The 144,179-nt window shown below is 42.5% G+C and overlaps 1 protein-coding gene across 3 annotated transcripts; it reads right to left on the reverse strand.

Annotated features, from left to right (window-relative positions):
• Positions 1-262: 262 nt before the first annotated feature.
• On the reverse strand, positions 263-103,660 carry UBE2H (ubiquitin conjugating enzyme E2 H). Of its 3 annotated transcripts, none has more exons than XM_019452730.2 (8): positions 103,142-103,660; positions 52,253-52,294; positions 47,456-47,532; positions 46,249-46,323; positions 25,641-25,680; positions 24,196-24,248; positions 8,966-9,094; positions 263-4,628 (listed from the first exon to the last, which is right to left on the reverse strand). In XM_019452730.2, the coding sequence occupies exons 1-8, from the start codon at positions 103,192-103,194 to the stop codon at positions 4,504-4,506; spliced, it is 594 nt and encodes a 197-aa protein (XP_019308275.1). In that variant the 5' UTR covers positions 103,195-103,660; the 3' UTR covers positions 263-4,503. The 3 variants fall into 3 exon arrangements, with proteins under 3 accessions (XP_019308275.1, XP_019308276.1, XP_019308277.1); XM_019452731.2 differs by lacking the exons at positions 52,253-52,294; positions 103,142-103,660 and adding exons at positions 73,219-73,272; positions 73,354-73,406; XM_019452732.2 differs by lacking the exon at positions 52,253-52,294 and having other exon boundaries at positions 103,142-103,658.
• Between the last annotated feature and the right edge of the window lie 40,519 nt (positions 103,661-144,179).

Raw genomic sequence — 144,179 nt, forward strand, 5'->3', positions numbered from 1 at the left:
TTTTTATTTATTTTTGGGACAGAGAGAGACAGAGCATGAACGGGGGAGGGGCAGAGAGAGAGGGAGACACAGAATCGGAAACAGGCTCCAGGCTCCGAGCCATCAGCCCAGAGCCTGACGCGGGGCTCGAACTCACGGACCGCGAGATCGTGACCTGGCTGAAGTCGGACGCTTAACCGACTGCGCCACCCAGGCGCCCCAAGGGCGAGTGTTTTTAAAAGTAGTCATGGAGGCTATTATCTTATTGATCAAAGTCCAGCCATTTGCCAAGGTATATACACATTTTATTTAAAAAAGTTTACAGTTTTCATTATACACAACTATTAAGAGGTTATAGTCAGAGGCGGCATTTGTCCTGTTGACAGAAGTGCCCGCTAGATCATCACAATGCAAGGAAAAAGGTGGAAGGGAGGAGATAGGGCAAGGAAAAAAATAAGCGAGAAAAAGCTTAGATTTCAATTAAGGGCTGGTAAGTCCCTTTTATCTCTTCAAGTATCACACAATATGTACCAAATACAATCAGTAAATAATGGCCATTTCTTCCCAAGCCCACAGCCAAGACAGTATTTGCTGAATGGAGTCCTGGCCCCTCCTCAGGTTGCGTGGAGAACCTGAACAGCCGAGGGCCGCTAACTCCCCCTCCCCAAGGGGCCTCCACGCCAATCCCTGACGGAACCACCAAGGTGTTCAGTGGCCAGAGAAAATAGGAACATGGATTCAGAAGTCCAGAGAAATGCGGGTCTTTGCGCCCAATCAGAAAGGATTTGATTTTAGTCAAGGCGGCTATGAACCCAGTTAGGAAGTTGATGAAATAAAAAAGAACTCTTGCTAACTTTTGTTAATGGCTTTCACTCTTCTAATTGAGTCCCTAGAACATAGAAGGGCCGTCTGCCATTCAAAATCAAACACCAGTTCCCAGAAAGCTGGGGTCTAGAAACTTCACCCATGAAGGCTAGCAGAGGACCTGTCTTTCATGATTCTCAGCCATCCTAACAGGAGGCCTAATAAAAAGCAAGTGTCAGGCCAAGGCCGACCAGGGCTTGAGAGAGCATTTCCAGGGAAAATAATTCCTTCGAGGGGAGACACTCCTCAGCAGCCTAGATCAGCCAGTTGGCAATGAGAACGGCTTCTCAAGTGGAAGAACAATGTTAGGTACTGGAGACAGATACGGCAACTTCTGGTAACGATCTCACTAGTATAAAATGCTGGTTGAAACCGCACAGGAACCTCAGGGAGGGCGAGAAGGTTGAAAACACACGAGCAAACCGCCAGCATCTAGCCTGGCTACCACTGAATGCAACCCACCAGGCCCCCGCGCTGGGGCTGCAGGACGGCAGCGGTCACGTGCTGCGGGCTGCGGCCACCTCGCTCGTCGCTTTTGGCGCGAGCTTGAGCTCGGCCATTTGAACAGGGGCAAAGGATGGCTTGCGCTGGTCAAACCACAAGGTAAGACTTCAAAATGAACCATGGGTACGCTGAGAAAGGGAGGGAACCTGCCAGAAGCAACTCCGACCTACGACCACCACCTTTAAAAGCAATAATGTTCAGCCTTTCTGAGGGGCTCTGGGTGCTCTTCTGAGCATTAATGATGGGAAACCTGGAAAAGCTTTTGGTGCCGTGACACCCCCTGCCTTACTGCATCTCATCTATTACTGGGGGCCCAGAGTCCTCTGATTCACAGCCAGGCCGCCTTCTAGCTCCCGCTGTATCTAGAAGCATGGTCTCCGCCTCCAGCCTCCCTCTCCCAGGTACAGGAAGGGACAAAAGTTAGCATAGAAAGGGATTCTGTCCGACTTATCAAAAACCGGTTTCTCAGAGGAGAGGGAAAGCCCCACACAGAGCCCAAAACATGCACGGGACCAAGGTGAGCGCCCAGAAAGGACAGATTTGCACAGAATGAGAGGGTACAGCGTGATTTGGGTAGCAATTCCAGGAGCCTCCTTGTGCTAACAGGGAGCCTCATCACATCTTCATCAGACAGACTTGGATGGACAAACACACACGCACACGTGCTACAGCCATGCGACACTCAGATCTGCTTCTTAAGCCCTGCAACCTCCCCAACACGTCTTCGTCTGAGAATTCCACACCACCAGGCTCCCAGTGCCAGAGCGCTCCGTCGGCGGGGAGCTGTGATGTCTTTTTATTCGAGAAAAGCGGATCTAGTTGGGGAGCAGAGCTGTGGCTCACACACATTCCCCTAAACTTGGCTCTACTAGCTTGTTTTTTGTTTTTTTGACAAGATTAAAAGCAATTATTATCTGGACATTATTAATTTTTTTTGAAAGGTAATTAGAACACTATTGTTTATACAATATTGAAAAAATACAATTTTTTATTGTTTGAACTCAAATCACCACCCGGCACTTTAAAGCCTACCCTAAGTCGCACCTACAATTTAAACGGTTATAGCACAAGCAAGCTGCTAATTCAGCAGGTAAGCAGGTTAGTGCCAGCAGAGACCCTCCCTCCCCCAAAGTAATGAGAAGACAACGCGCTAGAAAAGAGTTAAAGCACACCATTCCATGTTAAATAGTTAACACTACCCCTCCAACAAGCCACAAATGCTAGATAGATAACTCAGTACGGTTAACTAACCACAGCCCTACATAACTGCACTTTAAAAAAAATTTCTCTTTTAAGGAAACCTTTTGCTTCATGCCCGTAATTAACATAAGTAAATTCTTTGTCTTTTATTTAGGAAAATAATCATGCTAAGAGCAAGTTGTACTTTATATAGCTTTTTAAAGGAAAGACTGATTGTGCTTTTTGAATAAAAAAAGATCGGGTATCTTCCAACCTCACGGACTCAAACCTTGTGAAATAGTTAGCACTTCTAAACTAAGACACACATCAGAAAGAAAAATCATCCCGGTGGGACACTCAAAAATTGTCTTGAGAAAGTTTTAGGATTGGCTAATTCTGCTATTGTCCTATTGGTTGTGGCAAAAAAGGGATACAGACTTGCTGTCTAAAGTTCTCCAAATTCAGCAGGCAACACTCCTGTTTGAAGAAAACCCTGCCGGCAACCTGGACCTATGGTTAGCTGAGTAAACATTTGATTAGCAGGCATTTTCAACTGTCTGATTTCCTCTTAACGCTTACAGGAGAGAACATTTTCCTCCTTCAAAACCTGTTCTACCACATCGCATTTCCGAATCTTCCCTCCTATCCAGTCACACTCTGAAAACAGCGGTTTGTTTTTTTCCCAGGCAGAGTCACTCTGGGTACAAGGACCTTTATTTGTTCCAATTATTACTCATTTTAAATTTAGAATGTGTGTTGGGTCTAAAATACCCATTTCCCACTCCCACGAGCAGATGATGACCAGGCTGCTGCCAAGAGCGGCAGCAGAAGAGAAAACAAACCCAAAACATGAACGAGAGCACCCAGGAGTCACAGCCACCAGACGGGTCTTCTTGCCGAGTCTAATGGTCCACTGAGTGGCTGCCCAAGGAGGAGGCCATCTCTTGGTGAAGATTAAATTTGCACCTTGTCTAAGCACGATTCACACACACACACACACACACACACACACACCAAAAAAAAAAAAAAAAAAAAAAAAAAAAAAAAAAGCCCCAACCACAACAACAACATAAAAACACCCACAACCACCCTCCAATTTAAAGCTCTCAGTCCAGGGTAGCAGTCCCAAAGTGGCCAACAGGATGGGGATGTGACTCTGCACGTGTTGGATGAGACGAAACAACTTCTCTTCTCCTCCTGTCCTGTCCTCTCAAAAAGGTATGGATTATAAGCTCTACCCCCAAGAAAAAGAATCAGGTTCAGAAAACACTTCCAAAAGGTTCTCCAAAGCAAAACACTTGCGGCTGCGGGGCCTGGTAGCGAGAAGGGCAGGAATCTACATATAAAAATGTACTTAAAATCCAGAGTCAAAAAATTGTTGTTAGGTTTCAATACTCCAATTAGCTCCCTGTTTCAAACTGTTACTCCGCGGAAACGGGGCCACCAAGGCTTCCCGGGAAGGAGCGGTTGGGGATCTGCCGTGGCGGCTCTAGGTGATCCCACAGCAGGTGCAGGCCTTCCTCCCCGCCCAGTTCCTCCCGACCGTTTTGAAAAAGCGCTATATTCTATCTTCACGTCCAAGAGCTGGTTGGTTTGGTTTGTTTCTTTGGGACCATCAATAAAAGAAGCCACTTTTTCCTGTTATTTTTACTCACGTCTATCTATCAGAGCGGCTGTTTCTTTCGACAGTTCAGTAGCACACAGGCTGACTTGGCCAAATGGACTTATGAATGCATGCATTCGGACCGCATATTGCTACCAAAATGGAATGTGGGGATATGCTATGCACCTCAGGTTGAGAAATGACCAGGAAATCAAGATCTAAAGGGTGATATATAATATATATATATCAATGCTATTATTCATAAAAACCTTGTTTAGTAATAAAAAAAATTGCTTTGTTTAAATATGAATATTATAGTCTGCTTCTCATGGTTAGGAAATAATAGTCTTTCTGAAAAGCAGGTGCTTTTTCTACTACAACTCCATATCCTGGGCCTCATCTTCCGAAAAGTCAGACATAGAACTCTCCGACGAGCTGTCACCGGTGCCCTCTTCCTGCTCTTTCAGTGCCTCCTCCGTCGCGTATTTCTGGATGTACTCTGCACGGGGGGGGGGGAGAAAGAAAACACAGGGGTGGTGAGCAGGCAGGCGCGCGCTTCAGTGACCCCCAAGCTGGCAAAGTCCCAGGGAAGTTTGAGCTTTCCTTACCTGCCAGGGGGCGGGGAGAAGAAAAGAGGCCAGTGACTACGGTCACTAAAAACTAAAGGGAAAATCCCTCGGAAGACGTCTTTGGAGTTCGTGCATTCTGCCCCCTTAGTAAGGGAGGCAAAGCAGAAACCTGACTTGCAGAAATCTGAATCTCCATCCTAGAACTCCCTTGGGCCATCACCTCCCAGGTGGATGTGTACAAGGCAGCCGGCCACCCTGGGTCTTGGCCGCAGGGCACGGGAGAGCCGGCAGACGTCCGGGATGGTGTCGGTGTGAACCGGCCTCCGGTTCTGCTGCCGGGGCGCCCTCGTTCTTGCCTTGTTGGGGTGTCCACGTGCTTGCACTCCTCCGAACTTGCCGAACTGGGGAAACGTGAACCTCACGCTTTCTCTTTATCTCCGTGTTAATAAAACTATTCACCTCCCAGGTAGAACAGGACTAGGTATGATTCCATGGTAATTTATAAGGAAATCCCCCATCATTTTTAGACTTGCAGTTATATAATTATAGTCAGCCCAAATCTATTATTTTAAGAATAGATTTTAGTCTAAACAGATCCTGCCTGTCAGGTTTTTGAAGCAGCTGGTAAAACAGTCTCTCAATCTGCTCAGGAATGAGCTGCTATCTGGAGACACGGCTCACCCGAGTGACTTTATCATCTACTATTTACCTGAAGATTTATGCTGCTGTAGTCTCTAGGCTGAATCTGCTGGCTGAAAATTTTAAGAGCTGCTGAACAAGCAAACAAACTTGTTCCTAAAAACTCGAAGTGCACACTGTTTTTAAGTAAATAGCTCACACATGATACGAAGAGACAAGACAGAACCCTGTTCAGAATGCCAGCAGGAGAGAAACACATCCTCACGTCCTTATGCTTTGTTTTTCTTCCTACAGAGTTGCAGGGATGCAGCACGAGAGGAAGAGAAGGAAATCTGAATAATATAATGCAGGGGCCTAGCGAGGAGTATTTTTTTACATTTTTAAAGGGTTGTTTAAAAAGAAAAAAAAGAATGCGCGATGGAGACTCTATGTGGCCAAATCTGGCCCTATTTACAGAAAAAGTCTGCAGACTTCTGACTTAGAGCCCTACGAATTCCTCATAATGAAGCTTGATGCGGAGATGAGATTTCAAAAGCTCCTGACTAGGTAAGAACTTACCTTATCTTTTAGGCAGAGAGAACGGTTTACTAGTCTTAGAAATTTTATTTTTACCCTCTAGTGGGTCAGTTCCTTTGCTTCATTTGTAGAAAGAAGTGGCTGCACTTTGACATTGTCCACACTGTAACGTGATACTTATTAGCTCTCTTCAGTATATTCAAGGGAACAAATATGTTTTAAGTGCTTACTAGGTCAAGGCCTTTCAGGAGATAGAAAAATGGAAGAGCAAGGTCAGTGACGAGCAGGAGACAAAGACGCAGATAAAAGCAGTTTGCTGCCAAGTGCCATCGGAGAGAAGCCTGGAGGAAGGGGCTCCAGCCTCTGAGAGCCAGGAAGGCAGGCACGCGTGCGCTGACCCTTGAGGGAACCGTCAGCTGCGGCGAAGGAGACGCCATTCCAGGGGGGGAAGCACAGGGGAGAAGGAAGTGGCTGGGATGGTAAAACGCAACACTGAGAACTACACTTGTAGCTGAAGCACATAAGGCAAAATGTACAGGTCTTGTAATAGGCCGTATGGTGGGTATATGGTTAAGTTACTCTGTTCCGTTTTTGTTTTTTTTGTAGGGTTGAAACTTCCCTGAAATAGGGTGTACTGTAATATGTATTGTAATAATAGATAGTTGGGTATCTGAAACTCATCCAATTTGATGGTCACATATTGATACATTTAGGAGTGCAGGCACAGATGTAGATCACACAGAGTGAGAGAGAGCCCTGAACAGCAGGCCAAGATGCCACGCAGTCAAGGTTTTAAGCAGAGAGTGCCCCGTCTTTAGACAGCTCCACTGGTGCCCGTCTGTCCTACAGGCAGTTCATATTTACCTGATAAGAAAGCATCAACTGTATACGAATGCTGACTAATATCCACGGTAAGACAGGTTACATACCCTGACCTCTAAGGCTAGGCATGGAAATGTCTGGTAAGGCAGCCTGGGAGAGAGGCCACATCTAGGCACACTTTTGGAAACCGTCTATTTGGAGGGAATTATCTACAGCTCTGAAGGGTGAATTAGCTCCCCAAGTGGTGACTGAGGATGAGAGAGGGCTGAAGAACTGGATCTTAAGAGAACGACCATGTTTAGGAACATGGAATGAGAAAAGCTGTCAGGAAGGGAAGGGACAAAATACCAAAGCTGCAGAGAAGTCAGGATAATGGGTCTTAAGAAGGGTCCAAATGAGTAGGAAGAAATGAGTTCCCAGATTATCAGTAGAGGAGGGAACACAAACCAGACCTCAGGGGTTTAGGGCAAGGGAGAGAGAACTTTGAAAAAGGCTTCTGAAACGGGGGTGCTTCTGATAGGCTAGGGGCGGAGGAAACCCAGGAGGAAGAGGAAGACCAACAGGCTGGGGGCCAGAGGAGTGAGTCTAAGCAATTAGGATAGTTCTTCTAGCTCTGATTTTCAGATTACGAAGGAAGACAAATGATAGCCAACACTGACATTTCAGCAAGCTAAAGTGCCCTAAAAGCTAGAGCTTGTCGTTCTGAAATAAAAATGTAAATCAGGTTTCTTTTGTAACTGCAACTACAGCGGGTCTGTACTAAAACAGGAATGGTGCTAAAGTGCTGAGGCACAATGAATGTACGAACCATAGAAATCCGCTCCACACCGAGGTATCTGCGGGTTGCAGACACGGTTAAGTGATTCCTATGCCATAATTTTAATAGAGTCTCATAATAGAATTTTATCTGCTTGAAACGGACTGCTCTTTTTTCCTTGAAATACAGGTTTATTTGGCTTTACAGATACTCTGCTACATAAATTAGATTTTAATTTGCAAAATACTTGAGACTTAATTAATTGGTGTAGATTTATTTCTGTTTTATCTCAACAAAAGTACCAAACAATACCCGACAGAGATCAGAGCAGGAGGAGAAAACAAAGAAAAGGTAAGCTATTGTTCAAAAAACAACCTCAAACGCACCTGTCTCATACCTACACGGTGTAGAGTGAAGGCCTATCTAGTCCAGGCTCTTATACACTGTTTCTACTGCCACCTCTTGCAGACAGACCTCACAGGGGACACACAATTGGCAGGAGGTGACATTCAGAACTGCTATACAGACAGGCAAGTCACGCTCAAAATTAGGTGATACCAAAGCCTGCCATCTGGTTAAAGAGCAGGCCTACTTTCATGGACTCTGAATTCCTTCCCTTTGGGGGGGGGTGGGCGGGCGGGGGGACTTTATCTAGACTCTTCACTATGAAGGTTCTCAAGCACACGGTGAGGTAAAAACGAACACCAGAAAACCTCTGTGGAGTTTTAGAGGTTCTTTCGAAACTGTAAGTTCGTTTCCGTGAACGTCACGTCTTATTAGCAGGTAAGCTGTCTAACAAAGAGGAAGCGGGGTTTTACCTCCTGAAGGATGAGCAAGCTAGAGTACTGCCACTGGTACCTTTCTAACTCAAACAGCACATTTCAAGTTTTACTAGAAAACTGGGCCCTGGGGCCAGGTATCTGCAGCAGGTAAGAAATGGGCCCAGATGTAAAGTCTCCAAAGTCAAAGAAAACTAGTACGGGGCCAAGAAAAGAAGCCAGTTGGGTCTTCTTAATTCAATATGTAACATGATACCAAAAAAAAAAAACAAAAAAAGTATAAGGATAAAGTTGGCGTTTCTCAACTTCCAGTTAACTGCTTTCCTAAGGGGCCAGGACGACACTGTCTGGAAACAAATGTGAGATTATGCCTTTCAGTTAATACTTAACTATCCAGTCCAACTTTCTAATTTTACAAGACAAGAGGAAGCAAATGAAGGCTGAAGTTCTTTTGCACGGGTATCCACAGGGATTTCTGGCAGCGCCCAACATGTGCCTCCTGCTTTCTCATCCTCCCTTCTGCTCTCTCTCTCCTCTTCCTCCTTGCTGGGACCTTCAGCCTCCCGAGGTGACCATGACCCTTGGAACTGTAGGGGCTAGTGAGCTCTGCTCCAGCCCCCAGACGGCAGTCTCTTTTTAGGCTTGTTTCAGTAACTAAGGGCTTTTCTTTTAATGATCAAAGCCCCAAAGACAGAACTTCTGTCTCCAGTCTTGGAGACCTTCTTACCTTTAATTTTCTGCCTTCCCTTCTTACCTTTAATTTTCTGCTTGTATTCTTCTGGTCGATGGAGGTACATGGCTGCAGCATCACCATTGAGAGGATCTATGGGGTTGGGATAGGCCAACAACTGGGGCAGGAAGGACTCAAATATATTGGTAAGATCTGAAAAAACAAACAGAAATATGTCACGCATAGAAAAAACAAGTTCTCCTAAATTTACTTGAATTCAGTAGTCAAAACTGCTTATCTTCCTAAATAACCGTATCGAAGTTTTCCATAAAAGTGTGCTCTGTTATACATATGACCTATATCACATATTCCTTTCAATACCCATTGAAAAATTTTTAATTTTAATTGGAAAAATCAGAAAAAAGGTATACCTGATATTCGCTTTCAAAGGCAATTGTCCCAATTCTAATTCACTCCACATTTTAAACCAAGAATTCAGAAATAGTACATTTGTTTAATTAAAATGTGTGTCCCCATACTCAACATTCTTACAAAATGAGTATCTCTTAATATCGCCTTTTTCTACAGCTTTGAAAACCCCCGCTCTGAAAAGTATTCCAGCACCAGATCTTACAAAGAATTTTATATGCCTTGACGTTTAATTCAATTCTCATCAGCTTTAATGGACATAAATACAACCAGGTTTGTTTTTTTTTTATAACCAGTTTTTCAATTATTCTGGCTGATGAAGGCAGGAACCTACATAGACCACTTAAAATCATAGATAATTGTAAGACAGAGAAATATCAATTTATTGAATTTATTAACAACCATTTTAGTAAACATTTATTGACTCCCGTCTTGCCACATGCAGCACAAGGTGGCGGGTATACACATGACGTTTACACACACAGCAAAGTCAACAAGAGCCCTGCAGTCACACAGTGTTTTATAAAGGGAACAGGCCTTGTAAACCTGTGAAATAAACTACACGTTCCCGCCACTTCGGTGATGCTATGACTCCAGTCCATTTGCTCCTCAGTTCACAGACCGTGAAGTGTGGATCTTAGCGCTTCCAGCTCTCTGCCCTGTGCAGTTACTGTACCACGTTTGGTAGAGAAATTTCTCTTTCTGGAGGGAATGCTAAAGTATAGCATAAAAACTACTCTTTCATTTATTCTGCTCTTTTCATGTATTTTCTTTCCCTTCAGAGTGAGCACTCTTATGCAGTATTTTAAATGAGCGTTTGGTCAAAGCCAAATCACTTTAGATTAGTGGTTCTCAGCCAGCGATGATTTGGCGTCTGGAGAAAAATCTGGTTGTCACATCTGGATGGGGGAGGAGGACAGGTGGTGCCACCAGCACTCATGGACAGAGGCAGGGCTGCTGCTAAACATACTACAATGTACAGGACATCCCTTTACAACAAATAATTATCTGAGCCAAAATGTCAACAGTGCCGGGTTGCCTGGGTGGCTCAGTCAGTTAAGCGTCCAACTTCAGCTCAGGTCATGATCTGACGATTCCAGAGTTCAAGCCCCCTTTCGGGCTCTGTGCTGACAGCTTAGAGCCTGAAGCCTCCTTCAGATCTGTGTCTCCCTCTCTCTCTGCCCCTCCCCCACTTGCTCTCTTTCTCTCTCAAAAATAAACATAAAAAAAAATATATATTTTTTAACGTCAACGGTGCTGAGGTTGAGAAATCCTGGTCTAGATAAAAGGGGCTGACAAACTTTTTCATAAAGGGCCAAAGTAAATACTTCAGACTTTGGGGGCCACATTAAGTCTCTGTTGTAACTATTCAACACTTAGCTCTACCACTGTGGCTCAAGAGCAGCCACAGACAATAGGTAAACAAATGGGTGTGGCTGTGTTCCAATAAAACTTCATATACAAAAACCAGGCTGCCAATGTTTGTCATCCTCTGCTTTAGAAAACCCTATGAATAAGTGACAACTCTTCCTTGTCAGCGTAAGGCTTCCTAACAGAGTGAGCAGCTGGGAGAATAAGCTAGAGCCACACTATTTAACAGAACTTTCTACAATAATGAAAACGTTCTGTATCTGCGCTGTCCAATACGGTAGCTGCTAGCCACATGTGGCTGTTGAGGCACTGTGGCTGGTGGGACTGAAGAACTGAATTTTTATTTCATTCTAGTGAAATTTATAGAACTACACATGACTAGTAGACCCCACACTGGACAGTTCAGGTATCGATAGTGATGTCAAGGACAGTCCCAGGACAGTTAGCACAGTGTTGCTCCCGGGGAGCAGGTATTGACAGAGCACGTTCATCTTGAACCCCAAGTTATGGGGACTTGGTATTACTATATGGACTGGAGCTATGTCACCTTCAGTAGACTAACTTCCCAAAGAACAGCGTTATTATAAGATTCTCTGATACCAGGAAATGAGTGCAGAGATTCCTAGTCAAGAGAGCAAAACAGAAATAATCTTTCAAGGTAACCCCAATCACCTGCAATAAGGTTTTCCCTGTTGTCTTACTTACAATTTTTTTTTTAAAAAGGAAGCAACAACAACAACAAAAAAAAAAAAAAAAAAAGGAAGCAACATCAACATAGTCAATAAACCAACTGAAAACTACTCAAAGCTCAAAGGCTGATAGAGAAATAGAGAATAAAAAATAGAGGAAAATATTTACGCTGTAATGATGGAAGGAAAAAGTCCCTAAAATGGCATTTGTCTAGAGCTGGAAGTATGTACAGTACATATAATAAAAGTATTTTTAAAAAGTCATCTTAAGGCAATAGGCTTACGGCTTCTACTTTCACACTTCAAGTGACACTTTGCTTTTTTACCTTTAAAAACGGCATTTTCCTATAAACGTGTCCTTTCTACTTTTGCGTGTTTGAAACGTTTAAATAAAACACAAGTCTAAAAATTAAGGTAAATAAATTCTGAAGAAAAAACAAGGTGTGGAAGTTTTACAAACTGAACACGATCCCAGAGAAGAGCTGACAAGAGTTCCATCAACACTAATAATAATAGTAACAGGAACGGTAGCAGCCAGTGTGCTTACAAGCCAGGCCCTGGTAAGCACTTCACATGTACACTCTTAGTTTCACTGCAGCCAAAGAGCTAATTACCATCTCCATTCTGCATATGGGGAAACTGCGGCACAAAGAGGTTATGCAACTTGTCCAAAGAGCGGATTTCAAACCTGGGCTTATCTACATGCTGCCTTTGTCGGCAGATGAAATGAACGCTGTCTAAATTTTCATGACGGCACGAGCTACCACATCTGGGCATTCAAACTGCATATCCTCAGAGATGGCCACCCCCTACCTCAGTGTTCCCTTCTCACAAGTTCAAGGCCAGTAGGATGATCTAAGCAGAGAATGTTAAGGCATTTCTGTGGCTGAACTGTCTGATACTTCACAGAAGCAACGTGCTTGTTTTCAAGTAGCTCAGTCACAGAAAAGCAGCCCACGGCTCTTCACAGATATCCGCGTGTGGTGACCTGGGAGGTCTCCTGTCGCATCGTCATTGTAGGTGCTACTCAAAAAGGTTAGCAGCTGGAGTGCCTGGGTGGCTCAGCAGGTTGAGTGTCCGCCTCTTGGTTTAGGCTCAGGTCACGGTCCCAGGGTCGTGGAATCGAGCCCCATGTTAGGCTCCACGCTGATCACGGAGCCTGCTGAAGATTCTCTCTCCCTGCCTCTCCCTTTGCCCCTCTCCCCTGCTCCCCCCATGCTCTTGCTTTAAAATTAAAAAAAAGATCATATATATATATATATATATATATATATATATATATATATATATATGTATATAGATTAGCAGCTGAATATTCCTATAAACAACAAAAACCTTAAAAAAAAGTGTATTTTTATTCTCTTTAAGTAACTTCCAGAAGTGCTTTAGGACTTGAGAAATACGGCAGACATGTTTCATAACTAGGTGTTTCATGTGTTCCAGGAAGGGATTTTTATACCCCTTTCCCACTACTTTTAAGTTTCTCAAGCTACCAATAAGTGGCTCTGCCTAGGTATTTGTTCCCAACAAGTAAAAGAACCCTCAATTATTTGTTCTACCTTCCTGCGTTCTCCTGTCCTCCTCCTGCATTAACACAGTTCTGATCCATTTTACAGATGTGCTGAGTCACGCCTGTAAAACAGAAGAGCAGAAAAGGAAAAGTACACAGCCCATTCCAGGCAAAGAGGGCAGACTGTAAAGACCAGGATGCTGTGGCTATGGGCATTTTAAAGTAGTAACACGACCCTGAAAGTGGCTGACAGAGTGATTACTATTGAGAGGGTCCTCCTCCACAAAACATCTCTACCAAATTGCAGATAAAAATTGTCTTTCAAGATAAATACTGGCAGAAAAGACCTAAACTACAAACCAAGAGTGAAACAAAGATACTCATCTTTGGAAAAATCCATCATAAAATGAATTATTTTCCCCTAGAATTTAATAATAATAATAATAATAATAATAATAATAAATCAATAACAGTTCAAAGTCTTTTCAAAAAAAATTAATCTTGGGGCACCTGGGTGGCTCAGTCGGTTAAGCGGCCGACTTCGCCTCAGGTCATGATCTCTCGGTCCATGAGTTCGAGCCCCGCGTCGGGCCCTGTGCTGACAGCTCAGAGCCTGGAGCCTGTTTCAGGTTCTGTGTCTCCCTCTCTCTGACCCTCCCCTGTTCATGCTCTGTCTCTCCCTGTCTCAAAAATAAATAAAACGTTAAAAAAAAAAATGAAAAAAAAAATTAATCTTCCACTTTTTGAAAGGGAGAGAGCCAGACACAGGTTACGCAGTATAGAGATTATAGTCAGCTGGCTCCATTATTGGCTGCCTTAACTTTTCAAGGAAATCCAAAGATCCCAGAGAAGTATTTTTTTTTTTAAGTTTATTTAGAGAGCACATCAGTGAGCAGGGGAGGGGCAGAGGGAGAGGGAGAGAGAGAATCCTAAGCAGGCTCCACACTGTTAGCACAGAGCCCAATGTGGGGCTCGATCTCATGGACCAGGAGATCATGACCTGAGCCAGTATCAAGAGTCAGATGCTTAACCCACTGAGCCACCTTGAAAAGTATGGTTTTTGATGAGCTTTGGACTAAATCAGCATTTATAAAAATGCAGTCCATTAAGACAGATTCTTCAGCCTGATCTTATATTAACAATATTAGAACACTCGGTCCTCAGTTTAGGCACTTAAACTAGTAATTTATATTCATATTCAATTTTTAAATTTTTTTTTTTTTTAACGTTTTATTTATTTTTGAGACAGAGAGAGACACAGCATGAACGGGGGAGGGGCAGAGAGAGAGGGAGACACAGAATCGGAAGCAGGCTCCAGGCTCTGAGCCATCAGCCCAGAGCCCGACGCGGGGCTCGAACTCACGGACCGTGAGATCGTGACCTGAGCCGAAGTCGGAAGCCCAACCGACTGAGCCACCCAGGCGCCCCCATATTCAATTTTTAAAAACACTCAAATCATACTGATCTCTCATCAAAAGAAGCACCATTTACCCCCTTCGGTCCAGAGCAATGGTTCCTAGGTAAGTCTAGGTCCTGGCTGTTTGTCCATCAGAATTACCTGTGGAGTTTTTTCAAAACATGCATGCTGAGACCTCATACCTACCCCACGGACCCTGACTTAGGATAGGCTGGCATCCGTGTGTATGGAAATGCATAGCCAGGAAACACTACCTACACTATATACCCATATCCATAGAGAACAAATGGGAAGAGGGCCCTCTGCGTGTGGTTTCTCTGAAAATATTCAGGGCTCTCAGCTAAGTTGCTCAGGAGGCTCTAGTGGAACCACTCCCTGACCCCTTCAAGCATTCCTTCCTGCACACCGCTGTCACGGTCACTTCCTCCAGGTGGAGGTATTCTGAACTAACGGTCGGAGAAAGTGGATCCATTTTAGAGGGGCAAGAAAGGGCTGCTTTAGAGCAGAAGAGGCAGCGATGTGTATCACCTAACACACTGTGGACATCGGGTAGACTAGTAAATTCCATTAGACCAGACGCTCTCCAGCAAAATGGCAAACCACAGATGGAAAACCTACAAGACCACAAGCCTAATCTCAGGCCTTCCACTGACTTGTTCTTTGACCTCGGGCAGGTCTCTTCCTCTCTGCATCTCAGTTTCTTCATCTGCAAAAAGGGAAGTATAATACTGCAGTTCCTCACAAGGAAGAATTACACATCACTAAAAAGGACTGTAGAATAGGCTTCGTAGGGCATCAAAGGACTAGACTAAAATATTTATAAAAATATGCCACCTTCTTAGAGTAGAAATTTCAGCTACCTGTATCCCTCAAGGAATACATGTTAATTAAAATGAGTCACACGGGGGGGAAAAAAAGGCACCAATGGTCAAAGTAAAGCCACCCTACTCCAGGTGACTCACAAAAAGACAGTACATGACTTAGAAAACACAGGAGGGGATGAATCACATATCATGTTTTATTCTTGGCTGTTTACAAACCAGTGACCAAAAGTTATTTCTTCTTCCTCTATTTCCTCTGAACATTGAAATGAAAACTTTGGTCAAGCATGCTGCTATCTCCAGGTTAAAACCCTGTGGATGCCCAAAGCTTGATGTGGTCTGGCCCACCAGGAACTAGAATTGCCAGGCAGGCAGTTCCCCCAGAGACATTAACTTGCCTAATACTCATTTGTTTTTGAGCTTTAACACCCAAAATGCTGTAACTTAGAAAGCACCATGCATATACACGCACAGTCAAGACTAGGTGTCGAGAATCATCGAAGCCACTCCCCCTCTCCTCAAAGGCCACCTATCCCTCTCCCCCCTTTTGTAATCTACTCCTTGTCCCCCACATGCCCAAAGCCCTTTTAAAGACCTTTTAAGGCCAAAAACATACAGAAATAAAAATCTGCTCGGAAAGACATCATTCACTTGCACAGCAGTGTGAACTCTGAGGTGTTTGTAATTTTGGAAGTAGCTCCATATACGCTTACTCGGGGAAGCTCATCATCTTGCAATTTTAAAGAAACAAGTCTGTGCTGGTAACTACGAAATCTTTCTAATCAGCCCTTTATATTTCTGGTCTTATCAAACTTGATATGCCTGAAATTACTTCCCAGAAAACTTAATCTTTTTTTCCTGATACCTAAGTAGACTCTAACACCCTTGTCCCTAAGGCTGCAAACCCCCAGAAGGACTTTGGTTACGCCTTTTCCTCCTTTATTCCATGTACTACTCATGTATTCGGGCAGTTTTCCAGACTCGCTACCTGTCTAAAAACGGCTCTGGTTCTTCTGTTTTCCCTGGTGTGCAACTACACCAAGTCCATTGTTGCATTCCACCCCAGATCAGGGCAACCACCCTCCTCGGTGGCTTTCCAGGCTCCAAACTCTTGCCTCTGTAACCAAAGAAGCTTCCTTAAAACAATCACTCAGGTCATTTCCTATCAAGATCAAGTCCCTCTTGTTTTCCTTCCAAACTCTTCATATTCCAGAAGCATGCTATCCAAACAAACTTAGAGTTCATTGGTCCCCTCCCCTCTGATGGAGGACCTCTGGCTTCTCAAGTTGAAATTCACTGTGTTAACCACAACTCCTTACAGTATTTATCTGTCCCATAATTCAACAGGGAGCAGGGCTGAGAAGAAGAAAATAGAAGTTCCACTCACAATTAGAGGTAAAAATGTGGAGAAAAATCACAAATCGTTGATTCTAGTGGGCTAGAACTAATGATTCTCTAGGACTTACACTGATCTCTGTCCATGGACTTTCAGCCATTATGGTTGAAGCTAATGGCTAAATAGTTGAGATCAATGGAAAATTTCAACCATGTTATTCATATCCTTGATTTATTAGAGAAAATTAGCAGCCGACCTTTCAAAACCCCACTAATTGACTTTTGCTCATCTTACATGCAACTGTAGTTAATCCATCATAAACTGCTAAGCCAGTCATAAATTTATACGCATTCAGAGGAAAACCAACCATAAAATCCATTTCATTCAATTATTTTTTTGTAGGGGTGAGAAGGTACCTACTATATGTATAAAAAATACATATAATGTACATGTAGTCATATTTTTATCAGACTGAAACAGGGCAGATAAGATCTCCAGATTTCTTTATTTAATAATTTGGGTTAACTGATAGATGTTAGCTAGCTAGCTCCTAAGAAGTTGGAATATTAATGATGGATTTTTAAATTTCTCCTGCTTACAGTCTGTGAACACTAAAAAACGTAAAATTCTACCCTCACAAACGAAGAGGAGTCAGAAACCTATAAACTTCTTCAACCTGAGGAACGGCATTTCTTATGCTCAAGCAGTTGTTCTATGTGCAGGACTTGGTAAGCAGGGACCGTAAAAGGTGACAGACATCTTGAGGAAAACTTCAAAAACGCTGCTCAGGAGGAGTGCCCTCAGACAGGTAGGTGGACTTAAAGAAGAAATGGCTTTGAGATTAAAAATAATATTCTCTAGGGGCGCCTGGGTGGCGCAGTCGGTTGAGCGTCCGACTTCGGCTCAGCTCACGATCTCACGGTCCGTGAGTTCGAGCCCCGCGTCGGGCTCTGTGCTGACAGCTCAGAGCCTGGAGCCTGTTTCAGATTCTGTGTCTCCCTCTCTCTCTGCCCCTCCCCCGTTCATGCTCTGTCTCTCTCTGTCTCAAAAATAAATAAACGTGGGGCGCCTGGGTGGCTCAGTCGGTTAAGCGTCCGACTTCAGCTCAGGTCACGATCTCGCGGTCCGCGAGTTCGAGCCCCGCGTCGGGCTCTGGGCTGACGGCTCAGAGCCTGGAGCCTGCTTCCGATTCTGTGTCTCCCTCTCTCTCTGCCCCTCCCCCGTTCATGCTCTGTCTCTCTCTGTCCCAAAAATAAATAAATGTTAAAAAAAAAATTAAAAAAAAAAAAAATTAAAAAAAAAAATAAATAAATAAACGTTAAAAAAAATTTTTTTTTAAATAAGAAATAATAATATTCTCTAAAGAACTAATTCAAATCCCACTTCAGTGAGGAAAACCTATTCCTGCAGCTGTTCTGAGGGCACACACACGGCGAGCAGAAGCAGACCACCCCCCAAAGACTTCCTGTGGTGCCGTGGCACAGAACCAGCTGGCCACAAGGCTTGCCACACCACACTCGGTTTACTGAATGCTGACACGCTGCTAACAGAATCATATATCAAGCCACCAATCTGCTGGAGGATGAATTCAAGAATGTATCCAATTACTTCACCGAGAGGGTCTCCTGTGTTTATGTGGATAAAATATATAAAAGGTCTGAATTCATCAGATTTACAAATGTTCTCGAGTCAGTCCATGGGGACCTTTTAAAGACAGAATGAGGTCTTATGAAGAGGGTCATGCAAGCAAAAAGCCAAACGCTTCCCTCCTCACACCTTTCAAAAAAAAAAAAAAGTGCAATTAGTAGGAATAACAATTAATGAACAAAAAATTTTTGCAATACGATTGATACACTGAATCTCACCAGTGGTAGCATTATAATTTTTAAGTATTCCAAAGTAAAAACAGGTACTTTGGTTATATGTTGGAAAGGGCGATGTCAAAGACATAGGGAACTAAACCCTGGACGAACCCCAGATACATTCCACTAAGTGCCAGATCACCAGGCCACCAACCAGAGGTGTGTAGTTACAGAACACGGAACGTTTTGTGGCACGCTGCCAGACTTAGAAAAATCATCTCCCATCCACTGCAGTGCCCTCGCCCAGCGTACTTAAACTGTAGACATCTACAGAAGAACATGAACGCTGCTAGAGATGGGAAGGAAGAAAACAGGTTCCTGTTCACCAAAGACACGTCCTTTGTTGCCATGTCGGTCTCAAACACTTTCCACCTTACTCGGGTGCTCTTTAGAGGGTTCATCCTAACTCAAACCTGGTAGGACCCTGCTTACCTTAAAAGACTGCCAGCTGAAACAGTAATAGGATTTGTTATTAACTTTTCAGAAATGAGGGCAATTAATGTATAATTAGCTAGCTGGTATTCTTACAGTCACAGCAAAACTCATTATTAAAGTTTTTAATTACGAGATAATAATTTAGTTTGTCTTTGAGGTCAGGAGGAAAGATATCTTCATGCAATTACAAGATAAGTGGCCACACATGGCAAAGACTGCCTCTATGCAGTGATCACAACAAGCAAATGAAGAGAAAACAAATCTGTATCATCACGACTGGGCCCTACAACTGAAGCCTCAAAAAAGCTAGAACATAGCTGTGTCTCTCTGTAAGGGCCACAGCCTGGCTCATGTCCTACCCTCTGCAAAGCCTGACCACTCCACGCTCCTGATACTGACCACCAGTGAACACGAATGTGGGTTTTTTTAAGGAGTTTCTGCAAGTTTTTAAATTCAATTCTTAAATTCTGTGCATAGTTAATTAATCTCTTGGGCCACATACCGACACCACATCTGAATATCTCCAAGCAGACAGACAGAGGAGGTGGACCATGGAGCTAGCTAAGTACTGTTGAAGCCATCAAATACCAAACTCGGCATGTTTCTTTATCTCCTACAGTTGACATTTCCCCCACAGCATTGGAAAGAAACTGCTCTACCTGGCCTCTAAGAGACTTATAATGACATCCAGCTGTTCCAAAGGCAGGATGATGTTTATGATTCCACCATGGACAGATCAATACTGAGTTCTCAAGCCTGTTCTCAAATGTTAGTTGTTGGCCAATCATCCATGCAGACAAATGCATGTATCTCTTGTCTGCGTAGCTACATCAAAGTGGCTAGAAAACGCAGTTAGCAAGCACTAGTGAACACAAAGCATTATTTTGAGACACAGTTACCTTTAGCCAGAATTTTAATTGTTTGGAAAGATTCACAGGCTACCTGACTGAAAAGAGGGATGGAATAACTATTTCCAGCAGGAGAAAGCTTAAATTCATTAGGCCCACAGTATAGTACTATTAAATAAACTTATAGTTTAAAATTGTTCTAAATGCTTAGTAAAAGAAACTTCGTTTCTCTTGTCTATTTTTAATCTCAAAGTCCCTGAAGTACTCCTTTTGTTGTAGGCAACTTCATTTGTCTGTGATTGACTCCCCAGACGACTCTAGGGGAAGTAATTTCCCAAATGTTGATTTTTCTCACCAGCAAAATAAGAGGAGTATCCAGTCCATGGGCTAGCAACCCTAAAGGTGAGAAAGAATAAAATTGTAAACTGCCCAATTTTATAAGAAAATTGTCTTTGACCTTACTTGTCCACAACTTAATCCACAAAATAAGTCATTTACCAAGTCAGTTGAGAAATGAGTAAAATTAAACCGGAGAGAAACACAACTGACAGAGGTCAAGAATGCATGGCCCAGAACGGTGGGAAAGAAATTAAAGCTGAATTGCGGTGGCAGTACCGGGGCCTCCAAGAGTGTGGGTAGAAAAGCCAACTGTGGATAAAATATATTTGGGAAAAAGGGAAACTGGAAAATAGTAGGAATGCTTAAAAAGCTGCCTGTGGCTTAATGAACTTTCCTTCCATCAATTTTTAAAATCACAGTTGTTTCTGAAACTAATTCAGATCCCCTTGGCTGCATTTTAAATTTTCCAGAGCTTTTATCATTGTGTCTGGAAGAGCAGGAAGGGATACAAAAAAAGAAAGCAAGAAAAAGATGTTATCACACAGGAAATCAAAACGAATCAATTTTGTGATGGCATCTGCTACTCTCCTTTTAATGGCACAAGAGTAACAATAGTAACTTCATACTCAGTGACTTCATATGATGACAAGCATCTTTAGGAAATTAACCATATTACCCACTATAATTAGCTCTCTTGCAAGGTTAAATAATAAAAAATTGAAAATTACTGGGTGATTACACTATAATCACACCAATTCGAAGTTTCTGAATGAACAAACTGCATGGCAACTTGGCAAAGGGAAACAAATGACAATAGAGGCCATGAGTCAAAATGGGCTACCAGAAATCAATGGTCTTTTTTTGGAGGCGGGGGGGGGGGGGGGACGAGAGGATTAAATCTGCCGGAAACAAGAACACTGACTGGTAGCAGGTTACGAGAAGTGTAAATCTGAAGTTTCAACTGGGAAGTGCTGTTATACTACAAATATGTACATCCATTGCACAGTGCATGCCTTGGGGCAAAGTTAATTGCAGGAAATTTCACAAGTCACTCCCTGCTCCGTACTATATTATATGGTAGAGGTGTTGAGACAAGTTTTGGTTGCCAGGCTAAGCCTTTTGGTTTTCAGCTGAATATCTGTATTAACACGCCAACTTTCTCCTATTAGTTGTTTTATATTAAATTGGGTTTTTTGTCCTTTGAACTAAGATTCTCTCAAGAATCACAGCAGGAAACGGAATGACTCCAAATTTACCAATTATAGACTAACCTCCAATGCCAGAGTCTTTAGCGGTTGTGTAATGAAAATTTAGTTCACATTTCAGGGATCAGGAAGGTCTAAAAGAAACTTCAAGGTCATCGGTGCCAACCGTTACTATGTACTTCTACAATAAATTGCAATTACCTGCTCCTAAAACTGCCCATGAAAGAAATGTTGAATCTTCTTGAGGAGCAGTTTGGGTCTGAGCAAAATGTCAGAACAATTCTCCCATGCTGAGTACATTTTTGACTACACTCACTCCTTCATGGGTCCCTGCACTTATCTACAGTGTTAGTGTTCTCCATGTTCATATGTTACAGAACACTTAATGATAACTTATACACATGTAAGAGGCAAATAAAAGTTCACTTTGACCAATGTAATTTAATCCTTGTTACTTACTAAGTGCTTCACAAAGTAACGCTTTACACCAACATTCCATACATGTGATGAAATCAATCTTAAGTCACGCTGGGCTTCTGCTTCCAAATCTGTTCTGAACTTCAAACACCCTCTGGTAGGAAAGTGAAATGGTACGACCACTTGGGAAAATAGTCTGTCACTCCCTCAAAGGTTTGCCCAGCGTTACCATGTCATTCAGCAGTTGTACTCCTAGGTACACACCCAAGAAAAATGGAAACAGATGTCCGCATAGGAATTTTTGTGCACATTTACATAGGCATTATTCAAAACAGCTGAATGGTAGAAACAACCCAAATGTCCATCATCTGACAAATGGATAAAGACGTAATAGCTGTAAAATGGAGTATTATCTGGCCATGAAAGGTATGAAGTACTGATTCATGCTACAAGCTACAACATGGATGAATCTTAAATACAGTATGTGAACTCAAAAAAGCCAGTCACAAAAGACAACATATCATAGATTCCGTTATAAAAATTCCAGAATAGGCAAATCTATAGAGACAAAAAGTAGATCGGTCATTACCTAGGGTTCGGGGAGGAAGGTTAAGGGGATGAGGGGGTGACAGCTGAAGGGTATGGGTTTTTTGGTTTTTTTTTTTAAGGTGAAGAAAATCTTCGACGAGAATGTGGTGATGGCTGTACGTAACTGTGACTTTGTTTAAAAACTATCAAATTAACATGCTCTAAATGGGTGAATATCATGTATGTGAGTTATAATTCAATAAGCTGTTGTTTTTAAAAAAATCTGTTCTGAGATGTGAAGTACTTGAGAATCAGCAAATCTCTTCCACAAAGCTTTTCTGGTCAACAGTAAAAGAATTAGTTGAAGTCCAATTTACTTTACTGTAATTGGAACCAGCTCGTAGTATTTTGTTATGTACATTTCTAAAATGTGAATGCAGTTGAAGAAAATACATCATTACATCAGCTATTCCAGGCAGTCTGCCATGAGACATTTTTACCAAAAACACATCTTGAAAGGAATCCATTTAACCAACCTCAGAGTATATGTTCTTTCTTGTTGCCTCATCTCCCCATAAGCCGTTGTATCCCTAAAATTCTCATGTTTCACAGTACTAGGCGTGATTAGTTCAGTCAATAATTCCACAAATATCTGAACCCTTATTGTACACCAGGCACTGTTTCAGGTGCTTGTATACATGTGTGCACACACACAGCCCCTACTCTTGTGGAGCTTACAGTCTAATAAGATAAACGATAAACAAATACTGGCTTTAAACACAGATTTTTAAAACAGCCTGCTATGCTATGGAGGAATGTTGTTTTAGATGGAGTAGCTAGGAAAGGAGGCTTCTCTGAGAGATGACTGAGGTGAGAAAAGAAGGTGTCAGCCATACAAAGACCAGGGAGGGTAACTCCAGGCAGAGGAAATGATTCTTAAATGGCAGAATCAGGAGGAGAAAACACAAAAGAAGGATTAACTGTGTGCTGCTGGTGACCAGCCTTCCACTGTGAGTCTCATGCACCGTCCTAGTACAGGCAAGTCTGGCAAAGTAGTCTGCAGACTGTGGCTGGAATAAAAAGGTCTCCTAATTCTTCAGTAAGAAAGGCTCCCTCCGGTCAAGCCCTGCCTAAGGTGACTTTGTTGAACCTCTTGGGGACTGTGTGTTGCCTGCACCACTGACTCTTTCACCGCATATGGGTACGAGGCTCTGCTAGGGAGTGCTGGGACACGGACACCAGACGTGCACCCCAGAGACCCCTATGACCGGAAACAATCTAGTGGCACAAAAAAGTAGGCATGAACAACACACACAGGTAAGAAGTAAAAATGGGCCACAAAAAAGCTATCAAATGTAGGGGTGTGCAGAGATCAATTGTAGCTGGAGCATCAGGGGAAGCCTCACGGGGGGGGGGGGGGGGTGGGAGCGGGACACGAGAGCAAAGAGGCCCATGACGCCTGACAACCTGGACATGTGGGGGAATACAGACTGATCTGTTGTATCCCTAATTAACTTACATAGATTTCCACATATTTGTAGCTGCCCAACCAAGTTACAAGCTCAGGCAGAAAGGGCCTGATATTCCTTACGTATCTCTGTGACGCTGAGCATTGTACTGCATAGAGCTGTGCAATTCACAGGTTGGTTCACTATAAGAGAGGAGATGTTGATTTCAGCACTGAGGCAAGGCTTCATAATGAGGTTTTGGCCTTCAAAACAGAGGACTCCCCAAACCTGTTAATGCACCACCTCACTTCACAGGGACATTGCTAGGAGTTTTTCCAAAAGTCAAAGGGATTACAGGTAAACACGTACACAATGTGCTTCTGAACACACACGTATGTTTACATGTTTATTTGTATGTCTGCATATGTACATCACTATACCTTAAGCTCAAAATCTCACAAGATTATTTTAAACTTCCGTTGCTAAGTCAAAGTTTGTACTTAAGAGAAAATATTTTTTTCACTGATCAAACATTCCCATCCAGGCCCTCTTAATCCCTTCCCATTCCCAACAAAACATCTTAAACCAAAGAAAAGGCAAACAACATTTTTTAGGCAGTGTCTCAACATCTCTAAAAAATATTCCATGGCCAAACTCACCATAGAGAGCTGTCCAAGTTTGATTAATTACATCTAGACACACAGTTCCTGACCTGAAACAGATGGAAAGAATGGCATTTTTTTAAAAATTAGAAAGCTAGTTGCATGTACCTGGCACCTAATTTTATTTATCAAGAATAGTATGAAAGAAAGAAAGAAAGAAAGAAAGAAAGAAAGAAAGAAAGAAAGAAAAGAAAAGAAGGAAGGAAGGAAAGAAAAAACATCCCAATTAGGGAAGTATGATGAAGAGCAGAATATATACAAAGTCTTACTGTTTCCTCAGAGATTAAAAGGAAAAATCAGCAACTATACAATGGTGAAATCAGACAACACCTTCACCAGGTGATTGGAATTAACACTGGCAACCAGGGGCAGACAAACCTGTGTACCTCCCCAGTAGCCCGAGGACACAATTACACTTTGTGGTTTTCTGGTCTTAAGTACATATTCTGAATCTAATGATGAGGAAACATCAGACAACCCCAAATTGAGGGATGGTCTAAAATAACCCATCTATATTCTTTTTTTTAAATGTCAACTTTATAAAAGCTGAGGAACTATTCCGGATTAAAGTATTTTAAATAAACGTGTAATTAAAGTAGTTTAAAGAAACAAGTAAATGCAATACATGATCACGGACTGGATATTTTACTTACGGGGGAAAACTAAGTGCCAAAAAGGTACACTGCTGGAATGTGGCAGTAGGTTAAAACTGACACTCAATTCCTGAACCCAGCGAGTATACTGTGCTTATGTAACAAAACATCTTTGTTGTTAGGATGACTGATACAAGTATAAAAAGGCAGTAGGGCATGATGTGTGTATACAACCTACTCACACGGAGTTCAGAATACCGTGTGTGTGTGTGTGTGTGTGTGTGTGTGTAAGAGCAAAATTTAGCCATGACGAGACTGCAGAACAAAAAAAGCATGTATTGTAAACAGCATCAGAAATACACAATAGGAGGCACATTTTAAAATATCACTAATAAAATATTAGAAGGAAAGAAAGCGTACGTAAGACTCATTAACTGAAATGAAACCACAGTCATTCATGTTTGCTTTACTCTCAAGAACTAAGAAACACTTTAAGGGCTGAAAATAGTGAATCTGTATACAGAAAACTTAGATCTCTGAATTGTGTCTATGCAAAGAGAAAAGAGATGTGGAATATTACACATGCTAGCTGGGTATCAGGGGGAATAAAGGACCTACTCATGGCAATGGGAAAACTAAGCAGCCCAACAGCAGAATGTGCACTAATGTGGTTTAAAATATCATATCCCTGGGACTCTATAGTTTAAGTGACCATACGGTCCTCTCTGTTGATAAAATCTAGAAAGATAATTGAGGTGCCTTTTTTTTTTTTTAAATAATGGAGAGAGAGATGAATGCTAGTAAGGGCAGTTGCTGCTAAGATTTAAACATTTTTAAATAGTTACTTACGCTTCATCAATGTTGGGATGGAAAATTTTATTCATGAATCCTGTAAAAAGAGATGTTAATTAGCAGCAAAAAGTATCCAGAGAACAATTCGTTTTAAAGTATTTTAGTACTGGAAACAATTTCATTATTAGAAAAAGGTGATGATACCCATAACTCATTACTTTTAATCTCAGATGTTTGGTTACTGTTAATACTATATGATCTGACAGTGTCACTTACTTAAAACACAGGGTTCTATCAGAGTTCTATTAAAAAACAATGAGCAAACTTTGAAAGCAATGCGCTTCCTATACAAAATAATCATTAAGAGAAATTGTCTTCTGAGCTATGAAGGTACTTGCGAAGAAAATTTGTAGTTCTAAGTGGGTTATACCTAGTACTGATTACTTTTATCAGCAAGTTAAGAAAGCTACCCTGACTTCCCGCCCAAGTTTTATTGTTCAGTCTCTAAATTTGGAGGTTCTGCATTTAAACTTCTCCTTCTGAAGCTCAGTTACCGGTATCGTACCACCACACTGGGTGCGGAACATGAATGAAGCTGTTGAAACACTAAAGGAATACCGCTACCAAACCACAAAGGATTTCATCACAGTGACCAAAATATTTAACTTTAGTCTACTCATTCCAGGAAACCCAGTTTTGACTAAAATTGGGGCAACCAAGAAATGAGGCAAGGAATTAAAAAAGAAAAATCTGTAAGATGGCTGTATCTGTCAGGGATTCAAGTTTTTTGATCTATCCCTAGAAGAACAAGTAGAGACTAACAAAAGTAAGTAGGGACTTATAAAGAGTTTATTTTTAAGCAATCTCCACACCCAACGTGGTGCTCAAACTCACAACCCTGAGATCAAGAATCGCATGTGTTACTGACTGAGTCGGCCAGGCGCCCCTAGACTTTAACATACATATTGACGTTTAAATTCCAAGGAGAAATTAGTTTTTAGTCTAATTAAAACCAGTGACTGAATCAGTTTGTATATATGCAAATGACAATACGCGAAAGCAGAGGTCCACTGTCAGAGCTGTCATTTTATCATCCATATCATCTCATCTCAAGACTTTATTCCATTCCATACTCTTGATAAACTGAAGTTCCCTACTAAAGTGACTATCATTGTGTCCCTCTCAATCCCACCCTCCCTCACCCCCACCTCGTATGTTTCTCTTTCCCTCATTCACAATGTATTTGGTCAACACCTATGTGTCAGGCACTGTGCTTGTTCAGGGTATGAGATAAGTAAGGCAGTACACGGTTCTCCTGGACGTCAGCGCAGCACCGAGACAAGACACAAGGACGTAAGTGCAATATGCACAAAGAACGGACACAGCTGGAGGGAAAGAGGAAGGTACCAGGAGAGATGCAGAGCAGTGGCATCAGAGGAGGATCCTCAGGGACGAGTTCCAACAAAGGTCATTACCTGGGAAAATCTAACAACCTTCTCTAGACTTAGAAAACGGGGTTAATAATACAAAATTCCAGGTATCCCACAGTCTTCACTTGCTCTAGTCACTCTAATACTATGTTTCTACTTTTTTAAATTGTTTTTAAATTTTTTTGTGTTGGAATGGCTTCATGTTCTTACTGCTGTTAAGAGAGCTCAAGCAATGTTTAAATTACTCTAATGCAAAAAGAAATGCCTTGTGTCCAATTACGATTTCATATTAATTTTTCATTAAGGAAATAAGATGCTTCCAAGTCTAGATTTAAGAAGTCTGTGTTTATTGAAGAGATTAAACTAAGCCAATACAAACGTTCATGTCTTAATGTTAAGAGGATAAAAATTCTGTATGACCCTAGAAAAACACTAATAAATGTGTTCGAGAAGACCCATGAGGATATTCATTGCAGCTTTATTTATAAAAGCCAAAAACCTAATGCAATCCTATCAAAAGGGACTAGGGGAACTGTAGTAATATCCACATGTTGGGAGTCTGATAAAGCCAAGGTAATGAACTAGATCAGTAAGTATCAACTTGGATAGACCCATCGCTAAGGGGAGAAAGAAAAAGCTGTATGAATTTACAGCATGATAACATTTAGATGAACTAAAACAAAGCAACACTACATATCTCTATGGTAACAAGTATAGAAAACTGTACTGAACCAACATATATACTAAACTTAAAAAGTAATTATTTCAGTGAGGGTGCAGGGTCAAGGTCACGGTGGGAACAGGGAACAGAATGGGAATGGTGATTAAAGATGAATCTATCTGTAACACTATATTCCTTTTAAAAAGAGATAAAGAGAGAAAGTACTTGTATTTTTTTTTTTTTTCAAAGTCTGCACATAGGAAACTGGAAGCAAACATCTACAACTGTTAACAGCACTTAATTCTTCGTGGTGGGAATATTTTCTCCATTACACTTTTCAGATTACATCACTACCCCCACCCCATCCTGTACCAAAAATGGGATCACAGCAATGTAAAAAATAGAAGGAAACAAACAAGTGTCAACAGTAGTCAACTTTGAGGGACTCCCACATTCTATTATTCTCCTGAATTTCCAAAATTTCTATACTGTGTAATTTTTTAAAAAAATTTTTTTTTTTTTAACGTTTATTTATTTTTGAGACAGAGAGAGAGCATGAATGGGGGAGGGTCAGAGAGAGGGAGACACAGAATCCGAAACAGGCTCCGGGCTCTGAGCTGTCAGCACAGGGGCCCGATGCGGGGCTCGAACTCACGGACCGCGAGATTGTGACCTGAGCCGAAGTCGGCGCTCAACCGACTGAGCCACCCAGGCGCCCCTATACTGTGTAATTTTAATAATTGAAAAAAAAACCTTACTAATTGAGAAAAAAAATGTTAAAAAAAATTAAAAATGTAGGAAACACTCTTTTTTTTTAACATTTATTTTTTTTTAATTTTTTTTTTTAACGTTTATTTATTTTTGAGACAGAGAGAGACAGAGCATGAACGGGGGAGGGGCAGAGAGAGGGAGACACAGAATCGGAAACAGGCTCCAGGCTCTGAGCCACCAGCCCAGAGCCTGACGCAGGGCTCGAACTCACGGACCGCAAGATCGTGACCTGAGCCGAAGTCGGACGCTTAACCGACTGAGCCACCCAGGAGCCCCTATTTATTTTTTGAGAGACATAGAGAGACAGAGCACAAGTTGGGGAGGGGCAGAGAGAGAAGGAGACACAGAATCCGAAGCAGGCTCTGGGCTCCGGACTGTCGGCACAGAGCCTGATGCAGGGTTCGAACTCACAGACTGTGAGATCACGACCTGAGCCGAAGTCGGACGCTTAACCGACTGAGCCAATCAGGCACCCCAATGCAGGAAACATTCTAAAGCGGACCTAATTATACACAGGTTATCCAGTGCTGAACCATTTTTAAGGAAGAAGGTCACTAAAATCAACTATTTTATTTTCTCTCAAACACTTTTTTGTTTAAATATTACAAGTTCAATACAAAAAAAAAATCAAAAGATCTTCAGATGATAAGACATATGGTCCTCAAGATCAGTTACATACAGGAATATACTGCTATTACAACTGCCAAGAACCTTTCTGATGAGTGGGAAACAATGTTTAGCCACTAGATGGTTTAATTCAAGAGACTTGTTCTATTATGTGAAAAGTATTTTGGCTTGAAGCTACAACAAAGAACTCACAATTCATTCTTGATGCTGAAAATCCTGCTTCTGCTAGATGTCTCCTAAGTAACACCTCGGAAAGCAACATGTATGGCAGAGGTCCCCGGTGCTACAGGTAAGAATCACCTGGAGAACTCTTTAAAAACAAGTGCTACGCTAGAATGTGGCAAGTGTTATGGAGGAAGAACAGCAGAGAAGGGGACTCAGGACAGGAATGCTTGGGTGGGAGCTGCAATTTTAAATGGGATTGGCAGGGAGGGCCTTATGGAGAAGCGGACAATCGGAAGGAGTGAAGGAGGTAAGGGAGGAATCATTCAGTATCTAGGGGAAGAGTGTCTACATAACGCGAACAGCCAAGTGCAAAATGCATCAGGAGCTCAGCAAACGGAGTATTAGGAGACCAGTAAAGGGAGTGGTGAGGCTGAAGCGTGATGAATAAGGAGAAGCCTAGAAGTGAGGTCAGAGAGGTGAGGAGCATTTGTGGGCCCTTTTAAGGATGCTGATTTCCATTCTGAGTGAGGTGGGAAGCCAGAGACTATGCTAGAATGGTGTTACATACAATCCCTCAAGATTTTTTGTTGGTTTTTAACACAAGCCTTATCTCCGGGCAGGGGGGAGGGGGTGGAGGGCTAATAAGGGAACAGCTCAGTAAGGTCACAGCACCAGCACATTGGTGCTGGGGACAGAACAAAGGTCCTGAGCAAAATGAGTGAGCTGCGTTCTGCTTTAGAATGTTTCATACATTTATAATTTTTTTTTAAATTGAAAGGTTTTTTTTTTTCCAATTATTAAAATTCACAATGCAGAAATTTTGGAAAGTCAGAAGAGTAAGAACGGAACTTCAACAATTTCATGTCAAAAGAGTCAAAAGAGATTTAAATGTTTACCAAAAACGGTCTCTGAAAGATTAAAGTGCCTCCCTTCTGGTACAAGGCCCAGAGATTCCATTTGGAATCAATACAGCTTCCACACTGTTTTCAATTAAGTTGAAATTCTGGCTTGGTTGAATCCAAGAGTACATAACAGGGAGGGCCAAAAAGGACTCAGTAAACATACTCTTAGTAACAAATGGGTTGGGGGTGCCTCAGTGGCTCTGTTGGTTAAGCATCCAATTTTGGCTCAGGTCATGATCTCACAGTTGGTGAGTTCGAGGCCCATGTCGGGCTCTCTGCTATCAGCACAGAGCTTTGGATCCTCTGTCTACCTCCCGCCCCACTCATGCACACGTACTCTCTCTCTCTCAAAAACAAACAAGGAAGGAAGGAAGGAAAGAAGGAAGGAAAGAAGGAAGAAAAAGAAATGGGTTGGAGCCCAGACCCCAGTGCCCCTGCTAAGTATAAAACATCATCTGTGCTCTGAGACAGAGGGCAAAATCAGACTGGAAAAAGAAAAGTATTAACAGGGGCTTGAGGTCTAGTCCCAACCCTGCTATTAACTGCAGACCTTGGGAAAGTCCCTTTACTTCTCAGCCTGTTTCTTTACCTGAAATAGCTAGACTGTATGATCTCCAAAACCCCCATTCTTATTCTGTTTATAAAGTAACTATCAGCACTAAAAATCTAGGATTTAATAACAATGGCCAGAGCTCTGACAACAGAGGACTTTAGAGGAAATGTCTAAAGTTAAGTCCATAAAGGAAATTAATTCTGCAGGGCACATTTTTAGGTACAGAAATATTCTAGAGAATACAAAGCTAACAACATGCTAAAATACCACAAAGAGACACAGAATCCACTGACTGGTCCAAAGTAGGCAGAAATAGTTTATACCTTTGCCTTTGAGGAACAAGTTTAACCAGACCAATTCTGCCCAAAAAACAATCTCCAGACTACAATGATCTCTTCCAATACCAGGCATTTTCAATGGTTAGAAAAATACCCAAAGTAAGTAAACAGAACGGAGTATATATCCTTTAACATTTGCTCTTGGACAAGCTGTGGGCAGTATTTCTGGCAAAGCCCTTTACACGCTGAATGATGATGGCAACAATGGCACTTCTGGACAAGGAGGGGAGGAGACACAGAAAGAACAGGCCAGGAATTCAGAGAAGGAACATTCTCAGGACTCAGCGTGTTTGCCCTGGCATGTCCTCCTTCCTTTTGGCAATGCGATCACCACACTAACGAATACGTCTGCGACAAGAGAATTTTCCCAACACTTGTTTCCATTCAACCAGGAACTAGCTTGAAGATATTTTAAGAAAACAGATTTTGAAAACTGCTTTTGCGAAAACATGATAGGCGGAAGCAAGTCATTTTTAATCTACATGATTTAAGATTTTATTCACAACCAGACATTTTCTAATGATATATATATTTCAGTGATTTGACCAGATAAAATCCAGAACTCCTTCAAATCTCTGAGACAATTATCCTCTGGCACGACCCAAGCACTTATAAAAGGGAAGGCAACAGGAACAAATGCTTAGCTAGAAAGCTCACCACCTCTGTCCTCTATCTTTTAGCAGAGGGGAATGAAGTGATTTATAATTCTGGAGGAGGAATCCAAATCATGCTTAGTTGATGTGAAAAACTGCATTATCTCATAAAATGAAAGATTATTAAAAAGGAAAAATATGCCACGCTTTAGCTTGTGACACTCCCAATACTCAACTGTTCTAGACTAACACATCTTTTGACCCATAGGCTAACAGGCAGAGGAAGTAAATAACATCATGCCGAGTCATGCTGAAAACTGGTGTTTATTTCAGCCCGTTTCTGTGTCTCATCCCAGCAGGGGATCTGTACAAAGTTGTACATGCTTTCCAGTAACTTCAGATACTGGGGGTCAATATGTAAATAAAGGTGGCAAAAATTAATCACCTTTGTTTTACTTGTGAGGATATTTTTAATGATCAAACGTGTGGACAGAATGAAATAACCTAGGGCCAGTCATCTCTACAGAAATTTCCTTCAGAATAATCTTGAGAAATGAGAGGTCCGACAAGTGACTCATGAAACAAGGTAAATCCACCCTGAGGTGAGTAGGTGAAAAACGCCGAAGGCAAAAATAGAGGAGCTCCATCCCAGGGATAAAATGAGCTGGGACTGCAGACGGCTAAGGCGGCTGTGGCTGATGCCATTTAATTATGAGTTTATGAATCCCTGTGAGAAAAGGGTAAGTGAAAACATTAAGTCATTCTGATATTCCATCTTCATGATAGATGCCCGCACAAGGTAGACCACTCAGAATCAAACTGATGGACTCGTTTCTTAGGCGGATGTAATTGTTTCGGATCTATCTATTAAAGACTGGATCTTATCGCTCCTAGCAGCATCTCGGACTGCACATTTTTTAAGGGTAGTAACTTGGATCTCCATTCCTAGCCTGCAGGAGGCGACCAGGGTTGGGATGTTCCAGCTAAAAAAAGGGGGGGGGGGGGCTGCTGGCTTCACCAGTGACGGCCATGCCGCCAGCTCTGTGCATTAGCGCACACTCAGAGATTTTCATCTTACCTCAGACGGCCAGGCCCAGCCCGTGGCAGCCCGCACCCAGGCAGAGGCCTCTTCCGAGAGCCGAGCCTTTCCTACTCAGGAGAGATGGACCTGGGCCGGTCTCTTCTTGGGTGAGGAACCCAGCAAGGAGCTCACTCTCAATGCCCTGTGTCATGGGAACTTCTGAACCGATCCTGTGTGTGTTCAGGAGATCTAAACTCAACAAGGGGTCGTCTTTTCTGTTTCTTCCTTTCTCTCGGATAATATGGAATCTGAGGGATGGGCTGGATGGATAAGAAAAGTTTACTTATAACTAAGAAAAGGCGAAGTGTTATCCTTCAACAGCCTAACCCTGCTACCAACCTAGCAGCCTACCAAAACCTGCGAGCCTTAAATCTACTCTCCTGTAGTTTCATTTGTGGAAGACTGTAATGCTCTCTTTCCTGTCTCCACAGGGTCTCTTTCACTCTCCTGATCATTCATATAACCACACTGTCTGAATCTGGAGGACTTTGTTCTCATGGTCATTACTCCCTGCCTCAGTAGAGGCAGCATAGGACACAGTTGGCCACTCTTCTTAAATAAAGTCGTGGTTAAAAGATCAGGCTCCAGTCACACGGCCCAAGTTTCACTCTACAAGCCTCAAGCAAGTTAAGAGTCACTGAATCTCTTTGCCTTTGTTATGAATAAAGCTAAGTTAAATTTTGGTATCTGCACATCATAGGACTGTTACGAAGATTAAATGAATATATGTATGGCATTTGACCAGCAACTGGCACACAGTAAGTACTCAACGTTATTATAAGGCTCATGAGCTCAGGCAAGTAATTTCACCTCACTCTCCTCATCCTAAAGATGAAAGTATCTGCCCCTACCTACTCCTCTCTCAATCCTTTAGAAGTGTCCGGAGCATTAGAGTATATTTTGATTAGTGGGTATTAGGCTTCCTATAACCCCATCACACTGGAAATAGAAAATACAGGTACTCTAACATTTATTATGAAGAAGACCATTCTAATTGCATTTGGTTTGGGGGGAAAAGACCAGACTGGAAACCAGAAGGCAGACTCTGCAATTAGTTAGTAGTCAGTCATTTATCTCCACCTTCCCGAGTCTCAGTTTTACTATCCTTAAACTGAGACAACTGGATGATATCATCTTTGACGTTCCTTCTAGCATTATGTTTTCACCAACACCAGAAATATGAACAAACCTTAAGTTGTGGTGAACAAGCTTTTCAAAGGGAACTAAGACACTACTCTTACTTGTTTTTAAAAGGATCGCAGTTTAACTAAAGAGGAAGCCAAAAATACATGTTTTCATTACGATAACAATCCAAAAAGGAGGAAAGGAGTTAATGCCAAAAAGATGTCAGAATAACCAGCTCAAAAGCTACACGTCAGCTACTATAATTAAAGTAGGAACTAACCTAAAGAGTAAGCTAGATGGAATTATTATATAGCAAATGGAAAGATTCTATAATAACGAATTGCCAAAGGCAGAATTGAGACTGACATAAACCAGCTTCTAGAAGGAAATGGACAAATCTTCTGACAGAAGCAAGCATGTACAAAGGCAAGGTTCCCCTTAGAGGTGGCCTGGGGGAGGGAAAGCCAACTACTATTTTTACTCTGGCTAATAGCAAGATGAAGGTCAATGAATTTAAATATTATAGACTGCCAACAGGAGGTTTTTCATTTAACAGGGCTGATATGACCACTGGCTTCTTCCATTACAGAGAACTTTAGCACCTGGCATCCAAGTCTCTTTCTTGTCATTTTTAGTGACATTATCACCCACACAGATCACACTCCTGACACCCTGTCTTCTCAATCCCTGAAGCTTCTTCTCAGTGACTTTTCCTCTATCACATCTCATTCACACTCCCATCACACTCCCAGGACATACCTGGGATTTGTCATCTTATAAACAGCTTCACCTCCAAAATCACAGACCACCCCCACCCACCACAGTCCCTAAGAACTCTAATCCACTGACCCTCCCTTTTCTTCCCACCTACCAGCCCTCCTATCTTCACTCCTCTCCTTGCTTAATTTAAGATTTGAGGCGCCTGGGTGGCTCAGTCGGTTAAGCATCCGACTTCATTTCAGGTCATGATCTCACAGTTCATGGGTTCGAGCCCTGCGTCGGGTTCCGTGCTGACAGTTCAGAGCCTGGAACCTGCTTTGGATTCTGGGTCTCCTTTTCTCTCTGCCCCTCCCCCACTCACACTCTCTCTCTCAAAAATAAATAAACGTTAAAAAAAAAAAAAAAAAAAAGAGGGGCGCCTGGGTGGCTCAGTCAGTTAAGTATCTGACTTCAGCTCAGGTCATGATCTCATGGCTTGTGAGTTCAAGCCCCACATCGGGCTTTGTGCTGATGGCTCAGAGCTTAGAGCCTGCTTTGAATTCTGTGTTTCTGTCTGTCTCTGCTCCTTCCCTGCTCATGTTCTGTCTCTGTCTCCCTCTCTTTCTCAGAAGTAAATAAATGTTTAAAAAATTTAAAAATAATAAAATAAATTAAAAAAAAAAAAAGATTTAAGACCCATTGCCATCATTGCTTTGCAGCAACCTTCTGCAAACCCCATGCACCCTCTCCTCAGAAACACCCATATGCAACTGGAGGAAACCAATCATTCATATTCGCTGTACTTGGACTTGAAGGTGTCACTAAATACTGATTCATTCATTTACTCCCTCACCTCAGTACAGAGCAGGCAATGTACCAGGCCCTGAGGTGGGGAGAAGGAATGTTTAGCAGAACAGACCCAGGGTCTGCCTTCATGGAGTTTATATCTACTGGGCTGGCAGGGAGGAAAGACATTATGCAAATGCACCAACTTTAAAAAGTATGCTCAATAACCTTTTGTGGATTCAACATCACAGATAATTTTCCTTTCTCCTTTCACTAGTAGCCTGTCCCCGATTCTCCAATGGCTTGTGCATTTTCCTCATTATTCTGTAAATCTCCAGTCCCCTTTGCTCCTCTATTTCTCACTTTGACTTAAAAGCTCTGCCTATTTTGAGAGGATGGGGGCTGGTGGGCAGGATCTCTCACTCTCCCCATCAAAATCCTCCCTGCACACACGCTAATTTTTCCTGCCTCAAGAGCTCATTCAAATGTTTAAGGTCTTCCTAACTGTCTCAAAGGCACTGTGCCTTCAATCCTCATCCTGATGCCCAGCATCACCAAGCTTTCCCTCTTTTCTAGACAACTGCCCCTACAATGAGCACATCAACATCCTTCAGAATCTCCCATTTCAGAAGTAAAAACTGAAACCTTCCTTTTATCTCCGCCCGCCATTTGCGTGCTCTCCTTCACACAGCCATATTTCTTCAAGGCAATGGATTATAGACACCAGAGTTTCTCGATGTTGGCACCTGTTCCAAACCACCAGTATTTCTACTCTTCCCCTATAACAATACAGTGATCATGAAAACCTGCTTAAAACCTTTCAATGATTTTTCCATTGCATTAAAAAGAAAACTCATGCTGGGGCATGTGGGTGTTTCAGTCGGTTGGTTATACATGCGACTCTTGGTTTCGGCTCAGGTCATGATCTTGCGGTTTCATGGGTTCGAGCCCCACGTCGGGCGCTGTGCTGGCAGCTTGGAGCTTGCTTGGGATTCTCTCTCTCTCTCCTCCTCCTCCTCCTCAATCTGTCCCTCCCCCACTCACATTGTCTTGGTCTCTCTCTCAAAATAATTACAAATAAATTTTTAAAAATTCTCTAAAAAGTAAAATAAAACCAAGACTCAAGCCTTTAATCTCACCTACAAAGCCCTATGGGACCTGACCCTGCATGCCACTTGGGGCCTCTCTCTTATTTCACTGCTCACCCAGTCTCCCAGCCTTATTTCTCTTCCTTGAGCATGCTAAGCTCCTATCTGCCTCAGGGCCTTTCTGCTCACAATTTCTTCTGCTTAGAATGCCCTCATCCCTGATCTTGGAGGATCAGGGCTGGGGTTTTTTGTTTTTGTTTTTTCCTTTTCATTTAAACCTTAAGCTTGGGGCACCCAGGTGGCTCAGTCGGTTGGGTGGACCACTTCAGCCCAGGTCATGATCCCCGCACTTCGTGGGTTCCAGCCCTATGTCGGGCTCTGTGGTGACAGCTCAGAGCCTGGAGCCTGCTTCAGATTCTGTGTCTCCCTCTCTCTCTGCCCCTCCCCTGCTTCCACGCTCTCAAATATAAACATTTAAAAAAAACCCCAAGGGGCGCCTGGGTGGCTCAGTCGGTTAAGCGGCCGACTTCATCTCAGGTCATGATCTCATGGTTCATGGGTTCCAGCCCCGCGTCGGGCTCTGTGCTGACAGAGCCCGGAGCCTGCTTTGGATTCTGTGTCTCCTTCTCTCTCTACCCCTCCCCCGCTCGTGCTCTGTCTCTGTCTCTGTCTCAAAAATAAATAAACCTTAAAAAATATTAAAAAAAAAAAAATAAAAAATAAATAAATAAATAAAATAAAATAAAATAAAAAAACCCCCAAAACCTCAAGCTTAAGTTTACTTTGTCTGAGAAACCCTTCCTGAACACCTAATCTAAGATATCCATATGTCAATTTCACCACATCAATCTCTGCATAAAGCTATCAGACATTTTAATTTTTTGCTTCATCTTTTTTCCTCAAAGAATTTGTTCAACCTCTGTTCCTCTGGCACCTGGAATAATGAATGCCCTGCACATATTTGGTATCTAGTAAATTTGTGAAGCTGATTAGAAAAAAATGGTACAAAAATGTATCAGTTTTCCGAGAAAGTAAATTCTGCTTCAGCTGCCAGACATATTCTTTAAAAAAAAAAAAAAAAAAAAAAAAAAAATCCACCCTGGAAAATTTCATTTTCAGAACAGCAGTAAAAAGAGAGCTTTTAACAATGGCTTACATTCTGATAGCATTATCTAAAAAAAACTTTTATGAAACTTTCCTACTAGAACCTTGTTTCTCTCTACTGGAATTCAAAAGATATAGATCGCTACATAGTAGCAATTATGTATCTTCTTGAGACAGAAACCAAATTCAAAACCACCGTCATGAAAGCCAAGAAGAAAGGAGGTGACGGAATTTTGCTTCCTTGGTCTCAGAATTCATTCTGTTTGTGAAAATGCAGTGGTCCCAACAGGCCTCTGTTAAATAACTAACCCCCAAACCTTTCAGAAATGACATACTCTACTCCAAATCCTCATCCACCCCTGACAACACTGCTCCCTTAGCTTCCTCGCTAGTTCCCAGGAGGTAATTATACAATGTTTCCATCTAGGAAGGTACACAGTGAAATGGTAAATATTCTAAACTCTGTATTTTAGTCATACCCTATTATAAAATTCCATTCCAAAAATATTGTGATGTAATTTCTGGCCATAGTGAAATAAAATTTTACAATGCCAGAGGTGTCTGGTATTCTGACAATGAAAAAGGTTAAATCACTTTCCTTAATCGCTGGCAAAGTAAAAAGAATAAGGTGCACTGATCATCAGAGTATCTTCTAAGTAAGGACCTATGGTAGACTGGGAGATTCAGAAAGTACTCTGACAGGTTATCTAATCTAGTTTCCCTTGAAATAGGAAGATCTAAACCGCTCTATTGAGAGGATACCCGACCTAGCAGTAAAGGCCACTGGTAGAGCTCAATACAGTATTCCAGCTACTGTTAATTGCCCGTGACCTTTCCTTTTTGTCTCCATTTACTGATATGGGTTTGGCTAGCTCTTGCTATATGCCCAATGACATCAAATTCCATTGCACAACGAGTGTGGTTTTTTTCCCTGACCATTCTATCAACATTAAGCAAATTATTAAACCACTCCCTCCAGAATCTTGTTCTCAATCAACCATTTCCCTTACTCTGCTTTGGCATAATCAAATTTGCAATCCAGACACACAGTACATGCAGCCTGCTCCTGTGAGACAGTCTTCCTCACTGTTAAGATGGATATGTATATAGGTAGTGTTTCAAAAGTTAGTTTCTAGACTTGTTAGGTGGATGTTAAAACAGTGTTCTATTTGTAAAAAGTATAAATGAAAAAAAAATTTTTTTAATACAAATGATGGGGTGCCTGGGTGGCTCAGTTGGTTAAGCGTCTGACTCTTGATTGAAGGTTATTTACAAAAGACTCTAAAATACTCTACAGTTCTATCTGAAATTAGTAGAATGAAGTTTTATTAATATACTACCCAGTAATCATTTAAAAATATAAAAGCCAAATTCTTCATTTTCTCTTGAATGCTAGTGTTTAAGTAGCTATGGTGTGATGGAGACTACTGTAGATCCTGAAGGAGACTTCATGATATTTTCAAGACCTTTAGAGGTGGAAAGACTTAAATCTAACATTTTATGCCTGTATTTTATTAGAAGACATAATCCTCCCCCCGCCGGCTCAAGTTTATCAAAAATGTTATTATTTATGAGTTATGAAACAGGAATCTTTTTTGATTCATAGGAGAAAAATGGAGCAAGGGGAAACACATGTGAAAGAGTCAGATCGGAAAGACAAGTAGGTAAGAATTGTTAGAGGTAGCAGCCCAAGAAAAGGGAGAAAAGGGAAAGAAAGAAAAGGAGGGAAAGAGAGTTTTGTGTAAAGGTGTAAAGATAATACCCAAGATGGAATAAACTAAATTATAAGCAGAAAAACAGAGAGAACGGTATGTAACCCTTATACGCACACATAATTAAAATTGAAAGGAAATAAGAAAGGAAACTGGTGGAAACTTGGGGGCCAGTAGGGCCTTAGCAAGCTACCAGGTGAGAAATCTGGCTAAGGATATAATGGCTTTCTAGAACAAAAGACAGGAAAAAGTATTGACACAGACAGGACATCTGAAAGACATGCATTTGCCATATGTTTAAAAATATAAACTTTTAGGGGCGCCTGGGTGGCTCAGTTGGTTATGCATCCAACTCTTGATTTCAGCTCAGGTCATGATGGCACGGTTCATGGGCTTGAGCTCCATGCTGGGCTCCACAGTGACAGAGCAGAGCCTGCTTGGGATTCTCTCCCTGGCCTTCCCTGACTCGCACATGCGTGTTCTCTCTCAAAATAAATAAAGAAAAACTTATATAAAAAATATATATATGTTATATATAAGTAATTTATATATAATATATATAATTTATATATATTATATGTAAATAATTTATATATAATATATATAATTTATATATATAGTATAAAGGAACTTACTATTATTTAGAAGTTATAGAAAAATGTTTTTAATCCCTTTAAGTTTCTTTTTTTTGAGAGAGTGAGAGAGAGTGAGGATGAGAGGGGGAAGGGCAGAGAGAGAAGGAAAGAGAATAAATCCCAAACAGGTTCCATGCTGTCAGTGCAGAGCCCAATGTGGGGCTCAAACTCACAAACCATGAGATCATGACGTGAGTCTAAATCAAGAGTTGGCCTCTTAACCGAGTCACTCAGGCACCCCCAAAAACGTTTTTAGTCCCTTTTACAGCCATGGATAACCGTAACAATATTTTGGCATTCATACTTGGAATTTCATGGAAAAAATTAGAGTTAATGCTATACAAGATTACCATTTTCCTGTGTGTTCCTTTAAAGATAGAGTTAAAACATTAGTCATGACTAAAGCATTTTGTCCATTAAGATGTACCATAATTTAACTACTTTATTTATTTTTTTTTTCCAACGTTTTTTTTTTTTTTTTAATTTTTTTTATTTTTGGGACAGAGAGAGACAGAGCATGAACGGGGGAGGGGCAGAGAGAGAGGGAGACACAGAATCTGAAACAGGCTCCAGGCTCCGAGCCATCAGCCCAGAGCCTGACGCGGGGCTCGAACTCACAGACCGCAAGATCGTGACCTGGCTGAAGTCGGACGCTTAACCGACTGCGCCACCCAGGCGCCCCCATAATTTAACTACTTTATGATCTACTGGGTCATTTAGATTGCTTCCAACTTTTTAAAATAAAAGTTTTTAAAGTAACACTGCAATTTGCATACTTACACATTAATTTTAGTGCACAATTCTGAATCTTAGGATAATTTAAGTAAAATCACTCAAAGAATATAAAATCTTCAATTAGTATATACTAAGTTGGCTATATCATAATACCTTTGCCAACAATGCTTAACCTGCCAATGTGTTAAGTCCTGTATCTCTCATTTTAAGTTTATTTTGAGAGAGAGAGAGAGAGAGAGAGAGAGAGAGAGAAACAAAAACAAGAGAACGAGTTGGGGAGGGGGTAGAGAGAAAGGGAGAGAATCCCAGGCGGGCTTGGCTCTGTGCTATCAGCACATGGGGCTCTCTCTCACAACTGACCGTGAGATCGTGACCTGAGCTAAAATCAAGACTTGGACGATTGACTACTTAACCAACTGGGCTACCCAGGCACCCCTCTCACTTTTTTTTTTTTTTTAATTTTTTTAATGTTTATTTATTTTTGAGACAGAGAGAGACACAGCATGAACGGGGGAGGGGCAGAGAGAGAGGGAGACACAGAACCGGAAGCAGGCTCCAGGCTCTGAGCCATCAGCCCAGAGCCCGACACGGGGCTCGAACTCACGGACCGCGAGATCGTGACCCGAGCTGAAGTCAGACGCTTAACCGACTGAGCCACCCAGGTGCCCCCCTCTCACTTTTTTAATAAGCATTCTCTGGAGTAGACATAAAACCATTTTGTACCCTACGCTTATTGGTTACTTTTGAATTTTTATTCAAAGCTGCTCTATTTTACCCTCTTTAAATGGCATCACTCATTTTTATTTCACTCCCTCATCAACTACAAGTCTGTTTCCTTTGGTAAAAACATTCTCTTAATAGATGAGCACATGCTGGAAACTGATTCTAGAGAAATATGGCATACTCTCTGTAGCAACTTCTCTGCAAAAAAAACCAAAATCTTCATGGACTGGGGATTGCTTGGGGTTTTGAAACAGTGTTCTAAACTCCTTATGCACACCTTCACGTCTCTGAAGCTCTGTAAAAACTGTATTCTCAAAAAAGAAACTCACCTTTCTTGTAAAAGCCTATCTCTTCCATACACTCTCTCTCAGCCACTAACCCACACCTCTCCTAAAAAGCAATCAAGTGTTGTCACTAAAGTCTATGCAATATTTTATTTATATTGACCTTCTAAATAGTGAGAGCCTTACATGATCTTCCTAATTGCCTAGTAGAATGGCATCTATCCTGAGTATTTAGCATATTGGTCAATATCAAACATGCAGAGTTCATTTAATTCCATGATCTCATTTTTTAGAAGAACAACAGTTGAGTATCAGTCTCGTGGTCAAGGAGAACGAGGGCCAGAAGTGCTCTTTCCTGATACCCACACCACTGATCAAGCACACTCTCCTAACTCTACATAGTTGGCAACTAAGCATTCTAGGAATGTTTCTGAATGAAAAATACAAAAAGCCTGAACTTTCAAATAAATCTGAACTTCAAGATTCTGAGCCTGGGTGGCTCAGTCGGTTATGCGTCCAACTACGATCAGGCCATGATCTCGCGTTCCGTGAGTTCGAGCCCGGGGTGAGGCTCTGTGCTGACAGCTCAGAGCCTTGAGCCTGCTTTGGATTCTGTGTCTCCCTCTCTCTCTACCCCTCCCCTGCTGACACTCTGTCTCCCTCTCTCTCAAAAATAAATAAAACATTAAACATTTTTTTTTTAATTCAAATATGATTTATTTCAAAGCAGTCTCTCTGGAAAGCTATGCAAATACTTACTTCAATGATGTTACAACTGATTAGGAGTTTTATAAATTCTCTTTGAAAGTGCTGTTAGGGCCAGTTCACAAGAAAATCATAATTCTTAAGCCAATTTCATAATCATATATCATTTTACACTCCGATTGATGTTACTCAGTTTTTCCATCATCTTATTCTGTGAAATTAAATGATCTTTAGCCATCTCAAAAATTTATATCCAGCCTCAAAGCATCAAGATGATTTCATAAATATCATTGCTTATGATACTCAAAGAGAATATAAAATTCCAAAAGACCAGCTTAAGATGATGGCATTTAAAAAGTCAGTTCATAACCTGCTTATATTCCTTCTATATATATTGTGTTTATATTCCTTCTCTTTCCAAAGATAATTTGAGATAGCTTTATTGCTATTTTCAAAAAAAACCAACACTTATATAATGATATAAATTGTTTTCAAAGAACATTTTTACTTATAACTCAGGCAATCATGTAACTTCTGAAAAACTCTCTAAAACTTATTTTTTTTTAATGTTTTATTTATTTTTGAGAGAGATACAGAGTATGAGTGGGGAGAGAGCAGAAAGAGAGACACACAGAATCCGAAGCAGGCTCCAGGCTCTGAGCTGTCAGCACAGAGCCCCATGCGGGGCTCGAACTCACAAACTGTGAGATCATGACCTGAGCCAAAGTTGGACGCTCAACCGACTGAGCCACCCAGGTACCCCTCTCTAAAATTTATTTAAAGGATACTCTGAGAGATAAGCATGTCAAATTATATTGAATATATACTTAAATGTGCATAGAAAATTGTCTTAAAATACATATACCAGGATGTAATGATGATATCCATTGAGGGACAGGATTATGAGACATTTTTAATTTTTCTTTATTTTTGGTCACCTGGACCTTCTTACATTCATACTAAGAATATGGAGCATTTATACAATCAATCAATCAGTCAATAAATCAACCAATTGGGGCACCTGGGTGGCTCAGCTAGTTGAGCGTCAGATTCTTGATTTCGGCTCAGGTCATGATCTCACAGTTTGTGAGATTGAACTCCAGTCGGGCTCTGCACTGACAGCATGGAACCTGCTTGGGATTCTCTCTCAATCTCAATCTCTCTCTCTCTCTCTCTCTCTCTCTCTGTCTGCCCCTCACCCACACGCATGCATGCTTTCTCTCAAAATAAACATTTACAAAAAATCAATGAATACCAAACATATATATAATTTTTTTTTTTAACATTCCAGGATCTAAGCATTAAGGATGCTTAATCCTGCATATCTTAATATTTAAGAGCTCAAAATTTGGCTCAGGAATAAGGGTATGCCTGCCTAGATACTACAGAGGCAGGGTTTAAAAAGAACCTTAAGTCTGGGTTTATCTCATCTCCTTGCCCTTCTGCATACTTCTACAACTATCTATACAACTCAAAAAGGAAACCTTGGCTATTCTAAATGAGCTACTACCTCTCAAAATGTTTAAGGCAAATTCAGCAATTACATTGTTGATGACCTGAAAATGGGTGACCACACACAACTGATTATAACTCTCTTATGCAATCCTTCCTTTGGAGGAAACAAACACAGCTTGTACAAATATTTCAACTAGACCTACTTCCCTAAGAGAAGATGGTACACATCTGTAAGCATTACCAAGTTCTAAAAGCGCACAGCAAGGCAAAGGAAAAATTATGAAGAAGTTAAATCAGCCTAGTCATTTGTCCCAAGCAATTTCATATTACATCATTAATTTAAGAAAGTACATAGGCTTCTATTGCGTCATTAGTTAATAAACAAACCAGGCCAAGTTAAGATATTTTTACTTTGAAAGTTATGATGAAACAGTTACATTATCTGGAAAAATAAGATAAGGTTTGAGAAATAACTACATTTCTACAGGATATGTAATTGTTTTCTATAGTTGCCTGTTAAACAGCTATACTATTTTCTTTCTAACTAGGAATTTAGGGCTCAAAACTGTATCCAGCATGCTTTTAGTCTTTAAGCAAACAGACACTTATGAAATATATCTGAATGAATTTATATGGTGTGGACATTCCACATGTAAAGATTTGAAGATCATACCGCTCAACTACACACAAGTTCAGACGCCTGTATCAAAAGAAGAGATGAATGGGGGACAGGCAACCACAACGTGAAAGAAAAGCCCTCCCAAACTGAGTAACACCACATTCCATCTCCCTGGGATGGAACTAGGAAGGGGTGCTGCCCCAACTATACAGGCATTAAGTCAGATATACTTGGGGATTATCTCAAAAATGCAACACCTCACAGCTCCCTTCCTATTTCACCATCTGAGAACCCTACACCTCAGAGGCCCTTGTAGCAAGAGGGAAATTTCCAATTCAATCATTCATAAAGTATCTTCTCCCTCCCTGAGTTTAGAAAAATCAGCCCAGAGACCTTAAAAGGAAATCACCAATTTATTCTTAAAATGAACACCGAGAGTTCCCAGCCTAAGAAGGAGTTATAGGTGCTCTGTAGTGTTTTTAAGGCACAAAGCTTGAGAGCAGTAAGTAGCTAGATGGTGCGGGAGAAGCCGCTGCATTTGAATGAAAATTAGTCTGTAACAATCCTATCTTTTTCACATGACTTATCCTAGACAGAAAGGTGGGGGCCTAGAATCAAAACATAAAGCTTAGGATGTCTCTGGTCCACCTCTTTGGGGGAGGGGGGCGGAGAAAGAAAACTTTTGTTGAAGGGTGGGTACGGTGTGTGGTATCTAAACTCCAAGAGACCTAGCATTACTTCCAGAAACGAGCCCATAGCGGTAGCAAGATGTATGAACTCTGGCAATCTGAACATGAGGATCAGTGTGACTGTCAAAAAATGTATAATCGATTCCAATTTTATTTTTTTCTTCTTTCCTAAAATTGGTCAGTATTTTATAATATTTCAAAATCATCTTTAGAATGAAAATTTTAAAACCTAGGTTAAATTAGCTGAGTTACTACCATTACACAGTCTCAAAATTTTTACAAGCGTCAACCTTCAGGGCACCCAGGTGGCTCAGTCAGTTAAGCGTCCGACTCTTGATTTCGGCTCAGGTCAGGATATCACGGTTCATGAGTTCAAGCCCTACACTGGGCTCTGTGCTAACAGTGTGGAGCCTGCTTGGGATTCTCTCTCTCCCTCTCTCTCTGACCCTCCCCCACTTATACTGTCTCTCTCTCTCTCTCTCTCTCAAAATAAATAACTTAAAAAAAAAGTGTCAACCTTCAATCCGATATACATCTTTAGCGTCTGATGCTAAAACGCCTAAATTGTCACTAAGTGCCTTAATGGGGGTGCCGGGTTAATAATATCACCAGTTAGGGCAGAAAGAAGATGAAGGTGAAGAAAAAGTACCTCTTTATACAATCCCACTGAGGCTCCTACTCTACTTTCTTCAGCTGCTCAGGGGGCTAAAACGATGAGGAGTGGAGAGAACGGAAAAGGGTGATTTCACTGCTAGGTACCCAGAGTTGGAGTGAACAAAAAGCAAAGGAGGATCTAAAGAGGATTTTTAAATGACAGAATTAGAATAGACACTACATAACATTAACTCCAATAATCTAGCAATTAAAATGAGACTTAAAACACGTTTATTATTTTACTACTTAGCCTGAATGGACAGTGGGCCTTTAAGATTATTTAATCTTACCCTGACAGAAAAATCTAGAGTTAGGATCATTACAATCATGCAAAGGGTTCATTTCACCATCTTCTGTCACACTAGGAAGTCCCACAGAAAGTCACTAATTAATTAACCAAAGCCCAAAAAGGAAAAATTCAGTTAAGTAACCATTTCTGGAATTATCTCCCATAAAATGTAGGCTTTTTTTCCCCTCTTTTTCTCTTTGATTTCAAAACTCACTAATGAGACAAATTGAGTAGTTACATACCTATAGATGGAGATTTGAAAGGGTATTTATCAGGAAGATCCACTCTAACTTTCCATACTCCACCTTCATATGGTGCTGAAATACAAGTAAAAATGTTAAACATTGTAACTGTGTGTTTCCACATTAAAAAACAAATCTGAGTAAAGGTGAAACATTAAATCCTAATCTCTTTCGAAAACCTTGTAAATTAATTCCTTCAAGAGTCAGGGACCCCATAGTTAGTAGCTATTATATGTTCAGATTAAAATACTTTTCTTTAAAAAAAAATTTTTTTTTTAACGTTTATTTGTTTTTGAGACAGAGAGAGACAGAGCATGAACGGGGGAGGGTCAGAGAGAGGGAGACACAGAATCCGAAACAGGCTCCAGGCTCTGAGCTGTCAGCACAGAGCCCGACGCGGGGCTCGAACTCACGGGCTGTGAGATCATGACCTGAGCCGAAGTCAGCTGCTTAACCGACTGAGCCACCCAGGTGCCCCTAAAATACTTTTCTTTAACAGATCTAGAGTTGGGGGCACTGGGATGGCTCAGTTGGCTAAACGTCTGACTTTGGCTCAGGTCACAATCTCGTGGCTCGTGGGTTCGAGCCCTGCATCAGGCTCTGTGTTGACAGCTCAGAGTCTGGAGCCTGCTTCACATTCTGTGTCTGTCTGTCTGTCTGTCTCTCTCTCTCTCTCTCTCTCTGCCCCTCCCTGGCTCTTGATTGGTCCCTCTCTCTACCAAAAATAAATAAATATTAAAAAATATGTATTTTTTAAAGATCTAGACTTGGAAGATAAGCAAAGACTCATTTCTCCCCTACATTTACCTGATTTTGTAAAGTATTAAGCACTATTCAATTAATTGGTAAATAACAGCCTCCTACTTCAATCTACCCTGTTGACCACCCCTAACCAAACCCAAAAACAGAAATAGAAAAAATACATGAAACTTTCCCCCAAACCATCCACTGAGTAGCCACTCATTAAAAAATAAATAAAAATAAACAAGAGTATTCACAATTCATGTTTAATACTGTCGCATGGAGATAAAAGAGAAAAGCATATAAAGAGTTATGATAAAAGCAAGACTTCCTCACTGGTTCTACAGTTGCATTAAATTTACTGTTCAAATACTACCCCACCACCACCTGTCACTGATATTCTCATTACTTATTAAGGAGTAGAGAAAAAAGAAAAAGAAGAGTGCACATCAACATGTGTACTTACTTCCTTGTGGTCCGTAAAACTTCACTACAAATTCATTGAGTCCTCCCAGGATCGTAACCTCATGCTTACTCTCAATGCTAAGGCAGAAGGTAAAGGAAAGTACACAGGCTTTATATTACCTAGAACTAAAGATGATATCCCCAAGATATGCTATGTAAACTGTTACCAACATTTGATATGAAACTGACAATATAAAATATACATAGTCATTCTGGTCACTTAGAAGGCAATATATACTCTTGTGAAAAGAAAGGGAATGAGCTTTAGATTCAGAAGCTGGAGTTCAAATCCCAGGACCGCCATTTGCTGGTTTTGCGGGCCCATGCAGAATAACATGAACTCACTCTTTGACAACCGGGAAACACCACTTCATAGAATTTCTGTAAGGACTGAATGGGTCAAATATGTACAATGTGTAAGACTGCATTTTGTATATACATAATGTATATGTATATACAATACATAATGTATATTGGATATAATGCATGTACATAATGTATATACATAAATGAAAAACAGGCACTTAGTTTTATTTTTCTCTCCTCTGTGAGCTCTCTTCCCCAACCTACTCCCAGTGACCCTTTAACATAAACTCCATTATTCCCTTTAGTCAAATTCAAATACTCAGCATAGCACTGATTCTCCTAAACTATAAATGCTGTGCTCCTAAAATTATGGATTTACTAATAAGCCAAGTCCCCACCCGTTCTTCCCCCCCCACCGGCTTGGAGAATAATCAAATAATTAGTGATGCCACCTTGCTAACAAGTACTGTTAAATGCAAAAGACCAGCAAAAAAATTTAAAAAAACAAAAACCAAAATGTTGTCTGTAGTATTTCCTTCCACCTATGCTTTCTCTCCCTTCCAAATCTCTCTGCCCCTTAGACTGGCCTCTGGGTTCCGATGCATGCCAGGGCTCTCCTCACAGAAGCAACACTTCTGTGGTCTCTTCCTCAAAAACTTGCCTGTCCCTGAGACTCTCACCTCTTTAAGGTACTAATATTCACCTATAGGAACCAAACCAACCCGAATCAGAAAAGAGAGCTACTGGTTCAATATGTACCTGTTTTATGTTTCTGTTTTGTAGTCCAAACAAATAATGACTCAGGAATTTTAGGTGCTGGGCTTTGGAGGGCCCTCAAATCTCACAATGAAATTAAACAACAACTAAACCGGGGCGCCTGGGTGGCTCAGTCGGTTAAGCGTCCAACTTCAGCTCAGGTCACGATCTCGCGGTCTGCGAGTTCGAGCCCCGCGTCGGGCTCTGGGCTGATGGCTCAGAGCCTGGAGCCTGCTTCCGATTCTGTGTCTCCCTCTCTCTCTGCCCCTCCCCCGTTCATGCTGTGTCTCTCTCTGTCTCAAAAATAAATAAACGTTAAAAAAAAAAAAAATTAAAAAAAAAAAAACAACAACTAAACTTACCCTAACCACCAGTTATGATAAACTGGTCTTATCTTTCTCCGTCAGCAATGCCAATTACATTTTAATTACATGTACTATTATACAAAGGGAAAGAACTGAAAGAAATGTAAAAACATTCTCTTATATAAAGAAATACGGTCTTTTTAAAAGATTTGAAATTACATATTTGGCTTTCTTATTTTGTGGTCCTACGGGCCACGAAACAGAGGGGCTGGGTGTATTTTTGGGAAAGTGCCTTGCTGAAGAGCCTTGAACAATCTCCGCTAAAGACATGTAACAAGACAATTTAGTTTATGCTACTTTGATCTCATTCTTTTCTAAATGAAAACTATTTTAATAACATGCACACCGAAAGGACTCAAATAGCATCCACATTGTAAAATGGGCTTCATTTCTCGCTTGGTCAAATGAGACATTCATGGACGCTTTGGGGTAAATTCTACCTGACTAGTCACCTTCTGACACCTGGCAAAATATTCCAAAGCTAATGCTTATGTAATAAATAAACGTACAACAGGCTTAAATTGTCTTAAAACAAACAAACGAGCCAAAAGAGCACCTTGTGTTGTAAGTGAAACCTAGTTACAATAAACAAAATTGAACACAATAAAGCCCTTGAAGAAAACAGACTTTTTAAAAAATAATCTTGGCGGCTCCTGGGTGGCTCAGTAGGTTAAGCATCTGACTTCAGCTGTGCTGACAGCTCAGAGCCTGGAGTCTGCTTCAGATTCTGTGTCTCCCTCTCTCTCCACCTCTCCCCCACTTGTGCTCTCTCTCAAAAATAAACACTTAAAAATAAAAAAATAATCTTGGGGCAAAAAGGCTTTCCTAAGAATGACACCAAAGCCAGAAACCAGAAAGGAAAAGATTAGCAGATACAAGCACAAACACACATGTAAAACGTTTGTATTGTAAAAGACAAAAAATAGGTATGTATACATTTTTTTTAAGCAGGCATCAAGCCCGGCATGGAGCCGAACGCAGGGCTTGAACTCATGACCCAGAGATCAAGACCTGAGGGAAAATGAGACTCAACTGACTGAGCCACCCAGGCGCCCCATAAAAGGCAAAATTAAAACAAAGGACAACCTAGGAAGGAAAAAAACCTATAGCATATGACCAAAACATGTGAATTAAAATATATAAGGTTATTACAAAGCAGTAAGAAACATGAGAAACACCTTGACAAAGAAAAGACAAGAACAGCCAAGAAAACTGAATGAGCATAATTAAGCTAAAAAAATTTCAACTCATTAGTTTAAAAATCACACGTTTTCCACTCTTTTCCACTATACACTGATAAAGATAAAAGAGCTGATGAAAACCTCGTATTCAGTGGAATACAAATTAGTATTCCTGAGGGTAAATTTAACACTATATTCCAAAACTCAAAATGCATTTATCTTTTATTCAAATTTCCCTTTTATGAAGTTATTTTATAAAAAAATAACCAGAAACTGCTGGTGGGAGTGTGACACAGTTTCAACCATCCTGGAAAACCGCTGGCGTGGTAAAGCTCCACAACTGCACCCTCCCAATAGTCAGGTATAGCCGTGATCACCAAAACACAGGTTCAAGGATGCTCACGGTGCTGCTTACAAATCCAAAAATTAGGTTACGACCCAGAGACTCCCCAATAATAAAAAGGACTTATGGTTGTCACCCAACAGAATACTGCACAGCAACAAAAAATGAATTGCAACATGTTAAGTGCATGAGTCTCCCAGATATGACAGTGACAGAAACCAGATACCAAAGAGTAGACACAATATGATTCCAGCCATACACATTTCAAAGAGACTAAATAAATCAACGGTGTCAGACATCAGGATAGTAGCTACCCTAGTGGAGACTGTGAGCACCAGGAAGTGGTTTGAGGGGGATTTCTGGGGTGCTGATTAAACCATTACTGTTTCATTTATCACTGAGTTACGAAAACGATTTTTCATATATATATATGCTATTGTCTAACCAAAAGTTTACTGAAAGTAAGACAAAGTATACCTGAAACGTGCACATATGTTTACTGGAATATGTGAAATTTAAAAACGGAAATTAGGGGCGCCTGGGTGGCTCAGATGCTTAGGCGTCCAACTCTCTTATTTCACTAGTGTTTACTGATGCCCTCTCCCCACCCAGAGCTCTTCCAATGTATGTTTCTGCTCAGCTTGGGGTATCCACTAGTAGTCAACTGAATAAAGTAGTACAGAGAAAGATATCCCAGTCATTAAACAAAACCAAATAAATTCACAAGGATAATGAAAGAATAGAGTAAGGCAGAAATTTAAATGAGTTTAACGAAAGAAGTCATAAACTAATTTTTTAAATATAAAAATCTGTAGAAGCAGCATTCCTCATTAGCCAGAACTAACTTGCTATGAGTAGCACTGATTAAAATATTTATTTTTGAGAGAGAGAGGGAGAATGTGGGGGGGGGGGGGGGGGCGAAGAGAGAGGGAGACTCAGAATCAGAAGCAGGCTCCAGGCTCTAACCTGTCAGCACAGAGCCCGACGAGGGGCTGGAACCTACAAATCGTGTGATCATGACCTGAGCCAAAGTTGGACGCTCAACCGACTGAGCCACTCAGGTGCCCTGACAGCAATTACTCTTAATCAGTTAAAATTCTGTTATCCACATGGATGGCTCTTCTAGAAAACTGAGATCATTTCTATCCTTTACATGGCTGCAATAAATCTGGGTTTCTTCCATTTTGTGACCTGTTTGAGAGTTAGCCCATGCTTTTATCTACTCTCCAAAGAGTCATGTTAAAATGAGATTAGAAATCAATGCTCCGGGGACGCCTGAGTGGCTCACTTGGTTGAGCACCCAACTTCAGCTCAGGTCATGATGTCACGATTGGGGAGTTCAAGCCCTGTGTTGGGCTCCTCTGTTGTCAGCATATAGCCCGCTTCGGATCCTCTGCACCCTTCTCTCTCTGCCCCTTCCCTGCCTGTGCGCTCGCTCTCTCTCTCTCAAAAATTAAAAATAAACATTAAAAAAAATTTTTTTTTAGGAAATCAATGCTCCAAACCTCCCCTTTCCCACAATCCCTGGTATGATCTTCCACGTCAGATATACTGGCTCTGTCTGTCTTTAGTTACACATTATTAGTGAATTAGAGTTCTTAGAGTCCATTTCATATGAAAAGCTCAAGTAAGCTGAATGAAACATTTAAAACTCCTACCAAGTTGGTAAAACGAAGAAGCTGTGCTAAATTTATGCTGCCTTGGAATGGTACAGACAACTAAATCAGATGGAAAAAAAGAATTTAAGTTTAGTTGAAAGAAAAACACTGCATTAAAAATAAGCCATTTCATCACCATGAATGACTGACTTGCCCACAAAAAATATAAAATTACTTGACTGCTGTTACCATGTGTGTTTATGGTAGAGGCCGCGAGTTTCTTTCTCCTCTCTGCTGCAAAGTCAAGGGCAAGGAAGGCAAATGAGAAGGCAGGTTACAATGACAAAAATAATGATCTATTTCTGATCAGGCTAGCAGACTGGCAGGAGCTCACTAGAAGGTTTCTTCATTACTTTCTCAGTTTCAAAGCTTAAAAGCAGAAAATAACCTTCAGATACTGTTCTGGTAAAAATATGTTAAACAAACGCATAAAGCCACATTTTACTCACCTCTGATCTAAGCTGTTCGCAAAATACTGCGTTTTACTTACTTAGCATTTCACTATTAAGTACTATCAGCATTTTTGGTAGAATAATGATTAACATTCCCAGGAACCCAAGTTCATTTCACTTTTAAAATGCCAGCCACCCACCCCCTTATTTCCCCTGAATGGCATTATGATTACACAATCTAATATTTAAAGGTTAATGCCAAACTGTCAAGAGATAACTGACATTCTTGGCAAAACGTGTCTATCGGGATTTTAGAAATGATTTTTATATAGTTCTGGAATTTTCCAGAAAGAGAGCCAAGGGCTAAAAGCCTGTGCCACAGGATTGACCTTAACAGGTCAAAGACCTAGGAATCAGACAGCATTGTTTCCTAAGTTTACTGATAATGAGCTTATAAAATAAATGAGGGTGGCCTCCCTGAGCTGTGTCCATGGAAGTAAGGCACTGGGGTGAAGAATGTGCTTCTGTACAGAAAGTAGAAGCAATCTGTGTGGCTTTCTCTATGTATGTTCAGACCAGTCTATTTCCAGAACCCTCCTTGAGATTAATCACATTCTGAAAGTTGAAGAAACTTGCCAACCTTTATTTACTACCTGGTATTCTTAATAAAAACACAGCATGTCTTGTGAACCCATTAATGTGCAAAATATCACAAAAATAATATTGGGTTATGTTTATAGAGAATCCTCCTTTAGGGATGTACACTGAAATATTTACGAACTAAGCTATATGATGTCTAGAATTTGCCTTAAAATAACCCAGTATGGGCAAAGTTAGGAAAGGGGTACAGAAGAAATGGCGGAAGCCTTGAGGTAGGAATTACTGAATCTGAATGATGGGTGCCTGGAGGGGGGAGCAGTCACCACATTGTTCTTTTATGTTTGAAATTTTCCATAAGAAAAGTTCTAACAGTGTAGAAGAACTTAGCTGCTGTAGCTGTTTCTCAAAAGCTTATGAAGGGGGGGCGGGGCACCTGGGTGGCTCAATCGGTTATGCATCTGATTTTTCTTTCAGCTCAGCACACGATCTCACAGTTCATGGGCTTGAGCCCCACGTCAGGCTCTGTGCCGGCAGTGCAGAGCCTGCTTGAGATTCTCTGTCTCCCCAGCTCTCTGCCTCTCCCCTTCTCGTGTGCACTCTCTCCCCCCGTCAAAATAAACAAACATTTAAAGGGGGAAAAAAAAAACAACAACAAGGTTATGAAACAATCCAACATTTTTTCCTGAGGCCCAGTACTTAGTCTGAGGAAGAAAAAGGCAGCAAATGATCCAGTACATAAAAGAACAAAGACTTCTTATTGAAAGAGAAGAATACTCTGCCAAGGTAGCAACTCAACAAGTGACATTCTAGATGAATGAAATTCAAAAGGATGTCTAAGAAAAATTCAACCACTCAGAAGGAATATGAGCATAGCTTTTGCATACCTATGACAAATAGCCTCTGGGCAATAATTACTTATACCTTAAACAAAGGTACATCTGTAAAGAAAAATGGTCATGTACAACAGCAGAGGCTCCTGGGTGAGATGAAAGTTTGAATTAAAAAAAAAAAAAAAAAAGGCTTTTAAAGGTTTGTATTCTTTTTATGAGGAGAGGGGAGGACTTTTACAGAAAAGAGAAATAATGAAAACAGCAGAAATAAAAGCTATCAAGAAAATAAGCGTGGGGAAAAGGATGAAAGGCAGTAATAGGGAAGGAAAAAGCCTTCTGCCAGTGATGAAATAAAATATAAAGAATAAGGGCATATTTTTATCATTTATCTCAATCTGGGAGACAATAATACAATGTCAAGAGCAATCAACAAAACAATATGCAGGTGTCATATTTCCTAAACTCAGACGATTTTATTCCCTGTATCACCCTCCAAAATATTTTAAGCTTTCCACATGAAGTGACAGGAATCTATTGTGCTGAGCTATGGAGAATATACTGTTAGCATCTATTAAATCCACAAAAGATCACAGGCTTTATTTCTGTTAAAAAGTTGGTTTACTAAATATTCTACACCCAAGAGCCATAAGGCAAACACAAACCACTCTTGGACGAACCTGCTTAAAATTTAGCAAGGGAACAGGAGATCTGTACGTTAAAGAGTAAAGGTAAAAAAGGGTTGCACCAAGTGCTACTAGGGTCTACAGAAATGGATTTCTTCTAGTTTGCAGGTATAGACAGTGATGGATTTACACAGGGCTTAAGAACAGTATGGGATTTAGATGTGCAGAGGTGGGAGAGGCATTTAAAACAAAACCAGAAAAGCACAGGATATGTCCACAGAATGGGGACCACTACATTTTTATTGTGATGAGTAGACCATGGGGAGTGTAAGAAAGTAAGCCAAGACCAGATTATCAAATGGCCCCAAAGTATGGATTTTATACGGTGAACAGAGACAGTTTGTATTCCTAGGCACAGTGAACGCAACTGTGCTTTACACAAAGCTACCTGAGCTGTGGTGTGGACTGGCTGAAGGGGTGATAGACAGTTAAAGCAAAAGAGCAGAAAAGAAACATTCAAGGCCTCAACTAAGGTAACAGCCATGGGAATGATGGGAGGGATTAGAGAGACTTCTCAGGCTTTGCAACTGACTAGACACTAGACACAGCATAGCTGATAGAAAGCAGCTCCAGTGCTGCTAGAGTATCTCATTTTCGTGGGAAACCAAAAAAACCAGATTTCTAAGTCAATCTCATTTCTAAATGTAAACAGAGCACATGTGCTCCAATGTCTCTCAGTGAAGCTTTCTGGGATCATTCTACTTACAACCACAGGCTGCTACATTCCCAGCAACTAATTAATATACTATGTATTTTATTTATCTCTTGTCTCCTACTACACAATGCAAACTTCGTAAGGACAAGGATTCTCTGGTTTGTTCACCGCTGCATTCTTAGGGCCTAGAAGAGTGCCTGGCACATAGTAGGGACTCAATCAATACTATATAAAATGAACATATGAAGTTGCAAGACAGGCATGACCCGAAACTGCCAATCTGAGGTCTGACTATAGTTTTAGCCTTGTCGGACAGCAGAGGTGATACTATTAACGGCAAGGTGGAACACAGGACAGAAGGGACAAATTTTTTATGGAAGATGCTAAGTTCGGTTTTGCACACACAAAATTTGAAGTATAAATGGATAAACCAAGCAACGATATACTATAAGCAGATGAACACTCGTGATTTAAAAAGTCACCTTGGGGTCCCTGGGTGGCTCAGTCGGTTAAGCTTCCGACTTCCGACTTCGGCTCAGGTCATGATCTCACAGTTTGAGTTCGAGCCTCACATCGAGCCTCACATTGGGCTCTGTGCTGATAGCTTGGGGCTCATGCTCATGCTCTGTCTCTCAAAAATAAGTAAACAGTGAAAAAAAAATTTTTTAAGGAGTTATCTTGTGAATCACTTAACTCTCAGCTTATTTCCCAATCTTTAAAAAAAGGGGGGGGGCAGTGGGTGACTGAGGAGGGATTTCTACCTCATTCACAGGATTGTTGAAGATGAAATGAAATAAAATACCTACAAAGAAAGGTACCTGGCCCAGTATCTGACACAACAGGAATTCAAATTTTGGGGTGTGGGTGGGGGAGGAGGGGCAGAGAGAGAGAGAGAACCTCAATACAGGGCTCGATCCCAGGACCCTGGGATCATGACCAGAGCTGATATCAAGAGTCGTACACTCAACTGACTGAGCCACTCAGGCACCTCAGGAATTCAATTTTTTTTAATGTAAAAAATATACAAAACTGACTAGAGATTAGTTTCCACAGAACTAAAGTTTACTTAAGCAAAATCTTTTTTAATATCTAAAAAATTAAGTTTCTTCTACATTCTTGAGAATACTAAAACAAAACAAACATCCTTTCTTGATGTTTTCATTATGAATAATGGTTGCTATACGGCACCACAAAATACAATGACGTCATCTGGAACTAACAAGGCATATGCTTATTTTGTGAAATAGAAACTTCCCATACTGTTATGGAGGCATTGGCAGGTTCTTTTCCTAAGTTTTTTTGTTTAAGTAATCTCTACCCCCAACATGGGGCTCAAACTCACAACCCCAAGATCAAGAGCCACATACTCTTCTCATGGAGCCAGCTAGGCATCCCCCTTGGTTTGTTTTTAGCTATGTTTGAGAGCTGTTAGTGGGCTACCGTCCTTTAAAATGTTATCTATGGTGGTTATCAAAATCAGATAACCAAAGTTTATGAACTTTTAATTTTTTTAATTTTTATTTATTTTTTTTAAGTAGGCGTGGAAGCCAATGCGGGGCTTGAACTCATGACCCTGAGGATCAAGACCTGAGCTGAGATCAACAGTCAGATGCTTAACCCACTGATCCACCCAGGTGCCCCCATAAAATTTAATTAAGAAAAAAAATTCTAAAAAAGACATTCTCCAATAAATAAAATACACTTAAAAAAATTTTTTTATGTTTATTCATTTTTGAAAGACAGAGAGACAGAGCACAAGCAGGGGTGGGTCGGAGAGAAAAGGGGACACGGAATCTGAAGCAGGATCCAGGCTCCAAGCCATCAGCACCAGAGCCCAACGCGGGGCTCGAACTCATGAACTGCGAGATCACGACCTGAGCCGAAGTCAGATGCTCAGCCGACTGAGCCACCCAGGTGCCCCAATATACTTTTCCAGTTGTTTGTTTGCAGGTTTACAACTAAATTAGTTGACTGTAACTGCCAGAAACCTAAGTGATTGAGTGATCACTTATTTAAAAACAGTCTTTTCAAAATAAGTATGTATTCTCCAGAAGCTTGTAAAGCAAAAAACTTTGACAACTTACTAGGATATACTGAATAAAGATACTTTATCTAAGGGGTAAAAGGTAGCATGTACTATTTTTTTTAGGTAGCATGTGTTTCAAAAATTTTACATAGTCAAAAATTTCAATGGGTAATAACAAGGTTAAACAGCAAGCATGTTCATTACCACCCAGCAGACTATAAATCACACTAGCCTTAGAAGAGATTTTTTTCCCTCAAGTGTTATGCTTTCATTTAAAGCTTCCATGTCAGAAACCAAAGTAAACACTGGCAAGATCTAAGTAAATGTTATTTTTTTTAATGGGAAAATCATCATAACTTAGCTTTTCCTGGATGCATTATTCGGCTTCCAGAGTTCCAAATAATAAAGTAAAAGATTCCAAAGAAAAATTAAGAGTCATAAGTCACAGAAAATAATTCTTTCAAATAGATTTTAGAAAAGGGAAATATATCAGAAAGACATACAGGAAATCTAAGCCCCACTCCACCCCCCACAAAAAGGTTTTATAAAGCAGACCTATGGGGCACCTGGGTGGCTCAGTCGGTTAAGCGACTGACTTCACCTCAGGTCATGATCTAGCAGTTCGTGAGTTCAAGCCCCGCATTGGGCTCTGGGCTGACAGCTCAGAGCCTGGAGCCCGTTTTGGATTCTGTATGTGTGGGTGTCTCTCTCTGACACCCCCTCGCCCCCTGTTCACACTCTCTCTTTCCTTCAAAAATACACATTAAAAAATAAAGCAGACCTATAAAGCCCAATAGAAAAGCAAAGGAAAATATGGAAAAATGATGCCATCCTGAGACCAAAAAAACCCCAGTCAAAACAAGTAAAATGGGGGCACCTCGGTGGCTCAGCCGGTTAAAGTGTCCAACTTTGGCTCAGGTCAGACCTGAGCTCATGGTTAGTGAGTTTGGGCCCCACATTGGGCTCTGCGCTGACAGCATGAGAGTCTGCTTGGGATTCTCTCCACACACACACCCCCACTGCGCCCCTACCCAACTTGTGCTCTCTCTCTCTCTGAAAATACATAAACCTAAAAGAAAACAAAAAACAGAAATAAAATATATACTTTCTAAGAAGCTCAAATTCCAGTTAAGCACTTCAAAATATTTAGAAGATTATTAATAAAATATAAATAGCTCTTTAAAAAACTCTACTGCTTTGCTATTTTATGGCAACTGTTCATTTTGTTTACTTTCAAAATAAAAGGTTATCAATAAAATATAAATAGCTCTTTAATAAACTTCACTGTTTTGCTATTCTGGCAACTGTGTATTTTGTTTACTTTTAATTAAAAATGTAGAAATCATATACATAAATTAACAATATATTAACTAAATAGTATATTAATCTTAAATAAATCATAAGATTAATCAAAAGCTTAATTTTCATGATTTGTTATAGCTTGATTCAAAGATAAAATACACAGTATGTTAAAAATAAATCATTTTCCCAGAGAATTGCTTATTATCTTAAGCATGATAAGGATATTATGGCTCTTTAAGAAAATGTCTCTATTTTTAAGAGGGACCAACTGATTTATGTGGTTGTTAATGACAACAATGTCTGGGATTTGCCCTAAAATATTTCAGACAGAAGAAAATGAGAAGTGTGAGAAAGTCCTGATAACTGCAAAGTTTTAAGTGACAGAGACTCAGTGAACTCATCTTTCATTTTGTGCACACTTGAAAAATTTCATAATAAAACAAAATTATTTACTTTTATTTAATTTCCAATACCTACCATTTCTTCTTCTTCCTTTTTAAATCAGAAGATTGTATACATTTAGCTACACTCTACCTCTCTGGAAGGCTGACATGCACTGTGAGGGAACTAGTCAAACATCCATATATTTAGAACAGAGCTTTGAACTGTGGAGAAAAAATGAGGACTTAAAAGAGTCTCGAGACAGAAGACACCCCAGAGACATCAAGGTCACAATGAAAATCCTTAAAAAAAACTTTTCCAGAAAAATGGTTTAAAAAACGATTTTCGGAAAAATTTTAGGAGTAGGACACATTAAAAGATACTGGTACCTGATCACAACTTCCACCTTTCCTGTTTTCAGTTTGGAGGCAGATGAAACCACTATCCACATGTCAGAGAAGCTACCAGAAAGAACCCTGTCATTCCAAAGGCAGACTACCTAATCACAGGAGGCTGGAGGAGAAAAACAAATGAATCACAACCTTAAGGATGACAATGGCACCTGAACTTGAAAACTTTGTGAAGTCAAAGACAACATGTAATTTCCCCATAAATGATACAGAAACATGCAAAGAGTCCAGTGGCCCTCTGCAAAATCCTCATGCAACTATCTATTTAAAAAAACATGCTATCTCCCCTTCTGGGCTGTATGCTTCTTCAACGTGCCATCAACAGTGCCTAGGACATAGTGGGAGGGGCTTCTCAGTAAGTATTATTAAGCTAAATTTAATATGGCTTTATGCAGTATCTTTGGCATTTCATGCTTCCAATGTTCTTCTCTTCTCTGAACATCTTTGAAAACTTTACTTCCTTTGTTTTCAATACAGTAGAGCAGTTTTTACCCTAATACTTGACACGTAGACTACAATATCACTCAATGAAAACAGAATTGTTTAATAATCCCTACCCACAGACATACTTAATCAAAGCATATGTGAATCATTTACAGTAAGCAGTGACTTTTTTTTTTTTTTGAAGTAAGCTCTATGGCCAACATGGGGCTTAAACTCATTACCCTGAGATCAGGAGTCGCATGCTCTACTGAGCCAGCCAGGTGCCTCAGCAGGGACTTTTTTTTTCTTTAATGTTTATTTTTGACAGACAAAGAGAGCACAAGGGGCGGGGGGAGGGCAGAGAGAGAGGATTCTTCAAACTCACCAACTGTGAGATCATGACCTAAGCCAAAGTCGGACACTTAACAGACTGAACCACATAGGCGCCCCTCCAGCAGTGACATTTTTAAAGGAAATATATTCTTTGCCACTCTCCAAGTGACATATAGTATATCACAACTGCAAAGTGTTGTATAAAAATTAACAAATACAAGCAGTGGTACCCATTCTACAGATGAAGATTATAGAAAAGTGAAAAACAATGGATCACAGAAAACGAGCAGGAAGAGATTTTAGGCATGCGGTCATTCCTTTTTTTTTTTTTTTTTTTTTAATGTTTGTTTATTTATTTTGAGAGAGAAAATGCGCGTGTGTGCATGTGGGTGGGGTGCAGAGATGGGGGAGAGAGAATCCCAGGCAGGCTCCATGCTGTCGGTGCAGAGCCCAACTCAGGGCTCTATCTCACGAACCAAACTGTGGTATCAAGACCTGAGCCAAAACCAAGAATTGGACAGTCCCGGGTGCCCCCAACCTTTCCTTTTTATGAAGCAGTCAACACATCTCAACGTCACGGAGCTACTTATGGAAAGATCCACGTCCATAACCCAGGCCACGACTCTTCCTCCTTTCCTTCTCCATACTGTCTAATTATGCATTTGTGTCTCTAGAGACCAAGAATCCCCCACAGTAATTTTACAACATCAATAATCTCAAGAATTTCTTAAAGCAAGTTCTTTGAAATTCAAATATAAATGCCTATAAACCCAAAGGAAAGGGGGAAAAGAACACACATGCACGTACAAACCATTAGTTTGCCATTATAAATCATTGCTCTAAAGCTCTGGTCAGAAGGACCTCTTGATTCCCTAGTTTTTTTCCAGAACATGAAGGACCAACACCTGCTGTCCACTTTGCAACTCCACATTCATTAGGCATAGCAGGTGTCAAATATTAGTAACACCTTAACCTCGATTTCATAAAAATTAAATGAGGGAAGACAGTGGTACAGACTCAGGCTTTTTAAAGCAATACACATATAAAGAGATAAGTAACAGGTTTGGGGCGCCTGGGTGGCTCAGTCAGTTGAGCGCCCAACTTCGGCTCAGGTCATAATCTCACAGTTCACAGGTTCGAGCCTCGTGTCGGGCTCTGTGCTGACAGCTCAGAGCCTGGTGCCTGCTTCAGATTCTATGTGTGTATTTCTCTCTCTGCCCCTCCCCTCTCCCCTGCTCACACTCTGTCTCTCTATCGAAAATAAACACAGGGGTGCCTGGGTAGCTCAGTCAGTTGAGCATCTGACTTTAGCTCGGGCCATGATCTCACAGCTCGCAAGTTCAAGCCCCACCTCGGGCTCTGTGCTGACAGCTCAGAGCCTGGATCCTGCTTTGGATTCCGTGCCTCCCTCTCTCTCTCTGCCCCTCCCCCACTCACGCTCTGTCTCTCAAAAACCAAACATTAAAAAAAAATTTTTAAAAAGAAAAAGAAATAAACATTAAAAAAAACTTTTTTAATTGATTGTCAGGTACAATTAAGAGGTATGGAAGTGATAAGGATAGGGAAGCTAGTCTAATAATTTAAAGTAAAAAAGTTTTGAGTATTAAATCTGCATAAACAGTAAGAGAATAAAAGCTGTATTGTTATGAGGTCCAGGAAGGAAATTAAAAATCAAATTTCTCACAAGGCGTGCTTCCTGAATAATTAAACAATGTGAAAAAAAATCAAATATAGCAAAACAAGAGAAAACAAACTCAGACACACACAACAGTGGGTGTATATATAGAAGAAAATCTGGCATCGAAAAGGTGACAAAACTATTAAGTTTCCCTCTCTCATGTTTGTACCACGGGGTCAAACAGGACTGATGGGTTCGGGTGCCACACCACAGGGCAGAGTGCTGTTCTGAGTGCACCTCTCAATACAACTGAATAACCTCCTCTGGTGAAGCACAGACTTGTAGGCCTTTTCCCTAAACTGTCTTTTAAAATGTGAGTGGGGCCCAACGTGGCCTTCCCATCCCCTAACCCGCTAGTCTCACTGCCCAGATATACCAGTTTATTTTATATATACACATTCATATCGTCACAGACACACAAGTGTTAACTGTTGTGTAAACACCTCTCTCCACGGAATACGTGGAGGACATCTTGATCAGTACACAGAGGTCTAAGCCATCCCCCCTTTTAATGCTCGCACGGTATCAAAGTACCATAATTTAATCATCCATTAGTGAACTGGTAGTTTATGGTCAGCTTTTTGCTACTACAACGTCACAAAGAACACTCCAGTACATGCCTGTTGCTATAGTTTTTCAAGTTTCTGTTTGCAGTTTCTACAAGTGGGACTTCTGGGTCAAAGGGATATATACCTCATTCTGATAAATGTCCTTCAAAAAGACTGCCTCCAGCTACTTTCTAACCATCATCATAAGAGCCAACCTGGTTTCCTCCCACCCTCACCAACACTGGCATTAACGCTTTTACAGTGAAACAAAATTCATTATCTTTAAACACTACCCCAATCGCCATCTGTAGCTCAAATTGCCCAGGGCTCTTGTTCTCTCATGCTGTTCACCAACTCAACTGCAACCCCGGCTGGGTCACCCGAGGGAAAAAGATCCACTCTACTGACCTTACTTCTTGCCTAACACGGCACCTTCATGTGAGGATGGCCCTTCAGGAGTTATGAACAAGAACGCACTAAGACACGAAACACCCTTGGTTAGCTATCTCAAAGACCAGACTAGCCAATTAAATCTCACTTAACCCATAAGACAGATTAACTCCAGAACCTGGGCACGAAAAGGTGAAAGGAAGGGAAGAGTTTACAGGAAGAGTATCTTACCTACTTCTCTAAATATACAAAGCATTTGCACTTCTATATCTATGCCCCAAATAGAATGTGAGGTTAATTTCTTATTTCTAGGGTAGACCTGATATTTTAAATATCTCCTTTTACCAAACTACTTTTGCTCTCACAGCATACAAAATAACAAATACTTAGGGCGCCTGGGTGGCTCAGTGGGTTGGGTGTCCGACTTCACTCAGGTCATGCATGATCTTGCGGCTCGGGGGTTCGAGCTCCACATTAGGCTCTCTGCTGTCAGCACAGAGCCCGCTTTGGATCCTGTCTCCCTCTCTCTCTGCCCTTCCCCCGGCTCATGCTCTCTCCCTCTCTTAAAAATAAACGAAGATTAAAAAAAATAATGAATACTCACAAAAGATTTATACAGATTTACACAAAATCTCAGTAAAAGATACTTAACATTATATGAAATAAAGTTAAATCTCTAATTTATTAGAGGCCATAGTTTACTCTTGACTCCTTAAAACAAGAGATCTAATAGGAAATAATTCAAACATATAAAATGGTATTTATTTTCCATATATCTACATATTATTTGATTTTCTGGTTACAAATATTATCAAAAGACTTTCTCACTATAGAATATCAGGATTTTCACCTTACCCCCACATTCCCTCTCCCTATCCATGGAACAAATGTATAACACCACTGTTGATCAAACTAACATTCAGAGATTACATTATTAAGGACCATGTAAATATTACTCACTGCAGAGACATATAGTGTTGTATGACCAGGTTTTTTCTTTTCAGTATTTTTTTCCCAAGGAAATAATGACTGCCTTAAAAAATTAAGCAAACAAGAAACCAATATATCTATCATTAATCTGTCCCTCAACTCTGACAGAACTGTCTCAACAGGTTTAAACACATCAAGACGAATATTCGTATTTGAATGTATTCCCCTCACGAATTTACTTTTCTCACTCTTTGGCTCGATTGGGTAACATGTACTCCAATCCCTAAGCATTTGCTGGCTAGGTGGCAAAGGAAGGTGACTCATGAATATACTGGTTGACAGAAGGAAGCCAGAAAGGGATCAATTCCTGACTGCAATGTGCCCAGCAGTAATTAAGAATTTCTCTGTGAGAAAGGAACCACTAACATCACTTTAAAATAAATAGAAAATATTCAACATTTGCACTATCTAGACGTAAAATCCAGGACTGCAGAATCACGTGTTAGAGACAGAACACCAAGGAAGTCCTAAGGCCCAGTCACCTCTCTACTACTTAGTGTCACAAAAATCAGCCGGTTTCAGAGCTACCCTACCCCAGAGGAAGAGGGCTTTTTTTTTCCCCCAAGAACAGAGACTTCACAAGAAAATAAGTTCAGAATTCTAGTGGTTAGAGGAGTGGACTCATTAATGGGCATCTCAGCTTGATCATTTACTTGCCAGACGGTCTCAGGCAGGTCACTTAAACCTCTGTGTGCCTTGGTTTTCCTGATGTAAAAAAGGAGTATAGTAAATACAAGATTAAGGCAAGGCTCAGTATTTGCTATTATTAATATTCCAAAAACCATATCTGCAGCTTTCACAGGACACACCTACAATCTAGTCCGCCCTGGTTACTAAGACACAAAACTGAAATTACATCTCTTGCATCTCAAGTGTTAAATACACAAGTGACGTTTTACATGTAAATGCTTAGGCCCTTATTATATTGATGTCAGCAATTACTAATGACGGGCTTATTAACCTATAACTTGTTCCCCAAATGGCATTCTGCCCAACTTCTATGCCGGTGCAGCCCCTTCCCAATTTTTTAAATTGCTACTTCCCCTTTTTAGACACATGTATTCACAGCTATCTCGTTTAGCACTCAAATAGGCTGAGTACTGTTCTAAGCCCTTTGTACTAACTCAGAACCCTCACAACAGCCAGGAGACAAGTTATTATTACAAAGACCTATTCGTACCACATTCTTCCTCTCTGCCTTTCCAGCCACACTGGTCTTCTTTCATTTCCTGAAACACAACAAGCTCTCCCCCTCCTCAGCGTCTTTGCAATGGCTACTTCTCCCGGCTGGCCCTGACTCCTCTGTGTCTACAGACAGCTTGCTTCCTCTGAGTATCCTTTATGGTGCGTCTCGAACGCCACTTCCTCAGATACCTTTCTGATCACCTGGATTACACACTCCAACAGACCCCCAGTTATTCTCTACTTATGTCCATTTCCTTGTAGGTCTTATCAAAAGTACTACTTTGTCTGTTTAAAACCTCCCTCACCTCCAACAGAATTCAAGTTCCAAGAGGGCAGGAACCTTATCTGACTTGTTCTCTGCCTGGCAAAAATGAGTGCTCAACAAATTCTAGCTAAAGGAATAACGTGAAAAAATAAAAATAAATGAATAATATGAATGGGTGCCAGGCACTACGCTAGACAGTGGGATCTGAACATTAGAGGGTATCTGCCCTCAGATATCGCAGGCTTTAGTAGGAAACTGACAAGCAAGAAATTACCAGTGAGTATTACCATAAGAGTTACCCAGAGGATGCAAAGGAGGCTTAAAGAAGGTGCTCCTAACCCAGGAGGGTGGGAAGGGAAAGGCTGTTTTCAGGAGGTAGTGACGCTAGCTGAACCCAAGGGGAGATTAGTCCTTTGTTCTTATGTGGCGGCTGTAGGAAGTTTTGTCCAAACACATGAAATTAAGATGGCCCCCAAAGCTCAACTCAGTATCAGCACATAATAACCAGGAAGAAAGGTGTGCAAGCCATCTGAAGGAGCAAAACTGAATGTATTTATATATATAAAGAAAAAGGTATCAACAGAAAGGGTCAGCCCTCTCTCAAAATAAATAAATAAACATCAAAAAATTTTGAAAAAAAAAAGGGGGGGTGCCTGGGTGGCTCAGTTGATTAACCATCTGACTCTTGATTTCGGCCTAGATCATGATCTCACTTGTTTTTTGGGGTTTTTTTTTTTTAGTTTTTTTTTAATGTTTATTTTATTTTTGAGAGACAGATCCAAGTTGGGGAGAGGCAGAGAGAAAGGGAGACACAGAATCCAAAGCCAGCTCCAAGCTGTCAACACAGAGCCTGACATGGGACTGGAACTTACCAACTGTAAGATCATGACCTGAGCCCAAGTCGGACGCTTAAATGACTGAGCCACCCAGGTGCCCTTGATCTCACTTCTTTGGATCGAGCCCCATGTTGGGTTCTGCACTGGCAGCCTGGAGCCTGCTTGGGGTGTGCTCGCTCTCACTCGCTCTCAATCTCTCTCTCTCCCCCTCTCCCCCTCTCCACCCCTCCGCCCCCCAAAATAAACACTTTTTTTTAATTTTTAAAAATTAAAAAAGAAAAGAAAAGAAAGGGTCAGCCCTACAAACACTGTGGGAAAAATTAGAGAAAAAGGCTGGCAGGGGCCACTGAGCAGGGGAGCAGGAGCCTTTGCTCATAAAAATGAGTTTTCTGGTCATAAGGGATCTATTATGAGATGACGGCACCATTAAATTATGAGAAGCCATTAAACATTTGACTCATCTCATTGTTTTTGTTCTGATTCCTTCTCAGATCATCTTTTACTTATGGTATGGGCTCCTAGCGATATCTACCTATAGGGAGAGAACACACTGGTGCACACTGTAAATTACATATACACAGGCTTTCCAATTTTACCTTTAAGATTCATGAGCTTGGTAATCTGATGCCAGGGAAATGGATCTGCTCTTAGTTCACCAGTTATGTACTGGGAGGTAGGAAGCCCCTCTCCCAACAAAGGATGAGGCAAGCCTGACTTCAAACAAAAGAAAAACGTTTAGGCGTTAAGAAAAACATTTGACATGAATCTGACCTTTCAGAAGGTGAAGGAAGAGGGCCAAACCCAAAGAGGATTCTAATGTTTTAGACCTGAGTTATCTGTGCGTGGGGATACGACTCATTAAGAGAGCAAGAGCAATCTGAGAGACACAAAGACTCACAGGGGGTGTTCCATTCAAGACATGTTAAATCTGCAATCTCCCAAGGGTGGTTGGGTGGAGATATCCCGTTGGCATTTGGCCGTTCAAGACCACAACTCAAGAGACCAGGAATTTTAAAATTTTGGAGACACTTGTATTAGGACAACAGGTGAAATCACCCAAGAAAAGTGTGTCTCCTAACAAGAGATAATGACCAACTGTGGAACCTAAGTACACCCAGTATTTAAAGGACAGAAGAGGAATCTGCGTAGAGACAGGCATCTAGAATTGTTCTACACACTTGTTGGATGGTGATTCGACGTCGTATTTTAACAACTACATATGCAATTTTTTACAGATAAAGTACAAAATAAAAACAAACAAACAAACAAACAACAATTTGCTTATAGCAAAGTTACTGAAAAAGACACAGAAGTTCTTTCAGAATACCATAATATGGCTTCCTGGGACAGGAAGGAAATCAAGGAGATACACCCTCTTGACTTCTTACCAATACTTCAAAAAGTGAAATAAAACTTGTTGAAGGGAACAAAGAACGTTCTTTTGGGACCTACTTTAAAATGTTTAAATCTTGCCAAGAGTTCAAAGTCCATGATGCTAACCACCTTTGAATGAATTTTCAAGGCAAAGATAAAAGCTCCAATGTGTACTTTAATCACTAAGGTTGGTTTTGAGAAACATTACTACACATACACACGCTCTGTAACAAGCCAAACCTTCATCCTGTAAGAGGTCTAGGATACAGCACAGTATCATTCTCCCCAACGGTGTCACTGAGTGTGTTTGTGACTCACTGAGTTGAAAAGTTTGTCACAAGAACCACTTACTGTTTTTCTGAGCAATGCCAAATGCTAAAAATTGAGCTGTAGTAAACTTCCTACCCTATCATACTTGACAACTTTGTTGGAGAAGAACAAACTACTCCATAAAAAACCTGGGATTTCAATACAAGTTGCAAAGTTAAGAGCCAAATAATGGTTATGATAGGTCAAATGAGGCAGTCATCGTTAAAGCCTGGACTGCATAAGAAGAAAATGGGGTGGAAACCAGACTTTTAAAGAAAGGCAAGACAGTCAAGATAAGAAGCAACGGGAGGTAACAGGAGTATTGCAAGCAGATAGAGATATGAGCAAAGGCACAGATGATACAGGAACTGTGCTAGGAACCAGCCGGTCAGTCTTTCTGGAGTAGTAAGAGATTAATTTAGCCAGGCAATAGTCAATAAGGCCAGAGAAGTAGACAAGAAGACGGTAGAGAGCCAGACCACAGAATGCTGTACTTTATCCTATGGACGGTACAAGGCCGCGATGGTTTTATGCACAGGTGGGTGGTGCGTGCAAAGCAAGGTTCTGGAAAAATTAATCTGGCAACTGTGTACAGAAGAGGTAATAAGGTATCGTGGTTGTGGTGAAAGTATACATATGTCAAAACTCAAACTGCACACCTGAAATTGCTGAATTTTACTGTACGTAAATCATACATCAATAAGGCCAATAAAAAAAAAAAAACAACAAAGGACAAAGGTAAAGACAGGAATGAAATTAAGTATTAAAAAAATCCAGGCTGGTTTAAAAAAAAAAAAAATCCAGGCTATAAAATTCTGGACATTCAATCGATGAGGTTAATTCAGCAGTGTGCAGAAGCCAGCTGACTGTATGCATCTCTTCCCAACTGTAAGTTCAGTGACATCACATCTGTGGTCTGGAACCAGCCATGGTGGAGTACTTGCACTTCAGAAATCGGCAAATGCTACGCATCAAGGCTTTATCCCCCCAGGGCGGTTGTTCAACATTCGCCAGCACACCACTGTGTCATTTCTATACAAGGTCTAGTATGACTATGGCACTAAATGAAGAGTCGGTCCCTCAACATTTTCTTCTAATTCAAAATAATGACATAGTTTTGAAGCGCCATCTCTCAGTCTTATGCTCAGCAGATGGTTACCAAAAAAGTGTTAGATTTAAGAGCGTAACATTTTATTAGTCTGAAGAACTAAAGCATGCCTACGAATTAAGATAGAAACCTTTGTCTGCATCTCTCAATCAAGGTTTTCTAGCTATTATGTGGTTCCCCTGGGACAAACACCAATTGATGATGATAATGCACAAAAAATTCCAGCATTCACTCCATTATAGGAAAGGCTAATTGCATGGGCCTATTATTGGAATATGCTTTCCTAGTTTAAACTAGCTGCATTTCAATAGAGTAAAGAGCATTTTCTAGAGAAACCCTACCGTGAAAAGATGAACTTTTGTCTTAACAACTTCAGTTTCAAAAACTATTCACTTATAGATGCCGATTTCACATCTCTGAAGCAAAATGGCTCATTTGTTATGTAGATTACCAAGCAATCACTTAAGAATAAAGAGGTTTCCTCTTTAGAAGCTCCAGCTAACTATCTGCACAGGCTGAATCTCAAAACCAGCCAAGTATACTTCTAAATATGACAGCAAATAACCGTTTGAATCTTTGTGATTTCACTGCACAGACATACAAGTGTGCACCTCCTTCCCATTATCCAACCCACCTTCCAGGGCCAACCTGATGTTCCTCCCCGCAAAAGCCTGCCTTTATAGAGCGCCTGGGTATCTATCTGCAATGGTAAGAAGTCAGGGTAGCAGAGGCAGGTACAGCAAGAGGGACAGCATAATGATCTGTAATGGTCTGATTCCATGAGTCCTTACTTCGGTAACAGACTTATATTTTGTTCCAAAAGTTAAGTCCATTACTTAATTCAGAATGTATTTCTTTATGAATAAAAGCCAACTTAATTCACTTGTAGCTGAAGTACACGATTTTACTTTGGAACATTAATCCCCATCTATACCAATGTTTCTACTAGGAAGTACAAATGCATTCAGGGTTCTAAACTGAGATGCTAACATCTTCATTGTGCGGTCCTTATTGCACCCAAAGCCCCCATCTAAGAAGGAGGGAAATAAGACATAAGAATTATCAATGAAGAACTATGAAACATAAGGAGCAGGGAGAAAATGACAGGGGAAGAAATGACTGGAAACATGAGGAAAATCTGTAAGAATCACCAGGGTATTAACATGCCCTGCCCCACAGAGAAGTGGGGGTGGAGGGAGGGTGGTAGGTATTCAGCAGACACGTATACTTTGATGAAGAGCCCCCTGAGTTCTGATCTCCACTCCAAATGAAGAACCATAGCTCTCAGGAGTGAGCTGCCGGGCCATGAAGAGCATACAAGGATCAGTTCCAAGCCCCAGGCCTGTATACCCAGCATTTTTTGCACTAGATACCCGAGCCCAAGGGTTTTTCCTCTCGCTACTTTCCTTAGGCTTTTAATTCCCCTGGAAGAGTAAAAATAAGGACACCCCAAAAAGAAAGAAAAATGTACCTGTGGCCCTACCTCTTTACTGATATTGCCCATTCTTCAAAATGTCCAAGCCCAGGTATACAGTGTACAGTTCTAACAGCTGGGGACAAAGGTACATAAAAGACACAGGATCTACCCTCCAGGGAGCAGCCTGTGTGTGGGGGCGGGGGTAGTTAGTGTGGGGGGTTGAAGCTACAAGCACAGAGCTGATTATAAAGTGTAACTGCTCATGGGGAAAGCAAAGAATGCTACTGGAGCACACACAAGACAGGAAAAGCACCTAAGGTAGATACGGAGATGGGCATGGGAGCTCCAGGAAGGCTCAGAGGAAAATGCAATGCATGAGGTGAATACTAAAGGATAAAGGCAAGCGAGCCAGAAGAAGGGACCATGCACAACAGTCAGCCACTCCCCTCTGGAAGGCTGGTCACCTGCAGGGTGGGTGCAGTCCTACATCTTGGACCCTCACTGTAGGCAGGCACTACCCCTCCCTATCAAAAGGACCTTCTATACCCAGGTTGGGCTTTAAACCACAGGCACTGAAGAGCAACTAAGGGGTTTCAAGCAGGAAGTGGCAAGATCGGATATTCTGAAAACAGGATCACTCCAGCAGCAAAATGAAAGGCAGACTGGCAGGAGGGAGACTAGACACAGGGAGCTCTGAAGCTGTGGGGTGATCTGCAACAGCCCAGGTGGATCATGAGGGCCTGAATAAAGCAGTGGTGGTAGGGATGGGGGGGGGGGGGTAGGCAGAGAGAGTAAAGATGTCAAGAAGGCAGAATAAGGAGTAAAGGGATGACATTCAGGTTTCCCACTTGGGTAATAGCTGAGTGAAAACACACACACACACACACACACACACACACAATCATGGTATGACTTTAGAGGATATAATACAGAAATCAATAGCAGGCATGTTAAAGTTTCAGGGGCCAGTTGGGATATTCTTGGAGAGAAGTTTGAAAGGCAGGAAGCTGTACCAATCTAGAGTCTGGGAAACAGCTCAACTGAAGATGTAAACACCAGGGTCATTTTATGGTAAAGGATTTGTAATCTGCAAAGACTGAGCATGAAGCCTGTGGAATAATCAACCTTTAATCAATCTACATCAACCTACAGAGAGAGATGCAGGTCCAAGGCAGGGATTTACAGTGAAACAGAACTAAGTATGTTTCTTTAGTCCATGGGTCCACCACCTATGGCATCGTCGGTTTTCGTAAATAAAGATTTATTGTACTGTGCCTAGGTGATCTATTTATGTTTTTTGGGTTTGTTTGTTTGTTTTTGAGAAAGAGTGTGCGTGCACCTGCATGAGCAGGGAAGGAGCAGTGGGAGAGAGAGAATCTTAAGCAGGCTCCACACGCAGTCCAGAGCCTGATGCGGGGCTCGATCTCACGACCAACAGATCATCACCTGAGCCGAAATCAAGAGCCCTGTGCTTTAATCAACTGAACCACCCAGGCGTTCCCATTTACATATTATTGATGGCTGCTTCTGTGCTGGGACAGCTGAGTTAAGTAGTTGGGGGGAAAAAAAACCTTAATAGTCCACAAAGTCTTAATTGCTATTTGGCCTTTTATAGGATATCTATGATTTGCCCACCCTTCCTTTAGTCAATAACTCTTGGGCAAAGTCCATTCCACTTCCTACCTCAGTTTCTCCATTTGAGAAACAAAAAGTACATTACGTTTAACTGCAAAAAGAACTTAAACGGCTCATGAATATTGTTAATTTCAAAGCCATTCATCAAAATGTATGCTCAACCCTTAAAATACTTTGTGCAACACAACCAACCGTGTTTTCAATTAAAGTCAAGGTTTTAGGGGTGCCTGGGTGGCTCAGTCAGTTAACTGTTTGACTTCGGCTCAGGTCATGATCTCACGATTCGTGAGTTTGGGCCCCGCATCGGTCTCTGTGCTGACAGCTCAGAGCCTGGAGCCTGCTTCGGATTCTGTGTCTCCCTCTCTCTCTCTCTCTGCCTCTCCCCTGCTCATGCTCTCTCTCTCAAAAATAAATAAACATGGAAAAAAGTTTTTTTAATAAAAAATAAAGTCTAGGTTTTAAAGTATATAAAAATTTACAAAAGATCATTTGAGGATACAGTATTTAAATTACAAGGCAGTTTACTGATTTACATGTGACTACAAAATAAAGGGAATCCCAATCTTAACCTAAAACCCAATTCAGAATGTTACACCACAGTCTACTCCAGAAAGCATTCACCTCTACAAGAATCTTTGATAACGGAAGAGATGCACCATAAAGCAGATTAAACCACTGCCATCATTTTTTGGTCACCTACCATGTCCAGATAACTATGCTGAGCACCTAATGCCTGTTTGTCTCATTCAAGCCCCACAATGAGGGCACCCAGACATTTTACAGATGAGGAAACTAAGCCTTAGAAAAGAGCTTCATCTCACATCACCTAGGAGAGAGTGAATGGGAGAACCAGTAACTGGTCCAGCCATAATCAGAACCAAGTCTGCCCTCAGAGGCTCCGTGCTCACCCTCAAATCCATACTTTATAAATTTGTTACTTGTACCAAGGGAGACAACATCTGCAAAGAGACAAATGAAATCTGGAAACAAGTAGGAACACATATCTGCTTCTCTTCCTCCTCAGAACTCAGAGTAGGTCTCAGAACGGCCTTTGGTATCACAGGCGTAAGAAGGTGAAACATATCAACTGTCCCAAAGGGCTCTGGCCTCGGAACCACAACCAGGCTCAGCACTCACTGCCAGCAGAGAATGTATTCTGGTTTCCACGCCATCACCTCACAAATGAACTTTTTAAACAAACCCCTCTATAAACTGAGAGCAGCTAGCACCAGAAATAAAAAGATCTTAGTAAATCAGATATTACAGTAATGTACTCTAAGACGTAATACAATACACTCAGTGGAAAGAACACAGGCTTTCGCTTCAAACTGACCCGGGTTTGAATTCTGGGTTCAACACTAGCCTTCTTTACGACCGTAACTTACCTTCTGCGAGTCGTCTCCCTTGGGAAAAGAAGACCACCTTCCTTTCCACATGGTCTGCCGAAATAGCAGCACTGTTATGTCGACTTTAGTGGGTTTAGAGTCAGCCCGAGTTTATCACCCAGCCCTGCAACTTACTTGGCATGAGACTGAGGCCTAAGCCTCAGGTTTCTCATCTGTAAAACAGGAAAAATGACAACAGGATCTACCTCTTGGGGTATTTTGAGGATTAAGATATCTAAAGTGCTAACAGCACAGTGCCTGGCACACAGTAGCACTCTAAGAGGCTTTTTATCAGTTTAAGTTACAGACCAAGTGACAACTCAACCTCACACCTTCCTAGAACTGATCTTTTAGGGGAAACAGCATCCCTCCCTCAGGCTATGAAATTAACTTTTATAGCTTTAAAGGAGTGGTAGAAACATATTTCCAAAAAAAAAAAAAAAAAAAAACCACACACACACACACACACACACACACACACACACACACACAGTGGCTTGGCTCCATTTTGTTAAATGGCGGGAAGTTTTCTCATTTCTTGCCTCAAACTTCAAAAAAAGAAAAAAAATTAAATAATCCTACTGGTGCTTTCAGGCAGACAACGCCCTTACCCTCTAAACTGAACAAGATCATTTTCCCCCACATATGGTTTTCAGAGCACCAGGAAGAAACACTGGAAAGGCATCTGCTGAGAAGCAGAACTTTAACGCTTTGTAAAACAGTCTGCCTGCACCTGGGGCCAAAGCACAAGCAAACAGACTAAGCAACCCAGACTCCAGTCTGCCTGTCTTGCAAAAAATCCCCCGTCCCCAACATGTAGTCATGTTTGAGCCTCACCCCCCCACCTCAAAAGTCACAAAAATACTGAATTCCAGAGCTTTCTTCCAATCATTAGTTCTGGATTTAGAAACATATCAAAGGCAATGCAAAAACAACCTATAATAAAAAAATTTCTTGTCCTTGGCCAGCCTCCTAAGTCCATCCAGCTAAAATGTGCCTTTCACCCCAGGTTCAATCATTAATGACATGACAGAAGAAATTCATAAATCTCTCTCTCACAAGGCTTTCTCAGATGCACGTTTTTGGTTTATAGGTCTTCAGCTTTTTTGTATAGGTAGATAATCACATTTATTTAGTCCAAAGCCCTAATATCCTAAACACAAACTTTTAGCGGGTACTATAACTGGCTTATAGAAGTCTTCTGCCATTAAACATATCCAGTTCAGGGTGCCTGGGTGGCTCAGTCGGTTAAGCATTCAACTTCTGCTCAGGTCATGGTCTCATGGTTCCTGGGCTTGAGCCCCATGTCGGGCTCAGTGCTGACAGCTCCGAGCCTAGAGCCTGCTTCACATTCTGTGTCTCCCTCTCTCTCTGCTCCCCCCCTGCTTGCTTTGCTCACTCACACTCTCTCTCTCACTCTCTCTCTCTCTCTCAAAAATAAACATTAAAAAAATATATATCCAGTTCAAGGAATTTAAGAAAAATAGGAAAAGTCTTTTGATACAGCACTGGCTTCATCTACCACAGAAATCAACATGCTTAGCTTATATAGACCTTAACAGATTTGCGTTTTTAAAAAAATTTTTCTTTAATGTTTATTTTTGAGGAAGAGAGACAGAGCATGAGCAGGGGAGGGGCACAGAGAGAGAGGGAGACACAGAATCTCAAACAGGCTCAGGTTCTGAGCTATCAGCACAGAGCCCAACGCAGGGCTCGAACCCACAAACCGTGAGATCATGACCTGGGCCAAAGTCAGACGCTTAACCGACTTGAGCCACCCAGGCGCCCCAAACAGATTTGCTTTAAATCTCTCAATCATTTGCTATAGAATCATAACAAGTGATTAATGTTTTGTGCTTGCTTCTCGTTTTTTAAAAACCATTCATCAGAGCGCCCGGGTGGCTCAGTTGGTTGAACACCTGACTTTGGCTCAGGTCATGATTTCACAATTTGTGAGTTCCAGCTCACTGCTGTCAGCACGGAGCCCACTTCAGATCCTCTGTCCCCCGCCCTTTCCCCACTGGCATGTTCTCTCTTAAAAATAAACATTACAAAAGAATTTATCTATGCTCAAGTTCTAGAAGAATTGAAAGAAAGAAAGAAAGAAAGAAAGAAAGAAAGAAAGAAAGAAAGAAAGAAAAGAAAGAAAGAAAAGAAAGAAAGAAAAGAAAGAAAGAAAAGAAAGAAAGAAAAGAAAGAAAGAAAGAAAGAAAGAAAGAAAGAAAGAAAGAGAAAAGAAAGAAAATAAATCCCTATCGAAAATCGAATTCAGGACAAGAAGCATCCTCTCCAACACTATGCAACAGTCCAGACTTGCAAGCCTTACTTTTGTTTTGAAAGCTAAAGGGAAGGAAAGTAGCTTTTCTGTTTTAGCTTTCATTCCTGGGGAAATGGAAATAGATGCAGGGCTTCAAGGTTATACAGTACACACAGAGAACATCCTGTCCACTTGCCTAACACACTGGTAGCATGCTCACAGCTAATGGTCAAACCACCTGCAAAAGTCTCATTTGCTCAGTCCCACATGTTGCCCACAAATTCAAGATTATGCTGTTTCATTTTGTTTATTTTAGAACAGTCACCTTGTATCCAACTGATCCAGCCCACGTCTGCTGCCAACCTGTTAACAAGTATTACATCTGCTAAAGGCAGGAAGTAAATAGAACACTTCCAGCCCCTACCCTAATAGCAGACCCTCTACCCCTACTCCTTCTGCACCTGCTAAACTGTGTGTGTGTTGTCTGTATGTGTGTTGGAGGCTGTGGGTGGAGGACAGGAGATGACAAGGCTGACAGAACGCACACTGTGGGGGTTTCTGAGAGGAAAGGTCACAGGCAGGAATATTAGGCAATACAAACTTGTCCAGTTCTTTTAATCCCAGGTATGCTCCTCCCTGAAATAAATCCTTAGCTAATAAAAAGACTTTTACAGATATCACGGAGGGATGTGGGTGATTTTAAAGCATCAAGTAGCTAGGAAAGAAAACTACAACTTTGAACCGTAAGGTTTAGAAGAGTTCTTTTTAAAAATCTACCTGCATATGATTTTCCTAAATTAAAGATAATATCTATGCAGTATTCCATGTTGCCCCCTGCATCTCAACGAACATACCTTTGAGTACTCTCCTTAAAACAAACCCAAGTGTGGGATTCATTACCAAGAGCTAAAACCAAACACACACACCAACGACCATTACTATTGTGTGCTATACATTTAACATTTCTTCTCTGAAGGCACTGAGAGTTTCTGAATCCTGCAACTACCTCCAACCTGGTCTCTAAAACTGCTTCTATTTAAATTGGGTGCTGATCAGCCTCAATTTTCAGGCCTTAAAGCAAGACAAATGCTCCCATTAAAAAGGACTGGCAGAGGGACACATGATGGCTGGCTCAGTGAGTAGAGTATGCAACTCTTGATCTTGGGGGGCCTGAGTTCAAGCCTCACACTGGCATGGAGCTTTAAAAAAAAAAAAAAAAAAGACTGGCAGCTCAGGAATGCCAAAAGTGGCAAGACCCCAAAGAGAGGGCGCATATCATCACCTTTACACACACACACAGTTGATTAACGAGAGCCACTCAAGCTCTCTACATGAAGTTCTTACAACTGTATTCATACTTGCTGTGATGTATAGCAAGAGACGCAAAGATCAAAAATATCCTCATGAAAGACGTCCAAAAACACAAATTCTTAAAATTACCAACCCTGTATAAACCTACACCTATTCTGCTGTGCCTCTTAAAAGCAAGAAGGCATGGATGAGAGCAAATGTATTCAGTGCTAGGCTACAATTATTTCTATTTTGGAAAGTAAATGACCAACCCCAGTTCAAAGGAAAAATATCAATTTCTGTTATCTGCGTGTTTCAAAAGGGCAGTAATAAATAAGAGCCAAACTAATGAGTCTGAAACTGAAATTAAAACAAAAGCTCGACTGACCATAATTTTAAAATACTAAAACCCATTTCTAGACTTAACAAAAAAAAAAAAAAAAAAAAAAATTCTCCCGTTGGGGTCCTGGGTGACTTGGTTGAGCGTCAGACTTCGGCTCAGGTCATGATCTCACAGTTCGTGAGTTCAAGCCCCATATCGGACTCTCTGTTGTCAGCACAGGGCCCACTTCGGATCCTGTCCCTCTCTCTCTATGCCTCTCCCCTGCTTGTGTGCGTGCATGCCTGCGCTATCTCAAAAATAAAACATAAAAAAAAAAAAATCTGTTAATACCCCCACTTAAAACCTTCACCAATGCCTCTCGGTGCCTGCAGAACACAATTCCCTCAGCCCCCCACACGTCTGCAGAGTCTTCGCTTGTGCCTTGGCCTCCCCAATCCAGGAACTCTGTGCACATTCATGATGGGCTTTTATAGCTCTATGCCTTTGCCTACTTCCCTCCGGAATGTCCTTCAAGTCTGTATGCTGTCCGAAAATGCCTACTCATCTTTCAAGACCAAGGTCAAGCTTCACCTCTCGTAAGAGCCATGTTTCCAAGTGGGCTGCGCATTACTCCTTCCTCTATGTCACTCTGCCATTCAAGGGCTGACAAAGTTCACCTCTCTCTCCTAGAACAGAGGAGCTATGTCTCTTGCTTTTCATGGTAGCACCCTTACTGCTTTGCAAGGGCCTCACAGAGAAAAGGCACTCAAAATATTTGGTTAGAAAACAGCCTGAGACAACAATGGGATACCCTTTCACATCCATCACATTAGCAAATACTAAAAAAGCTAGACAAGTGTTGGTATGGATACGAACAAACAGGAGGCCTCAAATGCTGTTGACGGAAATGTAGTTTTTTGGTACAACCACTTTAAAGAGTAACTTTTTTGGGGTACCCGCGTGGCTCAGTTGGTTAAGCGTCCGACTTTGGCTCACATCATGATCTCACAGTTTGTGGGTTTGAGCCCTGCGTCTGGCTCTGTGCTGATTGCTCAGAGCCTGGAGCCTGCTTTGGATTGTGTCTCCCTCTCTCTCCGCCCCTCCCCTGCTCGCTCTGTCTCAAAAATAAACAAACATTAAAAAAAATTTTTTTTAATTAAAGAGTAACTTTTTCATCTCTAGCAAAGCTGAAGACGCGCACCATTAAGACCAGCAATTATATGGGGCACCTGGGTGGCTCACTTGGTTAAGTGTCTGACCTCGGTTCAGGTCATGATCTCACCATTCATGGGTTTGACCCCCACGTTGGGCTCTGTGTTGACAGGTCGGAGCCTGGAGCCTGCTTCAGATTCTGTGTCTCCCGCTCTCTCTGCCCCTCCCCTGCTCATGCTCTCTCTCTCTCTCAAAAATAAATAAATATTAAAAACAAAAAAAAAAGCAATTTTGCTTCAGGTTATATACATTAGGTCATTATTTGTCAAATGTGGGTCCTGATCAGCACTTTTTACAATGAGGGGATAGATACATTATTTCAAGGATGCGTCTCTTGTATGGCTAAGGATTTTTTCAGGGTAAATATTTTTTTAATTATTTTTATAGAACTACAGCTTCCATTATATCTGTGCATGTAATGTGTGCACGCTGGGTCTCAATGTAAAATACATTTCTTATTATGTCTAATGAACAAAAGAGCCTGGAAAATCTTGCCCTACTGCCCTACAGAAACACATATGTGCTCAAAATGACATTCATAAATGTTGTTTACAGCACTATATATAATGGCAAAAAATTGAAAGTAACCTAAATGTACATCAACAAATAAGGAAAATATGGTATATGCATGTAACTTTTATAAATGAGGTACAGCTACTTCTATCAGTATCAACAAATCTTAAAAATACGGAACTAAAATGTATGCTACTATTTATTTAAACACGCAAAGCAATGACAAATATTACTTATGGATATGCACATATACATAAGAAAGTAAAAAAAAAATGAGGGGAAAGAGAATTGAAGAAAGTTGCAACTTCTAGTTCATGAAGAGGGGGAGGGGAGAGGAATCGTGGAGGACTACACAGAGGCTTCAATTTAACTACAGGTCTTCTCCCTTTTTAAAAAATAAAATTTCTGGGGCACCTGGGTGGCTCAGTCGGTTAAGGGTCTGACTCGATTCTGGCTCAGGTCGTGATCTCATGGTTGTGAGATTGAGCCTGGCATCAGGCTCCACTCTAGGCATGGAGCCTGTTGAAGATTTCTCCCTTCCTCCTCTTCTGCCGCTCTCCCACTTGTGTGTGCTCTCTCAAAAAATAAATAATAAATAAAATATAAAAAAATTTTTTAAATGTCTGCAACAAATACGGCAAAATGTTAAGATCTGACAAAACAGTAAATGGGTGCTGTTCTATTATCAGCAAGATTTCTTCCTATTTCTTGTGGTGCTCAAAATATCTCATCATCCAAAAAATATTTTTAGGGGTGGCTGGATGGCTCCGTCAGTTAAGCGTCCAACTTCGGCTCAGGTCATAATCCCGCAGTCCACGTGTTCGAGCCCCGCATCAGGCTCTGCGCTGACAGTTCGAAGCCTAGAGCCTGCTTCAGATTCTGTGTCTGTCTGTCTGTCCGTCTGTCTCCCTCCCTCCCTCTCCAAAAAAAAAGAAGAAAAAGAAAAAAAAGAAAAACTCTAAAAGCTTAATTTATAAGTTATTACAATGTGTGAAAAACATTTTCCCCACTAGGATAACATGAGTTTTAAAGCAATTTTTGCAGAACTTTGTCTTTCTAATACTGTTTAGAGTAAGAGCATATGCTTTCATACTCTGAAAATGGATAAACAATCTCATCACTTCAATATTTCCTCTACGGAAAAATTACATGATACCAGTGGAATTGGTGTTAACATTCTCTGGTGTGATAATGGTACTGTACTTACACAGGAAAAGTCCTTACTCTTTGAAGATGTATGTTCAAGTATTTTAGGTAAAAGTGTCATGGCTTTTGCAACTTACTTAGAAAAGGCTCAACTAAAAACATATATGATAAAGGAAATATGACAAAATGTTTATTGAGTCTACATGGAAGATCTACAGGTATTCACTTATTTTATTCTTTCCACTTTCATGTATCTGAGATTTTTCATAGTAAACTATAAAGAAAAATTTCCAGTGAATATCTGTTGAACAAAAACCATAATGCCGATGTGATGCAATTCTATCTACATTACCCTTACCAACTAACTTCCAGAATAAAATGAAGTTTCATCTGCTTCTGTAGTTTTACTCATAAAAATGTGGCAGCTGAAAGAAAAAGATCTACAATATGGCAAGTTAAAGGCCTACCATATTTTAACCAGTAAATATTATTGCCGACCTGCAACACTGGTTCTGCAATATTATTGAATCATAACCTAAAGTAGCTTGAACAAGCTTAGACACTTTTTATGTGATTAAAAGTTATGCAGTAATTTGAAAAAAATCATAAAACTGATAACCAATTTCCTTAATCACCTTTCCAATAAGCCAAACTTCGGTAAAAGGATATATAACTTAATACCTTGTTCTTGTCTATAATGAGCTAAAAAACCCCAATTACAAACATCCGAGGTGACTGATATTAGATAGAACTGGTTTTAAAACATGGAAACAATCTGAAATCTATTGTTCAAAACACCAGGGATCGGGGAACAAAGAAGGGAGAGAAATGTACTGGCTTGAAATTAAACTGTTTCAGAGAATTCTAACAAGGGCCTTGTCCCATTTACTAAACCATACTGCCTTTCAAGATGCACTCTACATACAAAATGAAACTGAAACACGACACGGGTAAACCACAAGTCCCCTTCTCCTAAAGCAGACAGGGAACAGATACAACTCACCCCACTGGACAAAACCAGAAGGCATTCTTAATTTGGCAGCTCCCCATGACCAGACAAGGATTATAAGATCTTGCTTTAATTCTCCCATCTGTAATAATGGTAACAACTCATTTATTCATAGTTAGTCGAAGTGTGACTTAAACATGGTAAACCAAGCATTTGAATTTTTAGGTGAGCAGGTGAGCAGTTAACACTGAATAATATTTTAATAACTGTTCTTTTGATAATACGTCAACTAATTCCAAGGATCCATTTCTAGAAATGAAAGGACAACAACTGTTACTGGCCTAAGACAGGAGCTTCTCCTACTCAAACTTAACATTGATGCAGGTTTCTAAACACGAAGCAAAATTTTATCTCAGCAAGTCAGAAATGAAGATGTCAAGGTTTTCTACTTTACACTTCTAAAAAGCCCTAGGAAAAATTCAAACCAAGAAAGTAGTAAGCTGCAGAACTTATTTTTATAATACATATCTATAAAGATAAGATTCAAACTAAGATTTAAAATTTGTCATAAAGCTTTTTTTTTTTTAATGTTCATTCATTTCTGAGAGACAGAACATGAACAGGCGAGGGGCAGAGAGAGAAGGAGACACAGAATCTGAAGCAGGCTCCAGGCTCTGAGCTGTCAGCACAGAGCCCAACTCACAGACCGTGAGATCATGACCTGAGCTGAAGTCGGACGCTTAACCGACTGAGCCACCCAAGGTCCCTCATAAAGCTATTTTCAACTCTCTATTCCCTAGAAGGCAATGCCAGGTATACACATGGCTGTGACGATCTTTCATATGTTACATATATACACACAATAAGTTACATGCAAGATGGCTATACAGATAAAAATCACAATATTCAAGTTGTAAAAACTTAGGATCCTCTAAGCCAACTCCTTACTGGATATGTAAGGAAACAGATACCCAAGAAGGAAGTGAAAGACACAAGGTCTTGCAGCACTGAGCAGCAGAGAGAGCGAAGGGCGAGAACACTGGATGGTCTGCCAGGCAGTTTTCTTTCATCCTAACATGCTGCCCCTCCTCTACACCAACCTCCCAAATTAGGTCTTGAGTTCAAGTTTGAAGATAAACTATAAGTGAGAAGAGACAAGTGAATGGTTTGTCTTCTCCCTTAATGCCCCAGCATAAATAATTTTATCATGTAACCCAGTCTTCCAGCAAAGCAAAATCTGTAAGACATGTGATAAAGGTAAGAAATAACATTTATAAACCAAAATTTAAGGCATGGGAAGCCAAGCCTGAATGATAATGCTCCCAAATATGTAAATGAAAGAAAAAAAAAAAACAAACCCTTATCGTTCATTGTGGCAACACTGCTGGTTATCCAACCCAGTATCTATTCTTTCTTCTTTCTTTTTTCTTTTTTTTAACTTATTTCTACACCCAATGTGGGGCTTGATCTCCCAACTCATGGGTTCGAGCCCTGAGTTGGGCTCTGTGCTGACAGCTCCGAGCCTGGAGCCTACTTCAGATTCTGTGTCTCCTTCTCTCTCTGCTCTTCCCCCGCTCAAACTCTGTCTCTCCTTCAAAAATAAGTAAACATTAAAAAAAAATTTTTAACTAAAATCTTGGGGTGCCTGGGTGGCTCAGTCAGTTGGGCATCTTGGTTTTGACTCAGGTTATCAGCTCATGGTTCTTGGCTTCGAGCCCTCTGTTGGGCTCTGCGCGGACAGTGCAGAACCTGCTTGGGATTCTCTTTCTCTCTCTCTCCCTCTCTCTGTTCCTCCTCCTGCTTGTGCTCTCTCTCAAAATAAATTAAATAAATAAAATATTTAAAAACTAAAAATAAAAAAATCTTTAAAAAATGGGTGCCTATGTTATTTATTTGTATATCTTTATATCTCCATGTTATGGTCCTTTTTGTTTTTATACAGAATTAAATAGAAGCACAAAGTTAGTAACAGAATCTAATAATTCAGCTCTTAATAGACCTCTTCAAGACAACAGAAATTGCTCTAAAGATACAGAAATGAGCATCTGTACTTCCCAGGTCCTCATAAGACCACACAGAATATTAACAGTGCTCAGGTTCAGAATAATAGAAGCCAAAGGTAAACTTACAACTTCTTCAAGCCTCAGTGTGGTATTGGTAAATTTTAAATTTTTTCAATTAAAAGAAATGTTTGAAATCTTTTAATTCTGGGGTGGCTCAGTTGGTTAAGCATCCACCCCTTGTTGTCGGCTCAGGTCATGATCTCACAGTTTACGAGTTCAAGCCCCATGTCGACAATCACCTGCTTGGGATTCTCTTCCCATTCCTCTCTCGCTGCCCCTCCCCCACCAAAAAAAACTTTAAAAAAATAATTTTTTAATCCTGTTACTCTTCATTTTCTAAGAGCTACACAGTACAACCTCCTTTACCTGCTTTACAACAGAAATGGGAACAACTCAATACTCACCACTATGTTTCTATCAACAGTATGATTAAATAGAATAAAAAGCTTTGCATATAAAAAAAACTTATATCACATTTTACACTTTATTTTAAAAGACTGAATTCTGGCAATAGAGTCTAGTCTTCTCACTTGAAATAAAGATAACTGCTTTATGAATGGGATATTCTAACAATGGACCTATTGTCAACGGCCCAGAGTCAGCTCAGGGCCTGATAAAATAAAATTTAATGTAACCTATCCTGTAGCCCAAGAAGTAAACTGCTGTCTAATGTTTCCTCAGCTCCAAACAAAAAATGCAGCGACAAAAAAAAGTGCTGCCTTATTTCATCACGTCGACAATACACCATTATTTCATGACACCAAGAAAGAAAAAAGCTGACAAACACTACCAACTGAAAGCCATCTCCATTTCAAAGATGTGGAGATGTAGGAAAAAAGTCTTAGAATCTATATAACATGGTGTAAACTCTGGCATTCTTTACTCACATGAAAACACTTGCCATCTTCATGTTATACCAATTCCCCTTCAAGGCTAAATGTGTATTTATTTACCTGCTTTACTATATACTTCAATTCAATCTGATTTGAATATTTGATTAAAGACTAGTATTATGCCAACACTACACTAGGTACAAATAAAGCACATCCTATGACAACAACATGACAACTTCTCTTCATACATTTGTGAAGGCAGTTCTCAAACTGTCTGGTCTTTGCACCCTTCACACTTTAAAAAAAAAAAAAAAGAAAAAAAAAAAAAATCAATGACCCCAGGGGCACCTGGGTGGCTCATTCGGCTGAGCGTCTAACTTCAGGTTATGATCTCACAGTCGGGAGTTCAAGCCCCACATCGGGCTCTCTGTTATCAGCACAGAGCCTGCTTCGGCTCCTGTCTCTCCCTTGCTCTGCACTTCCCCTGCTCATGCTCCCTCTCTCAAAAATAAATAAAACCATTAAAAAAAAAAAAAAAAAAAAATCGACGACCCCAAAGAGCTTTTGTATGGATATTTACCATTTTGAAATTAAAAACATCAATTCATTTAAAATAATAAATTTTACACATTTTAACATATATCATTTTTATGAAAAATAATTTCCAAAACAAAAAAACAATTTAGCAAATTTCTTTAATATCTGGCTTAACAGAAGTGGGCTGGATTGTCCTATGTGCTTCTGCATTAAATCTGGTACATTTTGAATGTAGTTAGAAAAAAGACGAGTAGTTTAATAGACTTTTCAGGTCATACCGACATTTTCCACTGATACTACACCAAAACTTGACAAGTGGGTAGTTTCCTAAAGGCCAACTGCAATGTGGAATCTGGAACGGCACCAATGAACTTTTCATACTGTTAAAGTCCACTGGTCTACCTTGAATTTTTAATGAATCTTTTTTACCCAAGCATGATTTTCTATCATGCACTGGCCATGTGGAAAATACTGGTTCACAAACTTATACGGACCTTCCTAATGTTGACACATTTCATTACACAATATCAAAAAATCACATTTAATATCACCACTATCTCATCAGAAATGTAAGTATTAAACAACTGTCAAGCATGTGGCTGATAACAAGTTACCCAAAATTCTAATTTTTGGTTTAAGGCTTATATTTTATCATTTTATCATATATCATTTTATATACTAGCAGTTTTCCTTGGAGTGATGGGCTCGCTTTTTTTGGAGAAAATGTCTGGATCAAGTATCTACTTTCAAGTACAAACGGCATTCCATAAAAAAACAGCTAGTTCGGGTGCCAACTCAAAATCACCTAAGTTGTTTTTTCTAGAAACCACCACCATACTTTCAATATGCAGGAAAGAGGTTTCTCATTTCATCACACAGAATATTAAAAGACACATAATTGAGGGTCAAAATTTACTAATGATCTTTACTCCTGATCAAGGACATGCTCAAGTGAACCTGCCTTTTTTTAACCACAGGCTTGTGGTGAAAGGCATGTTGATGATGACCACAGTTTAAGATCTGCTTCTCTCCAGCATGATTTCTGTACATAGGTTTCTGATTTTCCATACAGGTGCCAAAGTTTAGCCTAAATCAACCCAAGGACTTGGCAAAAACCTGTAGTGGATGTGCGTGTGTATTTTTTTTTTTTAAGTTTATTTTGAGAGAGAGATAGAGCAAGGGAGGGGCAAAGAGAGAGAGGGAAAGAGAGAATTCCAAGCAGGCTCCACACTGTCAGTGCAGAGCTTGACGTGGGGCTTGATCTCACTAACCTGAGATTATGACTTGAGCCCAAATCAAGAGTCTGACACTTAACCAACCGACTGAGCCACCCAGGCATCCCACCTGTAGTATATTATGTATCAAAATTCACTTAACAGGTGTTTTCTGAGCACCTACTTCATACGCAAAGTTAAATGTATGCCAAAGGGACAAAAGCATGAGAAACTCTCATTGGCTCAGGACCCATCATTCCTCTAGGACCTCAGCATTTCCAGTCAATCTGTGTAGCCCAAGATTTTTCATCCATAAAAAGTGAGTCACAAGGATGCGTGAGTGGCTCAGTCGGTGAAGCAGCCTACTTTGGCTCAGGTCACGATCTCGCAGTTCATGAGTTTGAGCCCCACGTTAGGCTCTGGAGCCTGCTGCAGATCCTGTGTCTCCCTCCTTCTCTGCCCCTCCCTGGCTCATGCTGTCTCTCAAAAATAAACAAACACACACACACATACACAAATTAAAACCAAAAGAAGTGAGCCATAACATCTCAAAGCAAGGATGCCACAAAAATTGACTGAAATATACCAGAAAGAGGGGCGCCTCATGTGGCTCCGTTAAGCATCCAACTTCGGCTCAGGTCATGATCTCACAGTTCGGGAGTTCAAGCCCCACATGAGGCTCTACTTTGGACTCTGTGTCTCCCTCTCTCTCTACCCATCCCTGGCTCATGCTCAGTCTGTCTCTCTCTCAAATAAATGAACATTAAAATATGTATACATATATATATATATATACATACATATATATATATATATATATATATATATATGCATATACACATGAGAAATAGCACATTATAGAACAAGTATCAAGGGTCAAGAAAGATACAGCTGAGGACAGAATGGGCCAGAAGTATAAAATTTAACTAGTCACTACTAAGGGACTTAAAAAAAAAATACAAAGGTGAATTTGGAAAATAAGGAACCACTAGAATAGTATTATCTCTTCACTAAAAATGGTTCACCAAGGTGAATGGACAAACTGTCATACACCCAGACAATGGAGCATTATTTGGCACTAAAAAGAAATGAGCTATTAGGCCATAAAATGACACAATGGAAACTTAAATCCGTATTACTAAGTGAAAGAAGCCAATCTGAAAAGCCTACCTCCTGTGTGATTCTAACTATATGACATTTTAGAAAAGGCAAAATTATGAAAACAATAAAAAGATAACTGGCTGCCAGGTGTTAGGGGAGAGAGGAATGAACAGGTGGAACACAGAATTTTCAGGGCAGTGAAAATACTGTGTAGGATACCATAATGATGGATATAAATCATCACACATATGTCCAAGCACATAGCTATACAACGCTAAGATGAATTCTGACGTAAACTACAGACTTTGGGTGATAATGATGTGCCAATGCGAATTAATGAATTGAAACAAATGTACCACTCTGGCAGAGGATGTTGACAATGGGGGAGGCCGTTCATGAGTGGGGCCAGAGGGACACGGGAAATCTCTACCTTCTCAATTTTGCTATGAGCCTAAAACTACTCTAAAAAAGTAAGTCTTGATTGCTTCTTGTTTTCTTGTAAAGGCCCACCGGGTACACAAACTTAAGAAAGTGAGCAAAGGAAACAAATATAAAAGAACCAGTTCAACATCTGGCACAGAGTCATCAAAGCAGTAAGATGGCCCTAAAGCTCCACACTACTGATTCTTAGCACCTACATGACATCCAAGTGCTAGCATTATTTAAGGCCAAAGGTCTAAAAGCACACCACCGGGGTTACTAAACCAATAAACGGCTGATTATAAACACTTCTGACTTATTTACCACACAAAAGCCCAGGTGTCCCCATAAGTTGATACATAAATTCTGAACTGTCCTCTACAATCTCAAAGAATGTGTAACTATTTATTACTACTATGTTTATAACTAGCAAGATATTTTCCATTAATATTCAATTTCTACTTTCTTCCTCGCTATTTTCAAGGAAGCCCCTGAGAGAGATACTTTGGCTTAACTTTTTAGCCCAGAAACCAAATGGGTTTGGCCAAATTTTAGTATCTCACTATTACTTTTCCAGAGGTCACTCACCCAAGAGCCTCAACTATAAATATACTCTGTTCAAGAAAAGAAATGCATTTTATATACTTTTATGACTTTCATCATCTGTCAGTGTTATTGCTAGAGAGAAAGGAGAAAGTGGCAAATACATCAACCAAAATAAAACTATACCAGGGGCACCTGGGTGGCTCAGTCGGTTAAGCATCCAACTCTTGATTTCGGCTCAGGTCATGATCTCATGATGTATGAGTTCAAGCCCCGTGTCGGACTCGGTGCTGACAGTGCTTGGGATTCTCTCCCTCTCTCTCTGCATATTCTCTCTCTCAAAGTAAATAAACTTGAAAACTTTTTTAACTACACCAAATACTGTCTAAGTAAAATGAGTTTTCTCATTTAAAGGAGGAAGTTTTGGGGTGCATGGGTGGCTCAGTCGGTTAAGCATGCAACTTTGGCTCAGGCCATGATCTCATGGTTCGTGGGTTCGAGCCCCGCATTGGGCTCTGTGCTGACAGCTGAGAGGCTGCAGCCTGCTTCAGATTCTGTGTCTCCCTCTCTCTGTTCCTCCCCTGCTCGCGTGCTCTCTCTTTCTCAAAAATGAAAGAATGAAAGAAAGAAAGAAAGAAAGAAAGAAAGAAAGAAAGAAAGAAAGAAAAGAAAAGAAAGAGAGGGAGGAAGGGAGGAAGGGAGGAAGGGAGGAAGGGAGGAAGGGAGGAAGGGAGGAAGGGAGGAAGAGAAGGAGGGAGGGAGGGAGGGAAAGAAGCTTCAGGGCACCTGGGTGACTCAGTTGAGCATCTGACTTCAGCTCAGGTCATGATCTCACAGTTCGTGGGTTTGAGCCCCGCATCAGGCTCTGTGCTGACAGTGTAGAGCCTGCTTGGGGTTCTCTGTCTCTGTCTCTCTCTGCCCCTCTCCCACTTATACTCTCTCGCAATATACATAAACTTAAAAAAAAAAAAAACAATAAAAAAATGAAATAAAGGGGTAAGCTTCAATTGTTCAGGAAATTCTGCAATAAAGAAAAAGTGAAATTCTAAACAGTTAATCTTCCCATAACTGAATTTCTGCTTAAAACTGACAACTACAATTATGTCAAGATTTTCCCTGAAACTACAAATAGAACTGCTAAAAAGAAAAAAAAAAAAAGACATCAAAATGGTGAAAAATTCATTCCTTTTAGAATAAAATGTTTCTACAAGCCAAAATAATGATCTGCTGCTAGAATTAGTGGTTGATAAGAATATATTCTTCTCTCTTAAAAGTTAATTATATAACTGATTAATAACAAGAAGCTATGCAGAATGTCATGGCATTTTATCAGTACTCCACCCTAAATCCTCTTTCTGGTCTAAAACTCTATTATAGAATTCCTTGACATAGGAAGCTTTTAACTAATACCTTTTCAGTTCACTCTAAGTTTCTCTTTATTTTCACATATAAAAGTTATTATAGATCTAAAAAGAGCCAAATGTACAGACTTAAACTTGCCATGCAAATTGTTAAATAAACAAATCTACCAAATCTGTGTGCTCCCAGACCACATCCTCATATATTTACATCCCATTTCGTTTCCAAAAGCCTGTACCAATTTACGCTTCATTCAAAATCAAATATAACTTCTGAACAAAACCTAACAACTTAGATTAATGCACTAATACATTATAATCAGAAACAAGGAGCAGGAGGATGGCGGTGGTAGAGGAGGACCTCGTCCCACGAACACAACGAGGTAACTATCAAATCATGCTTAACACCCCAGAAACTGACCCGAAGACTGACGAACAAACTCCACAACTAAAGGGAGAGAAGACACCACACCGAAGAAGGAATTTGAATAAAAAATTAAGTTTTAAAAAGTCAAAAACAGTAACTCCTTCCAGGAGTAGAACCCCCCCTCCCCCTGGCGCTCCTTAAATGTCAGCTACACTTAGTGACTCTCTTCCAAGGAATAGAATACTGAAGGAAAAATAGTAACTTTACAGTGGAAGAACCTGGCAAGCACCACTAAGGCCCAGTGGACCAAGCTCAACATCACCTGCGAGGTCATGAGGCATGAGGACAGATGTATGCCCTTCACACGCCCCCATGTGTGATGAGAAGGGCACTTCACCTCCGTGGTATTCCTTCCAAAACCCCAGAATGAGTTTGGCCAATTTTAAGTACCTTTACTATCACGAGGTCTAATGATGAGAGGAAAACAAATCAGATAAACTGAAATTAAGGAATACTCCAAAAACCACCTGACCAGTACTCCCAAACTGTCAATGTTACGTAAAACAAGAAATAAGTGAGCAACTGTCACAGACTAGAGAATACGAAGGAGACATGACCACCGTATGTGATGTATCCTGGATTGAACCCTGGAACGGAAAAGAACATCGGTGGAAAAACTGGTGAAATCTGAATAAAGCCTGAAGTTCAGTTTATAGTAATACACCAACCAATAATGGTTCCTAGTTTTGACACGTGCCATTGGAACACAAAGCAGCACAGGGGTAACTGGAACGGAGTGAACGGAAACTCTCTGTAGTATGTTTGCAACTTTTCTGTAAATCAAAAATCAAAAGTTTATCTAAAAAAATGTAAAAGCTATCAAACATCAAGGCAAAAACAGCAGAAAGTGAGAAAGGCCCATTACTTCCCAAGCTTTCTTTCATCTCAAGTTTTAAAAAATTAAGCATCCAAAGTTTTTACACAGGCTTAGCTGTCTGGGGACTCATAATTGGAATTACTGTAATATGGGGCAAAACTGATCCATTCCAGACACCCAGAGTTTAAATATCGATAAAACTGTTGGCAACTGGGGTGCTTGGCTGGCTCAGTCAGAAAAGCACGGGACTCTTGATCTTGGGGTCATGAGTTCAAGCCCCATGTTGGATACAGAGTTTTTTGTTTTTTTTTTTAATGTTTGTTTATTTTTAGGACAGACAGAGCAAGAGCGGGGGAGGGGCAGAGAGTAGGGGAGACACAATCCGAAGCAGGGTCCAGGCTCCCAGCTGTCAGCACAGAGCCCAACGCAGAGCTCGGACCCAGCAACCATGAGATCATGACCTGAGCCAAAGTTGGACATTTAACCGACTGAGCCACCCAGGAGCCCCTAGAGATTACTTTAAAAAAAATGTGAGCAACTAAATTTTCTGTGAAAGGTATCTTCAAAATATCTAGAAAGCAATTAAAGAAATAACAATACAATATTTAAATGCTTAAGTACTGAACTGTGTCAAACTCTGATGGGATCCCATCCTGGCTCTGGGCATATCCTTTTACTCAAGCATATTCCCATTCCCCCAATTTACCTTTTAAAAACCAAAATATAGGGGTGCCTGGGAGGCTCAGTTGGTTAAGCGTCACGACCTCACGGTTGGGGAGTTCAAGCCCTGCATGGGGCTCTGCACTGACAGTATGGAGCCTGCTTGGTTCGCTCTCTCCTCTCTCTGACCCTCCCTCATTCTCATTCTCTCTCTCTCAAAATAAACTTTCAAAAAAAACTTTTAAAAAAATGTAAAAGCCAAAATATAATTTAGGTAATTAAATACATAAATTTTGAAAGGAACGGCATGCGGTCATTCTATGCTGATCAAAGCTTCTGTAAATCAGGCACTATTACATGGCTTATATTATTTTTTTAAATTATTGACAGGTAACATACAATTCAGATACCTCAAAAATATAAAATGTAATGCCATCTAATCTACTATTGTAAAAACACAGCAGAACATTCATATTAAAACTTAGTGTCATTTTTCATTCTTTAGGACTCTTGCATTCCTAAATGGGATTAGCGAGGGCATTAGGCTATACTGTTTTAATTCTATTTTTCACATAACAAATGTGACTACTAAGTAGCAAAACTGAATTAAAAGTCAGGAGTGGAAAGTAGACTCCTAATTTCAACTCTGGCTTCTACTTCTGACATCAATAATAAAAACAAAGTTACCAGAGTTTACTCTCTAAATTCGAAGCAATACAGCCAAGAATTAGTATTTCTCAAACTACTACTTAAAGCCACAAAGGATACTGCCTAGAAATAATACAATTATTCATTTCAACTCAAAGAGCCCTTATAGTCAGAAAGCAACCATTGCTTTGTAGTACTATTATTTGAATTCCAGGTTTTCTCCAAGTAGAAGAACATGCTAAAATCTATGTAAGTGTCATATCTACTGAAATTTAACTTTAATAAAATGTCATCAGAACGTCATAAGAGCTGACAAAACACTGTAGGAATGACTTTTGAGAAATAAAACAGCCAGAACTGACAGACTAAAATCCTTATGTTTTATCCAATGCATTCAAATAATAAGCCCAAATTTAAAAACATCCCAATCATACCCTAATTTGTAATTCTAGAAACAACTGAATTACTAACTCTGCTTTCCCATTAAGCAAATAGAAAGAGAGGCATCTGTGTCAATTACAATGATCCAGTTCAAAGGCTTGTGCAAATAGACCCAGTCACCCCCCAAAAATGGACAATAAGCACAAGCAGACAAGGTATGTATTTCATTAGCCATTCTTTGAATCACAAGATGCAAAGGAGCTAGAACTAAATCCTGAGAATAAGCTCCCACAGGGGTAGGGGACTATCCCCATTTACCTTGCCTGGAGAGCACAGGAGGATGTGGGTGATAAAGACCTCCAGACTTCCTACCTTGAGGACTTACTAAAAGAAAATAGAGTCAGCACTTTCTGAATCTCCGAAACACTGACCAGTTTGCATAAAGCCAGCTTAGAAACACCAAATTCTTCAGAGGCAAGGAGAGACCAGGCCCTTTGAAGTATAAGAGCACAAAATTCAGGTGTTAAGTTCCATTGTGTCTGACTTCACTGAGCAGGGTTAAGGCAAATCTAAGGCATAGCCTATTTTATGTTCAGAGGATACATAGCAAAGTTGTAAACTACTATGTATTTTTAGCATAAGTTCTAGTTTGATAAATAACTGCCAAACCGCACAAAGTGAACTAGGCCAAGTATACTCTAATTTCCAAACTCCTAGAAAAAAAAGGACCTGGCTTCACTACTACTCTCACTTAAGCTTGAATGTAAGATACTGTAAAGGGTCTGGAAATACCTTCTCTTCAAAGGTTTCTTTGTGTGATTTCCTGCCGGTGTATTTCACTTTATTTGATTTCTAGAAATCAGTTCAAACTATAAGCTAGGAACACCACCAGAAAAAGAAAACACATACAAATTAAAATATATGAAATGAAATTAGTCTTGATGAGCCACTAATAGTCTTCCTGACATAACATAGTTTACAGGTTATAAAACTCTTAGCTAAATCTCAAAGGAAAAGCCACATTTAATCACTAAAAGAAAGAACATGGTACCCAACTATTCTAACTAAAGAGCCTACGGAAAGACAGAAGCAAATAAGTGTTCTCAACTACATAAATGATGCGATACAGGTATACTCAAATATATGTCATTTGATAATCTAAGACCACATTCAAGACCTGCCTTTCTTAACTGCCAGGAGAAACGGGCAGCAATCCAGAGAATCAGACTAAAGAACACACTCAAAGGTCTATTTCCTCTCTTTCTTCCACCCATAAAACAAATCTGACTTAAAAGTATTTTGTTTTTGCTTCTAATCTCTAAGGATACAAACAGGGAGGCAAAAAATAGTTGTTTTCCCTTTATTCATTACGAAGATGGTGGCTATAGTTGGTAAAATTAACAGATTTAATCACGTCAAATTGTCTTGCCAAAATCAGTGATTTATTATCAAACATGTGTTATGTTCTATACATTTTAATATACTTTGAATATGCGAATGTGAATATAATGTGTAATAAAGCCCCCAAATCTCCAAGATCTGCATCATGGGATGATTTCATTGTAGAAGCCTTGTTTAAATTAGTGATCTGACCAAGTACCAATTCACAGCTGTGGGACCATATATAAAGGCCATATAAAACTGACCATTTGTTGGGGCGCCTGGGTGGCGCAGTCGGTTAAGCGTCCGACTTCAGCCAGGTCACGATCTCGCGGTTCGTGAGTTCGAGCCCCGCGTCAGGCTCTGGGCTGATGGCTCGGAGCCTGGAGCCTGTTTCCGCTTCTGTGTCTCCCTCTCTCTCCGCCCCTCCCCCGTTCATGCTCTGTCTCTCTCTGTCCCAAAAATAAATAAAAAATGTTGAAAAAAAAAAAATTAAAAAAAATAAAAAATAAAAAAATAAAAATAAAACTGACCATTTGTTAATGAAAAAAAGTAAACCGTTTCTTTCCTTTGGAGTGAAACAAAAAGGGTTATGTAGTTTCAGGCTTTGTTGCCAGGGAGACTTACTAACTTATATACAGGTTTAGATAAATAGCAAAAGGGTACTAAACATTCAGTAGTCTGTAAGACCATAAAACAATATAACCAACTATATTACACCCAGTGATCTCTTAACGAACACAATTCTACCTGAATCATCTTTCTACCGGTAACCACAATGGAAAATGTTCCCCCAAATACGTGTTTTTAAAATTAATCAACCTTCCTGAAACTACGTAATATAACATCAACTGACTTAAAAGCAATATCCGGATAACCAGTTACACTGGCACCATTTGGACAAAACAACTAAATTTATTTTCACTAAGCAGAGTAGTAACCCAATTGCTTCTGAGGTAACACGAACCAGGCACACTCTGTATCTTATTTTCTATTTATATTACCTCAACTAAGATTTTACAATCCAAGAAACCTTGAAAAGTGTACGTGATAAAAACACGATACGTGGGAAAAGAAACGTTTTGCCTAAAGCTAAAGAGAAAATGCATAACTTACAACATTAATAACAATTTCCCATGTAGAGAATATCTCTTACTTTTTATCCATAATGCCTCGCTAAAAGTGGTTTACAAGTTAGAAACCAAGTAGTTGAACGAAAGACGTAAGATTCCATTCCCGGTCAATTAAACAATATTCTAAATCCCTAACTATGGTTCCTCCAAGTGCTACAGCCCAGGTACCTGCTGTGGGCCCAGGGACAGACTCACCAGCCATGTCTGTCTCTCCAGGGGATGACAAAGTCCAGCCAAGCCTCTCCCCTTCATATGGGGTTTCCTACTCCTCCCCGACTTCTCCGCAGGACCAGGTCAAAAGATCAGCAGCAGCACCTGTTTAAACCTCCTACCTCAAGCCCTGGATGCCTAAAAAGCGGAGGAAAGCAAAAGGGATCCTTCATCCGCATAGAGCTGCCCTGTGGGGCTTTCCACCACCTGGCTCTAGAGGTGCCAGCCACGGCAGCCAACGCGAGCACCAGCCTGCAAACAACCAGACACCCTGCGCAAGCATCTGGTGAGGTGCGGAGAAGAAGCTACAAGAGTACTTGCCCAGAAAGCGTAACATTCTCCTAAAACGGGATACCCCACCCCACCGGAGAATCACTAACGTAACAACAGTCTCTCAAAAGCACACGCTGACTTTTCTGTGTTTTCAAAAGGTTTCCACAGTGCGCTTCAATTACATTTTGGCAATCCGAAAATAATTCTCTAACATACATACGTGCTCAGAGCGCCATCCTGGCGTCTGACAACTGAACTAAAGGTCTACGCGCTGAATAAATCGTCATTGACTCCCACCTGAAAAAAGTATAAACCAGGAGATGGTCTTTTTTCTTGTTAGGCAAGTTAAAGTTCCAAGTGCCAGGAATATGTTAATCGTGTAAGCAACACGCATAAACACCTATAAATTCAAATGCTCGTAATTTATCAGAAAGAGTGTGATGACAACCATTACAAACCAACACCAACTTTTCTCATAGCAATGTCCATCAACCTATCAAATAATTATACGGAACATCAAAAACTTAAAAAACAAAAACCTATTTTGTTAAAAAACTAACTTAAAAAAAAAAATTCCAGGAAAACATATTAAGGGATACCCTAACTCTTAGAATCTGTTTTCAGTTCTGCCACGGAGTTGCCAATGGTTTCTGAATTTAGTCCATATGAAAACTGAAGATACTATTCAGACCTCAACAGAGTCCTACATAAATATTTGTAAGCTGCTATAAATGTAATTGGAAGTGCTAAGCAAAACTAATGTCTAAAAAAAAAATCTTATCAATACTTTACAAAAAGAAAAGGGTACCATCAACAAAAAGTGTGCTTATCTTTTCAGAAAAGCAAAGAGTCTTACTAGCAGATGCAAAAATAAGTTATTTGTGACCATAATCCCTGAAGTACCACGTCAAAGGGCCACAAAATTTTCACAATGAAAACTTAATTCACTAATTTTGAATGGAGGAGAGGGAAAAACAGTTACTAAACTAGCCTTGACAGAGTAAGAAATCAGTGCTTTCAAATCATGCTATTTAATGGGATTCCTTTAAAATACATGTCTCAAAAAAATAAATAATAAAAAATACATAAATAAAAATAAAAATAAATACATGTTTCATGTCACAATCTTAATGTATGTGAAATACAGACAATCAGTCAAAATTAAATGCAGGCTATCTATTAAAAAGTTAAGCACCTATACCTACCCCATGATTCAGCTATTCCATTCCTATATGTTTACCCAAAAGAAAAGAAAACATCCATAGCAGCTTTGTTTGTAATAGCTCCAAACTGGAAATAACCCAAACGCCCATAAAGAGGAAAATGTGTAAGTAAACAAATTGTGCTATAGCTTTACAATGACATACTACTCAGCAATGAAAAGAACATGGTAAATCTCAAAATATGATGAAAGAATTCATATAGAAGTACATACTCTAGGGGCGCTTCAGTGGCTCAGTTGGTTAAGAATCCAACTCCTGATTTCAGCTCAGGTCATGACCTCACTATTCAGGAGATCAAGCCCTGCATCAGGCTCTGTGCTAAGAGCACTGAACTTGGTTGGGATTCTCTCTCTCCCTCTTCATCTGCCCCTCCCCTACTTTTTCTCTCACACAAAATAAATAAACAAACTTAAAAAAAAAAAAATAAAGAGGGTTTCTTATGGGAACACATAATTGGGTCACTTAAAAAAAAAAAAGGACATACTCTATAATTACCTTTATATAACATTCTAGAAAATGCAAAATAATCTATAGTGACAGAAACCAAATCAATGGTTGATTGTGATGATAGGCTTCATGGGTGATATTTCTGTCAAAACTTATCTCATTTATCATTTTTAAATATATACAGTTATTTTATATTATACCTCAATGAAAAGCAGAAGGAAACAAATTCAAGATATCCCAACTAATTCTGTAGCTCTTGCCAGTCAGATCTAATCATGAATGTATATATTTAATATACCAACTCACAGTAGGCACTTTGGCAAGTACAAAAGTGTCCCTAATTTAAGGATCGCCATTATCACTCACACTCACACAGACACACCCACACACACACCATATAAAACAAAGAGATCAGAATTCATTTGTCATCACTAGGACAGGTTGATTGCTTCACTGCTGAAATCACACCAACTAAAACACAACAGAACAAAATGAGAGCAGAGTGAGTGTGGGGCCCCAAGATTTTTAATTAAATATTTTAATTCAAATGATTACCTTCTTTGATCTAGAAGAAAACAGAAAAAAGAAATTATTTTAATTCAAATGGTTATCTTCTTTGCTCTAGTAGGAAACAGAAATAATCCACAAGTACAAGAAAAGCCCATGTACAAGATGTTAATTTCAATCTTATCACAGACAAAATGCCAAAGAATTAAATCAGTGGCATGGGCACGGAATGGCATATTACATGATCTATTCATTATGTTTGATATTTTTAATTGGGGGGAAGGGGGAAGCTGCAAAAACTATTAAGCAAAAACAGAGCACATACATACAAGATGATCAACAGGTTGAAAATAATATATGGGGGAGAGGGGGAGACTGATAAGAAAAAACACCATCATGTTAATATTTGAGGACAATGGTTCTTAAGCTGTGGTCCCTATTGTGGACCAACAGCATCAAGATCATCTGGGAACCTGTTAGAAATGCAAGTTCTTGAGCCCCATTCTAGAACCACTGAGTCAGACAACTCCAGGGCTAGTACCCCAGCACCTATTTCAACAAACCCTCCAGGTGATTAAGATCACACTAAAGTTTGAGAACCACTGTATAAAGGATAGGATTATGAGTGACAGTTTTCTTCCCCCTTTTGTAACCTATACTTTCCTCAATTGTCTTACTACTTGCAAGATCCAGTTTTTTCATTAAAGTAGTTTACTAAAACGTACACTGTGGGTCTATAGTTAAGAAGCTATTATATCATAAGCACTTTTGCAGGTCTGAATTGCAAGCCTAAAAAATCCAATGATTCTTGGGGCACCTGGCTGGCTCAGTCAGTGGAGCATACGACTCCTGATCTCGGGGGTTGTGAGTTTGAGTCCCATGCTGGGTGTTGAGATTACTTTAAAATAAAATCTTTAAACAAAATCCAATGATTCTTAGAACCATCAAATCTGTTAAGAGTGAACAAGATACTAAATATTACATATATTTGTATATATACGTATACACGTGTACACACACACACACACACACACAACACAGGTCAAGGTACTAGGCAAATTGCACAACACTAGGAAAACAACAAATCCAGGTGTTTCTAACACATGCATACAAACAGGGTTAAGGGACTTTTATGGGTCACATCTGCAAAAGATTTTTCTCCCCTAAAAGCTGAATTTTCAGGCTTGTGTGTAATTTACTAGAACTGCACTGCAGGACTCTGATGTTCTGAAGCTGTGAATGCTTACTCATGTAGGTTCCTGCTTAACAAAAATAAGTACCAGTATGTTATATTTGTCACCAAAATCTAGGCAGAGAAGACAAATTCAGAACGCTGGGAGTTGCCAAACCTTTAATTTCTAGCTTGAAGACCATAAAGCTGTTCCACCTTCCACCTCAACATCTCACAAAAACAGAGTCCACAGGAAATAAAAGCAAAACACAGGTTCTCTCAACTGACACTGGAGCTAGTTAAAAGATTACAGAATTGTCTATACTCTGAGCACAAATTAAAGAGTAACAAAGACTACTAATTTAGGGATAGAATAATTACTGATTAACAACAAAATACCAAAGCTGATGTCAAAGGGTTAAGCATTTTAATGTTTTTGTTTCCATTTTCTTTTAACATCTACCTTTTAAATAATAGGAATATAGCACCCCATACATCCCATTGCATAAAATTCACTTTTTAATCTTTCTTCTCCTTGAAAAGTCAATTCTGAAAGTAAATACAAGTTATTCAAAAAGCTGATACATACAATGCTGACCTACTATAAACAGCTCTACTTTGGGTTTTTGTTTTTTTTTTTTTAATTGTTTAACTGGTTACATAAGCATCATGACCACCCACACTGAATTTTTCACTACTAACCCCCTAGCACCAAACCCGGCATGAAGTGGGTGCTCAAACATTTTAGGGGGATGAACTTGTTCCTGAAAGCTTCTGAAACCCTAAAGCAGACACCCTGGATTCTGTAAGGTTTCACTAAATGCTGCTAATGAATTTAGTAAAAGTCACTGCCCCTTTCTATCACTCTTCAAGCTTTTGTAGGGAAAACTTACATTTGTACCATACTTTTGAATCCCTGCATGAGTCATTTAAGTACATCTAAAGTGGCGGCATATCCTATTTTAAGTTGCCACAACTCCCTCTGAAAAAGGAGATCTTCGAAAACTTAGTATTATAAAGTAAATTCCAAAATCTCACACCAATAACAAATACAGGGCATGCCAAGTCCCCATTATTATCAGATTCACTTTTCTGACTTAACCCTGAACACTTATTTCTTGTACTCTGAGAGGTCAGGTTTTCCTCTTTTCCACCCCTTGAAAATACACTTAATCCTGTAACACCACTCACAAGGCGTCCCCGGCCCCTACTTCTTTTGTATATAAACACTCTGGTCACACACTCCATCAGCTGTTTGGTAGCTCCACCCCTCCTCCTTTTCCGGGTAGTAACAGAGCAGCCAATGAGCTGTGAGGAGCTGTGCCTGAGGCCTTTTCCCTGCATACGCTTTTCCAAAACAAGCAGCTCCAGCCTTCAGCAGGGGCCACTGGTTCACAGATAAAAGGATCACCAGGCTGTGCAACAGGGTGAGACGAGTAACCCCCACCAACAAGGAAACCCGTGTAATCTGAGCTGTTTGTTCCTCCACCAGGGAGAACTTAAACCGATATTCCTTTAGGGCAAATCACGCTTTAAGGTCACCAGAGTCCCAGTTCTCAGACAATCTAAATAATCAGCCTGGGTTTGGGTTTGAGATGGAAACCTTAACGCTTGCCAGGCTGGGAACAGCACGGTATCACCAATCTACCTGACTTTGCAAACAAATGGCCACGCTATCCACGACCATACCACAGGATCTGGGCTGACTGTAAGTTTTTTGATTGGGACAAATTCCTACAGGACCCAGAAGTCAGTACATCAGTTTCTAGGCTCCTGGAGAGGTTTGCACAACCCTCAGCAAAGGATCAGAACAGAAACAATGAATGAGTCAGAGTTTCAGAACATAATCGCCCAGCAGATTATTAAGTGCATCGGTGCAAAACACTCACTCCCTGCATAACTTGAGAGTCAGCTCTCCTCCTACCAACCCGTCACAAAAGAAATTGCACCGACTCCAAACAACAACCAGAGACAGTGTCTCGGAAAGAACCTAGCTAGGTGGTGGAAAGCAGTGGCCAATTAGTTACACATCCCCTTCTCTCCCTACCCCCACACCACTACTTTCCTACTATTATAGGTTCCCTGCCAAGCTGTAAATCGTGGTGGCATAATTACACTCAGGAGACATCCAAAAATGGGCTGAAACAGGAGATTGCAATGAAACCAGCTATTGGCCTCCATACCAAAGAAATCATCAAGGGGCACTGAGGGGCAAAAAGCAAGTACATTCCTTCAGACCTTCTCTACTTCCTCTCCACCATCTTTCATTTTCAACCCCGGCCCTTTCACACAACTGTACTAATTTTAATAGTGGGTTGGGAAATTTTTCCTTAAATTTTTGCTAAATATACCTTGCTCAAAAATTATGGGCTCCATTTGGGCCTACTAATGTGAATTCAACAGAGAAAGAGGCCACAAAATCTCTCACCCCCACCACACACATGCACACACAAAAGGAAATACCAAAATTTTAACTTCCAAACTACGTTAGACCAGAAAATAACAAACATGAAACAAAGATAACCTCTGGCTTTTAAGTCCCGAGACTGTTGTCCTCCTATCTCAGAGATCTATGATTTTAAAGCGCCTCTGCTTTCTTTTGTCAGAAAGGAGGAAGGTGGGGAAAGAACAGAAGGCCAATGCATCTTTGCCTTTCTTCATCTTCTACTAAAAATAAGCTATGAAATAAGCCACTTAGGGGAAGAAAAAAGAGAAAGACACCCTGCTGTTCTTTGTCTGTTTTCCTCTCCCTCTCCACCCCCCACACCCCGACTCCTAAATGCGGTAATCATTCTAGATGCCACAACTACTAAATGAACAAAAGGCACTGTATGGAAAAGGCATCAGGTCAAGTTAGGCCTCACCCTTTATCCTCAATCTTCTAAAAATATATGTATATAATTTGAGACACTGACATTGATCAAAAACAGCTGGAATTCTCTCTCCACCTCCATCCCAATTAAACATTAGGTAGAAATTTGCATTAGGTGTGACAGTAACTCTCAATTCAGGATAAAAATAACTCAGATGCTGCCACCATGTCATTTCCTAGTTTCTAAACAAAAATAAAACCCGAAACTGCTTTGTGTAAAATGAACACACAGCCATAGTTACAAGTTTTCCTGCAACATTATGAAAAGCCAACATTACTGGTATCATTCACACGTTTACAAAACTTAATCACAGCCACAAACAGCTCAGGAAGAGTCAATTTCACTTGTGCCTAGACATGTATTTGGAACATATATTTTATTATTTGCTCCTCTCTGTAATCCCCCTTCCCACCACCCCAAAATTCTGAACTTCAAATACTAAAACTTAGTAGTTTTATCTACTGTTCCTAATTTCTGGCTAAGTTTTCCCGAGTGAGGAGAAAAACACCCTATTCTTGAAAAGATTATGAAAAAAAAAAAAAAAATCTCTTGCCCAGGCAACTTCTCTCCCATCCCCCACTTCTAAACCAAATACAAAAACTACTTCTTAAAAAACTTCTGAGAATTCCATAACTCAGTATTTGACAATCATCAATCTCTAAAAAGAGGGAAAATGTTCAATCAAAAACAGTAACAAATAAAAGGAAGAAAGAAGGAATTCACCTGAAGAATCTAGCCAAACAACTTGAGTTATATAAACAAAACCCTGCAACAGGGGGAAATGGTGGGGGGATGGGGGTGAGGGAGAAAGAGAAGCAGGAGACAGGACTTTTTAACTGCGTTTCACACACCACCACTCCCCATCCCCGGTTCCCCTTCTCCCCAGGGATTAGGTGCTCAGAACACTGGGCTCGTTTCCTCTCTCTCCCCCAACCCTCTAAATTACCCCTCAAAAATTTTCTCCATTTGTCACAGGAACCTTCGCGAATTTCTCTAGCTGGTCACGAAATAATCAGTCTGGACTCCAACCAAAACCTCTGCCTGAAGGGCCCTTATCAGTTATAGCTTTCCCACTGCCACCTCCAGAGTACATAAAGTTGGGGGGTGGGGTGGAATAAAAGGTGTCACTTGGTAAAATCAGGGCAGTTATTCCCCCGAGAACCTTACCCTCATAGACAGAGTTTGCTTAAGTGGCCACTACAGGGGCTATTTTGTCAAGGAGATCCTCTTTCTCTCCCTCCTCCAGCTGTCATGTCCACAATATGGAGGGTGGCTTATGGAGGGCCTGGGGGTCCTCACTGCATACAACTATGGGTGGGACAGGCTTTGTCAGTGAAAAGAAAAACCGTGGGGTTCTTCTAGGGACCAGAGAGCTTAACAGGGGTCTCTGATTTAAAACACTCAGAGCTCTTTATTACAAGAGGGGGCACTGAGCAGACTACTCTTCCTAATATAGAAAGGAATTAGGGATAAAGGAGGTCACTTGAGTTACCCCAGTTCAAGAAGCACAGTGAGTGGAGGGAATGGAGGCATCTCAAGAAAGGAAGAAAGGCTTCACTCTCGGGAATTTCTATCACGAGTCCCTAAATCCAGAGCGAGCAAACAGGAGAGACCCTGAGGTGGACATGGTGATAAAGAGAGAGGTAGCTGGTCCTGCAAAAAAAAAACCAAAAAAAAAAAAAAAAAAAAAAAAAAAAAACCAAAAAAAAAAAACCACGTCGTCTTGGGAATCCAAACGTCGTGGAGGAGAGTCACGGGCAAAGGGGGTGCAGAACAGCGAGAAACAACGCACGTTTCGGGGTGCTGCAGATAAAGGGGGAGCTGGAAAGGCTCTCGGCTCCTGGGAGGTGCCAAGGAGCCGCCGTAGGCACTGGGGGGAGGGAGGAGAGGAAGGGAGCCTCGAACAGTGGCCTGGAGTGCCCCAGGGCCCCTGCTTGGGTTTCAGGGGTGCCCTGGGCTTCCTCACACAGCCCCCCCCCCCTCGACAGCCCGAATCCCCCCTCCACGAAGGATACAGCTTGACCACGTCCGTGTCCATCCGCCTCTTGCCCGGACTGGGGGATGACATGGTGTCGCCGCTGCCTCCCCGTCGCCTGCGCCGCCGCCGCCTCTCTCCTTTCCTCGGCCCGTCTATCACGGGCCCCGGGCCCCGGCTCTGAGGAGCCCGCGGCCGCGCCGGCTCCTCGGTGGAGGTGGCAACACCCCCGCGATCCTGTCCGGTCCCGTCAGCCGCCGCCGCCGCCGCCCCCCGCACGGGGGAACACCGGGCACTGTCCGGCCGAGTGGGGGTGGGGACCCCGCGGCGCCCGGCTCGGGCTGCCCCTCTCCGGCTGTGGGTTCCGCCGCGGCCCGGCCCCGGCGCTACTCTGCGCCGCGCGTCGCTCCCTCCTGCCTGCTCTAGCTCGCTCGCCTGCTCGCCCGCTCACCCTCTCGCCGGCTCCCTAGCAGCCTCCACGACAAGCGGACGACTCCTGCTCAGTCGGCCTCTCTACCCCAGCCTCGCTCTGGGCGCCGTGACGTCACCTCTGTGACGTCATCTGCGGGGCGGACCCGGCTGGCGAAAGGGGTGGGGCGCCGCCGCCGCGGCGTGGACTTTCCCGGGGGGTTCTGGGAGATGTAGTTCCTCTTTCTCCTGCCCTCACAGCCCTGTGCCCCCTCCCCCAAGTCCCCCGCACGCTTAATCGCTCAACTGCCAGTGACGTTATCATCATCACAAACGATAATAGTAAATAATGGCAATATTATTACATGTGTGTGTTTTAGTGTAATAAACTTCCTTCTCACATACACTGTTAAAAGGCTGTTTATTTGATTTGAGGTGGCAATTCCTTGGATAGGCACCAAAATCGGAAATTCCCACACCAGCAGGTTCTCTGCCCTCTGCTCCCTTCTTGGATGGAGAGAATCTGTCTGCAGCGATCGTAGACTACAGCAAGGTTTCCTCGGAGCTTGCAAACCAGGGTTCGTTACCTTCCACATGGAAAGGGCCACTACTTCAAGGATTAGAATGGAGGCAGCGAGCTGGCAAGACCAGAAATAATTTGGTACGAGCATCCTTACCCCACGGAGTATGAGGTAATTTCACTGAGGGAAAGACTGATAGAAGCTGATACACCCCCAATGTGCTGTAGTTCAAAGGACAGCGATTGTTCTGCCCTCCGAACTGCTATACTAACCCTGTATACTCTGTGATTCGTCCAATAAATATTTACGGAGCACCTACTATGGTGTGAATCACCCTGCCGGACATGAGGGTATCACGGTGAACTAAGAAAGACGTTAAATTTACGCAGTCCTCCCGATATGGTCGGCGGGTGTAGTATGTCAGCATCACCTGGGAACTTGTTAGAAATTCAGGCTAAAGCTTCACCTCAGACCTACTGCATTAGAATTTGCAGCTTAACAAGGTCCCCAGGTGATTCCTGTGTGCGGGGAAGTTTGAGAGTCACTGCTCTACAAAGCACCCTACAAAGAAGCCTTATGGAACCCAGGAGTCGACCAGGCAAAGGGAGCAGGAGTGATCTAGGCATCTATGTTTATATCACATTTTTGCTGCCATCTACTGTATTTTCAAAAATTTGTATCTATTCCCTTGTTCCTATGAATACACTTGTCCTGTGTCAGACCCCGTGCTGTGAGTTGGGTCTCCTTACATTAACCTCTCTCTCTCTCTCTCTCTCTCTCTCTCACACACACACACACACACCTGGGGCAGCAGCAATCAGCTAAAATTGAACATTCTTTACTCCGATCATTCCATTCCTCCAAAGGACTAGTTGTTTGTGTGCATGTGCTAAATGTACATAACATAAAACTTGCCATTTGAACTACTTTAAAGCGCACAATTCAGTGTATTACATTCACAATGTTGTGCAACCATCACTACTCTCCCTTTCCAGAACTTTTTCATCATCTTAAGCAGAAACTCCATACCCATTTAACAACAAATCCTCATTCATTCTCCACTCCCCCCAGCCCCTGCTAACCTCCACTCCACTTTCTGAAAAAGTCAGGCTATTTTAACTGCTTCCAAAAGGGATACGTTTTGTCTTTCTGACTGCACATAGCAATTCTGTCAGAGGGAGGACCTGTCTGAAGGAGATTTCTAACTCCCTTCAGGTGACCACTTTGGTTTCGTTGTCGTTGTTCTTTTTTAAATGTTTATTTTGTATTTATTTTTGAGAGAGGGAGAGACTGTGTGCACACCGCCGTGGGGAGGAGGGGCAAGGGCGGGGGGGGGGGGGGGGGGATGGAGGATCCTAAGCGAGCTCTGTGCTGCCTGAGCCACCCAGGAGCCCCATGTGACCACTTTGTTAAAGGGAGGGAAGGATGGGGCAGAAATTATTCCTGACTGTCTCCTCCAGGCTCTCCAGGCTCCTGCGGCTACCTCTTCCTCTCCCAGCACTGCTCTTCACTCTCCTTCACCTGAGTAACCCCCTACTCACATGCTAACGCAGCTGTTCTCAACCTTTGGTGCACTTCAGAATCACCTGGGGAGCTCGTTAAGCTCACAAATGTCCAGGCCCCCCCACCAGGGACTCTGATTCAGAAGGTCTAGGGTGAGGCTTGGATGTCCATATCTTTAACAAGCTCCCCAGATGATTCTGATGCAGGCCAAAGTTTAAGAACCGCTGCTTGAAATTTCCAACAGGCACCAACACTTTCAAAACACCTGCCCAGATCCCTCTAGGTGGGTCCTGTGCTTTCATAACATCCTATGCAAATAAGGATGTTTCCTCCCCATGGGAGAGCAAGGCTCCGAGGCAGGCTCAGAGGACCCAAAGTGTTTCCAGAACAGAAAGAACAGGTCAAGGATGGGACTCTTGAGAAAGAAGGGCACGGGGTGGATCTAGAAATTATCCCTGGTGGGCTTTAATTTTTACAGAGGCCATACACTGCTGCGATCTAAGCAGGAAACAAAAATCATCAGAGACGTGTTTAGAGAAATTTGTTCTGGACAACACTGGAGAAGGTGGGGCTGCTCTACCTAGAAATGCCATGGAAATTTAGCCCTCTGAGCACTCCCTGAAAAGCAATCACTTGGAGGAGAATTATTGTCTAGCAAGTGTCTTAGCTCTGGGTTACTCGGGACAGACCTGCCCATCCCTAGCCCTTAATTATGACTCAGTTAATTGCAGATATCCTCCCAGATCCTTAGTGTTCTCATCTGTAAAGTGTGGCTCATAATACCCTACCCACTTGAGTAGGTTGATGGAGTAAATGGAGAAGATGAATGTGAAAGCCCCTTGTAAACTATAAATTGCTTTTCATAGAGGTAATGTGAAGTGTTGATTATAAGATGTAATGTATTATTTGTGGTGCTATTATTATATTATTAATTTCAACCCCCCTCCATTTGCCCCACTCCTTATGCACTGTGTATCATTTAAGGAGAAAGGCATTCACTTTTTTTTTTTCTTTTGGGGTTTGTTCGTTTGCTTTTTCTTGAAGATGTCATAGCTTCCTTCACCTTTGTGGTGAAGGTATGGTCACAATTTTAGAACACACCTTTTCTCTCTGGGCGTTTTGCCATTTGCTCCTTCATAAATCCATTTCCTCCATTCTGACTTCCTCCCCTCTCCCCCGCTGCAACCCTCCCGTCATCTTTCCAGAGCTTCAAAAGACTCTGGAATCTGCCCTTGACCAGGTGGGTTCGAAAGGTAGCTCCTAAGTCGTGCCAAATGACAGCCTTTGTTTGACTTATTTTTGGCTTACAAAACCTGGAGCTCCTCTCGAGCAAAGTGTTTGTGCTCGCCTTTTTACCCAATGTTTTAGCCATTCAGAATGTCAATAATTTACTCTAAGACAACGCTGGGGCCCGGGAGTATCTGTTTATGTATGTGCACACACATGGCAGTGTGCTGGAATGAACCGTGTTTTTCCTTATCAGGTATAACCAGGGTGCCACGAGGGAACAGCTGTCCAGCCTGCCTGACTCACCAGTGTTGCAATCTGGGAAATGTATTTGGGGCCTGTTTATCTCTCCCCAGGGCAGGACCAAGCTTGACCAATGGAGCCTTCGATCTCAGGAGCAGCTTCTCGAAGGCAAGCAAACAAGTTTGGAGAGAATATGCTGCTTTGAGCCAGACACTAAGAGGGAGCAAGAGGAAAGCTATCATTTGATACACTGAGTAGACCACAGCCCCAGAGCTGCTCTATCTCCAAAGGTACCTGTTAACACGAGAGCTCTAAAACCAAAGTAAGTTCGTCACTGTCCCCACGAAATGTGAAAATCCCTCCAATAAGGCCTCCTGATTCCAGTCGACCATTTCTGTTGGGAAATAGGTTTGTTTGGAGCCGGCACTCTTGGCATCTGAGATCACAGGTCCGGAACCCTCTAGAAGGCAATAATATCAACAGTTTCCTTGCTGCTGTGGAAATGAAAGCTTAGAAATCATTTCAAGGGGCGCCTGGCTGGCTCGGTCGCTTGATCTCAGGGTCGTGAGTTTGAGCCCCATGCTGGGTGTAGAAATTACTTAAAAATAAAGAAAGAAACTTAATCAATCATTTCAAGCCATCTCCATGTAACCCTGTTACAATTTGTCCCCACAGAAGCAGTCAGGGGTTGCTCAGGAACATGCAGGCCAGACGGCAGCGAGGACAGAAAGATTTCATCTGCGTTATCGTTGCCACGGGTTGTTTTGTTCACTACCTGTGGCAACAGGCTCCTTGGACGAACACCAATCCCCCCAAAGCAGCATGATTCAGAGTGAGCACGGAACTTCGAGACAGATAACCCCTTCCAGTCCCAGGCGCGCACACACACCCTAATGCCGAGGCTCAAGGAGGGAGCAAGATTGGAAATTATTTACACCTCCATCCAGGGAGCTCTCACCTGGGCTCTCTTTGGAGCCTTTGTTTTGCCAGTCGTCGTGGCCTCCTGTGTTTCCTTTGCAGCTTCCTTATCTCCCTGATCCGGAAATGCTGGAGGCTCCAGACTCAGCCCTCGGCTCTCTGCTCTTCTTTCTCTATATTTAATCCCTGTCTCAGCTTCAATGGCTGTGCATACCCTGACTCCCCAGTGTACATTTCTGGTTGGAGCCCAGCCCCTGAACTGCAGACATATACATACAGTCATCTATTTGACATCTCCTCAGGTCCCAAAGTAAACTGTGATGCTATCCCTACCTCTCTCTCACATAGTTTTCCCCATTCGGTAAATGGCAGCTATTAATTTGAAATATATGACATTGCTAAAATGTTTTTAATGTTTTTATTTATTTCTGAGAAAGAAAGATTGAGCTGGGCAGGGGCAGAGAGAGAGGGAGACAAAGAATCTAAAGCGGGCTCTGCCCTGACAGTGTGGGGCTCCAACCCTCGAACAGTGAGACAATGACCTGAGCCTAAGTTGGACGCTCGATTGACTGAGTCACCCAGGCACCCCTTTTGTTTTTTTTAAACGTATTTATTTTGAGAGAGGGAGAGAGAGCACAGGTGCACAGGGGAGGGGCCAGAGGGGGAGGGGCAGAGAGGGAGGGAGAAAGAGAGAGGGAGGGAGAGAGAATCCCAAGCAGGCTCCTTGCTATCAGCACAGAACCTGACACGGGGCTCCATCCTATGAACCCTGAAATCATGACCTGAGCCGAAACCAAGAGTCAGACCCTTAACCACCTGAGCCACAGGCACCCCTATGAAATTGCCATTTTTAAAGAACCATCAGGGGGCCTTGAATGGCTCAATCTGACTCTTGGTTTCGGCTCAGGTCATGATCTCATGGTTGGTGGGATCAAGCCCCATGTCGGGCTCTTGTTGGCAGTGAGGAGCCTGCTTGGGATTCTCTGTCTCCCTCTCTCTCTCTCTCTCTCTGTGCTTTCCCCAATCACGCTGTCTCTGTCTGTCTCCAAATAAATAAATAAATAAATTTAAGAACAGCCAATCATTGGCCACTTCATTTGGCTCAACCTAATACAACATCCTTCCAGTCACTCAGGCCAAAGAGTTGGGACTACCATTCTTGACCCCTCTCTTTCTCTAACACCCCACATTCAATCTATCAGGAAATCCTGTTGGATGTGCTAGGAAATACATCCAGAATCTTTTTCCCACCAGCTCTGCCAAACCATCATCCTTACTACAATTGTTTTCCAACGGATCTCCTCTCTTCAACTCCCGAATTCATTCATACAGAAGCCAGTGATCCTTTTAAACCATAAATGGACTCTTGTCTCCTCACTGTTCAAAGACTTCCCATTTCACCCTATGTCAAAGCCAAAGCCAAAGGCTTCCAAGGCCTTACAGGAGCTGCCCCTACCCTTTCCCCTCACCTCTGTCTAGCCTTCTTGCTCTTCCTCAAATACACCAGGCATGCTCCTGCCCCAGGGCCTTTCTATTTGCCACTCTTTCCATCTAAAACATTCTTCACTTTGGGGTGCCTGGGTGGCTCAGTCGGTTGAGCGCCCCAGTTTGGCTCAGGTCATGATCTCACGGTTTGTGGGTTCGAGCCCTGCGTCGGGCTCTATGCTGACAGCTCTGAGCCCAGAGCCTGCTTCCGATTCTGTGTCTCGCTCTCTCTGTCCCTTCCCTACTCATGCTCTGTCTTTTTCTGTCTCTCAAAAATGAATAAACGTTAAAAAAAATTAAAAATAAATAAACATTAAAAAAATTGTTTTAGGGGCGCCTGGGTGGCTCAGTTGGTTAAGCGGCCGACTTCGGCCCAGGTCATGATCTCGCGGTCCGTGAGTTCGAGCCCCGCGTCGGGCTCTGTGCTGACAGCTCAGAGCCTGGAGCCTGTTTCAGATTCTGTGTCTCCCTCTCTCTGACCCTCCCCCGTTCATGCTCTGTCTCTCTCTGTCTCAAAAATAAATAAACGCTAAAAAAAAAAAATAAATAAAAAAAAAATTGTTTTGAACATTCTTCACTTAGATAAACAGATTACTTGTTCCTTCATCTCCTTTAGGTCTCTGCAGAAATGTCACCTACTCTGGCGAACCTTCTCTAAGCACCGTATTTCAAACTGCAGTCCCAACTCCACCCCGGTCCCTCGTCTTCTCCTTCTCTGTTTAACTTTTCTCCCTAGGGTTTACCAACACCTCACGTATGACGTACTGTGGTTTAACTTAGCTATCTGTTTATCTTCTCTCTCCACCAGAATGTAAACTCTGTGAAGACAAGGATTTTGTCTGTTCCATTTACTGCTCTACAGCCAATGCCTAGAAGAGCATGTGGGACACAGATCAATGCTCAAATGCTGAATGAATACAAGGAAAAAAGGAAGACTCGCTGAAAAGGCAACAAAATATTGACAGCGTAAAGCGGTCCCTTGGAAGCTCACAAAGTTAGCTCTTCCTAATGGTCTCTGTAGAGTGGCATGAAACCTTACATACTGAGCACCTGCTCTGTGCCAGGCACGGTGCCAGGGCGTGTTACTTAGAACCTAACAGGCTGGCAGGACCGATGTTATTTGCCTATTTTAGGGACGAAGAGCCTCAGGTTCAAGGAAGTTCAGTAATTTGCCCGAGGTCACACAGCCAGTAAATGGCAGCATCGGGATTCACATCCAGGCCCCCAACTTCAAAGCCCGTGCCACTTGCAATCTGGCTGTGCCACCCTGTTTGTTAATTGCTTCATTTGTTGACGCTGATGAACTCATTACTTCGAAGGCCCTGCCCAAATTCCACCTCCTTTGTGACCATGAAGGTTTCCAGGCCATTCTAAGCTAAACTCTGAAAGGAGTTTAGCTTAGAAAAGAAAAGAAAGAGGGGCGCCTGGGTGGCTCAGTCGGTTAAGTGTCCGACTTTGGTCAGGGCATGATCTTACAGTTTGTGGGTTTGAGCCCTGCATGGGGCTCGGTGCTGACAGCTCAGAGCCTGGAGCCTGCTTTGGATCCTGTGTCTCTCTCTCTCTCTTCGCCTCCCCTGCTTGTGCTCTCTCTCAAAAATAAAAAAAAAAAAACTTTTTTTAAATCTAATTCAGCCCAAGTCACTCCCCACTCACAGTCCTTCAGTGGGTCATCCTTAAACTCAGAATAAAATCTCAATTCTGTGCCCTCTGTAATGCTGTATAATCTAGGCTTAGGCCAGATTTTCAACCTCATTTCCTGCCTCCCCCGTATCCCCTCAGACATTCTGTTGCTTATATCCCTGGACACCAAACTGGTTTCTACTTCAGGGCCTCTGACCTGGCTGTTCCAGCTTCCTGGAATGCTCTTCTCATACATCCTAAAGGGCAACTCCCTCCTTTCTGCAATGAGGTCTTTATTCAGACGTCCTGTCCTTAAAGAGGCCCTTCCTTCACCACTCCGTGTTAAAAGGTATACCCCTTACTTTTCTCTCGTTACCTTGCTTTAGTTTTTTGGTAATATTTTTAGATTATAATTTTGGAAGTGTTCGAATATGCTGAAAAAAATGGAGGCAATAATACAACGATCACCCAAATACCCACCATCCAGATGTAACAACTGTTAACATTTTGCCATATTTGCTTTATCTGCTTGAAGGTGTGTGTGTGTGTGTGTGTGTGTGTGTGTGTGTGAAATGTCTTTTTTTATTTTTATTTTTTTTGCTAAACCTTTTGAAAATAACCTTCAGACACTATGACACTTCAGCCCTGTATACTTCAGCATGTATACCCTACAAATAAGGACATTTTCCTTTATAACCATATTATTATTCTACCTAAGAAAATGAGCAATGATTCCCTAATTACCATCGAATTTTCAGTCCATAATCAGATTTTTAAAAATAAATCTCTTTCTTGGGGGCACCTGGGTGGCTCAGTCGGTGAAGTATCTGACTCTTGGTTTCAGCTCAGGTCACATGATCTCACAGTTCATGGGATCGAGCCCTGAGTCGGGCTCTGGGGCTGACAGCACAGAACCTGCTTGGGATTCTCTCTCTCTCCCCCTCTTTCTCTGCCCCTCCCCTGCTTGTTCTCTCTCTCTCCCTCTCCAAATAAATAAATAAACTTTAAAAAATAAAGTAAAAATAAATCTTTTTTCTTGATGTGTAGTTGACACACAGTATTATATTAGCTTCAAGTATACTGCACAGTGATTCAACAATTACATACATTATGAAATACCACGAAAAATGTGGTGACCATCTGATAATCAGATGTTCTTAGCTGTCCCCTCTATGGCAGTTTTGTTTTTTGGTTTTTTTTGAGCCAGAATCCTTGACGATTCATTATAATGTATTTTGATTTATATGCCTTTCATCAGAGGACAGTTGGGAAATTATATTTTACATGTATAGCTCTTTCGGGTCTCTGCCCTCCTATATCCTCTGCCTCACCCCTACTCCCATTTCTGTGCTATGTACACAATAGGCAGTTAATAAATAATTGGTAATGACTAGCTGAAACGTCCTACTCCTTCACACAAAAACTTGTATGCAAACGTTTATAAGCAACATTAGTCATAATGCCAAGAAGTGGAAACAACCCAAGTGTCCATCAATTGATGAATGGATAAATAAAATGTAGTCTACCCAGTATGATGGAATATTATTCAGCAATAAAAAGAAATGAAACACTGCGACACGCTCTGCCACGAATGAGCCTTGAAGATATTTTGCAAAGAGAAGCCAGTCACAAAAGACCACATGTTGTATGATTCCTTTTTTTTTTTTTTTTTAAGATTTTATTTTTAAGTAATCTCTACACCCAACATGGGGCTTGAACTCACAACGCCGAGATCAAGACTCGCACGCTCCACTGACTAAGCCTAACAGGTATGCCCCTGTGTGATTCCTTTTATACCAAACGTTTAGAATAGGCCTCTCTATAGAGAAAGAAAATAGATTGATAGTTGCCTAGGGTTGGGGAGAAGAGGAAGAATGGAGGGTGTCCACTAAGGGGTGCAGCGTTTCCTTTTAAGGTGATGGAAATGTTCTAAACTTGATTGTGGTGAAGATTGCACGACTCTGTGAATATACCAAAAACCATTAAGGCATACACTTTGAGGGGATTGTATGGTATGTGAATTAGCTTAATAAAGGTATTGTTAAAACCAAAGCAAAAACGAAACGGTCCTGTTCTTCCTTGTTGTTCCAGATCACAGCAGGAACAGATGTTGCCCAAACATCCTCTTGCCTCCTCTCCCATCTTCTCCCCTCCTCTGGACTCTCCTTCCCTTTGAACATGGCAGAGGTGTTGACGACTGGAGATACGGAAGCTTCACCTGCTTTGGTGGAAGGGCCTTTTATCTTCTAGTCTATTGACCAAGAAGAACCTCAACTTTTCCTTACACTAGAGTTACTACGTTGCCCTCTCTGGGGCCACGTCCTGTTTTGTCTCATCAGATGTGGGACTAGCCCTTCCCCCCCAGACCGTGGCGCTATTGCAGGTCAAGGGCAAACACAGCTGCCCATCTGAGACCATCTATGGGAGTCGAGAGCAGCCTTGCCAGGTTCCATGTGTACACAGCACTTCCATTTTGTGGGTGTCATGTGGTTGGAGTGGCTGTTAGCGTCCAGGCCAAGTTCCCCACCGCACTGTGTGCAGCAACTGTCTGATTTCGTCTTTTCGTATTGTCTGTGCCTAAAACAGACATTTGCACTTAAAAGGCAGAAAGTGTGGAGTCAGGCTTCCCACACCCACTGTTCCAATCTGGTTCTCTGGGAAAGAATGGGGAGGCTCTGGCCCTGAGGGAATTGGCCTCAAAATCTGGGGTTCTGAATTCCAATCCCAGATGTTATGGGGCACCTGGGGAATTCATCTGCTTACCCCTCATAGACTGGGAGGCGGGGGAACTGGTTAATTCCAGCAGGGTTGCATTTATGATAGTTTACATCGAAGCAGGAACTTAACAACTGTGTGGTGAAGGGACTTAACCAGATTCTTCGTACTCCTCTCAATGCCAGCCAGGTATCTTGTGCTAACTTTGCTGGAGGACAAATGGAGTTACACTAGGGGAATGTGAGACGTATGGATTTGCTCAGTTGACCAAAGAAAAAGAAAGCTAACATGAGAAACCGGGACTCCTGGTCCCTTTTCCTCCCTAAATTTGTCTCCTCTGATTTCTCCCAATGTCTCCGGAGGCAATTTGGTTTCCTCAGGGTATACTGGCTGCCTTGGCCTTACTCCAGTGGTCACAGGGCAAAGGATTCAGGAAACGTGCCCTCAGCTGACTGGCCCGTGATGGCAGGCAGGGGAAGAGAGAGGATTGTTACCAAATTATACCTCGATTGGCATGATTCATTCACATTCTACTTGGTTAAAAATAACCATTTTGCAATTTGTACATACATCAAATCACTATGTTGTACATCTGAAACTAACATGTTATGTGTCAGTTATAGCTCAAAAAAGCATACGTCGATTTCTGTGTGCATAAATAAAAAGATATGCATCGGATATATATTTTTAAAAATTGAAAAGTTAAAAAAAAATAAAAACATAGAAAAATAAAAAATTTGGGGGCACCTGGGTGGCTCAGTCGGTTGAGCGTCCAACTTCGGCTCAGGTCATGATCTCACAGTTTGTGTGTTCGAGTCCCGCGTCGCGCTCTGTGCTGACGGCTCAGAGCCTGGAGCCTGCTTTGGATTCTGTGTCTCCCTGCCCCTCCCCTACTCATGCCCTGTCTCTCTCTCTCTCTCTCTCTCTCTCTCTCCCTTCCTCTTTCAAAAATGAATAAACAGGGGCGCCTGGGTGGCTCAGTCGGTTGAGCGTCCAACTTCGGCTCAGGTCACGATCTCGCGGTCCGTGAGTTCGAGCCCCGTGTCGGGCTCGGTGCTGACGGCTCAGAGCCTGGAGCCTGTTTCAGATTCTGTGTCTCCCTCTCTCTCTGACCCTCCCCCGTTCATACGCTGTCTCTCTCTGTCTCAAAAATAAATAAGCGTTAGAAAAAAAAAAAATTAAAAATAAATAAATAAATAAAATCCCAAAAATGAATAAACATTAAAAAAAATTCTTTTTAACTGAAAAGTTTTGTACTTGAAAGGACACATCAAGAAAGCATTTGTAAACATATATCTGATAAGTTTCTCCTATCCAGAATGTATACAATTCAAAAATAAGTAGACAAATAACCCAATTTTAACAACGGGCAGAGCATCTGAATAGAAATTTCTCCATGGCCAATAAGCACATGAAAAGATGCTCCACATCAGTTGTCATAAGAGAAATGCACATCAAAGTCACACTGAGGCACCTTTCACTTCTCACCCGCTAGGCTGGCTGTAATCAGAAGGGCAGACAGGAAGTATTGGTGAGGCCATGTAGAAACTAGAATCCTCATTCAGAGCTGGCGGGAAGGTAAATGGTGCAGCCACTTTGGAAAACGGTCTGGAAGTTCCTCAAAATGCTAGACAGAGAGTTAAGGTATGACACAGCACTGCCGTTCCTACGTACGTGTGCAAGAGGACTGAAAACATAAGACTTGTGCGTGCGTGTTCGCAGGAACGTTATTCATAATGGCCAAAAAGTTGAAACCACCCAAATGCTCACGAACTGATGAATGGAAAAAAGTAATGTGCTGTATCCACCCAATGGAAGATGAATCAGCCCTAAAAAGGAACCAAGTTCTAATACATGCAACTACATGGATGAACCCTGAGCACAGGTGAAGCGAAGGAAGACAGGCACAGTGTGCCGCAGGCTGATTCCACGTATCCGAAACGTGCTGAATACGCAAATTTATAGAGACAGAAAGTAGTTTCCTGGGCTGGGGGAGGGAGAAATGAAAAGTGAATGCTGGTGGGTAATGGGCTGTCTTTTGGGGGTAACGATGTTCTAAAGGTTTTTTTTTATATTTTATTTTTATTTTATTTTATTTTTTTATTAAAAAAAAATTTTTTTAAGCTTTATTTACTTTTGAGACAGAGAGACAGAGCATGAACGGGGGAGGGTCAGAGAGAGGGAGACACAGAATCTGAAATAGGCTCCAGGCTCTGAGCTGTCAGCACAGAGCCCGACGCGGGGCTCGAACTCACGGACTGCAAGATCACGACCTGAGCCACCCAGGCGCCCCATGTTCTAAAGTTTATTATGCTGCTGGTTGCACAACCTTGTGCTTATACTAAAACCACTGAATTGTACATTTTGAAAGAGTGAATTTTAGGATATGGGAATTATATCTCAATAAATAGTAATAATATCATACACAGCTTGGGAAAAAAAAAAAAAGAAAAGAAAACGATGGTCTTCCCCTGCCACGTTTCTGGCTGCCTGGTTAGCGGTGGGGCCGGTGACCCAGGCCTTCTGTAGGGTTGCACATCCAGCTCAGACTTGCAAGGCCTCTGGGCCCTTGCAGACAGTCGGATTATTTCATCATGAGGAGAGAGCACAAGAAGCCTCTCAATTCACATCCTTTTTTGTTTTTAACCAGGGCTTATCAAAGTTGCAGTCACAGGACACCTGACTGCTCAGAGCCTCAGGGTCCTGAGCGAATCCAAAATCAAGACAGTTTTCTTCTAAGTTCATGTTCCAGACCCAGTTGATACATCTTCCTAGATTGGCTAAGCCCCACCCCTTCCCAAGCCATCTTGCCTCATCTTGCCCAGCTTCCCAGCTGGAGAGGCTGCCGCACTGACTTCGTTCAGTGGCCCTCGGGTCACAGCTGCTGCCATTGCTCTATCCTGCTCAGGCGCTGTGTCAATCTCCCCTCGGGAGGGAGGGCACAGCAGCTCGGCACCCAAGTCCAGCGCAACCTGACTCCAGGAGCCTCTGGCTTCCCCCGCAGCTGCTCCGAGGGGCCCATACAATCCAGACACAGGAAATTAACACCTATGGGGTAAACACTGACCAGAAAGGGACACTGCCCGTTACCTGCCCTGCTTCTCTCTGCCCGGCCGACTCTTCTAATATTTGGAGATACCCCAAGTGACTGGGCAACAACCATTGTGATTTTTCTTGCGAGGCCCTAGCCAGCTTGATAATACGTGACCTCGTTATTTGATTTCCCTCTTTCCTTCATCTCTGTTCCTCACTCTTGAGGCCCTGGGCTTGCAACCTCCCCGGTGAAACATTAACCCTTAAGCTTTGCCTCAAGCTCTGTTTTCCAGGAAGCGGAGACAGACAAACTATGCATTTACTTGAGAGTAAAGGGTTTATAAACCCTCAAATGCTCTTTAGGCTATTTTCATCACCCTGCATTCCTACCTTGCCCCATTAAATAGAAACGTCTGCTGGCTTCTCTGGGTGGGGTGGGGGGGGGGGGGGAGACTCATACTGGAAAAATCACATTAATCCTTCTGATCTGCACTCCATGGGGTGAGCCACTCACTAGTCCTTGGCAGAAAGGATGGGGGTGTTTGCCCTGCGGTAATCCAGATGCTTTGCTGAAGACTGTAAGTTTAGTTTAGGGAATTAAAAATAGGAAGCTCATTTGGATGTAGGTACCAGCTCCATTTTTTTTCAAGCGGGCTTTCTCAGTAATAAAGCTGCACTTTCATATCAATTTATCTGATTCCCAAGCCCTGTTCTCATTTGGTTCAGAAGCTGTGGCAGTTGGGGAGGATATTCTTGCGAGTATTATAATAATGATAATGAGCCCTCAGACTCCCCACTGGCTAGGATAGATCTCTAAAGAACACCACAGGGTGCCTGCGTGGCTCAGTGGGTTGGTTAAGTGTCCGACTCTTGGTTTCCACTCAGGTGATGATCTCACGGTTTGTGAGATCGAGCCCCCGAGCCCCCGCATGGGGCTCCGAGCTGAGTGTGGAGCCTGCTTGGGATTCTCTCTCTCTCTCACCTCCCCATACCCCTCTTCCCCATTCTCTTTCTCTCTCTCTCCCTTGCTCCCCTCTCCCTCTCAAAAAAAAAAAAAAAAAAAAAAAAAGATTAAATAATAATTAAAAAGAAAGAAGGAAGAAAGGAAGGAAGGAAAGAAAGAAATAACACGGGATCTTCTGTGGCCCAGCACAGGCTGCCTCTAGCCCATGGCTCTCCCGGTGTAGTCCAGGTATAGCAGGCAAGCAGGGACTTCAGAAGAAATGACACTGGTAATAGGGATGACAGTGTCATATTAAAATGGCCATGTTTTGCTTGGGCCATAATTTAAAATGTGTTCACAATATTTAAGGTACACAGTTTAGGTCATCATTGTCTCACCGACAGACATACCTTCTATCTACTCGTTCTAGGGATTTGTTATTGTTATTGTTGTTATTATTATTGTTGTTGTTATTATTTTTAGTGGTGAGGGTCCAAGTGTCAGATTGGGGATTCCTAATGGTGTGCATGATGTGGGTGACAGATGTGGGGAGGAAAGATGGACCCCCACGGCCCTGGAGCAGCTGGCTCCTAGTGGCTGGACCGAGCCTTCCACATCGGTTTATGCTTTGTGTCATATAAATATCACGGTTTACCGGGGCGCCTGGGTGGTTTGGTCGGTTAAGCGTCCGACTTCGTTCGGCTCAGGTCATGATCTCACGGTCCGTGAGTTCGAGCCCCGCGTCGGGCTCTGTGCTGACGGCTCAGAGCCTGGAGCCTGTTTCGGATTCTGTGTCTCCCTCTCTCTCTGCCCCTCCCCTGTTCACGCTCTGTCTCTCTCTATCTCAAAAATAAATAAAAACGTTAAAAAAAATTTAAATAAATATCACGGTTTACCATGACACGAACTGTGACACTTGCCATGGTCTGTGCTATGACGTGAAAAAGTCTGAGAAGCATTGAAATAAATCATGCTCTTACTGTATTTTTTCTTTCCCTTATTTTTTAACGTTTATTATTTTTTATCTTTTATTTTTTTGAGAGAGAGAGAGAGAGGGAGAGAGGGCTCAAGTGAGGGAGGGGCAGAGAGAGAGAGAAGTGGGGCTCACCTGCAGTGTAAATCATGCTTTTTTTTTTTAATGTTTATTTACTTTTGAGAGAGAGAGAGAGACAGAGCATGAGCAAGGGACGGGCAGAGAGAGAGACACACACACAGAATCCGAAGCAGGCTTCAGGCTCCGAGCTGTCAGCACAGAGCCCGACGTGGGGCTTGAACCCACTAACCGTGAGATCATGACCTGAGCCAAAGCTGGATGCTTAACCGACTGAGCCACCCAGGTGCCCCTAAATCATGCTTTTGATAAGGGATATTTTGGTCCCCCTGAAGTGGCCTGCTAAACTGGGGGTGCCTGGGTGGCTCAGTCAGCTAAGCATCCGACTTCTGTTCAGGTCATGATCTCGTGGCTCGTGAGTTCCTGAGTTCGTGCCCCGCATGGGGCTCTCCGCTGTCAGCACGGATCCCGCCTAGGTTCCTATCTCCCTCTCTCTCTGCCCCTCCCCGCCTCATGCTTCTCTCTGTCTCAAAAATAAATCAAAACATTAAATAAAAAAACCTAAAAAAATTACATCAGTAATTGGGAATTACTGCTCTAAGCAGCAGGTCAGAGGAATGTTTGTTGAATGAATCAGTGAGTCAATGAAATGGAATGAAGACAACCTATGTCTTCCTGTGCTCTCTCAATGGAGAAATATGTGGGAAAGAAATCTGATTTATCTGAGGAGAGAGATCATTTGGCACAGGGCGACAAGGGAAAATAAGAGGCCAGGCCAGAGGAACGACAAGCGAATGTCCTGAGTTTTTCCCCTCCGGGCTTTCCACTCCAGTCCCTAAAAGATCTTTCTGCCTTTTCCTTCATTATTTGTATCTCTTTGCCCTAGAAATAACACACAGGCTCTGGCTCTGGTGAGGCCACTCTGGTGGCCGTGAGGCCATTTTCCTTCTCCTCCTGACTCTAAATAGATTACCCTGGCTTCCCCAGGAGGCCCCCTCCCGGCGTTCACCTCCTCCTTCCCCCTGCCTCACACAGGTGCCTGTGCCTTTGTTTCCTGCTCTGTCGGCCTCTGGGCTGCCTGAATTTTCAACTCCTGAAAAGGAAACTCTTTTTGGTATTCATTGTCACTGAATAAAGACAGGAAACACTCTTGCTGCGTCCAAGGATCCCAGTACGTGATACATTGTCTAAACTAGCACCTTGCCCAAGATTTTTGACCAGTGCCCAAGAAGATAGAAACATCCAACATCTTCTACCCAGGAGCTTCTGAAATACACCCCAGGGTCTCAGACCCACCCGCCGGGCCTCTTGCTACAAGCAAGATGGGTTACCAGTTGGGTACAACACTTTGCCCCGTCCAGACCCAGCCGGGACTGGTCTATCATCCCCATTCCCTTTCCACACTCCTGACTTCTCGGTTACCCCCAATATCTCAAATATTCCTCCCTCACCTCGAAAAGGAGGAAAGGTGTGCAGTAGATGTTGGGAATACCAGTCTTTAGGGCAGGGAGGGTGCCACACAAAGTCCCCAGAGGCCTCTCTGCTTGCTCTGGCCCCAGATGCTTCATTTCTCCCCACCCCCCCCCCCACCCCCCCCGCTTCAGCTTCCCTCCCCCGCTCCCCAGCTAGTCTCAGAGCTATTTGCTTCCTCCTGGGGCCCAAAAGGAGGCCTGCTTGGCCTGTGTGGTTCACCTCTGGGCCTGCCTCTGCTCCCTCAGAGGGAGGGTGAGGGTGACCAAGGCTAGGGGAGCAGCTGTTTTCAAGGGGGTACCGCAGGCCCCTCAAAGCTTAGTTAACCAAATACCTGCCCCTACCTCGCAGGCCCACAGTTCCTCAAATGGAAACAAAGAGAAAAGGGAGCCGGGCAGGAAAAGGGAAGAAAAATTTAGAATTTAAAACTCAACCATAGCTACTTGTAGACCTGAAATTATTATTTTTCATTTGTAATAATCCTTTTCTGATTTAAAAGTACTATCTTCTGGGGCACCTAGCTGGCTCAGGCGTTAGACCTTGTGACTCTTGATCTCTGGGCTGTGTGAGCCCCATACTGGGTATAGAAATTACTTAAAAAATAGAAAGATAGGGGCACCTGGGTGGCTCAGTCGGTTGAGCGTCCGACTTCGGCTCAGGTCATGATCACACAGTCCATGAGTTCAAGCCCTGCGTCGGCCTCTGTGCTGACAGCTCGGAGCCTGGAGCCTGCTTCAGATTCTGTGTCTCCCTCTCTCTCTCTCTGACCCTCCCCTGCTCATGCTCTGTATCCCTCTCTCTCTCTCAAAAATAAATAAACATTAAAAAAATTTTTTTGAAATAGAAAGATAGATGGGGCATCTGGGTGGTTCAGTTGGTTAAAGGGTCCAACTTCGGCTCAGGTCATGATCTCATGGTCCATGAGTTTGAGCCCCACCTGGGGCTCTGTGTCTCCCTCTCTCTCTGCCCCTCCCCCACTCATGCTCTGTCTCTCTCTCTCTCTCTCTCTCTCTCTTTTTCTCTCTCAAAAATAAACATTAAAAAATTTTTTTTAAATAGAATGAGAGAGAGAGAGAGAGAGAGAGGGAGGGAGGGAGGGAGGAAGGAAGAAAAATACAATATCCTCCCAGTGGGGAAAACTTAGAACACGTAAAGAAAATAACAGTCATCCATAATTCCATGTCCCAGAGACACATGTCTTAATATTTGGTATATTTTCATTTTTATGTTTACATACTTTTACATAATCGAAGTGTATCATATATATGAGTTTGTATCAAATTTTTTCACTTACTAAATCATGTGCGCCTGGTCCTATTATTGTTTTTAGCTATTGCAAACGATCCCATCATGTGGATGTACCATCGTGTATTTAACTGTTTATCGATTTATGGATGCTACTGCCTCCCTTCTTTTTCTTGTCATAATTAACACTGCATGCTTGTATACCATGCTCTAATTTTTAAAAATTTCTTAGGGTGGGGCGCCTGGGTGGCTCAGTCGGTTAAGCATCTGACTTCAGCTCAGGTCACGATCTCGCGGTCCATGAGTTCGAGCCCCGCGTCGGGCTCTGGGCTGATGGCTCAGAGCCTGGAGCCTGCTTCTGATTCTGTGTCTCCCTCTCTCTCTGCCCCTCCCCTGTTCACACTCTGTCTCTCTCTATCTCAAAAATAAATAAGCGTTAAAAAAAATTTTTTTTTTAATTAAAAAAAAAATTAAAATTTCTTAGGATATATTCCAGATAAAGTGGAACTCCTGGGCAAAAGGTGTGAACCTGATTTTCAGAAGGTTGTATAGCCGCCATCAGTAATATTTAAAATTTTTTTATGTTTATTTATTTTTGAGAGAAAGAGAGAGAGAGAAAGTGGGGGAGGGGCAGAGAGAGAGGGAGACAGAGAATCCGAAGCACGCTTTGTGCTGTCAGCACAGGGCCTGATGTGGGGTTCAGACCCACAAACTGTGAGATCATGACCTGAGACAAAGTCGGATGCTCCACTGACTGAGCCCCCCAGGCGCTCCCACCACGAGTAATATGTAAATAAATCATGGACACCCCCTTCCCCCCAAAACTAACTTAACTTGGTTCATTAATAAGTTTGCCTTTCTGGGATGTCGAGGGAGGAAAGGAGCCATCCTCTGAGACCTTCAGAATGTTGTGTTACAGCTGAATCTGTCTCTGGCCACGAATCAAGGCCACACGGAGTGCGGCCTGAGGCAAGGCCCTGGCCAGTACAGGAGACTAGAGTATTTGCAGAGGGTCAATGTTCCTGATTGTCTTTGTGGAACTGATTGGTGAATATCCACCTATCTCATGGTACTAGAAGCTTCACAAGGGCGAACACCAGTCTCTCTTGCGGTAAGTTCCTACTGCCCAGCAGAGTCACTGGTGTGCATAGTCAAGGCCTCAATAACAACATTTTTTTTTAGGTTTGTTTATTTTTGACAGAGAGGCAGAGAGTGAGAGGGAGAGGAGCGGAGAGAGAGGGAAAGAGAGAATCCCAAGCAGGCTCTGCACTGTCAGCACGGAGCTCGACCTGGGGCTCGCGGTCACACACCCGTGAGATCGTGACCTGAGCCAAAATCAAGAGCCCGGACGCTCAACCAACCGAGCCACCCTGGCGCCCGTCAATAACAACTTGCTACATAAATGCTTAAAGGATGGAGCATCTCACCTCCTTTTCATTCCGTGAAGGCCCGTGTCTTAGATCACTGGCTCAGGCGGTCTTCCTTAGGAAGGCGTGCCTCAGTGGCACAGAGGCGTCCAACCCCACAATATTCGTGCCCACCCCCTTTCCGCTCTGTTCCGTTCCGTTCCCCCACCCTTGCATTCCGTCTGTGCCAGGCACACCGTGTCCCCACCACGCCCTGATTCCTCACATCACCCCATCCGCGAGGAGGCCTCTGGTGCCAGGCCCACCAGGACTCACCCTCCCTCGTCATCCAAGCAGGACGACCTCACGTCTAACCTGAGTGTGGCTGTGCGGCACGGAGGGGGGGAGTATTTCCGATGACGGTGTCAGAGTTTGCTTCCCACTGCATCCCAGCCATCTACCAGATCGGTGACTAAGTCAGGGAGAGAGAAGAAGAGAATCTACAGACGCGTTGGGTCCGACTTGTTTTGGAGAAATAAATGTTTGTTGGTTATTAGATACCTTCCTCTCGAGCTCTGCTGGGGTTTGATTGCTGTCCCTTGAGCTCCCCCCCCCCCGCCCCCCACAGTTTGCTGGAATTAAATTTCTCTCACTGAGGGATAACAATGTGTCTGCTCTCGAGATAGCTGAGTGCATTTCCAAGCCCTCCTCTGTTTCCAGGGAAGGGGAGTAGATACTGAGTCAGAAGATTATGCCAAGGAGCCCTCCTTTGGCGGCCTGCCTTCTGTAATGGAATAACCCTGCTTGCAGTGGTCAGCCGTGCTAAGAATGTTCATTTTCGGCCCGGGTAGAAACACTTCATCCCATGGTACCTTGGTTTCTGAGGCAGTGCTCATTCAGTTGTTTATTACTTGGTCTGTTTTCTTATTTTTTTTATTTTTTTTAATGTTTATTTTTGAGACAGAGAGAGACAGAGTATGAGCGGGGGAGGAGCAGAGAGAGAGAGGGAGACAGAGAATCCGAAGCAGGCTCCAGGCTCTGAGCTGTCAGCACAGAGCCCGACACGGGGCTTGAACCCACGAACCATAAGATCATGACCTGAGCCAAAGTCGGACGCTTAACTGACTGAGCCACCCAGGTTCCCCTGGTCTATTTTATTAATACCTTGAAGCCAAAGTTTTGATGGAGTAAGTTCAAAACAAAACAAAAACAATCATTCTACATATACACAAGGAAACCAAGCAACCAACAACAACAACAACAACAAACCTGTCCAATCACATAAATGGTCTTCCAGTGTTTTCCTTGGGTGAAAATTTTCCCCAAGAAGTCTGTATTGGATAAATTGTTAATTAACACGTTGACTACCAATTGCCTGGAATCAGGAACATCAAGTCTACTGCATAAACCTGGAACTGACCTTCACAAGCTGGCCAAGATTTGGCCAAATACGATAGAAAATTCCAGTACAAACTTTCAGCCTTATATAAAACTGTCCCCAGGGCACCTGGGTGGCTCAGTCAGTTGGGCGTCCGACTTCGACTCAGGTCATGATCTCACCACCCGTGGGTTCAAGCCCCGCATCGGGCTCTGTGCTGGCAGCTCAGAGCCTGGAGCCTGCTTCGGATTCTGTGTCTCCCTCTCTCTCTGCCCCTCTCCCACTCATGCTCTGTCTCTTTCTCTCAAAAATAAATAAACGTTAAAAAGATGTTTTTTTAAACTGTCTGCAGTCTAGAAACACAAGCTGCAGTCATGCTTTGAGGATCAGGAGCTCTCTATTGGTAAAAGAGAATGCCAAACACAGACCTTGATATTTAAGCCTTGCAACGTGGCCGGTGACTACAATATTGTCCTGAAAGTTCTGAATTCCGTGGGCAATTTTTTCACTTACCCAACATTTATTAAGCACTCATTTTGGGAATACAAAGATTTGTAACATGAAGTGTCTGTCCTCGAGATATTTCCAAGACTATTAGGGAGACCGAAACATACATAATTATAGTACAGGTAAATCTTCCTTCTTTTTTTCTTTTTCTCATCTTGGTTAGGATGAGATGTAAAAGCATGATCTACGTAGCAGAGCCATTTACTGAGAATCAACCTGTGTTTCTTTTTGTTACTGTGGATGCTTTAGAGGCAAGGAAAGGCATTTCCCCCCTCCCAGTATGGTAAAGTAGGCCCTTATAATCATTCCTGGGAAATCTTTACCTCTAGGAGGAGATAATGTGAGGTGGTGTAATCTCCCATCCATGAGATTAGATTTTTTTTTTAGTTTGTTTATTTTGAGAGAGAACTCGCACGCGCGTATAAGCACAAGAGTGAGCCAGGGAAGGGCAGAGAGAGGGAGAGAGAGAGAATCCCAAGCAGCCTCTGCACTGTCAGCACGGCAGGCCCAATATGGGGCTCGAACTCACAACCGTGAGATCGTGACCTGAGCCGAAATCAAGAGTAGGATGCTTAAGGGACGGAGCCACCCAGGCGCCCTGAAATGAGATTTATTGTCTAAGAAAGGGGTGGCATATTCAGGGAGTTGGAACGGGGCTGATGCTGGATTCCAGGAGACTCTCAAGGACTGGGAAGAAGAATTAGGTTCATTAGGGTTGTGGCTCCCGGGAGAGGGGTGGAGATGCTCAAACTCTGAGCAGGGAGCTGAACCAGGAGTCGGCAGGATCCCTGGAACAGCGATGACAAAGACAGTCAGGGACGGGCCCGGAGCAGCAGCGCTGGCTCACAGAACAGAAATGGCAGAGCCAACCGGGGTCTCTCTCTGTTGGAGGACCAGGCATCTGGGGCCCCCCTTCGGACCACTGCAGGGTTGAGTGACGATCCAAAGGCGTGGAACCCACCTCTGGAACAATTGCTATCAAACTCCTCTCCAATCCAAACAGGTGGGCTTGGGGTGGTTCTAATTCACGTCAAAAACATTTTTTGAAAAGTAACATCAGGGGTGCCTGGGTGGCTTAGTGGGTGAAGCGTCCGCCCCTTGATTTCAGCTCAAGTCACGATCTCACGGCTGTGAGTTGGAGCCCTGCATTGGGCTCCCCGTGCTAACAGTGTGGACCCTGCTTGGGATTTTCTCTCTCTCCCTCTCTCTGCTCCTCCCTGACTCTCTTTCTCTCTCTCTCTCTCTCTCTCTGCAAACAAACAAACAAAAAGTAACATCATTGACACCCTCACTGTTGTTGAACAGTTCATATCTGCGACACGTGTAGAATGCTCGGTGAGGAATTCAGGGACGGCTTCCTGGAGGGGGTGACCCTTTGGCTGAGAGTTAAAACATCTAAGTGAGCTAGGCTAAGGGAGGGATTCGGGTGGGGGAGAAAGAGGTGTTTAGGAAAGAAGAAGAAACCCAATTCAAGGGCAGGAGGGGAGACCATGGTGTGCTTAGAGCACAGCACGTGTTAGATGGGCTCCTGGCAGTTCAGTGTGGCTGGAGTGCAGGGAGGGAGGGGAGAGAGAAGAGGTTCTACATCCCAAATACCACAAGGTCTAGAGGTAGGTCAGGTAACCTCATGATTGCTCCCAAACCACTTCTCTCTCCTTCCTCAGGAACGCCACCTCCTCGAAGCATGAGCCATCAGCCGAGGGCGGCTGCCATCCCTTGGTAGCAGAAAGGACTGAGAACATAGTGTCCCTTTCCTTCAAGCTAGGATGACTCCAAAAATCCTTCTTCCTCCACACAGATGTGTGCTGAACTAAATCAGTGATGATCATCTTTTTCCCATGCTAGAGATTTCAAAATGGAATGTGATTAACAATTTCTGGGGCGCCTGGGTGGCGCAGTCGGTTAAGCGTCCGACTTCAGCCAGGTCACGATCTCGCGGTCCGTGAGTTCGAGCCCCGCGTCAGGCTCTGTGCTGACGGCTCGGAGCCTGGAGCCTGTTTCCGATTCTGTGTCTCCCTCTCTCTCTGCCCCTCCCCCGTTCATGCTCTGTCTCTCTCTGTCCCAAAAATAAATAAAAAACATTGAAAAAATTAAAAAAAAAAAACAAACAATTTCTGACCTCTGAGATATAGAGGGGAGACCAGTGTGAGACTTCTGGGAAAGATTTCTTTGTTCTTAAAACACAGTGGAGGAAACAGTGCCCCCTCTTTTGTGAGATGTTGGTGAGTCTGCGTGTGACTCTGTATGTGGGTCAACCATCTCAGGGGCCATTTGAGAAGCCGGCTAAGGGGTGGGTTGACACATTGACGATCTGAGAATCTGTCGCTCTGACCATCATTTCCTACTTGTCTTTTCTTTCTTTTTTTTTTTTTTTTTTAACATTTATTCATTTTTGAGAGATGGAGAGAGACAGAGCATGAGTGCGGGAGGGGCAGAGAGAAGGGAAGACACAGAATCCGAAGCGGGCTCCGGGCCCCGAGCTGTCGGCACAGAGCCCGAGGCGGAGGGCTTGAACCCACGGATCGCGAGATCATGACCTGAGCAGAAGTTGGACGCTTAGCCGACGGAGCCACCCAGGCGCCCCTACTTCCTACTTTTCTAGATCACTTGCTCTGGGACCTTCCACTCTATCGATTGTTCAGCCTCATCAGAGTAACACTACAGTGTCACCAGCCACACCCTTTTCAGGTCCTTGAGTCCTTCTTATCCACTTAGATTCCGTGGTCTATCGCTGTATTTGTGTGCTACGTCTGCCATAACAAAATACCATAGACCAGGTGGCTTAAACAACAGAAAAGTTTAGTTTCTTATAGTTCTTGAGGCTGGAAGGTCAAGATCAAGGTGCCAGTATGGTTGACTTCATCGGAGGCCTCTCTTCATATGGTTGCTGCTTCTTCATCCGGTCATCTCTCTGTGTCCTTTGTGTCTCTTCCTCTTATACAAACACCAACTGGATTGGATTAGGGCTCTATCCTAATGGCCTCATTTTAACTTAATCACCTCTTTAAAGATGTTGTCTCTAAATATAGTTACCTTTTGAGGTCCTGGGGGCTGGGAGTTCAAAATATAGATTCGGGGAGGAGTTCAAAATATAGATTCACAAGAGCACATGACTCTTGATCTCCGGCTCTTGAGTTCAAGCCCCACGTTGGGCGTCGAGATTACTTCAATAAAGAAATAGCTTTGTAAATATGGATTCGGGGAGCATAATCCAGCCCCGAGCCATAACTATAGTGACTCTCTTACGTGCCTCACACAACACCCTCCCTTGCTGCCTCTTCCACCATGGTGTTCATCTGGCAAAATCCAACTCAGGTTAGAATCCAACTGTGTCCCACTAAAAGACATATTGGGCCGAATTGGGTTCCACTAAAAGATATATTGAAGCAAATACGTGGATGTGACCTTATTCGGAGGTGTACTCAAATTAAGAAGAGGTCAGACTAGATTGGTGTGGGTCCTACTTCAGTGAGCGATATCCTGATAAACACAGGGGAATTTGGACACAGGACACAGGAGAGGTAAATGCCACGTGACCACAGAGACAAAGACTGGAGTGATGTCCCTGCCAAGCAATGCCAAAGACTGTCAGCAACCGCTAGAATCTAGGGAGAGGCAAGGAAGGGTCCTTCCCTGGAGCCTTTGATAGAGCATGGCCCTGCCGATACCTTCCAGACTTCTAGCTTCTAGAACTGTGAAAAAATACATTTCTGTCGTCTTAAGCCGCTTGGTTTGTGATAACTGGGTATAGCGGTTCTAGGAAATGAACACACCGATTGCCCAATGACTCTGCATTTGCTCAGTCTAATGCCGTTCAAGCAAAACACAAGATCACGCTGTCTAGGTTCACTTTAAATTTTTGACGATTCCAGTGGGCCATCAGTACTACCCAGGCAGTATATTTACTCTCCCACTGTGTCCTTAAAACATTTTATCATGCTCTCTGTCATGGCCACTATTGCTGCATAACGAATTGACCCAACCTTTAGTGTTTTGTTTTTTTTTTTAACGTTTATTTATTTATTTTTTGAGACAGAGAGAGACAGAGCATGAACGGGGGAGGGTCACAGAGAGAGGGAGACACAGAATCTGAAACAGGCTCCAGGCTCTGAGCTGTCAGCACAGAGCCCGACGCGGGGCTCGAACCCACCGACCGCGAGATCGTGACCTGAGCCGAAGTCGGACGCCTAACCGACCAAGCCACCCAGGTGCCCCCCAACCTTTAGTGGTTTAAAACCATCAAGTGAACTCAGACAACCTTCAAGTTTACATCTCTGACCCAACCTCTTCCTTCCTGGAGGTACAGACTTATATACTGAACTAATTTCCTTCCTTCCTTTCAACATTTTCTTGGGTGCGTGGATTTAATGGGTCGGGAGTTCAGGCTTAGTGAGGTTGTTTGTCTCTGCTCCACGATGTCTGGGGACTGAGCTAAAGACCCGGAGGCCAGGAGCGAATTGACAACTGGCTTGGGACTGGAATCTTCCCCATCTCTTGCATGTCTGAGCCAGGGCTAGGACGACAATGGTTCAGAGATTAGGACTGCCGCCAGAGTGCCTGGACATGACTTCTTGATGGGGTTATGAATTCTTTCCTTTACGGATTGTGCTTTTGGCCTAATATGTAAGACATCTTTGCCTAACCACATGGTATACTCTTTTTAAAAAAAAATTTAATGTTTATTTATTTTTGAGAGAGAGAGACAGAGCGTGAGCGGGGGAAGAGAGGAGAGAGGGAGACACAGAATCTGAAACAGGTTCCAGGCTCAGAGCCTAATGCAAGGCTCGAACTCACAGACAGTGAGATCATGACCTGAGCTGAAGTTGGATGCTTAATTGATTGAGCCACGCAGGCACCCCTACATGGTATACTCTAGAGCTCAAATGTTTCCTTCTTATGCTGATTATAGCAGAAGTTTCAGCTGCCCTGGCAGATCAGTTCCTTGATATCTACCTGGAAGCCATTCAGAAATTTGTCAGTGAGTGTATTAGCCTTCAGTTCTCCATGTTAAATCATATTCTGCTGAAAACTGCTATAGTAACTTCCTGAAACTAACCCTTGACTGATAAACATCTTTTGTCTCCTCTCCTGAACAAAGGATGAATCGCCGTTGTTCCTAGGACCATCTCCAACATCTTTGCCCTTGATATCATTCCCTGTTTTTCTACTCAAATACCTTGCTCCTGCAGTTTACCCTCCCTCTCTGGCATCAGCGCTTTTCATCATGTTTGCCCCACCCCACTGGATCATTCCATCGGCATGCAGACACTCTGTAATATCTTTGCTCTTGCAACAAAAACAGGCAAAGTGCTCTTCTAGCCACCACTCCTATTCTCTGTATAGCTAAAGCCCATCAGTCGTGTTACCTACATCGGTCTTCATTACACACACACACACACACACACACACACACACACACACACCATTGGTGTCTTTACTCCCATCAGCTATGGGCTTTGCCCCCACCACTGCACTGAAACCACGGCCTCCAGCTTGCCAAGGTCACAGTCAATTCCCAGCCCTCAACTTAGCCAAATGACACTGTTGATCATCCCCTCCTTAAAACTCCTTTATCACCTTTCAGGACACATCCTCTTCACGTCCTATGTCCCTCCACCTCTTCTCTTCTTGGCTTCTAAATATCAGGGTTCCCAGAGCTTGGTTCCTTGATTGTCCCAGGTGACTTCCTCCAGGCCCATGACCTTAACACCAAGTGTACTGATCATCTCCAAATTTTCACCTCTAACCCAGCCTCTTCCTGGGGTTCCAGGCTCATATGTTGCCTTTCTTTCTTTCTTTTTTCCTTCCTTCTTCTTTACTTTTCTTTTTATTATGGGAAGATTCAAACCTATAGAAAATAAAACAGCATGATAAACACCATGGTCCTAAGTGCTTTCTTGATATCTTGTCATGGATTTTTTAAAAACTATTTATTTATTTTGGGGGAGAGAGAGAGAGAGAGAGTGTGTGTGTGTGTGTGTGTGTGTGAGTGGGGGAGGGACAGAGGATCTGAAGCAGGCTCCATGCTGATAGCAGAGAGCCTGACACGGGGCTCAAACTCACGAACCGTGAGATCGTGACCTGAGCTGAAGTTAGACACTCAACCGACTGAGCCACCCAGGTACCCTTTGCCATGGATGTCGAATGAGTATCTCAAAGTTAACTACGTGCTCTGTGAGCTCAGACCCAAACCATGACAGTTGTTCTTCGTTGAACAAAGAGTAAGCAAGTCCCTGAGCGTGCTAATACCCACCCTGCAAAATCTCAGCCCTGAAGTTGGGTGAAGTCTGCCCTTTTATCTCTGCTTCTGTCTCTCATTCTCCCTGTCCCTTTGTTTCTCTGTCTCTCTCTCTCTTTCTCTCTCAGGCTCCAGCTGGCACTGCCTTGGATCATGAGCGAGCTGAGAAAACGGACACTCTGGACGTATTCCGGAACTAAGTCACACAGGTGAGCCATACAATCCTAAATAGATAAGGGACTGTAGAACCCTTACCTTCCAGGGCTGGTGCCCCAGATAATGATCACAATGTCTCACACTGTATACAATTTTACACACTTGAACTTGACAAAGGCAGGGCTTTTACAAATGTTTCCCTGTTTAATTTTCACAGGAATCCTGTGAAAAAGGTAGGACAGGTGTTATTTATCCTAATTGTTCGGATGAGGAGAGACAGTGGATTGCCCGCCACATCCCGTGTATGGCAGAGCTGGTCAGTGGCTGAGCCTTGATCTTCTCACTCCGGGCCACGCCTGATTCTGCAAGGGCAAACAGGGTCACGGCCCAGATCGCCATCCACGGAGAGGTCGAGATTCCCATAGAGAGATGACTATGTGCCAGGCTCTTCAGAGATACTCAGTTTAGATATATTACCTGTGCCCAACGGCTTTTCAATCTAGTAGTGAAGAAACAAAAACAAGTCAATATATGGTATCAGATATATGCGGAGATAAGAAAATTCTGGAATAGAATGTGACAAGGTCAAAAGTATTAGAGCACTGTGGACTGAATGTTTGCATCCACCGCAAATCCATATGGGACCTTTGGAAGGTAATTAGATTTGGATGAAGCCATGAGAACAGCCCCCTCCGATGGGATTAGCGTCCTTACAAAATGAAGAGACCAGAGCGTGCTCTCCAGCATATGAGGAGACAGCAAGAAGGCGGCCATCTGCACGCCAGGAAGAGGCGACTTACCAGGCACACAATCGGCCAGCACCTTGATCTTGGACTTCCCAGCTTCCCCAACTGTGAGAAATAGATGTTAGTTAAGCCACCCACTCTATGGTATCTTGTTATGGCAGCCCGAGCTAGGACACTGCGCCTCCTCGGCATCGGTCGTGTGGGGTAGAGCTCTAAGGCTGGACAAAGTTTAGGAAAAGCATGGGGAAGGGGAGGACAGGGAGGTCAGGGGCAAAATCTCTATCACAGGAAGGCATAAAAGGCAGAGGCAATAGATGCACGGAGCTAGCCTGTGGTGGAGGGCGAGAGCAATGCTCATTTCCATCTCTCAATCTTGACTAGAGAACCTGATTTAAGAGCTACTATAACCTTCTTCCAGGGACCAGGGGTGTGTGTGTGTGTGTGTGTGTGTGTGTGTGTGTGTGAATTCCTTGAGGGCAGGAGAGGTCACAGAGTAGAGGCTTTCAAGCTGGAACTTCTGCCCAGGCATCAGGGACACCTCCATCATAGACTTCAGTGATGTAAAGGGATCTGCCAGCAGGTTTCCGGACCAGCTAGTGGAAGAGGAAGCGAGAGCCCCAGCCACTCCCACCCGTGCCCTCTACACCTGCTTCTCCCTTTCCTTTCTCCCCAGGGCTGAGAAAGACTCGTCCTTCTGGCAAAAAGAAGAGCTCCCCACCTAGGCTACGGGACTGTTTACCAAAGAAGAGGGGCACAGGAGGGAGAGTCACCGGGGCAATTCGAGAGGATATGCGTAAGTGCTATGAGTTGATTGAACAGGAAAGACTCAAACGTGGGCGTAGATTTTGAAAGACGAGGTACAGAACCGCAATCAGCCTGGGCAGAAATCACGGTTCCAGGCCCAGCCATCCGCTTGAGTGAAGGATCTGAAGTGATGTCAAAACCTGGAAGGTACGGAGGTGGCCAGCCACGGTCACGCACACAGAACAAATGAGTGATGACATCTTTGCTGACCATATAGAGCAGATTGAAATGGGGGCGAAGGAGGAGGCTTCTCTCCTGAGCCCCAGGTGCACATTTCTAACTGCCTGCCGGAAATCTCCAAACGACATGCTCAAAACCCCGTCCAATGTGTTACTCTCAATTCTGCTTCTTCTCTACTGTCCCCTGAGTGTGTTCACAGAACTCTTACCTTCCTCCTCACCCAGCTTAGACGCCTCCTCCCCCCCGCCTCCCCCTCAAGTACCTCAACTTATCAAGTGCCGTGGATTCCACCTGGAGAAGGTCTCCCAGCCCTCTCTCCTGCCAGCCTGAGTCAGGTCATTCCCTCCTGCCCAGATCTCACCCATATGGCAGCTGTCTGACCCCTCTTCTTCCACATTCCCTTCCTTTTTTTTTTTTTTTTTTAACGTGTATTTATTTTGAGAGAAAGAGAGCATGGGAGAGTGCACGTAGGGGAGGGGCAGTGAGAGAGAAGAAGAGAGAGGATCCCAAGCGGGCTCCGTGTTGCCAGTTCAGAGCCCAACACGGGCCTCGATCTCAAGAACCGTGAGATCGTGACCTGCGCCGAAATCAAGAGTCAGATGCTTAATAATTGACTGAGCCACCCAGGCGCCCCTTCCACACTCCCTTCTAATTTACCCTTTGTACTGTTGCCAAGCTCATTGTCATCCTGATGATGGGTGCCCAGCCCCCTGGGGCAAAAGTCCAGTGACACTCTCTTTCTATCTACCAGAACCTCATCCACAATTGAAGACATGGCTAGGTATTTCTGATGGGTTTAGCGGGAGGGGGGACAGAAGGTCCCCAGCCCAAAAGACCACTCCCCAGTGGGATAAAAAGCCCACCGCAGGGGCACCTGGGTGGCTCGGTCGGTGAAGCATCCGGCTCTTGACTTCGGCTCAGGTCATGATGTCATAGTTCACGGGTGGGATCAAGCCCCACTTCGGGCTCTGCGCTGACAGCATGGAGCCTGCTTGGCATTCTCTCTCACCCTCTCTCTCTGCCCCTCCCCCACTCGTGCTCACTCTCTATAAATAAACTTAAAAAAAAAAAAAAGCCCAGGGCAGCAGCCATGATACAGCAGCAGAGCCCAGCTGTAGCAGGAAGCGATTCTGTGTGCAACATGGAGGCTGGCCCCCCGCTGCCTATGGGGGTAAAACCCCAACCCCTTCGCTCAGTATACAAAGTTATTTGCAGCCTGATCTCACTTTCTCTTCCCAGCTTCCCTCCCGTCTCTGCCACCCAGCCTCCCTGAACTTCTCTCTGTGCTCTGAACGGGCCATGACCTTCTACAACAACTTCCATTCGCCCAAACATTCCTCTACCTGGAATGCCCTCCTTTTGCATTTCGCCAGCAAACACCTGCTCTCCCTTCAAATGACTTTTTCCTCTGCGAAGCATTCCCTAACCCCCAGGCCTGGATTCACTTAGACCCTGGCTCATTGAAATTACAAAATTGAGAGACTGAGCCAGTTAGCAATAGGGACAGAGGCTGAAAGAGATTGCCTCAGGAATCGCCACCCTGGAGAGCAGCCGTGGAGGGGGGGAGCCGCCGGGGTTCGTGTTGAAGCTGGGACCTGGCAAAGGTCGGGGGCACAGGGCTGAGAGTAGGGCAAGAAAGAGCAGCCTGGCTGAGAAATGCCATGAGATTTGGAGGTGGGGGGGACTCAGAAGGCTCCCCAGGTTCTGGCTTTCTTGACTCCTCTATTCGGCTTCTCCTAGGTTCCTCTTCCAGAAACATCTTCCTTTCTCTTAAAAGAATCTCTGTCCCTTGTAATCGAAAGAGCCTGAAATATTCTCCCCCGGACTGTGAGAGCTTCAGCTCTTCCCGCAGTGTTGCACTGGACGAGTGGGTGTTATCTAAAAGGTTTCTGTCTTGCTAGGTGGTCCCTTTTCTGGTCTTTTGGTCGGAGAGAGCAGGCCGTCGGGGGGGGGGGGGCACTTTTCTTTTTCCGTCTGTGCCCGCTCATCTTTCTGGTTTCTGGCTTCTTCGGCCCTGCCTCTGAGATATAGGAGGAAAAAGAAGGTCCAGGGAATTTGCCAGGGTGTCGTTTGGGGGGACCTGTCCCTATCTGGCTTGACTTCTGTCCACCTTTCAAAGTCTTCTTATATTTGTTTCATATTTCACGTCTGGGGCTTTTAGGTACCGCCGTGGGAGGAACAGGGAAACGTTTTTCTCGTACGCCTTCCACGAGGCACAAGTTCTTCAAAAGAACAATTTTACAAAACCACCACCGGTCACCTTCTGCTTGGCCTGCGAAAGAACATATCACCAGCGTCCGGGTGCCCCCGGCTGCCCCTTGTCAGGTGGGTCCCTTTTCCTCCACCCGGCGGGAACCTCTTCCCTCTACTTTCTTTCTAGTTTTCCCCCATTTAAGCATATATGCTTAAATGGCGTTTGATTATTTTTTTTTTAATTTTATAGAATTTAGTCTACGTGTTCCGCGTGTTCTGTATTTTCTGGCTAGCTTTCGTTAATAGCGTATCATAAGGTTCACCGAGGCTATAGCGAGCCGTTGTGCGAACACACTACTGCTCACACAGGCGCTCTAGCTTCGATGGCGTTTGCCTGGCTGCTGGTTTCACACCTCTAGGAGCATTCCTAGTGAGTATTCTCGCATGCATCTTCTGGCATGTACAACCTTCTCTGGGTACACGCCTCAGAGTGGGACCCCGGGCCATGAGATATGGACGTGGTCACCCCAATGAGGTGAGGTGACCTTCCGAAGTGGCGATAACCAGTGCACCGACGGGGCTTCACCTTTTCGGCCCTGTTTATGACTGCTTTTCCGCTCACTTTTTCATAATGAGAATATAAAGAAATGTTTTGTTTGTTTGTTTGTTTTTAACTTTAGTTTCATTTTTTTAATTTTTTTTTCAACGTTTTTTTTTTTTTTTGGGACAGAGAGAGACAGAGCATGAACGGGGGAGGGGCAGAGAGAGAGGGAGACACAGAATCGGAAACAGGCTCCAGGCTCCGAGCCATCGGCCCAGAGCCTGACGCGGGGCTCGAACTCACGGACCGCGAGATCGTGACCTGGCTGAAGTCGGACGCTTAACCGACTGCGCCACCCAGGCGCCCCTAAAGAAATGTTTTTTAATGTTTATTTATTTAGAGAGCAAGAAAGAGAATGTGCGTGAGTGGGGGAAGGGCAGAGAGAGAGAGAATCCCAAGCAGGTTCCATGCTGTTGGTGCAGAACCCAATGTGGGGCTCAATCCCACCAACCATGAGAGCATGAATCCTAAGCCGAAATCAAGTCAGAAGGAGCCACCCAGGTGTCCCTAAAGAAATATTTTTAAGTGAAAAAAGAAAAATAACAGATGAAGCAGGTGGAGAGGTGAGCCCTGACGTCCCTTCTGGCTTCACATTCAGTAAGGCCATGCCTCCTCCTTAATGCTGGACGCATACTCTTGAGTTCTCCAGAGAGACCGGGGTCTCCTCCCTACACTCTCCTACCTCCCCGCCCAGGCAGACATGACGGGAATGAGATGGAGAGAGGTGTGGACAGCTGGCCTGTGACACTTACCTTCCTGGGGGAGCAGGCACGCTTTTCTCAAAGCACCCAGAAGGGTGGAAAACTCCCGATGGAAGCCCGTCCAGGTGTCCTGGCGAGCAAGTACCATGAGGCCTTGGGCTTTCCTACTGAGGAAGAATTTACAGTCTGAGGAAGAGGAGGCTACAGAGAAGGCAAATGCCTCAAGTATACGGTCATTCCAGGGATTTCTGCTCTTGTGACATCCTTCTGGCAGCGGTCAGACTGGTGTCCACCCCTGCTGATGCCTCAGGCACATGGGGTGACTGACGTCTGTCATGAAGCCTTGTTTTGCAGGTAGGTAGACTGAGGCAGAGAGGGAGGAGAGGAAGAAAGGAGAAAAGAGAGGAGCTGAGGGTAGGTCTGGGTAGAGGGAGTGCAATTCTGTACCTTCCTGATGCTGGAATGCAGCCAACCCGTTCTCACCCCCGGGCCTTTGTGCGGTTCCACTGCCTGGAATGCTTTGTGCCTGGTTTTGCTGTCTCCTTCCTGTCGATCAGGGATCAGTTCAAATGTCACCTTCTCAGAGAGGCCTTCCTAACCTCCTTGTCTAACACGGTTGCCGTCACCTCCACCTCCATCATTCTTTATCATCTGCTGTTTTTTCCTGCGGAGCGCCTCGTAGTGGACACTGTTGTCTGCCTCCCCAAAGGCCATTCCCCTTCTGCTCTGCTGACAGAACTCCGATTTTGTTCCCACCCCCTCATCTCAGGAGTGAATCCTGATGAGTCTAAGCCAGTTACGATGCTCCTAGTCCTTCTGCCAGTGCTCAGTTAGGGAATGGGTATGTGATGACGTTCGGACCAATGAAATACGAGGGGAACTCTTGGTGGTGGTGGGTGGGGGGGCTTCTGGGAAAAGCTTTGCTGTCTGAAAAGGAGAAACATGGCATGAAATGGTCCCTCTTTCCTTCCGGAGGGTTTTGTCCCGAGTGTGATGGCTGGAACATCAAGAGCCAACTTACAGCCATGCTGGTTGCTGAGGACAGATGGAGGACAGCAGAGCAGAAGGATGAGAGGGAGCTGGGTCCTTGATGAAGCCATCGAGTCCCCGAGTTAATCAAGCCTGGAGCTGTCTGAGCTCGGGAGCTCTCATTGGGTGGGTGTATCGGTCTGTTAAAGCTGCCGTAACAAGGTAGCCCAGACTGGGTGGCTTAAGCAACAGGAATTTATTTTCTCATCGTTCTAAAGGCTAGAAGTCTAAGATCAATGTGTTGGCAGGATTGTTTCTTCTGAAGCTTCTCCTCTTGGTTTGCAGATGGCGTCTTCTCGTGTCTTCACATGGCCTTCCCTCTGTTGTCTGTGTCCTAATCTCCTTATGAGGACATCAGTCATACCGGATCAGGGCCACCCTAATGACCTCATTTTAACTTCATTACCTCTTTAAGATCCTATCTCCAAATTCGGTCACATCCTAAAGGACTGTGGGCCAAGACTTCAAAATATGAACTGGTGGGGGGCAGACGGGATGGGGGGACCTGGGAGACAATTCAGCCCCTAACAGTGGGAAATCTGTGAAAACGCTGGGAACAGTTGAAATCGTCCTTACCATTGAAGCCAGTTTAGTTGGGCTCTTCTGTTACTTATGCTTGAGAGAATCCTGATTCAATTACTGTCTGAAATGATTTTATTTACTTATTTGCTCATTTATTGACTACCTGTCACCAGAATGTCAACATTTTGAGGGTAGGGCCCCCGGCTGGCCTGTTCAATGTTGTATCCCTAGTGCCTAGAATCATGTCTGGCTTCAAACAGCTGCTCAAGAAATACATCTTGCATAAATGAACTACATCAGGCCAGCTCTCCTGGCTATGTTACTCTTGCTAATAATGCTTGTATTATATATATTATATATTATAATATATATTTATATATTATATATTATTATTTATATTATATATAATTATATATAATATATAATATATTTATATATTTATATTTATGTAAATATATATATTTATTTATATTTATATCCTTATATTTTATATATAATATATTTATTATATATTTATTATATATTTATATATAAATTATATATATTAAATATATATTTAATATATATAAATATATTTATATTATATTATATTATATTATAATTTATATTATATTATTATATTATTATTATTATATATATAATATATAATATATTATTATTATATATTATCATATTAATATATAATAATAATATATTATATATTATATTATATTTATATATAAATATAAATAATATATATAAATATAAATATATGTAAATTATATATATTATATATAATATATATATTTATATATATTTATATAAATATATATTCTTATATATAATATATAATTTATATTATATATTATTATATATAATACCTAATAAATATATATTAATATATTAATATATAATATATTAATATATAATATATTAATATAATATATATTATATAATATATTATATATAACACATATATAATATAAATTATATTAATATAATATAAATATATAAATATAAACATATATTTATATATATATGTAAAGTTTACTTATTTATTTTGAGAGAGACAGCATGAGTGAGGGAGGGGGAGAGACAGAGAGGGAGAGAGAGAGAGAATCCCAAGCGGCCTCCACACTGCCAGCACAGAGCCCGATGCGGGGCTCGAACCCACGAACTGTGAGATCATGACCTGAGCCAAAACCAAGGGTCGAACACTCCACTGACTGAGCCACCCACGTGCCTCCCTTGTATTTTATAGTTTAAAAAGCAGAGTCTGATATGCAAGGTATGCCACTTGTAGGCAAATAAATTCTTTATTTGGAGGATCTGCTGTCTGCATCGTTTAATAGAAACTCTGCTTTTCAAAGGGGCAGAAAGTATGGATGGCTCCAAACTGAGCTTTGGGGATTTCCAGCTTCACTCCAACAAGGAAGTGAGCTTCAAAGAGAACGTGACTCTCGAGGGCATTGACTCTGAGGCTGGTGTGAATCAGAATCACCTGGAAACTTGTTTAAATAATTCAGACGCCTGGCTCTACCACATGGACTCTGATTTAATGAGTTTAAAGTAGGGCCCAGGTATCTGTATTTTTAACAAGCCAGCCAGGAAATTTTCACAAGCCACCTGTGTTTTGAGACCCGCCTGACCCGGGCGTATGGGAGGAGGGGTCTGAACTGAGGAGGGCTGGGAAGGGCAGGGGTTCAGCCGCTCGGAGGCCTAAGGCTATGAGGGGACCTTGAGTCAGGCCTGCGAGGGGCAGAAGTCTGGGAGACTGTGACCACCTTTCCGTCTGGTTACGGTTGGGCCTGGAAGTATCTGGACTTCACCAGGCATGAAGAGCAGGTGATCACCTCAGGCTGAGACCTGCCCCCTCCGACCGGCAGCTGGACCTTTGACCTTCCACCCTTTCCTATGACCTTCACATGTTCTGCTTTCTGGTCAGTTCTAAGGAGGGAACAGAGCTGGCCTGAGTTGCTGAAAATTCTGCGGGTAGCTTGGGAGTATGTCAGGGCTGGAGAGAATCCAACCTACCACAGGTGTCTAAAAATAGAACCAAGCCAGCAAGAAGCCAGCTGGTTAGGGATCCTGAGGCCTTCCTGGGTGATGGAGAGGCCTCTGAGGCATTGCAGCCCTCTGGGAACCTTGGCCTTCTTTTCAGCACGGCCCCTGGCAGTTCCCACCGCGTCAGGTAGCTACCACTTGACCCCAAAACAAAGGCACTCCTCCCTGGAGCAGCCGGCCATGCCAGCAGGCTGCAGGGTCGGCTCCATTGCCATGTTGGGTCAGTTGGGTCCCAGTGGGCCTTTCGAGCCTGCCCTGGCCACCGGGAGGGCTCTATTTTAAATGGTGACAGGATGGTCCCCGCGGAACAGCCCAAGCAAGGACTTAAAATAGAGGGCCCTCTGTTTCCTGCTCCCACTCCACCCCGGCTCACCCTGCCTCCCAGAGAGCAGAGAACTGCTGAGTCTTCATTTCTTTCTTCCTTTCTTTTTTTTTTTAATGTTTATTTATTTTTGAGACAGAGAAACAGAGCATGAGCAGGGGGAGGGGCAGAGAGGGAGGGAGACACAGAATCGGAAGCAGGCTCCAGGCTCTAAGCTGTCAGCACTGAGCCCAACACGGGGCTGGAACCCACAGACCGCGAGATCATAACCTGAGCTGAAGTGGGACGCTTAACAGAGTGAGCCACCCAGGCGCCCTGAGTCTCTTTATACCCTAGGGAACCGAGGTGGAAGGGGAGACATCATCCCAGTGAAAGTAGCTAAGAGTAAGGGAGCGGGCAAGGGGCTGGTATCTGTTTAAGCAGATGTGTACATTGGGACACAGAGCTCTTGCAGAGATATTGTGTATGCTTTATCCTAGAATTAAAAAAATATATATATTTTTAAGTCCAGAGAGATTTTTATTACTCAGTTTGATCTTTTACATCAATAAAATCTCAGATATAGGGGAGCCTGGGTGGCTCAGTCGGTTAAGCATCCGAGTCTTGAATCTGGCTCAGGTCATGATCTCAAGGTTATGAGATCCAGCCCCATGTCAGGCTCTGCGCTGAGCTTGGAGCCTGCTTAGGATTCTCTCTCTCTCCTTCTCTCCCTGCCCCTCCCTCACTTGTGCGTTCACTCTCTCTCTCTCAAAATAAATAAACATTAAAAAAGATTTCTCGATCTTTTAAAAAATAAAATATCATCTTAGATATACAACAATACAAATGAACAATTTTTAGTAGGTATTTTTTTAATGTTTTTAGATTTTTGAAAAAATATTTATTTTTGAGAGAGAGAGAGAGCATGACCAGGGAAAAGGTAGAGAGAGAGAGGGAGACACAGCGTGACCAGGGGAGGGGCAGAGAGAGAGGGAGACACAGAATCCGAAGCAGGCTCCAGACTCCGAGCTGCCAGCACAGAGTCGGATGCGGGGCTCGAACTCATGGACCACGAGGTCTTGACCTGAGCCCAAGTCAGACGCTTAACTGACTGAGCCACCCAGGTGCCCCTTAATAGGTTTTTTAAATAAAAGTTTTTATTGAGCACGTACCATGTTGATAGACCCATACTAGGACCCATGAAACACAAAAAAGCAGCCGTGGTCCCTGCTCCTAAGAATTAGCAATGTCATGGGAAAATTATCTGTTCACTTATCCAGCCTGATTGTGTGCCCGGCCCTGTCCTCAAGGCCTTCCAATATGCCCTAACTCATTTGATTTTCACAACGATCTGATGCAGCCATTACAAGGTGGCCACGATTATTCTTCCTGTTCTAAAGATGAGGACGCTGAGGCGGAGAGAGACCTCGGTCACAGCCAGCGAGGGACAGAGCTGGAGTTAATCCAGACCCCGGCACCCGGGGCTGGACCGCCATCCCGGCGCTAAACTGTCCTCAGTGCGGTTGGCACAGACTGAGGCTTGGGAAGATGTTGCCTCAGGCCCTTTCCTCCTCCTGGGAGTTCATGACTCCGAAGTAATAAGATTGCATTTTATACAAAAATAGAACCATAGGCTCTCCAATTCACAAGGAACGCAAAGGTTGCGGAGTCCAACAACCCAGCTGTTCTCTGGAGTTTTACATCCAAATAAACGTCCCCCTTTTCACCCTTGAAGGCCACACGGTGATGCTGCTGTGGTTCCAAACATTCTTGGCTTTCCAGTTTGGCGGCTGCTTCCAGAGACCGTTTTTGAGCATGACAAGAATCAGTCTCCAGAGACTCACATTTATTTTTTTATTTTTCCGCCCACAGTGTTATTACCTAGTTTTATCACACCAGTGATCTGCCAGACTTCACACTGCATGTCTTCTAACTATTACTGAAAGTCAGATCCGCTGCACGGCACTCACAGCCTTGCCACCACGGAGGTTATTCAAAGAATGTTCCAAAGGCTCTAAAAGCTATTCCTTGTGAAAAGCTGAAAAACTAAATCAAACCAAACCAAAGCTCCTGATCAATGGCAGCCTCTTTAGAAGGGGCGGGGGGGGGGGGGGGGGAGCGGAATCATCTCCTGTGGTGACTTTTAAAGGAGAGGACTCATTTGGAAATCTCAATTCTACACGTTTGTTAGAAATACCAATCTCAGGGCACCTCTTTCTGCCCACGGATCCTGTCCCCGTGCTTGAATATGCGCGCGCACGCACACACACACACACACACACACACACACACACACACCACAAAACGATCTCACTGCCTTATGGCCATTTTCTGTCTCCTAGGTTATATACTCTGGAGGGCAAATGTTCATTCTGCCCACCATTGTGTCCCCAGCACCTAGCATAACGCCTGACTCAGAGTGGGTGCTCAATAAATGCTGTTGAATGGATGAATGAAATGATAAACCGAGTCATAACAGGAGCTACGTACGACCAGTAAAGGAAGACTACAGACGGTGCATGTCCGTGGGGTGCCTTCAGAACCGAGAGATGGTCACCTTCCAGGGGCAATGAAAATCAACGCATTCACCCAGAGGTAAAAGTATTTCCCCTCAAAGGTTTGCGGATGTGCTACTGTTGAAGACCGGGGAAACCCTCAGAACGATGCCAGGGTATACAGTCAGATCGAGAACAAAAAGGGCGTATAAGTGAGGTAATGGTTTCGTAACTTGGCTAAGGACAGAACGTCCTATTCGAGTGCAGGCATGGGGGAATCCACCCGCAGTCTGGAAACCAGCAACCCGAAGAGCAAACACAAATCGTGTGATCTCCGGTGACAGATCCCAGGGAGAAGGTGCCCTGAGCGGTATGCCAGGCAGAAAAAGCCATCCCTGCAGAGATGAGGGACACCCGGGTGACCGGTCCCCAGTGCCACCAGTGGTTACAATCCCCTGACCCCCTGGCCTCTGATTGCACACTCTAAGGAACCGCTAGACAACAGTTTGTTTTCCAGGAGGCTTTCCGAGGATGGGCGTTTAGAGATCTGGTCGATCAGATTTTAGGGAATGTAACTCAGGTGAACCGATATGAATAGATTCTCTTGAGCCTGGTGAACTCCAGGTGCATTGACAGATCGTGCTTCTGGATCTGCGCGGTCCAGCCTTGAGCCACAGTGATCCCCACGTTACTGCCTTTGGCATCTATTAAGCTTTAACAAAGACAGTGATATGCGAGGTGATAATAGCAACAACTATTGAACGCTTACTATGTGCCAAGCATGGTTCTAAGCACTCTTCTGGGAGGACGAGGGTTTCCGTTGTGGTAAAATATACATAACAGAAAATTTACCATTTTGGGGGCACCTGGGTGGCCCAGCTGGTTTAGCATCCAGCTCTTGATTTCGGGCTCAGGTCCTGTTCTTGCAGTCCTAGGGATCAAGCCCCGCGTTGGGCTCTGCGCTGACAGGGTGGAGCCTGCTTGGGATTCTCTCCCTGCCCCCGCCCCCCCCGCCCACCTCTCCCCTGCTTGCACACATGCACACACGTTCTTTCTCTCTCTCTCTCTCAAAGTAAATAAACTTGAAAATTTTTACCATTTTAACCATGTCAGTATCCGTCTGAATCCCTGCTCTTAATTATTTGTGGTGTAAACTTAGCAGAATTGCTAGATCGTGTGGTAATTCTATGTTTATAAATGCTTTTGTGTAATAAGTCATTTAATCATCATAGCAAACCTTACAAAGGAAATAGCATCAGTATTTTCATCTTATGGATGAGGCATAGAGAAGTTAGGTAACTTACTCAAGCTCACACAGCTAACAAATGGCAAAGTCAGGATTTCAACTCAGGGAATCTCCCTTCAAAGCCCAAATTCTTTCCCCCCTTTTCCTCCAGAGCTCACATTCTTTTTTTTTTTTTTTTTTTACGTTTATTTATTTTTGAAAGAGAGGGAC

The sequence above is a fragment of the Panthera pardus genome, unplaced genomic scaffold (genome assembly GCF_024362965.1).
Source record: "Panthera pardus isolate Hobbes unplaced genomic scaffold, ASM2436296v1 HiC_scaffold_8, whole genome shotgun sequence".
NCBI lineage: Eukaryota > Metazoa > Chordata > Mammalia > Carnivora > Felidae > Panthera > Panthera pardus.

Excerpts from the sequence above, each read along its gene's own strand:
- UBE2H (XM_019452730.2), bottom strand. The coding sequence starts at position 103,194 with ATGTCATCCCCCAGTCCGGGCAAGAGGCGGATGGACACGGACGTGGTC. Across the intron at positions 25,681-46,248 it reads TTTCAAATCTCCATCTATAG|GATTCATGAATAAAATTTTC; the intron begins GTATGTAACTAC and ends CTCTTTTTACAG. Across the intron at positions 9,095-24,195 it reads AACTTGGACAGCTCTCTATG|ATCTTACCAATATATTTGAG; the intron begins GTGAGTTTGGCC and ends TTGTTTTTTCAG.